Source organism: Anomaloglossus baeobatrachus, chromosome 5, assembly GCF_048569485.1.
Source record: "Anomaloglossus baeobatrachus isolate aAnoBae1 chromosome 5, aAnoBae1.hap1, whole genome shotgun sequence".
In the NCBI taxonomy this organism is placed as follows: domain Eukaryota; kingdom Metazoa; phylum Chordata; class Amphibia; order Anura; family Aromobatidae; genus Anomaloglossus; species Anomaloglossus baeobatrachus.
The window spans coordinates 531,477,605-531,621,783 of NC_134357.1; the positions used below are offsets into that span (position 1 = coordinate 531,477,605).

Sequence of the window (144,179 nt, forward strand, 5' to 3'; positions counted from 1 at the left end):
TTCCTGCCTCATTGCCGGTGGACGCAGACAAGGAGATGATCGTCGCTCCTGCGGTGTCACACATAGCGATGTATGATGCCGCAGGAACGAGGAACAACTACGTCGCTACGAGACGATTATTGGTAAATGAACGACCTGTCATATAACAACGATTTTTGTCTCTTTTGCGATTTGTTTAAAGTCGCTCCTTGGTGTCACACGCTGCGATGTCGCTAACGACGCCAGATGTGCGTCACAAACACCGTGACCCCGACGATATATCGTTAGTGATGTCGCAGCGTGTAAATGGCCCTTTAGTAAATATCCTTTTATCTTATATCGATCAATTTACTATTTTGACAAAACACCCACTTATTAGTATATCATAATATAATTTTATTCACCGCAGTTCACAAAAATAGGGAACCAGCTATGCACATTACCATGTGTTATAACACAAATCCATCTACATAAAGCTATAACCGTGCTGCAGTATAATACAGCTGTAATTAGATTGCTATCAGGCAAAATCAAATCATTAGCATGCCATGGTGGAAATTTATTTACTACAGTGCACATACAGATGGACTGACTATACATTGCAAGTAAAACAACCAAATAATTAGTATGCCATATTATGATTTAATTCACTGCAATGCAACTAGGAGGGAGCCAGCTATGCACATTGACCCTGTACTAGGACAAGAATCTATCGAAGTATAGCCAAAAAAGTGCTGCAATGTAAGCCAGCTGTAATAATCCTGCTATCAGACAATCATTAGCATGAATTTCATTCACTGTAGTGCATATAAACCTGGATCGACTACATTAACTGTATGTTCTAATAAAAAGTCTAATTACCTAATAAAAAGTCTATCCAAGCATAGTCATTAATGAGTTGTAATATAGTCCCACTATGCTTATCACATAAGGTACCAATTGTATTAATGCATAGGGCATACCAAGTACTAATGGCTATGAACCGTAACATCCATTACAAAGAATGGCAATCAATAATAGCTAAATAGTTATGAAAGGAATCAAACGCTACAATAGCTACCTGATTGTGACAGTTTCCAATGGAGTATCTGGCCACGTGTCCCACCACCCCGATGTACGTTTCGCCACTCGCTTTTTCAGAAGGGGCGTGTCAGGGTGGGGAGATGTCAGCGCTAATATATGACCTGTTAGCCATCCATCTTCCAAACAATTATAACCATCTTCCCTGTCCCTGCTGAAGAAAAGCAGGCCCAAACCATGATGCTGCCATGACCATGTTTGACAGTGGAGATGGTGTGTTCAGGGTTATGAGCTTGTTGCTTTTACATCAAACATATTGTTTGGCATTGTGCCCAAAAAGTTTGATTTTGGTTTCATCTGACCAGAGCACCTTCTTCCACGTTTGGTGTGTCTGCCAGGTGGTTTGTAGCAAACTTTAAACTACACTTTTTATGGATATCTTTGAGAAATGGCTTTCTTCTTGCCACTCTTCCATAAAGGCCAGATTTGTGCAGTGTACAACTGATTGTTGTCCTATGGACAAACTCTCCCTCCTCAGCTGTAGATCTCTGCAGTTCATTCAGAGTGATCATGGGCATCTTGGCTGCATCTCTGATCAGTCTTCTGCTTGTTTGAGATGAAAGTTTGGATGGACGGCCGGGTCTTGGTAGATTTCCAGTGGTATGATACTCCTTTCATTTCAATATGATCGCTTGCACAGTGCTCCTTGGGATGTTTAAACGTGTGAAAATCTTTTTGTAACCAAATCCGGCTTTAAACTCCTCCACAACATTATCACGGACCTGCCTGTTGAGTTCCTTGGTCTTCATGATGCTATCTGCGCTTTAAACAGAACACTGAGACTATCACAGAGCAGGTGCATGTATACGGAGACTTGATTACACACAGGTGGATTATATTTATCATCATCAGTCATTTAGGACAACACTGGATCATTCAGAGATCCTCAATGAACTTCTGGAGTGAGTTTGCTGCACTGAAAGTAAAGGGGACGAATAATATTGCACGCCGCAATTTTCAGTTTATTATTTTTTATAAAAGTTTACAATAAGCAATAAATTTTGTTCACCTTCACAATTGTGTCCCACTTGTTGTTGATTCTTCACCATAATATTAACATTTTTATCTTTATGTTTGAAGCCTGAAATGTGGGAAAAGGTAGAAAAATTCAAGGGGGCCAAATACTTTCCCAAGGCACTGTATCAGGCTTTATTACCGTCACTGCTGTGCACTTGTAAATGATTTGTTTAAAGTTAATGCAGAATATATTGTAGTAAGTGTATGGGCTTATTTTGCCTGTGCAAAAAGTCTGAATTTTGATCATTATTCTGCATTTATTTATTTATAGTGCTGATGATATTCAGAATAAAATGGCAAATTAATTGTATTAAGCTTTATATGTAGATAGGAACATCTAGCTCTATATACAGTATTTCTGGGCATAAAAATAATCGGCTAGATGTCGGGTAACTAATTAAGTATACATACTATATTGGATTTTTTCTGAGAATAAATTCAATTTATTACATTTGAATATCGGATTAATGATGATAATTGAATATATATGAATAGTCATTACCTTTTATGTGTAATTTCTCAACTGTGGGTGTAATTTATCTGGATCCAGTCCTGCCCCCCCTAGGTGGCTCTTCTGTTTTAACCCCTTCAGCCCCCGGGCACTTTCCGTTTTTGCGTTTTTGTTTCTTGCTGCTTTTCTTCTGAGAGCCGTAACTTTTTTATTATTCCGTCAATCTTGCCATATGAGGGCTTGTTTTTTGCGGGACGAGTTGTACTTTTAAATGAAACCATAGGTTTTACCATATATTGTACTGGAAAACAGCAAAAAAATTTCAAGTGTGGAAAAACTGCAAAAAAAGTGTGATCGCACAATAGTTTTTGGGATGTTTTATTCACCGTGTTCACTATATGGTAAAACTGATGTATCTATGTGATGCCCCAGGTCGGTGCGGGTTTGTAGACACCAAACATGTATAGGTTTACTTGTATCTAAGGGGTTAAAAAAAATTCACAAGTTTGTCCAATAAAAGTGGCGTACGTTTTGCGCCATTTTCCGAAACATGTAGCGTTCTCATTTTTTGGGATCTATGGCTCAGTGACAGCTTATTTTTTGCGTTTCGAGCTAACATTTTTAATGGTACCATTTTTGCGCAGATGCTACGTTTTGATCGCCTGTTATTGCATTTTGCGTAAAACTTGCGGCGACCAAAAAACGTAATTTTGGCATTTGGAATTTTTTTGCCACTACGCCATTTACCAATCAGATTAATTGATTTTATATTTTGATAGATCAGGCATTTCTGAACGCGGCGATACCAAATATGTGTATATTTATTTATTTTTTAATCCTTTAATTTTCAATGGGGTGAAAGGGGGGTGATTTGAACTTTTAGGTTTTTTGTTTTTTTTTTAATTTTTTAAAACTTTTTTTTTTACTTTTTTTTTTTATTTTACTAGTCTCCCTAGGGGGCTATAGCGATCAGCAATCCGATCGCTGTTATCTATCTGCTGATCACAGCTATACAGCTGTAAACAGCAGATTCAGTCACTTCCGGTTTCCCTCTGCTCCGTGCCGAGGAAAAACGAAAGTGAAACTTCGTAGCTGCAGGCGTCATCACAGGACCCTGTGCTACGATGGCAACCACCGAACGTAACGTGATCACTCACGTGACTTCCGGTGGGGGCGGCGGTAAGTAAAAAACATGGCCGCGCGCAGATAGATCTCGCTGCCAGACTTTGGCAGCGAGATTTAAGGGGTTAAATGTTGCGAGTGGAAGCGATTCCACTCGCAACATGCAGGCACACATGTCAGCTGTTGAAAACAGTTGATATGTGTGCCGACCGCTGCCGCCTGCCCGTGGCAGGGGGCGGGGCTTAACGGGGCACGATCCTTGACGGATAGATCCGTCCAAGGTCGTGAAGGGGTTAATAGATGTATTTTGAAAATAAATGTGAATAAAAAGTTTTTTTACTTTTCTAAAAATTTGTGTGCATGTTCACTTCTTTGTTTAGCTGGGATTTATCATGGACTGGTGGGTGTGTACAAAAATGCAGACGAGCTGATGGCTGCTCTCAAAGTAGCCTGGGCTTCCATAACACCTCAGCAGTGCCACAGGCTGATTGCCTCCATGCCACGCCGCATTGATCCAATGATTCATGCAAAAGGAGCCCCAACCAAGTATTGAGGCATTTACTGTACAGACTTTTCAGTAGGCGCCAACATTTCTAAGTTCAAAATTATTTTTTCAGTTGGTCTTATATAATATTCTAATTTTCTGAGATAATGACTTTTGGGTTTTCATTGGCTGTAGCCAAAATCATCAACACTAACAGAAATAAACACTTGAAATAGATCCCTCTGTGTATAATGACTCTATATAATATATAGGAATAGATCCCTCTGTGTGTAATGACTCTATATAATATATAGAAATAGATCCCTCTGTGTGTAATGACTATATAATATATGCATTTCCCTTTTTGTATTGAATTACTGAAATAAATTAACTTTTTGATGATATTCTAATTTATTGATATGCACCTGTATATCCCAAGGATTTTTTAATTAGTGGTCCACAATAATACAAAAATAAAACAATTTCAAATTACAATTTCAAAAAAGAAACAGAATAAACAGCATGTGCAGCAATGAAGGCACCCCTAATTAATACTTGGTTGCCCACCCTTTGGCATTGATGACAGCCTCCATTTCTTGTAGCCATCTATGAGCTTCTTGCACTTCTCAGCTGGTATTTTCTCCCACTCTTCCCTTACAGTTTGTTCAAGCTCTTTAATGTTTGCTGGGTTCTTTTCCCCAATGACAGATTTCTGCTCACCCCAAAGATTCTCAATGGGATTAAGGTCAGGACTCATTGCTGGCCATTTTAAAACAGTCCATTTTTTTCTTTTTGAACCATCTCTGTGTACTTTTGGATGTGTGATGTGGGTCATTTTCTTCCTGGAGAACACATGGTCTTTGATTCAAACCACATTTTCTTACACTGGGTAGGACATTTTGCTCCAAAATCTCTTGATAATTCTCTGACTTCATGATTCCTGTGATATGGTCAAGGCCTCCAGTACCAGATGCTGTAAAGCAACACCACAGCATTATGGATCCCCCACCATGCTTAACTGTTGGTAGACTGTTCTTTTCCTTCTAAGCTTCATTGCGCCATCTGTAAAAAAAAACCTGTTCCTTTGCATTGCCAAAAAGGTGTATTTTTGTTTCATCTGGCCACAGAACATTTTCCCAGTAGGATTGTGGTTTGTCAGGGTACTCTTTGGCAGATCAGTTGTTCCTTTTTATGTTTTTTCTTCAGCAATGGTTACTTCCTTGGCCTTCACGCATAAAGCTCTGCTTTGTTTAGTGTGAGGCTTATGGTACTTGTTGAAACCATAGCCCCAGACTGTTCCAGGTTGGCCTTCAGGTTTTTGGATATTTGACATGGTGTTTTTTCCACCATTCGCACCAACCTTCGAAGACGTTTCTTGTAAATTTTCATTTTTTCCCCATGTCCAGGGAGGTTAGTAACAGTCCATGCTTGGCAAACTTCTGAATAACACTGCGCACTGTTGAAACAACTGGGATACCAAGGTCTTAGGAGATGGCCTTATATCCTTTGGAACTTTTGTGTTTGCTAATAATTGCAGTTCTGATGTCCTCAGACAGCTCCTTTGTCTTCACCATTGTGATAAAGGAGCAGGACCTACCATATGGCTTTTTAACCCCTTCAGCCCCCAGCCTGTTTTCACCTTAAAGACCCGACCATTTTTTTCAATTTTGACCAGTGTCACTTTGACAGGTTATAACTCTGGAACACTTCAACGGATCCTGGCGATTCTGACATTGTTTTTTCGTGACATATTGTACTTCATGTCAGTGGTAAATTTAGGCCAATATGTTTTGCGTTTATTTGTGAACATTTCGGAAATTTGGCGAAAATTTCGCAGTTTTCAAAATTTGAAATTTTATGCCCATAAATCTGAGAGATATGTCACACAAAATAGTTACTAAATAACATTTCCCACTTGTCTGCTTTACACCAGCGCAATTTTTGAAAAAAAAAAAAAAATTCCGTTAGGAAGTTAGAAGGGTTCAAAGCTCATCAGCAATTTCTCATTTTTCCAACAAAATTTACAAAAAAACATTTTTTAGGTACCACATCACATTTGGAGTGATTTGAGAAACCTAGGCAAAAGAAAATACCCAAAAGTGACCCCATTCTAAAATCTGCACCCCTCACTCTGCTCAAAACCACATCCAAGAAGTTTATTAACCCTTTAGGAGCTTCACAGCAACCAAAGCAATGTAGAAGAAAAAATGAAAATTTTACTTTTTTAACACAAAAATGTTACTTTAGCCATAAAAATTAGTATTTTCACAAGGGTATCAGGAAAAATGCATCATAAAATGTATCGTGCATTTTCTCCTGAGTACGCAGATACCTCATATGTGGTGGAAATCAAATGTTTGGGCACACGGCAGGACTCGGAAGGCAAGGAGCGCCATTTGAATTTTTGAGTGCAAAATTAGCTGCACTCATTAGCGGACGCCATGTCGGGTTTGAAGACTCCCTGAGGTGCCTAAACAATGGAGCTCCCCCATAAGTGACCCCATTTTGGAAACTAGAGCCCTCAAATATTTTTTCTAGATGTTTGATGTGCACTTTGAACCCCTGGGGGCTTCACAGACGTTTATAACGTTGAGCCGTGAAAAGAAAAACATTTTTTTTTACCACAAAACTGTTGCTTCAACCAGGTAGCTTTTTTTTATCACAAGGGTATCAGGAAAAAATGCACCATAAAATGTATTGTGCATGTTCTCCTGAGTACGCAGATACCTCATATGTGGTGGAAATCAAATGTTTGGGCACACAGCAGGACTCGGAAGGCAAGGAGCGCCATTTCACAGCAAAATTGGTTGGAATTATTAGCGGACGCAATGTTGCGTTTGGAGACCCCCCTGAAGTGCCTAAACAATGGAGCTCTCCCACAATTGACCCCATTTTGGAAACTAGACCCCTCATGGAATTTATCTAGCTTTTTAGTGAGCACTTTGAACCCTTGGAGGCTTCACAAACGTTTGTAATGTTCAGCCGTGAAAATATTTTATTCTTTTTTTTTTTACCACAAAATTGTTTTTTCAAACAGGTAGCTTTTTTTTCACAAGGGTATCAGGAAAAAATGCACCATAAAATGTATTGTGCAATTTCTCCTGAGTACACAGGTACCTCATATGTGGTGGAAATCAATTGTTTGGGCGTACGGCGGGGCTCAGAAGAGAAGGAGCGCCATTTCACAGTAAAATTGATTGGAATTATTAGCAGACGCCATGTTGCATTTGGAGACCCCCTGAGGTGCCTAAACAATGGAGCTCCCCCACATGTGATCCCATTTTGGAAACTAGACCCCCCCCCCATACAAAAAAAATAGTTTGGCGAAATAAAAAATACAGACATCAGTAAAAAAAAAAAAATGAATAAAAAAAAAATATGAGCGCCTGCCACTAAGACCAGTGCCAAACGTGAGAGCAATGCACGAGTCTCGCATCGCATCATCCACTCCAGTCTGGAAGCGAGCAACTGCGCTGGATAATGCAATGCGAGAGGGCGGGGCGGCAGATGAGAAAGGGCGCAGCGGATGGAAGATGGGAAAGGGTGCAGTGGATGGAGGAGCGGCAGAGGATGGGAAAGGGCGCAGCGGATGGAAGATGGGAAAGGGCGCAGCGGATGAAGGAGCGGCAGAGGATGGGAAAGGGCGCAGCGGATGGAAGATGGGAAAGGGCGCAGCGGATGGAGGAGCGGCAGAAGATGGGAAAGGGCGCAGCGGATGGAAGATGGGAAAGGGCGCAGCGGATGGAGGAGGGGCAGAAGATGGGAAAGGGCGCAGCGGATGGAAGATGGGAAAGGGCGCAGCGGATGGAGGAGCGGCAGAGGATGGGAAAGGGCGCAGCGGATGGAAGATGGGAAAGGGCGCAGCGGATGGAGGAGCGGCAGAGGATGGGAAAGGGCGCAGCGGATGGATGATGGGAAATGGCGCAGCGGATGGAGGAGCGGCGGAGGATGGGGGGGGAGGTGAGATGGGGATACCTACCTTACAGGATGGATCTAGGCAGCAGGATCACAGCAGACAGAAGAGGCAGCAGATGAAGGAGGCAACAGATTGAGGAGTGTGAGAGGGGGCAGTAGATGAAGAGGATGGGAGAGAGCAGGCAGCAGATCGAGGAGGGGGGCAGAGTCTGATGGGAGAGAGAGATGGCACATGGAGGAGGGTGGGCCCCGGGGGGAGGGGGGCCCCCAGAACATGGAGGGGGGAGGGTGGCTTGCAGCACATGTGGGGGGAGGGTGGCTTGCAGCACATGGAGGGGGAGGAGGTGTAGTGGCAATGGAGAAGGGGCAGCCGATGAAGGAGGCAACAATCGAGAACAGTGGGGGCCGATTCGGGGGCAGCAGCGGCTGAAAAAGGTGGGTGCGGCGGGGACAGTGGCAAATGTGGCGGCGGGGACAGTGGCGAACGTGGTGGCGGGGACAGTGGCGAACGTGGCGGCGGGGACAGTGGCGGGCGGGGCGATCGGGGACAGCGATGGGGATGGCGGTGGCGATCGGAGACAGCGGTGGGGCTGGCGGTGGCGGGGTGATCGGCGACAGCGGCAGGGCTGGCGGTGGCGATCGGAGACAGCGGCGGTGCTGGCGGTTGCGAACGGGGCGATCGGCGACAGCGGCGGGGCTGGGGCTGGCGGGTTGATCGGAGACAGCGGCGGGGCTGGCGGGCGGGGCGATCGGAGACAGCGGCGGGGCTGGCGGAGGCGGGTGGGGCGATCGGAGACATCGGCGGGGCTGGCGCTGACGGGCGGGGCGATCGGAGACAGCGGCGGGGCTGGCGGGGCGATTGGAGACACAGCGGCGGGGCTTGCGGTGGCGGGCGGGGCGATCGAAGACAGCGGTGGGGCGATCGGAGACAGCGGCGGGGCTGGCAGGGCGATCAGGGACAGGGGCGGGCGGTGGGGGCAGCAACTTACCGATGGGCACCCGCAGAGACAGCTTTCCTCGGCTTTCAGGGACGGACACAGGTCACCGGCACCAGATCCACGGTAATTGGAGAGATCGGTCACAAGACCGGTCTCTCCAATCAGAGCTGGGGGCGGGTGAAGCACCGATCACCCAGCTCCAGCCAATGGCCAGTGCTACAGCAGCACTGATCAGGGCTGGATTTCAATGTTCCAGCCATTTTCAATGGCTGGAACATTACAGTGACTGTAATTGGCTGAGCGGCGTTCGTCAGCCAATCACAGCCTCTGTAGGTTCGGGGAGGAGGCACCACCCCTCCTCAGGTCAGGCAGAGGTCCCTCCTTCCCGAATCTACAGTTTAATTAAACAAATTTCACTCCCCCGGGGCTCCGGGACTCCGATTTCGCCATGACGTACTGGGTACGTCATGGGTCGTTTAGCACCATGTCACCATGACGTACCCAGTACGTCAAAGGTCGTTAAGGGGTTAAAACACTGAAGTCATCATTCATTGGCTAATTCATGTCACATGGGCACAGACAATTTATCACAGGAGATTCTCATTTGTGATTTACCGCAGGTGAAGAAAGTGAGAGAAATCAGGACTGTGCATGTTCCAAAAGGTAAATCGAGTCCAAGACTGTGGGAACCATAGAACTACGCATGTACACACCATTGAGTCCTATCAGCAGACAACATTAGGAAACAATGCCGTGCTTGTGAATTAATTAGTCGGAACCTGTGGAGGGAAACAAAGGACAATCAAAGGAAGAAAAATGGACTGGAAATAAAAGGCAAGGGACAAAAGAACTGCATAAATAAGTGATGGATCATGCACCCCTCTGGCACCGCACTTAGATGGATTATCCATACTTTTGATTTTAATTATTCCATAAGCAACATTAATAACAATAAAAGAACATAATACAAGTGTGTTATGTTAAAATCTCATAATAAATGACCCAATGAGCTTATTAAAAACCATAAAAATATTAGATTATTGATTGATCAGCCATTTTTTTCTTAAGTCAGGGGAACAAGTCAGTGACTTCATTAACACCACCAGGTTTTCATATGTTTAATTTATGAATTCAAAAGATTTCTTTTCTTTTTAGGATTTCGATGCGATTTGGGGTTTGGGGTGGGACATGTTCAATTGGAAAAATAGTCAATCGGTCAGGGTTTTTATTAAGGGCAATAGTATAATATCTGGAAAGCCCATGATGAAGATAGCCCTTATGGATATTGGGCCTATGGGAATTTAGTCGATTGTTTAGAGCCTGAGTGTTTTGACCCACATATTGTTTCCCACAGGGACATTCAATTACATAAATGACATGGTTGGACAGACATGTCATCCTGGTTTTTATATTATAGGATGCTTGGTCAGTGTTGTAATGAAAAGAGGTAATTGTATTATAAATAGACTGACAGCACAGGCATTTTGATACCCCACATTTAAAAGAACCAGGATTAGTACCAGTATTAGATGGATAAACCTTGGTGTTATGGGTTCTCTTTCTACTAAGGCAGTGTTTTTCAACTCCAGTCTTCAAGGACCAGGATCAACACATCAGGTTTTCCACAGTGTTGCACAGGTGATGAGTTTTCAGGATTTCCTCACTATTAGGCCTTTTTCACATGTCAGTGAAAAACACAGACATTTTTCACTAACGTGTAAAAAATGCATATGTCCCTTCGTGAGCCGTGATTCACGGCACACGTGGGTTGTCCATGTGCAATCCGTGATTCCACATGGAGGTAAACTTACCTGTCCCCGCTCCGGCTATCCGTGGTGCTAAGCCCTTCTGGACGCTGCCTCCGGCCGCTGCTGTATCACCTCTGCAGCTAATTCCAGGTCAGCTGTGCTGTACATAAATAAATATGCATGACAGTAATTAGCCGGGCAGGAAGCAACAGCCAGCAGAGGCCAGAGATGGCGTCGCTGAGAAGGGGAGTATAAAAATCATTTTATTTTCAATGTACGTGTTTATCTCGTACGTGTTTCACGGATCACACCATAGTTTGGTCCGTGGGACATCAGTGATGTCAGAAAAAATGGACATGTCTCCGTGTGGAGCACACGGACATGCGTGTACGCCGCACGGAGACATGGTGAGTGAAAAATCACTGATGTGTGCGCAGACCCAGTGATTTTAATGGGTTTGCATATGTCCATAGTTCTAGTACGTATAAAAACTGTCACATACGTACCAGAATCACCAACGTGTGAAAGAGGCCATATAATTTTATCAGCTGTGCAATATTAAGGAAATCCTGAAAACCTGATTTGTTGTGGGACATTAGTTGAGGAACACTGTACTATGGGTTAGAATATTCCTCAGAGAGGGGGCCCTTCTGAAGGTAACTCCAGGTTGATCGGATAGGACTTTTTTTTTAATATAGGGTCATTTTGCAAAATGCCCCAGTGTTTGCCAAGGATACTTTTCATATATTTTATTTTCTAAACTGAAGGTTGTGATCAGACTTACATCGTATTTAATAGAGGATTGATTGGACTAGTTTGAGAACTTACTGAGATCCTCTTTTTAAGATCCTTATTATCAAAGATAGCATATTAATAATTTTTTAGGATTTTTTTTTTATAGAATCTAGCAAACAAACCTCTCTGTGTTTTAATATCTTCATCAAGAGTACAATTTCTCCTGATTCTTTTGAATTGGTTTCCAGGGGTGTTCCGTAACTATTCATAGTAACGGTTGCTATCATAGGGTCTGTTACCATTGGTATCAAACTTTTTAAAGAATGTTTAGTTAGTAAACTGCTATTGTTATGATAGATGGTTATGTCAAGAACAATGATACTGATATTACTATATGTGGTGGGAAAACCCAAACCCCATTAGCTAGATTCAATCCAATTGAGAAGTTCCTGCAGATTTGTATATGAATTATCCCATACTAGCTGTAGTACCCGGCGTTGCCCGGGATAGTAACTAAGTGTCTCTCGGTCTCTCGCCCACTCTTTCTCTCTCTCACTCTCCCTTTCTGTTTCCCTCTCTGTCCCTCTCTGTCTGTCTCTCTCTGTCTGTCTCTATCAGTCTTTCTCTGTCTCACTGTTTCCCTCTCTGTCTCTCCGTCTCTATTTCTTTGTCTCTCTCTCTGTCTGTCTCTCCACCGAAATTATATTCATTGACACATAAGCATATACTAAGAAAGTCCTTTCTTGCCTATAGCAACCAATCACAGCTCCTATTAATGACCTGTAGCTCCCAGTTCCATTGACTTTAATGTAAGCAGGTTTTTTGTTGAATAACTATAAAGCGAGGGTTTAAATTTTCCCCTCAAAACATAGTCTATGACGTTCCCTGATTCAAATGAGGTGGCTGTGAAAATTTCATGATTGTAAATCCGTCGGTGCAAAATCTTTTAGCAGACATACACACATACATACATACACACACTCCTCTTTATATATTAGAAAAATAGCAAATCATCAATATATCTTTTATAAAAATGATATGATTAATAAAAGGAGTGTTACATATAAATCGGGATTCAAAAACAGGTATAAATGAAGTGGCGTATGTCGGTTCTATTTACTTTATTTTCCATATAATTTTTATCTTTCCAGCCAAATTCTGACTACTATATTATGAGTGATCATAATATTGTTCGATTTCGCAAAATCAGAGTTTTCAATTTGCTTAAAACTGAGCGCTTGTTGCATAAAATGTCACTGTTTAATAAGTTGCTAAAAGCCATAATACATGCTTTTGTGAACGACTAGCAACTTTCCATTGACTGCAACAGCGATCTTTTGAGCGAACATTTGCTTTTGTAATAATGACACTGTATGTATAATAGCGGCGAAACAACTATTTGCGCATCAATTGCTATTGTTAAAAAACTGTCTAATAAAACCTGAACCTCACTGTGTGTATTTTCCTCTAATCTTCCCATCTTTGAAGGCTTATCACACTGATCCTGAATCGGGTTACCCTCCTGCACAGATCTTCATTTTCTATAGTACTGGATTTGTGGTAATTTCTGACACAACAAATAAATCTTCCTTTTTCATTTTATAACTTATTATTTTTATTTGTCCAATAGGAAACCTTTACTTCATTCAACGTTTTGTATGTAAATAAATACACTGAGATGTTGTTTGTGTGTGTGTGTGTGTATATATATATACACACACATATATAGATACACAAAGGGTTTTTTGAGGTATAAAACGATCACATGACAATGTCTGTTAACCCGATTACGACAGCCTTACGGAGATAAACGGCGGCAGAATCAGGTCCTTATTCTGATCTGCCGTCTATAAACGGCGGTCAGAAAAAGGTAAATAGCGCCCCCCAGCGTCAGAAAATCTCCGAGATTTCAGCTACCGGGGGTAGCTGAGATCCTGGAGATCGTTTTTTCCGGTCCCCGCTCACCTGATGACCGGTATACACCGTATACCGATGATCATGTTATAGTAAATCACAGCACCGGTAAACAATGATTTATCTCCCATCTGGCATGATCAAACATGTCAGCTGGGAGATAAATCTCCTCTCCCGGTCCCCTGCGGTCCCCCGGGGTCGCCGAAGTGCCCCCCCAACCCCCAACCCCCTCCTGAAAATCCAAGATGGCGGCGCGCACAGCAGCGCACCGCCCGCATTTACCCATTTCCTTTGACTTCTGTCGCATGTGCCATCACACATGTGATAGAAAACTCCTCCCCAGGCCCAGCCAGGTCACCCCCTATTCCCCCCCAGTGTCTCCCGGTGTCCCCCGTACCTGTCGGAGCGCTGATCCCCCGCGGCCCCCTCCTCCTTCACAGCAGTTGCCGGTCACATGTGCAGAGCGCAGCTGTCAGCTCAGCTTCCTGTGTCTGACTCAGAGACGCTGGCTCACTGCTCACACTCTGCAGCTGTGACCCGGGGAGGGTGGGTGCAGATTCTTTGCACCCACTCTCCTCAAATGGAAGGTCTGCACTCCTAGAAAATGGGGGACACGTTCCCTGAACGTGCCCCCCATATTCTAGAAGATCGTGTGACTTCCAAAATGGCTTACAGGAGATTTTTTTTTTTCTTCTCAATAAATTCGTGAAAGAGGGATGGTTGGGGAGTGTTTTTTCAAATAAATTTTTTTTTTGTTGTCAATTTTTTTTTTATTACTGTCAATTAGTTATGTCTGGTATCAAATAGACGCCGTGACATCACTAATTGCTGGGCTTGATGCCTGGTGACATTACACATCTGGTGTCAACCCCATTTATTACCCCGTTTGCCACCGCACCAGGGCAACGGGATGAGTTGGGGCGAAGCGCCAGAATTGGCGCATCTAATGGATCCGCCACTTCTGGGGCAGCTTTCACTAAACAAAACAAGAGGTATACCAATGCAGGGATCACCAGACACAGATAATTGGCAAAATTACACAACTTTATTAATGAAGCACAGCAACAACTAGTCGAACACACTAGATAAATAGGACACACCAAATATAAAAACATTTAAAAAGCCAAAAGGCATAGAACACTAGGTCAGAACCCTCGAAATGATATGATGAATGGCAATTGTATGCTTAAGAGAAGCCCCTCTGTGACAACGTATACATATCAAGGCAAAATATTAAGGAATATGCCAAGGTTAGGTAAATGCAAGGATAATAACTATATTCATAAATGAATTTTACAGACAGTGGTAATTGCGCATTGGTTACTTAGGGCAAAGTTGCCATCTCCTAAAACAGCTGTTCCTAGTAGGGGTAATATGACAAATCCTATACAACAATCAGAGACAGCAGGTGCACCTGTGTCCCTGAGAACAACAAGGTTGTGGTACATATAAAACAGGCTTAGTAATATTTAAGTTCAAGGGTTCCCAGACCAGTATAGGATCTTAATAAAGTATAAATAATGAACCAGCTAGGAAAACTACAATGACAGTGCCAATCTAAACAGCAGCAGAGATTGCAAGTCTAGTTAGAGATAAGGTATTACAATGAGGAGGTCAAAGTAAGCACAAATACCAATACCCAGCCGGGTGGTTATCACAGAGTGGGAGGGTTCCGGTGTGGTTACCCTAACCCACGCGTATCACCACCTTAGAAAGTGGCTTCCTCAGGGCAAAGGGGGCAATGTGTGAACGGGTGGTCACTCTATTTAAATGTAGAATTGACGATTTAATTGCTTACCAGTGTGTGAAGATACAGCGTGGCGCAAGGTAGCAGCGATGGCGGCCGCCATCTTGACTGAATCACATGATTCAGATCAATCAGTAAAATTCCGAATTTCGTTTCTGCTGTGCGCATGCGCATAGGATATAATGAAGTTACTACTGCGCATGCGTTACAGACACAGCGTTATAGGACATTCATGAAAGAAGAGTCAGGGCGTATTTGTTCAGGACTTGCGTAAATAGCGTACATCCGGACGAAAGTACACAGATAGTGGAGGAAAGAGCAGACACATGCGCGATACCGCGACCCATCCAGATAATAAGCTCACAGGTCTATTTTCGCAAACGTAAGGTCGTATATATAATCTGTGCAAACACTAGGGCATACATTTTCAGTATAGTAAGAGGCTCTGCTTACACATTGATAACATAGAGCGTGTCTGGTGATCCCTGCATTGGTATACCTCTTGTTTTGTTTAGTGCATAATGTTTCTATAGTATACCAGGAGATCCCCTTGGGTGGTGCCGTAACGGGGTGCCAGGGGTGCCTCGGGGCTTGTAGTCGTGGCCCCCTTTTCTCTCAGGCCAACCCCCGGCTCCGCCGTCACTACTGGGACAGGGGATTGTTCTGTGGGGCAGAGTGTGGTGTAAAAGAGCATACTTTCAGCCGCAGGAAGACTCTTCAGGCAGGGATCAGATAAACCAAACGACATATTTATTGCACAGAGTTTCACAGACAGCTCAATGCACGGATTTTGTAGCGCACGGTCACAATTCCTGTCCGGGGAAATCTTTCCTTGTTGTCTCCTCTTGTGGGGATGTGCCCGGCTACTCCACTTCACCTAGGCTCCCACTCCGGCTAACACAGACTGGACCCACACCAATTCTGCTTCACCCTTGAGGACACTTCTTCTCTTCTTCCCTTCTTTCTTTCTTTCTTTCTGCCCACTCAGCTCTACACTCTGCCCCTGGCTGTTCCTTCTCCCCCGTCCCGGAATCAACTGCCTTCCACACACACACACTTCTCTCTCTAAGCTGCCGGCTCCTCCTCTCTCCTGCCCTGTTTCTATGGGGACAGCCGTCCCACCCGGGCTCTAGGGGAAAACCCACTGCACAGTAAAAACATGTTTATTAATAACATCAACAGTAACTACCCCAGAGTGAGGTATCTTCAGGGGGAAACTGCACCTCCTTGTAAGGGGTCTGCCCACCCCTTACATTCCTCCCCTCTTTAAGCCTAAGCCTCCCGGCAAGGCTCGAACCTGTAAAACACAATTTAGCAGCAAGGCAAACTTTGGATAAAACTTTAAAACCTTCATAAACAAAGTCAACCACTGAGCGGCCAAGTTCTGCGCCCGGAGTCCCTCCTGGGAGCTCCCGGTCTTTGTAGGCAGTGTACCCGGAGGCTTTTACAGCACTCCCGGTCTTTGTAGGCAGTGTGCCCGGAGGCTTTTACAGCACTCCCGGTCTTAGTAGATAGGAGGACAAACAATAAAGTCTTCCTTAACATCACGGAGGGAGCCCCTGGCTCAGTCCAGCATCAGGCTCCTTCCGGGCTCGGTAACTTAAACATGGTTGCAAACTGTGGAACTTTTCCGGCTCTTTAACAACACCGGTCTTCAACACGAACATGTCCATCACCTCCGGTCGTTACGGGTCACTCGGGATGGTAAGCGTGCTGCCATTCGGCCCGCTGAGCCCTCACATAATCGGAAAGGGACTGACCTGGCAAGCGGCGCAGCCTCCGGAACGGTTCGTAGTTGACTGGTGGTTCTGGTGCCTCTGTCTCCGGTTTTGCCTCTTCAACCCCCGACGGGGGTGACGGGGACTACCCACGACGATCACTGGGTGTGTGACCATACTCTGGTGGATCGCTAACACCGCCGGTGTCCCCTTGTCTGGGTCAGCACTCAGTCCTGTCATGACTTCTGGCGACACCGCCAGCGTGTTTCTCGGCCGGGAAATCTCAGCCAGCACCGGTCTCTGCTGTGTACGTCTCCGGTACTGACACTCTTCCCATCCGATCTTTTGCAGACCTTCCTGTAATGGCGCCGGGAACGGTGGAGATGCTGGGGAAGGTGGAGGCGGGCCTTCTTTTCCCGCTCTTGTATACGCTCCACCCCCAGTCTCACACATTAAATCGACCCAGCATAGGCGACTCTTCTTTTTCTCTGTACTGCCACCCTCTCCACATGTTTTCAGTAACATCTTAGGGCCAGCACCTCCCCTCTTTGGACGGCGTACTCTGTACTTCTTTTTCTTCGCCGGCCAACTCAGGGTCTTTCGTTTGGCGCCAATTCTTCGCGTGCTCGCTGTACTCGTGAAGACGGCGGCCATCTTACGGCCATCTTGTGCCTGGTCCAACGCCTTAGGCACCACTTGGTCTCCATCTTCTTGGATCGGGACCCCTTGCATATAATCCGAATCCTGCCGACTACGCCACATGTAACGGGGTGCCAGGGGTGCCTCGGGGCTTGTAGTCGTGGCCCCCTTTTTTCTCAGGCCAACCCCCGGCTCCGCCGTCACTACTGGGACAGGGGATTGTTCTGTGGGGCAGAGTGTGGTGTAAAAGAGCATACTTTCAGCCGCAGGAAGACTCTTCAGGCAGGGATCAGATAAACCAAACGACATATTTATTGCACAGAGTTTCACAGACAGCTCAATGCACGGATTTTGTAGCGCACGGTCACAATTCCTGTCCGGGGAAATCTTTCCTTGTTGTCTCCTCTAGTGGGGATGTGCCCGGCTACTCCACTTCACCTAGGCTCCCACTCCGGCTAACACAGACTGGACCCACACCAATTCTGCTTCACCCTTGAGGACACTTCTTCTCTTCTTCCCTTCTTTCTTTCTTTCTTTCTGCTCACTCAGCTCCACACTCTGCCCCTGGCTGTTCCTTCTCCCCCCCCCCTTCCCCCCCCTCCGTCCCGAATCAACTGCCCTCCACACACACACACTTCTTTCTCTAAGCTGCCGGCTCCTCCTCTCTCCTGCCCTGTTTCTATGGGGACAGCCGTCCCACCCGGGCTCTAGGGGAAAACCCACTGCACAGTAAAAACATGTTTATTAATAACATCAACAGTAACTACCCCAGAGTGAGGTATCTTCAGGGGGAAACTGCACCTCCTTGTAAGGGGTTTGCCCACCCCTTACAGTGCCCTTCTATTTTTGTTTTCAAAACTTTTACTGGTGCACTAGTCACCAATTCTGGAAGGTGGCACACCTCTACTATTTAACCTAAATCTTTAGGGCTTGTTAGATTATTCATTTGTGGTAGTCGGTTGTTTTTTTGCATAGCTGCACATGGATTTGGCAGCAAGAGAAGCAGCTTGGTGTGATCAATCATCTGATGTGTTTGGGGTTTCCTCCAATCTTGGGCCCTCCGGCTCCTCAAGGCTATGTGCGCACTTACCGGATTTTTCGCGGATTTTGCCGCGGATTTGCTGCATGTTTCGCTGCAGAAAATGTTCATAACATCTCTGCAGTGAATCACCAGCAAATCCTATGGAGAAAAAAAATCCTGTGCGCACTGGGCGGAATTTGACAGCTGCGTGTTTTGCTGCGGAAATCCCGCAGCAAAAACAAGTGCATGTCACTTCTTTTCCGCACATCGCTGCGGGATTTCACTCCATTGACTCAATGTTAATCATGAAATCCCGCAGGGAATAACGCAGGCAGCAAATTCTGTGCGGTTCACTGCGTTTTGCTGCGTTATTCCCTGCGGTATTTCGCGGTTTACCTCCGGTAATGTACATCACTTGCTTGCGGTTTTGCAGGGAAGTGATGTCATTACAGGAACAGGAAGTCGTGCAGAGAGTAAACACACACACATCACAGACATAGAACACATCACAGACATAGAACACATAGACACAGACACATAGAACACACATAGAAAGAAAACGGAAATATAGAAAAAAAAGAACGTGGGCTCCGCTGCATATTTACCTTCCAGCCGAGGTAAGCACACAGCGGCGGCCCGGTATTCTCAGGCTGGGGAGGGAGAGGGGCAGGGGTAATGTCCCCCCGCCTCACTCCCCCTCCCGCAGCCGAGAATATCAGCCGCAGCTGCCCCGGCACTGTCGCATGCAATATGCGGCACTGCCGGCGTGTCCTCGGCTCTTCTTGCCACCGTGTAGCAGTGGTGGCAAGGTAATACAAGGGTTAATGATGATGGGGGACCACCGCCATTAACCCCAGGCTTGATCATGGCAGCGTCTATGTGACAGCTGACATGATCAACCCGTAAGTAAAGTGAAGAAAACACAGACACCAAAAATTCTTTATTTTAAATAAAACAAACAAGCCTCGTTCACCAGTTTATTAACCCCTCCCGCACCAAAGCTCCGGCGTAATCCACAGCTCCGACTCCGGCGTCCTGCACTGCTGACATCCAGCCGCGATGTGTCACAGACACAGGCTGAATGCAGCAGACAGGAGAGGTAATTATCGGTCATTTCCCACGGCCGGTAATGTGAACTCACTGCCGACCGTGGGAAATGCAGCGATCTGTCATCTATCCCTCTATCTATCCCTCTATCTATCTATCTATCTATCTATCTATCTATCCCTCTATCTGTCAGTTTATCTATCCCTCTATCTATTCTTCTGTCTATCTATCTACTCAGAATTAAATGACTTTTTTTTTTTTTTTTTTTTTTTTTTTCAATGTGCTTTATTGCAGTGAATGCAATAAAGCACATCCCAACCCGCACGCGGCAATACCGCGAACAATACCGCGGTAAAACCGCGGCAAACCGCGGCAAACCGCATGCGGTTTTCGGGTGCGGTTTCCCGCGGTTTTTTACCGCGAGTGCGGTAATCTTTGAGAGGATGCGGAATTTTCTCAAGAAAATTCCATTTCCCAGTGCGCACAGAGCCCAATAGTTATTCCTGATGAAAATCAACGTCTCATGCAAGACTTGATTGATCTGCATAAGAAAGTGGTGAGATTTTGGTGGAACGTGAGAACGCTTGAAGAATACAAAAAACTTAGAATTACCCCCAGGGGCCTACGTGTCCAGATTTTCCCAGCCTGGGAGACCGATACACACTTTAAAGCCACCTGGGAAAAGGGGTTACAAGCCTGTTCAGTTATCTTACTGGACATGCTCATTGAGCACGACCGGTCATTATTGGTCCAGTTGAAGGAGGAGATTAAGAACAAGGAACATATACTTTTTCAGTTAGATGCTCCAACAATAGTCACCCCCTTTCAAAATAGGCTAAAAAATATTCTTGATACCTTTGAAAGGGATGTTATAAAGGGTAAGAAACAAAAATTCCAAAGAGATAGAAACGACTACGCAGAAAATAGAGCGTATAAGTGGACCCATCGGGGGAACAAGCGGAGAGTAGCTAGTAGAGAACCGACACTCGTACAGGCAGTATCTGAACCCTCCTCTAGCGATTTTTTTATCGACCGATACCAGCGACCAGGAAGGCGCACTAGGAGGGGTCACCGCAAACCTAAACCCAAGGAGAAAAGGTCGAAGGAAACAACCATGGCAATCACCTCCACAGAGGGAAATGAGGAGCAGGCGGCGCAATTGGTAGCCATGGACAATGAGAATCTACAGGTAGTTAACCTTTCCAATTATTCCCTACAGAAGCTGAAACTTCTTTGCTCTCTAAAGGTCTGTCATTCGCACCAATGAACCGACTCAATAGGTTTACTGTTACTAAAGACCTTTACCTCTTTTGTAGGCAGCTCATGTTTAAATTTCTATATAATCGACCGGACCTGATTAACACCCTGCCACCCGAGGATAGACAGGTTTTCAACGACCTCTTATGCCTTCTGGAGGAGAACGAAAGAGACCCAGGTAAGAAGGCTCCTTTTACGGGTCGACTTTTGTCTCCGGCTACTCCACCATTTGCACTTTGCCCTGCTATCAATATCTTTTTTAACAAGATGTGCAAGGATATTGATAAGCTCAAACTTGATAACAATAGGGCCAACAACTTGACTGGAGAGGAGAGAGAGACCCTGGCAAGCCTTAAGAACAACCAAGATTTTTTAATCAAAGAGGCAGACAAAGTGGGAAATGTTGTACTGTGGCCTATCGATATGTATATGAGGGAAGCTAAGCGCCAATTATTAAACAAGGAGTGCTATGTAGCACTACCTTCGGACCCGACTTTGATCTTCAAGAAAGGTCTAGATAGACTCATCTCCACGGCTCTCAGTCATGGCATCATTACACTGAAGGAAAAAAACTTTTTGACAACTAGGCATCCAGTGACACCTACTTTTTACATGCTGCCAAAAATACATAAAGCCCAACCTGAACCACCTGGTAGGCCTATAGTCTCAGGGATAGGGGGTCTCTTTGAGAGGCCCTGTATCTACCTAGACTTTTATCTACAGCCTTTGGCCCAGTCACTGCCTTCATACGTCAGGGACTCCACTCACTTAATTGAACAGCTGTCCAATTTGGTGATTCCACCTGACACGTTATTGGTCACCTTGGACGTGGAGTCCCTTTACACTTCCATCAGCCATACCTTGGGGACACAGGCCGTGTCTTTTCTTTTTGGATCTTTATTTTTCGTCCTAGATCTTCTCTTCATGGTACTGGACAGAAATTATTTTATTTTCGATCGAACATACTATCGCCAGACGTCCGGTACCGCGATGGGAGCTTGTTGTGCGCCACCCTACGCTAACATCTTTTTGGGGTGGTGGGAAAAGAATTTTGTCTACATGTCGGAGTCTTTCAAGGCCCATGCAGTTCAATGGTTTCGGTACATTGATGATGTGCTTCTCCTGTGGTCCGGCTCGGCCGAAGATTGTAATTAATTTATTTCTGCTTTGAATCAGAATAATTTAAATATCAAATTAACTTCACATCTTTCTGCCGAAACAGTGGAATTTTTGGATCTACAATTACATCAAGAGAACAATAAGATTCGCACCACCCTTTACCGCAAACCAACTGCCAGCAACAGCCTACTTCACTATAGTAGTTTCCACCCTACACATGTGAAGGATGCAATACCTAAAGGTCAATTCATGAGGGTGAGAAGGAACTGTAGCAATACTGTTGATTTTAACATGCATGCCTCCGACCTATCCAACAGGCTCCAGATGAGGGGATACCCAAAGAAGACAATATCTAATGCCCTACATCATTGCCAAAATCTTTCAAGAGAGTCTCTTCTGCAACCACGGAACCGACAAAAGACCACCACAGTGAGTATGATAGCTCCCTTTAACAACCAGTGGCAGGATCTGTACAAATTGCTTTACAACAACTGGGACATACTAAGCAGTGATAGGAAGCTGTCCCAGTTCTTAGACGCCAAACCAAGGCTGGTTGCAAGAAGGGCCCAGAACTTGGGAGGCTTCCTATCAAGCAGTCATTTTAAAAGGCCTGTCCACAGTCTGGGCACTGGCACGAGACTTAAGGGCACTTTTCTTTGCGGCTCCTGCACGGTATGCCCATATATGGTTGCTGATGAATGTATTCTTCTGCCAATCTTCCCCAGACGCATCTCAAGTCAAGCCTACTACCACTGCCGTTCAAGAAACACAATTTATGTACTTATTTGTGGATGCCCGAAGCTCTACGTAGGTCAAACAACACAGGAGGTAAGAAGGAGGATTCAGCAGCACCTGTCCACTATTAACACCGCTGAGGCAGATCTGAAAAAGGGCAAAACCCTGACTTCGGTGGCCTCACACTTCTATACCCAACATGGGGGACGTTTCTCTGATGTCAAAGTTCTAGTGGTGGATTCGGTTAAACAGAATTCCAGGGGGGGAGACTGTGTGAAGATTTTGCTTCAGAAAGAATCCAAATGGATTTATAACCTTAAAAGTATGGTTCCACTGGGCTTGAATGAAGAACGTCTCTATACGGGGTTCTATAATGTGATGTAAGGGTCACCTAATTCTACTCTTCCTTTTCAGTCTACCAACATCAGATCTTAGGCCGACTATTTCTATGAACCAATTTACCATCGCTAGAAACTCGATAGGATTCCTTTGGATGAAGAGGCATCTCACGAAACTGGGTTTCACTCAATTACAGCGGATCAACGGAAACTATAAGGAATTGCATAAAGTATGACTGAGAGCCACATTGGGCACAAGAAGTTACTGGCGAATTCAGCAAGTTTGGGACATCTTTTGGACGTCTCCATGAACTTTGTCAACTCTAATGGGACTCGTCCATTTACTGCCCGATTATATTTTTTTCTATATTAATAGGGAAAACTTATTTTAGTCTCCCACTTGTCTCTGTGAATACAATGTGTTGGTTTCCAGGGCCTCCTTGTTAGTGCATGTGTGTCATTTCCATGCATTTATTGACACACTGGTTCATTTTTTGATAAATATTTACTTGCATTTCTATCCGCCAGCTAGGCAGGTCCCCCTGTGCCCCTGAGGTCCAGCCTGGCCCTCCCTTTGTTTGGATCTTTACATTGCTATTTGACTAAGATCGAGGTATTTCTTGTGGGGTCAAGAAGGACCTCACGAGACGGGCCGACCTGACTTCACGACGGCTATTCGTATTGTGTAGCGTCTGTGTATTTTTTGCTACCTTCTTTTTGGGCCAATTGGCGTCATGGTCCCCTGTCTTTAGTGATATGCAGCAACTGAATGCATGTTTTGACACTGTGTGCATAATTGAAATTGTTCTCTCTGACTGCCCAACCATATTAGTAAATTAATAAATCTAGCTTTTTCTATGCACTATAGCATTATCAATAGTAGTTTTGGCTGTCCTCTATGATGTACACCAGTAAGCTCATGCTCCCTTTGCTGTATATCGCGCTCGATCCCCTCTATCTATATTATTGTGACCACAGGACCAACTGTATCCATTACTGGAATAGAATTTTGATTCTTTCATTAACTCATACTGTAATGAGCATCTTTACTCACTCTACTTTCCATCCTCTGACGAGGTCCTCCTCATAACTGAGTTTATTTATCTTGTTTTCACGCTTTCCCAGATGGCGTGTGCCCTGCAATTATGTGGGCTATAATGTTGATCTTATTATCGCTCTATGTTATCAATGTGTAAGCACAGCCTCTTACTATACTGCAAATGTATGCCCTAGTGTTTGCACAGATTATATATACGACCTTACGTTTGCGAAAATAGACCTGTGAGCTTATTATCTGGATGGGTCGCGGTATCGCGCATGTGTCTGCTCTTTCCTCCACTATCTGTGTACTTTCGTCCGGATGTTCGCTATTTACGCAAGTCCTGAACAAATACGCCCTGACTCTTCTTTCATGAATGTCCTATAACGCTGTGTCTGTAACGCATGCGCAGTAGTAACTTCATTATATCCTATGCGCATGCGCACAGCAGAAATGAAACTCGGAATTTTACTGATTGATCTGAATCATGTGATTCAGTCAAGATGGCGGCCGCCATCGCTGCTACCTTGCGCCACGCTGTATCTTCACACACTGGTAAGCAATTAAATCGTCAATTCTACATTTAAATAGAGTGACCACCCGTTCACACATTGCCCCCTTTGCCCTGAGGAAGCCCCTTTCTAAGGTGGCGATACGCGTGGGTTAGGGTAACCACGCCGAAACCCTCCCAATCTGTGATAACCACCCGGCTGGGTATTGGTATTTGCGCTTACTTTGACCTCCTCATTGTAATACCTTATCTCTAACTAGACTTGCAATCTCTGCTGCTGTTTAGATTGGCACTGTCATTGTAGTTTTCCTAGCTGGTTCATTATTTATACTTTATTAAGATCCTATACTGGTCTGGGAACCCTTGAACTTAAATATTACTAAGCCTGTTTTATATGTACCACAACCTTGTTGTTCTCAGGGACACAGGTGCACCTGCTGTCTCTGATTGTTGTATAGGATTTGTCATATTACCCCTACTAGGAACAGCTGTTTTAGGAGATGGCAACTTTGCCCTAAGTAACCAATGCGCAATTACCACTGTCTGTAAAATTCATTTATGAATATAGTTATTATCCTTGCATTTACCTAACCTTGGCATATTCCTTAATATTTTGCCTTGATATGTATACGTTGTCACAGAGGGGCTTCTCTTAAGCATACAATTGCCATTCATCATATCATTTTGAGGGTTCTGACCTAGTGTTCTATGCCTTTTGGCTTTTTAAATGTTTTTATATTTGGTGTGTCTTATTTATCTAGTGTGTTCGACTAGTTGTTGCTGTGCTTCATTAATAAAGTTGTGTAATTTTGCCAATTATCTGTGTCTGGTGATCCCTGCATTGGTATACCTCTTGTTTTGTTTAGTGCATAATGTTTCTATAGTATACCAGGAGATCCCCTTGGGTGGTGCCCTTCTATTTTTGTTTTCAAAACTTCTGGGGCAGCTGTGGCCTGCTATTTTTAGGCTGGGAAGAGTCCAATAACCATGGCTCTTCCCACCCTGAGAATACAAGACCCCAGCTGTCAGCTTTACCTTGGCTGGTGATCTAAGTTGGGGGGACCCCATGTTTGTTTGTTTTTTAATTATTACAAAAAAATGAAAAAAAAAACAAAACAGCTTGGGGAGCCCTCCAAATTGATCACCAGCCAAGGTGAAGCTGTCAGCTGTGGTTTGCAGGCTACAGCTGTCTGCTTTACCCTAGCTGGCTATCAAAAATAGGGGGGACCCCACGTCATTTATTTTAATTATTTTTTTTTCTTTTTGTGCTAAATACAAGGCTAGGCACCCTTTAGTGCCACATGAAAGTCACTGAAGGGCGCCAGCTTAGAATATGCAGGGGGTGGGATGTTATATATGTTTGACATCTATCCATTCATCCACTGTAGCATTTTAGGCTGTGTGCCCACAATCAGGGTTTGCAGCGTTTTGGGCGCAGAGTGTTTTCCCTGCATTCATAACGCTGCGTTGTTCAGTAGAAGCACAGTGGAAGGATTTTTAGAAATCTCATGCCCACTGTGCTTCTTTTCTCCGCAGCATACACTGATGTGTGGTGCGTGTGGTGCAGCTTCCCGAGCCTCAGCATGTCAATTTATGCTGCGGAGAGGAAAGTTTTCTCTGCAGGTAGAATAGAGCTAAAGTCCACAGCAGCCTGAACCCAAATCGTGGGCATGGGCAGCTGTGTTCTCCCGTGGACAACACTCACATATCTGCAGGAAGGCTGACACTGTGTACTAGACGCCGTGTCGCTGGATCATGGCCACATAGCCTAACAGTGAGAATATTGTTGCTACAGCAACATTTTTGTGAAGTACCTGTGGAATCAAAATGCTTACTATACTCCTGAATAAAATCCTTGAGGGGTACAGTTTCCAAAATGGGGTCACTTGTGGGGGGTTTCTGATGTATAGGTACCCAAGGGGCCCTGCTAATGTGACATGGTGTGCGCAATTTATTTCAACGTTTCCAAAATTCAAATGGTGCTCCTTCCATTCCAAGCCCTCCCATTTATCGAAACAGAGATTTTTTGCCACATGTGGGGTATCCCTGCTCTCACAAGAAATTGGATAACAACCTGTGGGATCCATGTTTTGTTGTTGCCTCTTGAAAAAGTGAGAAATTTGATGCTAAATCAACATTTTTGTGAAAAAAATGAAAATTTTCAATATGGCAGCCTAAGCTTATCAAATTCTGTGAAGTGCTCGTGGATTCAAAATGCTCACTATACACCTAGATAAAAGCCTTGAGGTGTCTTGTTTCCAGAATGGGGTCAGTTGTGGGGGAGCTCCACTGTTTAGGCACCTTAGGGGCTTTCCAAATGCGACATAGCGTCCGCTAATGATTACAGCCAATTGTGCAGTCATATGGCGCTCCTTCCCTTCCGAGCCCTGCTGTGCACCCAAACAGTTGATTTCCACCACACATAAGGTATCAGCATACTCAGGAGAAATTGCACAATAAATGTTTTGCTGAGTTTTTTCCTTTTACTCTTGATAAAAAAAAGCTATCTGGTTGAAGTAACAATTTTGTGGTAAAAATGTATTTTTTTTATTTTCACAGCTCAACATTATAAACTTCTGTGAAGCACCTGGGGGTTCAGGGTACTCACCAAACATCTAGATAAATTCCTTGAGGGGTCTATTTTCCAAAATGTGGCCACATGTGGGAGAGCTTCACTGTATAGCCACCTCAGGGGCTCTCCTAATGCAACATGGCGTCCGCTATTGATTCCAGCCAATTTTGCAGTCAAATGGCACTCCTTCTCTTCCGAGCCCTGCCGTGTGCCCAAACAGTTGATTTCCACCACATATAAGATATCACCAAACTCAGGAGAAATTGCACAATAAATTTCATGGTGATTTTTTTCCTGTTACCATTGTGAAAAAAAAGCTACCTGGTAAAGTAACAATTTTGTGGTAAAATTTTATTTTTTTATTTTCATGGCTCAACGTTATACACTTCTGTGAAGCACCTGGGGGTTCAGGGTACTCACCAAACATCTATATAAATTCCTTGAGGGGCCTATTTTCCAAAATGGAGTCACTTGTGCGGGGTTTCTGCTGTTTACATACCTTAGGGGTCCTCCAAATGCGACATGGTGCCCGCAATCTTTTTCAGCCAAATTTCCTTTACAAAATTCAAATATTGCTCCTTCCGTTCCAAGCCCTCCCATTTCTCCAAACAAAGGTTTCAGACCACATGTGTGGTATCACCGCGCTCATAAAAAAGTGGGTAACAAACATTGGGGTCAAATTGTTGGAATTACCTCTTGAAAAAGTGAGAAAATTGATGCTAAAACAACATTTTTGAGAAAAAAAATGAAAATTTTCAATATGACAATGTAACGTTATCAAAATCTATGAAGCACCTGTAGGTTGTAGGTCCAAAATGCTCACTATACCCTTAGATAGGAGTCTTAAGGGGTCTAGTTTCCAAAATGGTATCACTTGTGAGGGGTTTCTGCTGTTTAGGTACCTTAGCGGACATCTAAATGCAACATGGTGCCCGCAATCTATTTCAACCAAATTTGCTTTCCAAAATTCAAATATTGCTCCTTCTGTTCCGAGCCCTCCCATTTGTCCAAACAGAGGTTTCTGACCACATGTGGGGTATTGCCGCGTTCATAAGAAAGTGGGTAACAAGTTTTTGGGTCCACTTTGTTGTGTTATTTCTTCTAAAAGTGAATAAATTTGGGGTAGAGCAACATTTTAGGTAACATTTTATTTTTTGCTTTTTTTCATTCCACATTGCTTTAGTTCCTGTGTAGCACCTAAAGGGTTAATAAACTTCTTGGATGTGGTTTTGAGTACCTTGAGGGGTGCAGTTTTTAGAATGGTGTTACTTTTGGGTATTTTCTGTCACCCAGGCCTCTCAAAGTCACTTCAAATGTGATGTGGTCCCTAAAAAAATGTTTTTGTGAATTTTGTTGAAAAAATGGGAAATTGCTGATGAACTTTGAACCCTTCTAACTTCCTAACCCCAAAAAATTTTGTTTCAGAAATTGCGCTGATGTAAAGTAGACAAGTGGGAAATGTTATGTTTAATTATTTTGTGTGACATAACTCTCGGGGTTAAGGGCATAAAAATGAAAAGTTTGAAAATTGCAAAATTTAAAACATTTTCATCACCGGGATCCGTTGAAGCGTTCCAGAGTTATAACCTCATAAAGGGACACTGGTCAGAATTGCAAAAAATGGCCTGGGCATTAGGTACAAAACTGGCTTCGTCCTTAAGGGGTTAAAATACGCGCCTTTTTGTATCAATTAAGGGAGTGGGTCCCATATCTATATATCCTGTGTGTGTGTTATCTTCCTGTGCATGTGATTTTTGTCCTGAAGAAGGGAAAAGTGTTTGCCAAAACATTTGGACAAATAATCACTATTTTACTACTTGGGTCATATTGTTTCCACACGGCATTGTCCCATCTCCTCCTTCAGCTTCTCCATCCACTCCAGGGGTGCTGGAGCAACCATGTCTATGTTTGGATAGTAGTTGTGGCTAAAGGTACCGTCACACTAAGCGACGCTCCAGCGATCCCACCAGCAACCTGACCTGGCAGGGATCGCTGGAGCGTCGCTACACGGGTTGCTGGTGAGCTGTCACACAGGCAGATCTCACCAGCGACCAGTGACCAGCCCCCAGCAACGCGTGAAAGCATGCTGTGCTTGGTAACTAAGGTAAATATCGGGTAACTGATAGCTGATAGGTAGCCAGTGTAGTGACTGGCACAAGGTGGAGGCATCGGTGAAGCGGCTGGACAGGAATATGACCCTGGCTGCTGCATTCAAGATGGATGGGAGAGGGGAGAGTTTGGTCCGAGGGAGACCAATCAATAAAGAGTTGCAGTAATCCAGGCGGGAATGAATAAGAGCAACAGTATGGGTTTTTGCAGTTTCGAAAGTAAGAAATGGTCGGATTCTGGAGATGTTTTTGAGATGCAGGTGATATGTGCGAGTGAGTGATTGTATATATATATATATATATATATATATATATATATATATATATATATATATATATATATATAGGGATTGAAGGAGAGTTCTGAGTCAAATATGACCCCAACTTAGCGAGCATGCTGCTTGGGAATAATGATTAAATCATCAATGGTAATTGAGGTTGGTTGGTAGAGGGAGGAAACACAAGAAAGTCAGTTTTGGAGAGATTCAGTTTCAGATAGATGGAGGACATGCTTTGAGAGACAGCCGGCAGACAATCCCTGGTATTTTGTAACAAAGCAGGGGTGATGATTGGAGATGATGTATATAATTGGGTGTCATCAGCATAGAAATTGTATTGGAAACCGAATCTGCTGATTCTGCCGAATCTACACATACGTGTTTGTGCTGATAAAGGCAGAATGAGGAAGGTTTCTGCCAGGCAAGTTCATCGGATTAAGAGAGCAGCTGCTAAAAAGCCATTACAAACCAGCAAACAGATAATTGAAGCTGCTGGTGCCTCTGAAGTCCCTCGAACCTCAAGGTGTAAGATCCTTCAAAGGCTTGCTGTGGTGCATAAACCTTCTATTCGGCCACCCCTAACCAGTACTCACAAGCAGAAATGGTTGCAGTGGGCCCAGACATACTGTACATGAAGACTAATTTTCAAACAGTCTTGTTTTCTGATGAGTGTCGAGCAACCCTGGATGGTCCAGATAGATGGAGTAGTGAATGGTTGGTAGATGGCCACCATGTCCTACAAGGCTGCGGCGTCAGCAAGGAGGTGGAGTCATATGTTGGGCCGGAATCATGGGGAGACGTCTGGTAGGCCCCTTTAGGGTTCCTGAAGGTGGGAAAATTACCTCTGCAAAGTATATAGAGTTTCTGACTGACAACTTTCTTCCATGGTACAAAAAGCAGAAACCTGCCTTCAGGAGCAAAATCATCTTCATGCATGACAATGCACCATCTCATGCTGCAAAGAATACCTCCGTGTCATTGGCTGCTATGGGCATAAAAGGAGATATACTCATGGTGTGGCCACCATCTTCCCCTGACCTCAACCCTATAGAGAACCTTTGGAGTATCATCAAGAAAAAGATCTATGAGGGTGGGAGGCAGTTCACATCAAAACAGCAGCTCTGGAAAGCTATTCTGGCATCATGGAAACAAATTCAAGCAGAAACTCTCCAAAAACTCACAAGTTATTATTATTATTTATTATCATAGCGCCATTTATTCCATGGCGCTTTACAAGTGAAAGAGAGTATACGTATAACAATCATTAATAGTACAAAACAAGCTGGTATAGGAGGAGAGAGGACCCTGCCCGCGAGGACTCAGTCTACAGGGAATGGGTGATGGTACAATAGGTGAGGACAGAGCTGGTTGCGCAGTGGTGTACTGGACTGAGGACTATTGTAGGTTGTAGGCTTGTTGGAAAAGGTCGGTCTTGAGGTTCCTCTTGAAGCTTTCCACGGTAGGGGAGAGTCTGATATGTTGTGGTAGAGCGGTTCCAGAGTATGGGGGAGGCACAGGAGAAATTTTGTACGCGATTGTGGGAAGAGGAGATAAGAGAGGAGTAGAGAAGGAGATCTTGTGAGGATCTGAGGTTGCGTGCAGGTATGTACCGGGAGACTAGGTCACAGATGTAGGGAGGAGACAGGTTGTGCATGGCTTTGTATGTCATGATTAATGTTTTGAACTGGAGTCGTTGGACGATAGGAAGCCAGTGAAGGGATTGGCAGAGTGGCGAGGCTGGGGAGTAGCGAGGGGAGAGGTGGATTAAGCGGGCCGCAGAGTTTAGGATAGATTGGAGGGGTGCAAGAGTGTTGGAAGGGAGGCCAGAGAGCAGGAGGTTGCAGTAGTCGAGGCGGGAGATGATGAGGGCATGCACCAATGTTTTTGCTGATTCTTGCTTAAAGAAAGCACGGACCCGGGAGATATTTTTGAGTTGTAGTCTGCATGAGGTGAAGAGGGCTTGGATGTGTGGCTTGAAGGATAGAGCAGAGTCGAGGGTTATTCCAAGGCAACGAGCTTGTGAGACTGGGGAGAGTGAGAAACCATCAAGTTTGATGGAAAGGCTTGTTGGAGGAGATGAGTGAGGAGGAAAGAAAATGAACTTTGTTTTGTCCATGTTAAGTTTTAGGAATCGCACAGAGAAGAAGGATGAAATAGCAGACAGACATTGTGGAATTTTGGTTAGTAGGGAGGTGATGTCAGGTCCAGAGAGGTAGATCTGTGTATCATCTGCATAGAGATGATATTGAAAGCCGTGGGACTCTATGAGCTGTCCCAGGCCGAAGGTATAGATGGAGAACAGCAGGGGTCCAAGAACTGAGCCTTGTGGCACCCCGACAGATAGGGGGCGAGATGAGGAAGTGGTGTGAGAATGAGAGACGCTGAAAGTTCAGTCGGTTAGGTATGAGGGGATCCAAGATAGGGCCAAGTATGTGATGCCCAGAGATGAGAGAATCTGTAGTAGGAGGGAATGGTCTACTGTGTCGAAGGCAGAGGACAGGTCCAGGAGGAGGAGGATAGAGTAGTGTCGCTTGGCTTTGGCGGTTAGTAGATCATTGGTGACTTTGGTTAGCGCAGTTTCAGTAGAGTGATGTGGTCGGAAGCCAGATTGTAGCTGGTCAAAGAGGGAGCAGGATGAGAGGTATGAGGACAGTTCAAGATGGACATGCTGTTCCAGTAGTTTTGAGGCATAGGGGAAAAGGGATATGGGGCGATAGTTTGACACAGAGGATAGGTCAAGGGAGGGCTTTTTGAGGATGGGTGTAATGGAGGAATGTTTAAAGCATGAGGGGAATACACCACTTGTTAGTGATAGGTTGAAGAGATGGGTTAGGGCTGGGATGACGACTGCGGTGATGTTGGGGATGAGGTGCGATGGGAGCGGGTCCAGTGCACAGGTGGTTAGATGTGATCTTGAGAGTAGAGTGGAAAGATTGTTTTCTGTCATGGTGGAGAAGCTGGATTTGGAGGAAGAGGGCTGAGTAGCTATGATGAGGGGCCATGGTGATTGTGGGCCAAAGCTTGTTCTGATGTTGTCAATCTTCTGCTTGAAAAAAGAGGCAAAGTCTTCAGCTAAGATGAGAGGATAGGGAGGTGGTGCTAGAGGACGAAGGAGAGAATTGAAAGTGTTGAATAGCTGTTTAGGGTTGTGAGATAGAGAGGATATGAGGGATCAGAAGTAGGTTTGTTTTGCAGCAGTGAGTGTGGACTTGAAAGTAGTGAGGGACTCTTTATATGCAATGAAGTGCTCAGTGGAATGAGACTTCTTCCATCTGCGCTCAGCAATTCTGGAAGCCCGCCTCAGTTCTTTAATCTGACTCGTGTGCCAGGGTTGCCTCTTGATTGTGCGGGTTTTGGTGTGTGTGAGGGGGGCAGCTGATTCAAGAGCTGCAAAGATTGTAGTGTTGTATAAAGTTGCAGCAGCATCTACATCGTGTAAAAATGCAATATCTGTGGAGAAGGGACTGAGAAAGTGCGTGTAAATCAAGGTGTTTGATATTTCTGCGAGGGTGTGAAAGTTTGTGGAGGGGGGTTGCGCACTTGGAGAAGAGAGGGAAGAGAATGTGAGTAGGTTGTGGTCAGACAGAGGGAGAGGTGAGTTAAGGTCCAGTCACACTAAGCAACTTACCAGCGATCCCAACAACGATAGGGATCGCTGGTAAGTTGCTAGGAGGTTGCTGGTGAGATGTCACACTTTGACGCTCCAGCGATCCCACCAGCAACCTGACCTGGCAGGGATCGCTGGAGCGTCACTACACGAGTTGCTGGTGAGCTCACCAGCAACCAGTGACCAGCCATACGTGCAGAGAGCAGGGAGCAGCGCACACTGAGCGCTGGCTCCTTGCTCTCCTAGTACAGCACACATCGGGTTAATTACCCGATTTGTGCTGCAGCTACATGTGCACAGAGCAGGGAGCAGCGCACAATGCTTAGCGCTGGCTCCCTGCTCTCCTGGCTACAGCACACATCGGGTTAATTAACCCGATGTGTCCTGCAGCTACACGTGCACAGAGCAGGAGCCGGCACTGACAGTGAGAGCGGCGGAGGCTGGTAACAAAGGTAAATATCGGGTAACCAAGGACAGGGCTTCTTGGTTACCCGATGTTTACTGTGGATACCAGCCTCCGCAGAAGCCGGCTCCTGCTGCCTGCACATTTAGTTGTTGCTGTCTTGCTGTCACACACAGCGATCTGTGCTTCACAGCGGGACAGCAACAACTAAAAAATGTCCCAGGACATTCAGCAACAACCAACGACCTCACAGCAGGGGCCAGGTTGTTGCTGGATGTCACACACAGCAACATCGCTAGCAACGTCACAAAAGTTGTTCGTTACCAGCGATGTTGCTAGCGATGTTGCTTAGTGTGACGGAGCCTTTAGAGAGGTTAGATAGGGAAGAGAGGCGAGTGAAGATGAAGTCCAGCGTGTGGCCATCTTTGTGAAAAGCTGCAGAAGACCATTGGGTGAGGCTGAAGGAGGAAGCGAGTGTCAGAAGTTTGGAGACAGAGACAGTTCAATGGATTCAAAAATTGTGAAGGTGATATCAAAGAAGGGACCCTATGTTAACATATAACTTGGCCTGTTAGGATGTTTTGGATTTAAATAGCTTTCTATTTCAGTGAATGTGACCTCCTAATGCTGCAAATTCCACAAATGAGCATTTTCAGTTCTTTAAATCATAGAAAATGTTTAGAAACTCTACTGTGCCTAATAATTTGGAACAGTGCATTTTGAGTTTTTTTTTATAATTTTGAAGATTATACTGTTATTATTGAAAGGTTTCTCCAATACAATTCGATGTATTCTCTAACGGGTGATGACTTTTATTAGACTGACTGTCATTTGCACTGACTATTTAGGAAAATCAGAGAAAAATATAATTTGCATAATGCTTTGGAACATGGTGTATAGCACTATATATATATACATACACAGTGCCTACAAGTAGTATTCAACCCCCTGCAGATTTAGCAGGTTTACACATTCGGAATTAACTTGGCATTGTGACATTTGGACTGTAGATCAGCCTGGAAGTGTGAAATGTACTGCAGCAAAAAAGAATGTTATTTCTTTTTTTTTTTTAAATTGTGAAAAGTTTATTCAGAGGGTCATTTATTATTCAACCCCTCAAACCACAAGAATTCTGTTTGGTTCCCCTAAAGTATTAAGAAGTATTTCAGGCACAAAGAACAATGAGCTTCACATGTTTGGATTAATTATCTCTTTTTCCAGCCTTTTCTGACTAATTAAGACCCTCCCCAAACTTGTGAACAGCACTCATACTTGGTCAACATGGGAAAGACAAAGGAGCATTCCAAGGCCATCAGAGACAAGATCGTGGAGGGTCACAAGGCTGGCAAGGGGTACAAAACCCTTTCCAAGGAGTTGGGCCTACCTGTCTCCACTGTTGGGAGCATCATCCGGAAGTGGAAGGCTTATGGAACTACTGTTAGCCTTCCACGGCCTGGACAGCCTTTGAAAGTTTCCACCCGTGCCGAGGCCAGGCTTGTCCGAAGAGTCAAGGCTAACCCAAGGACAACAAGGAAGGAGCTCCGGGAAGATCTCATGGCAGTGGGGACATTGGTTTCAGTCAATACCATAAGTAACGTACTCCACCGCAATGGTCTCCGTTCCAGACGAGCCCGTAAGGTACTTTTACTTTCAAAGTGTCATGTCAAGGCTCGTCTACAGTTTGCTCATGATCACTTGGAGGACTCTGAGACAGACTGGTTCAAGGTTCTCTGGTCTGATGAGACCAAGATCGAGATCTTTGGTGCCAACCACACACGTGACGTTTGGAGACTGGATGGCACTGCATACGACCCCAAGAATACCATCCCTACAGTCAAGCATGGTGGTGGCAGCATCATGCTGTGGGGCTGTTTCTCAGCCAAGGGGCCTGGCCATCTGGTCCGCATCCATGGGAAGATGGATAGCACGGCCTACCTGGAGATTTTGGCCAAGAACCTCCGCTCCTCCATCAAGGATCTTAAGATGGGTCGTCATTTCATCTTCCAACAAGACAACGACCCAAAGCACACAGCCAAGAAAACCAAGGCCTGGTTCAAGAGGGAAAAAATCAAGGTGTTGCAGTGGCCTAGTCAGTCTCCTGACCTTAACCCAATTGAAAACTTGTGGAAGGAGCTCAAGATTAAAGTCCACATGAGACACCCAAAGAACCTAGATAACTTGGAGAAGATCTGCATGGAGGAGTGGGCCAAGATAACTCCAGAGACCTGTGCCAGCCTGATCAGGTCTTATAAAAGACGATTATTAGCTGTAATTGCAAACAAGGGTTATTCCACAAAATATTAAACCTAGGGGTTGAGTAATAATTGACCCACACTTTTATGTTGAAAATTTATTAAAATTTAACTGAGCAACATAACTTGTTGGTTTGTAAGATTTATGCATCTGTTAATAAATCCTGCTCTTGTTTGAAGTTTGCAGGCTCTAACTTATTTGCATCTTATCAAACCTGCTAAATCTGCAGGGGGTTGAATACTACTTGTAGGCACTGTATATATATTACACACAGGATCATTAGATTTGCCATTAGATATTTACAATTGTGATGTAACCTGGATATTTCTTCTTCTGGTCTCTGCTTTCCTGATGTCTATTAATAATTATTATTGCTCCATGTACTCAGCAGGTCACCTCCTTTCGTACACACACGGCTCTGCTCCGTACACCTCGTACACACGCGGCTCTGCTCCGTACACCTCGTACACACACGGCTCTGCTCCGTACACCTCGTACACACACGGCTCCGCTCCGTACACCTCGTACACACACGGCTCCGCTCCGTACACCTCGTACACTCACGGCTCCGCTCCCTACACCTCGTACACACACGGCTCTGCTCCGTACACCTCGTACACACACGGCTCCGCTCCGTACACCTCGTACACACACGGCTCCGCTCCGTACACCTCGTACACTCACGGCTCCGCTCCCTACACCTCGTACACACACGGCTCCGCTCCCTACACCTCGTACACACGCGGCTCTGCTCCGTACACCTCGTACACACGCGGCTCTGCTCCGTACACCTCGTACACACACGGCTCTGCTCCGTACACCTCGTACACACACGGCTCCGCTCCGTACACCTCGTACACACACGGCTCTGCTCCGTACACCTCGTACACACACAGCTCTGCTCCATACACCTCGTACACACACAGCTCTGCTCCTCACACCTCGTACACACACGGCTCCGCTCCGTACACCTCGTACACACGCGGCTCTGCTCCGTACACATTGTACACACGGCTCCGCTCCGTACACCTCGTACACACACGGCTCCACTCCGTACACCTCGTACACACACGGCTCTGCTCCGTACACATTGTACACACGGCTCCGCTCCGTACACCTCGTACACACACGGCTCCGCTCCGTACACCTCGTACACACGCGGCTCTGCTCCGTACACATTGTACACACGGCTCCGCTCCGTACACCTCGTACACACACGGCTCCACTCCGTACACCTCGTACACACACGGCTCTGCTACATCCACACTGTAAACCCCTCCTGAGCCCACACATAACCTTCCCCTCATCCAGCACCATGACACCCAGCACAGCAGAGTCCTGCATACACTGAGGAGCTGATCATGTGACCCCTGACTCCTCCCCTCCATGTGACATCATCACAGGTCCTGGAAGCACAGAGCAGCTTGGGTTGGTGGGCGTGGCTGGCTTGGTTGGTGGGCGTAGTGATGTTTAGCCCCACCACTCCAGCCTCCCCCATCTAGAGCTCTTACCCCCCCCAGATCCCCACTTCTAATATAAAGAGCTCCATGCCCACCTGGACTTTATAATATAACGTTGCTTTCTGCTAAGTTGTGGAGGTCCCGCCCCTTCTGGTCACATGGGCATGACGTCAGCATAGGTCCCTCTGGCCACTGAGATTAAGCCGTTACCATATACCTAGTGTGGGCCCTGCAGGAGGAGGTATGTGGCGGTTCCCCATTACTGGGTGCGCATTAACCCTATGTGTATGTGTTCACCTGCAGTTTCCAGTGATTGCAGTCATAGCCGCCTCCAGGTTTTTGTGGCCCCCTAATGAGTCTCAGCAGGTCACACGCGCACACATCCACACGCGCACACATCCACACGCGCACACATCCACACGCGCACACATCCACACGCGCACACATCCACACGCGCACACATCCACACTCGCACACATCCACACACGCGCACACATCCACACACACGCACACATCCACACACACATCCACACACACGCACACATCCACACACACGCACACATCCACACGCGCACACATCCACACTCGCACACATCCACACACGCACACATCCACACACACACGCACACTCGCACATCCACACACGCACACATCCACACTCGCACACATCCACACACGCACACATCCACACACGCACACATCCACACACACGCACACATCCACACACGCACACATCCATACGCACACATCCACACACGCACACATCCACACACGCACACATCCACACACGCACACATCCACACTCGCACACATCCACACACGCACACATCCACACACACGCACACATCCACACACGCACACATCCATACGCACACATCCACACACGCACACATCCACACACGCACACATCCACACACACGCACACATCCACACACACGCACACATCCACACACGCACACATCCATACGCACACATCCACACACGCACACATCCACACACGCACACATCCACACACGCACACATCCACACACGCACACATCCACACATCCATACGCACACATCCACACACATCCACACGCACACATCCACACACATCCACACGCACACATCCACACACGCACACTCGCACATCCACACACGCACACATCCACACACGCACACATCCACACTCGCACATCCACACGCGCACACATCCACACGCGCACACATCCACACGCGCACACATCCACACGCGCACACATCCACACACGCACACATCCACACTCGCACACATCCACACTCGCACACATCCACACACGCACACATCCACACACGCACACATCCACACACACGCACACATCCACACACACGCACACATCCACACACACGCACACATCCACACACGCACACATCCATACGCACACATCCACACGCACACATCCACACACGCACACTCGCACATCCACACACGCACACATCCACACACGCACACATCCACACATCCATACGCACACATCCACACACATCCACACGCACACATCCACACACGCACACTCGCACATCCACACATCCACACACGCACACATCCACACACGCACACATCCACACTCGCACATCCACACACGCACACATCCACACACGCACACATCCACACACGCACACATCCACACACACGCACACATCCACACACACGCACACATCCACACACGCACACATCCACACACACACACATCCACACACGCACACATCCATACGCACACATCCACACACATCCACACGCACACATCCACACACGCACACATCCACACACGCACACATCCACACATCCATACGCACACATCCACACACATCCACACGCACACATCCACACACGCACACTCGCACATCCACACATCCACACACGCACACATCCACACACGCACACATCCACACTCGCACATCCACACACGCACACATCCACACACGCACACATCCACACACGCACACATCCACGCACACATCCACACACACGCACACATCCACACACGCACACATCCACACATCCATACGCACACATCCACACACATCCACACGCACACATCCACACACGCACACTCGCACATCCACACATCCACACACGCACACATCCACACTCGCACATCCACACACGCGCACATCCACACTCGCACATCCACACACGCACACATCCACACACGCACACATCCACACACGCACACATCCACACACATCCACACGCACACATCCACACGCACACATCCACACGCACACATCCACACGCACACATCCACACGCACACATCCAGGCAGGGCCAGATTAAAGGGAACCAAACATCAGGATTTTCGTGTATAAGCTGCAGCCAGTGCAGTACTGGCACTATCATGCACAGTGTGTATATACCATTAGGGTGCAGCTCGGGTGTTTAGTCAGTGAAAAACAACTTTATAAAGTTTGAAAATTCATGTACTTTTTGATTGCCGTGTGCACCTCTCTGGTAATGTCCGGGCGTGTTATGCACGTGTATCCCCCCGCCCCGCCTGTTCCTCGCTCTCACTGGACGTATGTAAATTTCTAATTTTCAGCTACACGGCATCAGAGTTAGTGCCTGCGCATAGCGCTCATCTCCGGCGCCGTGTTTCTGAAGCCCACAGTATTATGGTGCATGAGAGGGCAGCGCATGCGCCCTTGCTTCTTCAGATCTGTTGTAACCGCGGGAGCGCGTGCGGTCACAACAGGACTGGAGAACAGCTGATCTTACCCCGATTAGCTGCAGCAGACGTCTGCTATGATATAGTCTGCGGGGGGGGGGGGGGGGGGGATCCACGTGCATAACACGCCCAGACATTAGCAGCGAGGTGCACACGTCAATCAAAAAGTGCACGAATTTTCAAACTTTATAAAGTTGAATTTTACTGCCTAAACACCCGAGCTGCCCACTAATGGTATGTACACAATGTGCCTGATAGTACCAGTGCTGCACTGGCTGCACCTTATACACGAAAATCCTGATGTTTGGTTCCCCTTAAGGTTGGTGGGGGCCCCATAACGTTAACATTTTTAGCCATAACAGTAGAGCACGAACTGTAGCATTTAGATATAAATCCAATGAGCATTTATCTTATCCTCTTCTGCCACATTCAGATTTACAGTACTACAATACAGATACAGTCCAGGATAACTCACAGCCGTCACATATACACACAGTACAATACAGATACAGTCCAGGATCACTCACAGCTGTCACTTACACACACACACCCAGTACAATACAGATACAGTCCAGGATCACTCACAGCTGTCACTTACACACACACACACCCAGTACAATACAGATACAGTCCAGGATCACTCACAGCTGTCACTTATACACACAGTACAATACGGATACAGTCCAGGATAACTCACAGCCGTCACTTATACACAGTACAATACAGATACAGTCCAGGATCACTCACAGCCGTCACTTATACACACAGTACAATACAGATACAGTCCAGGATAACTCACAGCCGTCACTTATACACACAGTACAATACAGATACAGTCCAGGATGACTCACAGCTGTCACTTATACACAGAAAGTAGAGTTACTCACATATTTTTTATTGATCCCAATGTTAAGGCAGCCAGGGCCGGCTCCAGGTTTTTGTGGCCTCCGGGTGAAAGAGTCTCAGTGGACCCCATCCACACGCAGACACGCACATACACATACAGGCATACGTACATATACATATTTGAAGGCAAATTCAGAAAAATACATATAAACAGACAAATATATGCACAGTCATATACACTGACATACATGCAGACACAGACGCATTAGGGCTCGTGCGTATAGCACTGCAGTGTAAATGCACGCGTCCTGCGTCCCCAGCACAATCTATGAAGATTGTGCATGAGACGTGCGCACGTTGCTTTTATGAACGCAGCGATTTGGGTGCTAAAATTTGACCCAAATCCGTGCGTTCATAAAATGAGCATGTCAATTATTCCGTGCGCTATGGATGCAGCTCCCGCTCTGTCTATGGTGGGGGCAGCAGCCATAGCTCATGAAATCAGCTTTTTTTTGTACAGAAAAACTGCATCCATTAGGCCCCTTTCACACAACAGTGATTCTGGTACGTTTGTGCTTTTTTTCTACGTACCAGAATCACTGACATACGCAGAAGCATTATAATCAATGGGTCTGCTCACACATCAGTGATTTCTCACTGAACGTGTCTCTGTGCAGCGTGCACGCGTGTCCGTGATTCTGCACGGAGACATGTCAGTTTTTGTCTGGCATCACTGATGACCCACGGACCACACTATGGTGTGATCCGTGTGTGATCAGTGAAACACGTACCAGAAAATCACGGACATATTAAATATTAAAATTTTCAACTTATCTTGCCTGCGATTCGCTCTGCAGCCTCTGCTCTCGGCAGCTCCTGCCTGGCTCATGAATATTCATGAAAGCAGGAACAGTCGACCAGGAAGTAGGTGCTGAGAGCGGTGGGCGGACGCTGCAGAGCTGAGGAATTCAGCACCATGGACAGCAGCAGTGAAGGCAGGTGAGTAATGTCCATATGCAATCACGGGATCACGAATCACGGATTGCACATGGACAACCCACGTGTGCCGTAAATCACGGAACACGGAGGGACATGTGCATGTTTTACACGTCAGTGAAAAACGTCAGTGTTTTTCACTGACGTGTGAAACGGGCCTTATGCAGTGTTTCTGCAGCGATTTGAAGCGCATATGTCAAATCGCTGCAGAATATTCAGCAGTTACGTGCGCATGACCCCTTACAGGTATTAATATGGGGAAGTCGCCAGCAGCCTCACTCACCTCTCCCGCTTGTTTCCGTCCAGCTCTTTCAGGACATGTGGCTGTGTTTCACGATGGCTGTCACTAACAGACATGATTGCACACTGACAGCACTGCTGTATATACATCACAGGAGGGGCTGGGGGCTACAATATATACATTACAGGAGGGGCAGGGGGCATAGACGTTACTGGAGTGGCAAACAGCTCTGGTGGTGTACTCATTACTGGGATGGGTGACATAGCGCTCTGGGGGACCCATATAGTTCTTGGGGGGGCCGCACAGACTGCTCTAATTCATATATACACACACACAGTACTGCTTCTTACACACACAGCTCTGACACACACATACAAATACAATGCACCCCCCATTACTCCATACTCAAATACACAATACAATTTACCCCACATCAGCCCCTACACACACACACAAAATGCACCCCCATCACCCACTACACACACACACACACACAATGCACCCCCCATCATCCACCGCACACACACACACACACACACACACACACATGCAATGCACCCCCCATTAATCTCTACACACACAATGCACCCACCCATCACACACACACACACACACACACACACACAATGCACCCCCCCACTACCCCCTCCCCACACTCAATACAATGCACCCTCCATTACCCCTCCCCCCACACACAATACAATGCACCCCCCCATTACCTCTCCCCCCACACACAATACAATGCAAACCTCATCACCCCGTACACACACAAATTACACTACCCCATCACTACACACTCCTGCTTCCCCCCCTCCCTTGGAATACAGTACTCCCCCTCTGCCTGACACAAAGCTGTGTTCCTTCACAAATGTTCCCCGTTATGTGTCCTCAGCCCCTCCCCACTCATCCCCATTCATTACACCTGTCTCTTCGGCTCCTCCATGGAGCGCTTACCGCTTCCTGATGTCTCCTGTGTGGCGCCCGCAGCACTGTGATGACGTCAGCAAGGTGCTGATCTCAAACTATATGAAAAGGGGGTGTTGCATAACAAATTATATAACCCTTTAAAATTCAATTTTATTATTACTTATTAAAATCCACAACCCTTGTGCAAATATTAAGAAGGGAAAAAAGGGAGGAAGGTGAGATACTCACCCTGTCCAATAACCCTCCCTCCTGTCCACTACCTACTATGCACCTTTTCATGCACTTTATTTAATATGCATACCAATTAGTCCTTTGAGTATCTAATGTACGCATCTTGCTTTTGATACTCTTGGTCCCTGGGGTTATATAAACTATACATCCATTGTATCGGATGCATTTCTGGTTTAGATTATACCCCAGAATTACCAGCAACAACTGAGATTAGTCTGAACCTGGTGGTCATGTGTGGCTGTTCCAGTTTATCTGTCCACTGAGTCTGAATGTACCCAACTATGACCCTTTAGTCTATCTATTATTCACCACCATATTGAGGGTCTATCCAGGGATATCATAGGGTCAGCCACCGCTGAGTGGGGGCGCCATTTTCGCAGATATCAGGGTGCCGACCCCCGCGGTAGGTAGTGGACAGGAGGGAGGGTTATTGGACAGGGTGAGTATCTCACCTTCCTCCCTTTTTTTCCCTTCTTAATATTTGCACAAGGGTTGTGGATTTTAATAAGTAATAATAAAATTGAATTTTAAAGGGTTATATAATTTGTTAAGGTGCTGATCTCATCAAGTTGCTGCACGTCGGGGGCGGGGCCCAGTCCCGGCGCGCTGTTCAATTGTATTTACGTCTGAAAGATGCAAATACATTTGAATAGGAAGGAGGAAGCTGCGGTCACCGGCACCAGCTCGGCTACGCTCCTCTGCAGTGTGTACATGCCGGGCACACAGCAGCACACAGCAGAGCCGACACAGCACAGTGCGCTGCCTCCTGCTGCAGCTAGTGTGTCGGGCATGCATGCACACACTGCGGAGGAGCGCAGCGTTGGCAGCAGATACAGCTGCCACCCCCTGCCCCTCGCTGGGTACGCCAATGACGGCCGCAGCACATAGCAGGGAGTTATTGGCACACCTCTGACCCCGGAAGTGCAAGCGTTGGTACTTCCGGGGTCAATCAGCGTCCTGTGCCCGCAGTTTGTTTTTGCGTCTTAAAGACGCAGATAAAAATAAATGGCGGTGCCCCCCCCCCTCCCAAACACAGCTGATTTATTAGACTCTTTTTACGGAGGGGGAGAGGGTGTAAAGAAAAAAAAATGCTGACAGGTGCCTAGTGGCAAGTGTGGCCCTGGTGGTGGGGGCCCCCTTAGAAGCTCTTTTGGTGAGGGCCCTGGGGCTGGAGCCCCGCCTATAATCCGGCCCTGCATACAGGCATACATAAATATACATATTTAACCCCTTTACGACGGCTGTATGGATTAAAATGGTGGTAGAAGAGAGGGTCCTTACATTTCACTGTTTTAAAACGGCGGTCAGAAAATAATGAATAACGCCCCCCAGCGTTGGAATATCTCCGGGATTTCAACTTCCGGGGGTAGCTGAGACCCTGGAGATCACGATTCCGGCCGTTTTTTCTGGTCTTCGGTCATGTGATCATCAGTGCACACCATGTAACCGTGATGACGTGACAGTGAATGGCGGTGCTGGTAAAAAATGATTTATCTCCCACCTGGAATGATCAAACATGTCAAATGGGAGATAAATCTCCTCCCCCGGTCCCCAATGTGGCCAAATTACCCCTCCGACCCTCTCCTGATAATCCAAGATGGCGGCGCGCACGACCAGCACTGCCACATTCATCCTCTTCTGATTGCTGTCGCATGTGCTAGGACACATGCGACAGAAAACTCCTCCCCAGGTCCATCTAGGTCACCCCCTATAATCCTCCTCGGTACATTGTGAGGATCGAATCCTCCGCGATCTCTCCTCCTTCTCAAAAGAGGCTGGCCGCATGCGTTTTGCGCAGAGCGGTTGGCACCCTGCTTCCTGCGTTCAGTAACGCTGAGCTCACCACCGCTCATACTGCCGAGCTGAGGACCCGGGGTGAGTGGGTGCATCCAAACTCCTCTCAAGGAGTGTCTACAGTTCCAGAAAATGGGGGATACGTTCCCTGAGCGCGCCCCCCATATTGAGGAATGATGTTACTGCAGGTCACTCTGCCCTCGGTTGGACCGGGGCAGTGTGGGTGCAGCATTCTCAGCTCACTGCAGCCACACTCCTCACATGGAGGGTCTGCACTTCCAGAAAAAAGGGGATACGTTCATTGAGCATGCCCCCCACATTCCGGAAGGTCCAAAGTCGTCATGGGACCTCCAAAATGGATTATGGCGGACCAGATTTTTTTTTTCTTTTCAATAAATTGGTGAAAAAGGATGGGGAGCATTTTTTGTTTTTTTTAATTACTGACAGTTCGTGATGTCGGGTTTCTGATAGACGCCGTGACATCAATAAACCCTAGGCTTGATGCCAGGTGACATTACAGCTGGTATCAACCCCATTTATTACCCCGTTTGCCACCGCACCAGGGCAACGGGATGAGCTGGTTTGAAGCACCAGGACTGGCGTATCTAATGGATGCGCCACTTCTGAGGCGGCTGTGGACTGCTGTTTTTAGGCTAGGAAGGGCCAAATAACCGTGTCTCTTCCCACCCCATATGTCTGCTTCACCTTGGCTGATAATCCAATTTAGGGGGGACCCCACATTTTTTTGCAGCAGTGTGCTTTACCCTAGCTGGCTATCAAAAAAGGGGGGGCCCCACGTCGATATTTTTTTTATTATTTATTTTTTGGCTAAATACAAGGCTAAGCACCCTTTAGTGTCACATGAAAGTCACTAAAGGGTGCAAGATTACAAAATGCAGGGGGTAGGACATTATACAGTGGAACTCTTGTTAACGAGTAACCCGGTTTGTGAGTATTTCGCTATACGAACAAAGCTTGCTGTAAATTTGTAACTCAGTTTACGAGCAATGCTTTGCTGTACGAGCAAATACTCACCGCACACACTTCCGGTTCCATACTGTCACCGCGCTTTTACCCACTCTTGCAGTGCGCACAAACACACACACATTATGTTCACCTTACCTTCCGTTCCCTTGCCGGCCTCCTGGTTCTTGTAGTTCGCCGGTACAGCATGTGTATCCGGTAACCATCGCGACGATGGAGGAACTTCCGCTGTCAGATGCTACTCAAAGGCAGCGCACTAACCAATCAGAGGCTAGCGGCTCATGCCTTTGACGTCAGCGCTCTGGCAGCGGAAGTTCCTCCATCGTCGCGATGGTTACCCAATACACATCCTGTACCGGTGAACAACAAGAACCAGGAGGCCGGCGATGAAACGAAAGGTAAGGTGAGTGAATGTAGCAACATGTAATTTTAAAACTTAACTTTTAATCGGATTCAATAATAACTGTTACAAAGTGAACAAACCGTGATCCAAACACCAATTTAAAAGACCTGAGAATGATGAGGCCAATCGAGGATTATAGCGCCATCACTATCATTCAAAAGGGTATGATTAACAATCACCCATATCATATATCACAGGAAAAATGGAGGGTGAGATATCCCATACACATATGTCACTTCCACAGATAATCGCTGGGGGGGGGTGATAGATATAAATGACCTACAATATTACATGAGGCCTATATCAAGCACCCCAGATTTGGTCTGTCGTAAACTTCTTAAAGTATGCATAAAAGACTACACAGCCTGTAAATCACACACTTTGAGTAGACGAAAAAAAGGGGGGGGGACACCTTACTCAGCATATAACATGAATTGTGGTATCCAGTAAATGGTAGCTTTTGATAAATATAGTATGTATAGCAACCATTAGATCCACTCATCTACCAAATCCATGAATTATGCAATGGTGTTAATGACAGATGAATAGAACAGTCCCACCTGATTCTTATGTCTCAATTGAGATAGAGGTACTGGTATGCTGTCGAGGTCTAAATGTCAGGACGAGGGGAAAATTGAATTGGTCACTGACCTTATTAGGGGTCAAGCTGGCCCTTTTTCCCTTAATCAAGTTTCCGCCCTTGACTTGGACAATCAACAACCGGCCTTGTTATCGCATACCATAGGTGAGACAGGGGGTGGGATATCTCATATATACGTGCCCCTTCCAGGGGTGGTAGCGGGGGGATAGTGGCTAAAGACAACCCGCGCTAGTCCAAAGCGGTCTATATGGAACACCCCAAATAGACTTAGGCATATAAGAAAAAAAAAACAAAAACCTACACAGCCTATAGTACACTCACTGTGGATTAACAGACTGAAAGACACCTAGTTAGGCATGTAAAAATTGAAAAGTAGAGTCCAATAAATGGTGGCCTTTGACAATATAACATTATTACATGCAGCAACCATTACATCGACTCATCATGCATAGATGTCATTGACACAAAAAAAAAAAAAAAGGAACAATCTCACCCGAATCTTGTATCCCAATGGGGGTCAAGGTTCTCCTGTGATGCTGAAATCCGTATGTCAGGATGATGGGAGAGGTGGCTTGGTCGCTGACCCTGTCAGGGATTAAGCTGACCCTTTTTCCCACATAACAACTCCCGCCCTGACAAGGGCAGTCCACAGCTGACCCTGTTGTGGCTGACCCTATAGTCCAGACCAAGTGCCTCCCGACGCGTTTCACATTATATGCTCATCAGGGGAGACATATGGCACTAAAGAATACTGGTGGTGGCTCAAATTGGAGCTCAACCCCGTGTGGCCTGGTATCATTGAGGATGTAAGGGATAATGGGGCTATAAAAAGGAGCCCTCAACCCACCCCCTGTTGAAAGGTCCACCTCTATCAATTATGCAAATAATGCAGCAGTGAAAAGGAAAACCCGGATATTCAGGGATTAAACCAGAAATGATATATGCACTATTAAATGATTACAGGATACATGTCTCAAAGACACTGTATAAGGATACGCCCCCTTTACCTAATATATGAGGTTATAATCGGACAATCAGATGGTATATTCCGTTTATATAAACATATGTACAAGAGACATACATTTCCTGATACCGAGGTCACTTGACGAGTCACATGACCCACGGCACGTCATGAGGGGAGGGGCATGCACAACGTCATAGTACGCAGCGTGCATACCAAGCAGGGAAAGGCGTGCCTCCCAGTTACAAGATCACATGACGAGCCACGAGATACGCGGCGCGTCATGAGGGGAGGAGTGTGCACCACGTCATAGGACGCTGCGTGCATACCAAACAGAGAAGGACATACCTCCCATTTTCAGGATCACATGACCAGCCACGAGGTGCGCGGTACGTCATGAGGGGAGGAGTATGCACCACGTCACAGGACGCGGCGTGCATAACAGACCGAGAAGAACGTGCCTCCCATTTCCTGGGTCACGTGACGAGTCACGAGATGCGCGGCGCGTCATTATGAGAGGGATCACGTGCCGGGCCACAGACAGTGACGTGACAGATGACAGCCTGATGGAGCGCATGATCCACCAATCATGTGACCATATCGCACTCCACAGGCTGTCAGATACTTGCCTCATATGAATGAATCATAGCGCGCATGGCTTACTCAATGCAAAAAACAAGCATAGTGCAATCAGCCAGTTGTAAACCACAATGAATACACGAAAGTCATGCAAAGCTAAAATGTAAACAAATGGAAATCCCAGGGAGAAGGGGGAAGGGGGGGGGGGGACATATGAATTGCCCGTATTTGCACATGCTTACAGGTCTCTAGGGAAACGACTTGCATCCCGTGTAGTAGGAGACATATATACCGGTATGGCACTGCTTAACGTTCCAATGAGAACAGATTGGAGAAAAAATAGCACGAATGTAACTTATATACATACCAGTTCAAATCAATAGTGTATTAAAGCGCTCCGAAAAACACCTTTTAAGAAACACATGGAGGTGTTAGGGCGATGCATATATAAAGTAAAAGCGGAGTTGGGTGCTAATACTAAGTCACCAAATGGGTGAGGGGAGGAAGATGGGGGAGGGGGGGGAGAGGGAAGGAACAGGGATCACAAAACTCCTGCGAGGTAAGGTGAGTATAATGTGTGTGTGCGTGTGTGTTTGTGCATGTGTGGATTGGCACATTAGGGGACCACGATGGGACATTGAACAAGTTGTGGAACGAATTGTCTGCATTCCAATGATTTCCTATGGAAATCTTGCTTTGCTAGACGAGTAACTTGGTTTACAAGCACACTCCCAGAACGGATTGTTCTTGTAAACCAAGGTTCCACTTATATGTGTTTGACATCCATCCATCCATCCTAGCTTATTAGGCTGTGTGCCCACGATCAGGGTTTGCAACGTTTTGGACACAGAGTATTTTCGCTGAGTCCATAATGCTGCTTTGAGCAGTACAAACGATTTGCAAGGATTCAGAAAAACACATATAAATAGACATATATATATGCAGTCATATACACTGACATACAGTTCGACCAAAAGTTTGGACACACCTCCTCATTCAAAGAGTTTTCTTTATTTTCATGACTTTGAATGAAATACTTAACAAAAAAGTGTGAAAAAACTGAAAATATGTGTTATATTCTAGTTTCTTCAAAGTAGCCACCTTTTGCTTTGATTACCGTATTTTTCGGACTATAAGACACACCCTGGTTTTAGAGGAGGAAAATAAAATTTTAAGCAAAAAATGTGGTCATGACACTGTTATGGGGTGAGGATCTGCTGCTGACACTGTTATGGGGGTAATCTCCCCAAATTCTCTAACTCAGGTACCCCATCCTGGTAATGATCCTCCTGCCTTGTATGTCCCTCATCCTGCTATATACTGCCATCCTGCTATATACCGCCATCCTGGTATATACTGCCATCCTGGTATGTGCTCCCATCCTGCTATATACCCCATCCTGGCATATGGCCGCATCCTGCTATATACCCCATCTTGGTGTATGGCCACATCCTCCTATATACCCCCATCCTGCTATATACCCCCATCCTGCTTTGTGCTCCCATCCTGCTATATACCCCCACCCTGCTATATACTCCCATTCTGCTCATAATATGCCCCCATCATGGTATATATACCCATTCTGCTATATGCCGTCATCCTGCTATATACTCCTATCCTGCAATATGGCCGCATCCTGTGGCACACAAAAAAAAATAAACGTTTATACTCACCTTTCCTCGCTCCAAGCAGCATCGCTCCTCCTCCCGTCAGTGCCAGCAGCAGCGCCGCTTACCTGTGTGGAGCCGGCCACGCTCCCTGCAGCATCGCGATGTCCTCCTGTCTGTGCCGGCCGCAGCTGCGTGTGGACATGTGTGCACAGCGATGACGTCATCCCTGTGTCCACCGCTAGTCTCCACAAACAGCTGCGGCCGGCACAGACAGGAGGAGACCGCGGTGCTGCAGGGATCGTTGTCGGTGAGTGTACTGATTCACTGCACCCCGCGCTGATGATGATGCACTGGGGATAGTGAATACAGCCGCACATGATCACTCCAGGCTGTAGTTGCCAGGGGTGATCATGCGGGCCGGCTGTTTACTATGCACGCATCCCCCGCCCAACACCCCACCCACCTGTCAGCGCCGGCTTCAGCACTGAGAGATGGGTCGGAGGATGGGCGTGCATATGAAATGAGCGGGCCCACGTGGTCATGGCAGGCTGCTCATGCCCCCGATGACCCGCTCCACCGCACCACCTTCATTCCCCGCATTCAGACTATAAGACGCACCCCCCACTTTCCCCCAACATTTGGGGGGGGGAAAGTGCGTCTTATAGTCTGAAAAATACGGTACTGCTTTGCACACTCTTGGCATTCTCTTGATGAACTTCAAGAGGTAGTCACCGGAAATGGTTTTCCAACAGTCTTGAAGGAGTACCCAGAGATGCTTAGCACTAGTTGGCCCTTTTGCCTTCACTCTGCGGTCCAGCTCACCCCAAACCATCTCGATTGGGTTCCGATCTGGTGACTGTGGACACCAGGTCATCTGGCGTAGCACCCCATCACTCTCCTTCTTAGTTAAATTAGTCATAATCTCATGCCTGCGCAAACACGTCACCAGCGGTCACACTGTGCACAGTGCTCACTCCCGCGAGAGTGGCACTGGGCATGCGCGAGACCTCGGGAGCACTGGACGGCAGCCTCAGGTATGTAAATGAGCGATGGGGGACGGCGTAAAGCAGCAGGAGGGCGACTAACAGACACAAGACAGCCCTCCCCCGTGTCCATAAAAAAAGATTAGCATACAAAAAGGTAAGACTTTATAAAGTCTTTATTTAGGTCTCAAAGGGGGCACAATAGCAACAGGAACCTTTCCAGAATGCAGCCCAGGAGCTGCAGAGGGGGAATCTTTTAGGTTTAGTGTGAAATTTCTGCTAACAGGTTCCCTTTAAACTAATCAAGAGAATGCCAAGAGTGTGAAAAGGAGCAATCAAAGCAGAAGGTGCCTACTTTGAAGAACCTAGAATATAAGGCATATTTTCAGTTGTTTCACACTTTATTTTAAGTATTTCATTCCACATGTGTCAATTCATAGTTTTGATGCCTTCAATATGAATCTACAATTTTCAGTCATAAAATTAAAGAAAACTCTTTGAATGAGAAGGTGTGTCCAAACTTTTGGTCTGTACTGTACATAGATAAACATCACACATGCACACACAGACACATTAGAGGTATTAATATGGGAAAGCCGGCAGCAGCCTCCTCACCTCCCCGCTTGTCTCCCGTCCAGCTCCTCCCATGTGGCTGTGCCGCGCTGATTGGTGGCCATCACTAACAGACATGGCTGCACACAGAGCACACTGACACTGCTGTATATATACATCACAAGACAGGCTGAGGACTAAGCTATGTTCACACAGTACATTTTTATTGCATTTTTGGTGCGTTTTTGAGGTCACAAAGATGCACCTAAATACATGCATTTCCTTCCCCCAGCAAAGTCTGAGATTTCTATTTTGCTGTCCACACTGGCCATCTTTGTTTGTCTGCATCTTGGCTGCGTTTTTGAAGATGCAGCATGTCAATTCTTTTTGCGTTTTTCCAGCGTTTTTGAGCCCTTCCAGTCAATAGATTGACTTAAAAAACGCATTGGGCAAAAAAAGGCATACATTTTTGGTGCGGTTTTTTTTGGGCCAAAAACGCTGCATATTTGATGCACTATGTGAACATAGCCAAACACATTACTAGAGGGCATACAGCTCTAGAGGGGGGCATTAGGCTCTGGATTGAGGGGACATACAGCTCTGGGAGCGCATATAGCACTGGTGTGGAGGGGACATACAGATGCATCTCAATAAATTAGAATATAATCAAAAAGTTAATTTATTTCAGTAATTCAATACAAAAAGGGAAATACATATATGATATAGTCATTACACACAGAGGGATCTATTCCTATATATTATATAGAGTCATTACAAACAGAGTGATCTATTTCAAGTGCTTATTGCTGTTAATGTTGTTGATTATGGCTTACAGCCAATGAAAACCCAAAGGTCATTATTTCAGAAAATTGGAATAATTACCACAAAACACCTGCAAAGACGTCCTAAGCATTTAAAATGGTCCCTTAGTCTGGTTCAATAGGCTACACAATCATGGGGAAAACAACTAACTTGACAGATGTCCAGACACATGCAGATGTCATTGACACACTCCACAAGGAGGGTAAGCTGCAAAATGACATTTGCTAAAGAAGCTGGCTGTTCAGAGTGCTATATCCAAGCACCTTAATGGAAAGTTGATTGGAAGGAAAAAGTGTGGTAGAAAAAGGTGCACAAGCAACCGGGATAACTGCAGCCTTGATAGAATTGTTACGAAATGCGAGTCAAACATTTGGGGGAGATTCACAAGGATTCGCAATCCATGTGTCAAGCCACTCATGACCAATAGACAACGCCAGAAGCGTCTTACCTGGGCCAAGGAGAAAAATAACTGGACTGTTCCTCGGTGGTCCAAGGTGATGTTTTCACATGAAAGTAAATTTTGCATTTCACTTGGATATCAAGGTCCCAGAGTCTGGAGAAAGAGTGGAGAGGCCACAATCCAAGCTGCTTGAGGTCTAGTGTGAAGTTTCTACAATCAGAGATGGTTTGGAGAGCCATGTCATCTGCTGGTGTAGGTCCACTCTGTTTTTTCAAGACTAAAGTCAGCGCAACCGTCTACCAGGAAATTTTTGAGCATTTCATGCTTCCCTCTGCCAACAAGCTTTTTGAAGATGGAAATTTCATTATCCAGCAGGACTTGGCACCTTTCCACACTGCCAAAAGTACCAATATCTAGTTTAATAACCACAGTATCACTGTGCTTGATTGGCCAGCAAACTCGCCTGACCTAAACCCCATAGAGAATCTATGGGATATTGTCAAGAGGAAGATGACAGATGCCAGACCCAACAATGCAGATGAGCTGAAGGCTACTATCAAAGCAACCTGGGCTCCCATAACCCCTCAGCAGTGTCACAGGCTGATCGCCTCCATGCCACACCGCATTGATGCAGTAAATCATGCAAAAGGAGCCCCGACCAAGTATTGAGTGCATTTACTGTACAGACTTTTCAGTAGGAGCCAACATTTCTGAGTTTAAAATCTTTTTTCATTTGGACTTATATAATATTCTAATTTATTGAGATACACCTGTACAGCCCTGGGGTGCAAGGGACATAGAGCTCTGGAGGTTATAGTAGTATGCAGCCACCATATAACTCCAAATAGTATAATGCACCCGTCTTAGACACGGAATAACCATAGAATACATACAGTGCTGGCCAAAAGTATTGGCACCCCTGAAATTCCTTCAGAGAATACTCAGTTTCTTCCTGAAAATGATTGCAATCACATTCTTTGGTATTATTATCTTCATTTAATTTGTCTTCAATGAAGAAACAAAAATATATGTCAAAAAGCCAAATTGGATATAATTCCACACCAAACATAAAAAAGGGGGTGGACAAAAGTATTAACACTGTTTGAAAAATCATGTGATGCTTCTCTAATTTGTGTAATTAACAGCACCTGTAACTTACCTGTAGCACCTAACAGGTGTTGGCAATAACTAAATCACACTTGCAGCCAGTTGACATGGATTAAAGTTGACTCAACCTCTGTCCTGTGTCCTTGTGTGTACCACATTGAGCACGGAGAAAAGAAAGAAGACCAAAGAACTGTCTGAGGACTTGAGAATCCAAATTGTGAGGAAGCATGAGCAATCTCAAGGCTACAAGTCCATCTCCAAAGACCTGAAAGTTCCTGTGTCTACGGTGCGCAGTATCATCAAGAAGTTTAAAGCCCATGGCACTGTGGCTAACTTCCCTAGATGTGGAAGGAAAAGAAAAATTGAGAGATTTCAACACAAGATTGTGCGGATGGTGGATAAAGAACCTCGACTAACATCCAAACAAGTTCAAGCTGCCCTGCAGTCCGAGGGTACAACAGTGTCAACCCGCACTATCCGTCGGCGTCTGAATGCAAAGGGACTGTATGGTAGGATACCCAGGAAGACCCCACCTCTTACCCCGAGACATAAAAAAGCCAGGCTGGAGTTTGCCAAAACTTACCTGAGAAAGCCTAAAACGTTTTGGAAGAATGTTCTCTGGTCAGATGAGACAAAAGTAGAGCTTTTTGGGAAAAGCCATCAACATAGAGTTTACAGGGAAAAAAAAAAGAGGCATTCAAAGAAAAGAACACGGTCCCTACAGTCAAACATGGCGGAGGTCCCTGATGTTTTGTGGTTGCTTTGCTTCCTCTGGCACTGGACGTCTTGACCGTGTGCATGGCATTATGAAGTCTGAAGACTACCAACAAATTTTGCAGAATAATGTAGGACCCAGTGTGAGAAAGCTGGGTCTCCCTCAGAGGTCATGGGTCTTCCAGCAGGACAATGACCCAAAACACACTTCAAAAAGCACTAGAAAATGGTTTGATAGAAAGCACTGGAGACTACTAAAGTGGCCAGCAATGAGTCCAGACCTGAATCCCATAAAACACCTGTGGAGAGATCTGAAAATGGCAGTTTGGAGAAGGCACCCTTCAAATCTCAGGGACCTGGAGCAGTTTGCCAAAGAAGAATGGTCTAAAATTCCAGCAGAGCATTGTAAGAAACTCATTGATGGTTACCGGAAGCGGTTGTTCGCAGTTATTTTGGCTAAAGGTTGTGCAACCAAGTATTAGGCTAAGGGTGCCAATACTTTTGCCTGGCCCATTTTTGGAGTTTTGTGTGAAATGATCAATGATTTGATTTTTGTTTCATTCTCTTTTGTGTTTTTTCATTGCAAGCAAAATAAATGAAGATAATAATACCAAAGAATTTGTGATTGCAATCATTTTCAAGAAGAAACTGAGTATTATCTGACAGAATTGTAGGGGTACCAATACTTTTGGCCAGCACTGTATAACTAACAACAAGCAAAAGGGTAACAATGTTTTGAACTTTTGACTTTCAGGCTCCATATCTCCCCATCCACTACAGCTTTGAGCGTGAGACGACTTTCATTTTATAAACGATCATCTTGGCTATCTCATACATAAATTTGACTGCCAACTCTTTAGCATTTGATTAGTTATGCAGATTCTTGTCATGTCACTGCATTGTTACGGATTCAAACATGTCGTGACTGAAATCTGATCCCAGGTCTCTTCTACATATTCCCAATGTTGGTGCATACTAGTCGGAACACTTGAGCATGCATAGTCTTAACATTTAGCACACAATGGGTTAACACCTTATCCCTAGTTGGTGTAGAAGATAGGTTAATTAGCAATAAAGGTACCATCACACATAACGAGATCGCTAACGAGATTGCAGCTGAGTCACGGTTTCTGTGACACAGTAGCGATCCCGTTAGTGATCTTGTTATGTGTGACACCTACCAGCGATCAGGCCCCTGCTGTGAGATCTCTAGTCCTTGCAGAATGGTCCAGGCCATTTTCTTCAAAGGCGATGTCCTCCTGGGCAGGACACATCTCTGTGTTTGACACTGTGTGACAGGGTCACAGTGACTGCTGAGATCGTTATACAGGTCACTACTGCGACCTGTATTGTTCCTGCATCGTTGGTAAGATCTGACTGTGTGACATCTCACCAGCGACCTCCCAGTGACTTACCTGCGATCCCTATCAGGTCACATCGTTTTCGGGATCGCTGGTAAGTCGTTGTGTGTGACTGGGCCTTAAGACATGATCAATAATTAAGTAGACACTCCCTCATCTACAAAAAAGGGAGTAAGCAGACCCCACACCATGTTTTGCAGCAATAGTGAATTTAATTATCATAGGGTGGGAAATTTGTGCTGCCTACAGACGCCAGGACATGAAAATTTTAGGTAAATACATTTTAGATTTTCCAGGGAACTGACAAGCAATAGGTGACTTATAAATCCTTAGGGTTGGGAATAGGACTGTGCGGCTTGCTCTAGCACTTTTTTGCCAAGGGCTGAACCATCTGTAGCAGAGATGTTTACACGGTAGTGCTTCATGAATGTGGATAATGACGACCAGGTCGCAGCCCTGCAGATGTGACCCAGACGTACAGTACAGACCAAACGTTTGGACACACCTTCTCATCTCTAGAACAACTATTAAGAGGATACTTTGTGCAGCAGGCCTTCATGGTAAAATAGCTGCTAGGAAACCACTGCTAAGGACAGGCAACAAGCAGAAGAGACTTGTTTGGGCTAAAGAACACAAGGAATGAACAATAAACCAGTGGAAATCTGTGCTTTGGTCTGATGAGTCCAAATTTGAGATCTTTGGATCCAACCACCGTGTCTTTGTAGAAAAGGGGACCGGATGGACTCTACATGCCTGGTTCCCACCGTGAAGCATGGAGGAGGAGGTGTGACGGTGTGGGGGTGCTTTGCTGATGACACTATTGGGGATTTATTCAAAATTGAAGGCATACTGAACCAGCATGGCTACCACAGCATCTTGCAGCAGCATGCTATTCCATCCGGTTTGCGTTTAGTTGGACCATCATTTATTTTTCAACAGGACAATGACCCCAAACACACCTCCAGGCTGTGTAAGGGCTATTTGACTAAGAAGGAGAGTGATGGGAGGCGACACCAGATGACCTGGCCTCCACAGTCACCAGACCTGAACCCAATCGAGATGGTTTGGGGTGAGCTCGACCGCAGAGTGAAGGCAAAAGGGCCAACAAGTGCTAAGCATCTCTGGGAACTCCTTCAAGACTGTTGGAAGACCATTTAAGGTGACTACCTCTTGAAGCAAAAGGTGGCTATTTTGAAGAACCTAGAATATAAGACAGATTTTCAGTTGTTTCACACTTTTTTAAGTATTTCATTCCACATGTTTTCATTCATAGTTTTGATGTCTTCAATGTGAATCTACAATTTTTAGAGTCATGAAAATAAAGAAAACTCTTTGAATGAGGTGTGTCCAAACCTTTGGTCTGTACTGTACGTGCGCCAACTCAGCCCAAGATGCGGAGGTAACCCGAGTGTTATGGATTCTGACTGGAAGTGGTAGTTCCTGATGATTTAACAGGTAAAGTATCACACATGAGACGCTTGATCTACCTTGCTAAGGTGCTTTTGATAGCTTGTCTCCTGAGCTTCTGCCCTCCAAATTGAAGAAACAGACTCTCTCTTCATCATTTTGAGGATTAGGACCCCGCACCGTCAGGATTATTTCCTGGTTGAATTTGAAAGAGGAACCTACTTTCTGAAAAAAGCAAAGCATGGGTCTCAGGGCCACGTGATCTCCAACAATATGTAGGTATCGTTCACTGGATGATAATGCTAGGTACTCCCCTAACTCATTGGCCATTGTAATTGCCACCAAAAAATAAAGCTTTCCAAGAGAGATGTTTAATAGATGCCTGCTCCGCTGGTTCAAAGTGGGGGGCATTGTAGGTCTTTAAGAATCTATTTAATAAAAAAATGCCCGTATTAGTGCTATTTCCCCACTAAGTGGAAAAGCTTCATAATATAACAATACACACCGAGTCTGATTACATTTCTCAGAACAATGAAGCTATGGAAATAACTGAATATTAAAATAAGATGGGGGATGATCAAAAGAAATCGGGTTAAATGCTGCGCTAAAAATCACAATCCAAAGATATATCGTGATTCCTTTTCTTTATTTTCACAGGTCAACGCGTTTCAAAGGCATAACCATAGGCTATGCTATTCCTTTCTGACTTTTGTTCTGATGAAGAAGGCGGAGATGCCTTTGAAACGCGTTGACCTGTGAAAATAAAGAAAAGGAATTCACGATATATCTTTGGATTGTAGTTTTTAGCGCAACATTTAACCCGATTTCTTTTGATCATCCCCCATCTTGTTGCAACATCGGGGCTGCAGCTGACCACTTTTGTATTCATTTATTCCATGCTGACAAGGAGTTGTGCCTGCCACAACTGAAGCAGGTGAGTACCTGTCCTATTCCCTGCACCTATATCTATCGGTTAAAACCCTATGTGCGCTTTCTTTCCACAGTTTTTGCTGAATATTAAAATATTAATTTTTATTCGAATATTATTACAATTCTTACAAGTATAAAATTTCAATCAGAATTCCACATAAATACAGAGACATAGATGTGAGTCAAAGGCAAAATAAAAGAATATTTTTAGAGTAGAAAAATATATATTTTATAGTAAAAACATATATAAATATACATATAAAAGATATATTATTAAATATATAACTGATCTATAAATACTGGTACTAAAGCAAATAATTATATAAGGGCAAATTCATAGTAATGACATGGGGTAATTAAAAAAATAAATATATATATATATATACACACACAATATCAAAACATAGTTTGCAAAGTGCATTATATTAGTTTTATATTTATAGAAATCTTTTAAAACCCCAAATATACAAATAATTAAATCATGCAGTCTAAAGCACTTTAAACCATGTATTAGTATATAACACCCATGTAAAACAGGCCCTATGTTGTAGCCTTAAATGCTACCAGAAAGTGCCAAGTGCAGTGCTCTGATCACTGATAATTAAAAGCCTGTTGTTAGTTTTGTAAGGTGTGCTAGGTGTATGTTACTCCCTATTTCAAGTGACGGACCCGGCCATGTTCACTAATTAATCATAGGAGACATGAATAGCATGACACCATGCACAATACTTACATGACTCTCTCCAGGTCCCGTCACCCCAACATATATTTAGCCTTTTCTTCATCGGAGGGTGAGTGAAATTTTATACTTGTAAGAATTTTAATAATATTCGAATAAAAAATAATATTTTAATCAGTTATTTCTATAGCTTCATTGTTCTGAGAAATTTAATCAGACTCGGTGTGTATAACTTTAAGAATCAATGTTAGATCCCATAAGGGAACTGTCACAGATGTGCCACGGGTGACAGACAGCCCTGTGGTGTCCAGCTATAGAATGTCACATACTTTAGCTGTGCAAACTGCTCCCTGACCGTCTATTATTTCTGCTTGCTTTTCATCACTTATCCGTTAGGACCCTGTGGAAGTTTCAGCCTTCCAGCTGATTTTCATCAGTAATCCCCTTGGTGTCATTATATACCTTCACTTCCTATTACTCGGTGCAGGTGATAGCTCTTATACCCTTAACAAATCTTTAGTGCAAGCAGTCAGCTTGCATACATCTGGAGATTCTTTGTGGTTGTTGCAGTTCCTCTCCCTGAGTGATCTGGAAATAAGTTGTTAGTTCACTTCCCATGTTTGTTATCCCTATGTCTTCTTTAGTGCTTAGTGGATTAACTAAGCACTCATGCCATGCACTCCCTACCTAAGGCCTACTACACTTTCAGCCAGAGTCAGGTATCAAACCCAGTGCATAGGTGCAGAACCTATCTAGGGTGGTGAAGGAAGCCAGAGCCCAGCGGCAGGCTTGGTCAGGGGCCAACATCTCCCCCATCCCTAGGCACAAGCTTTCCCTCCCCTTTCGCCATTCGCTTTGTGACTTCCACATATCTAGCGTGACAGGAACTGAAGCCATGAAGGGAGACCTTAGATTTTTGATTTGTTAATCATTTGATGCTTTGCAAATGAGCCATCTAAGTGAGCATTAATCTTGAGAGTGTTGAGCGTCAATCCCTTATCAAATCCTGCTTGAAGGAACTGTAATACTGAGGCTCCAGATTTTTTTTAATCTGCTTTTTCTGACAAACACCATGCTTTATAGATTCTCCATATGCTTGCATAAACCTTTAGAGTTGCTGTCTTTGTAGCTGCGGAGAGAGTGGTTATAACCAGTTTTGGAAGACCATTGGCCTCTAAATTTTCCTGGATAATCTTCATGCCATCAGGTGCAGTCTAGTTGAATCTGGGTGAAAGTTGTTTCCCTGGACCAAAAAATCGGGTAGCTTCCAGAGGCACAACTAAGCACAACTTTCACCAGAGAGAGTCTGGCAGACAAGGGAAAAATAAAAAACTGTCTCACAGCACAAACACACACAGAATAAGACAATAAGAGATTCAGGAGGAAAACAAGAGAAAGAAGGAAGTACAAAACAACAGGGGTATTGTCGCGGATGGGTGTCGCCTCCGCTGCGCAACAGGGCTGCTCAAGTGGTGCTCGATCCGGGATCGTGTCTGGGTCTCGAGTGGTGACCGGACCCGGGGCTCATGCAACCGCCCGTCCTCGCAACAGTGAAAAAGGGGGGTGGGTATTTACAGGGGAGATTGTCTGTGACGCCACCCGTGGGTTTAGGTGATGGGATGGTGGCACCGCCGCTGCTTCTCAGGGCTGGCGTCCGGGACCAATGGTGTGGGGACAGCAAGGTGGTATCCCCTCCACGAGTAGGGGAGGTGTAGTCCCGGGGCCTAGGTGTAGGTAGGGAGCAGTGCTGGGGCGCCGTCTGCACGCTGGACCAGATGACACCGGTGAACTAATTAGGAATGATTTACACAGAGTCTGTATTGTAAACCAAGGCTGGATGCCGGTTGCCTCTGGAGGGGTGTGCTAGTCCTGCACATGGGTTGGCAAGGTAGGGACCCTTCCTTCTGCACTTGTGTCTTACTGTGCGTTGATTAAACCCACTTGGAACGGGAGAAATCCACTCCCCTGCAGCTTGGTACGCAGAGGGAGCCATTGCCCGCAAACTCTGACCCGTGGGATTTTAATGTGTTCTTAGCGGACACCCTATCCCCCGCGTTGGGCTGCCGGTCTGCTCTATCTGGGCTTCTCTCTTCGGGAACAAGGCCTGGTACCTTGTCCCGCTGGTCAATTAACAAGGGGCTTGAAGCTTGCCTTGTACTAGGGTCCATGTACCCCGCCTGTGCATGGCCTCCGGATCGGACTCCCGTTGTCGGTACCGGCGGGCTACAACCCTGCTCCGGTCCACTTCAGGTCTCCCGCGACCGGATCTCCGTCACCTGTGGCCCTACAATGCTGTCTGCCACCTAGTCGCTCCTCCCGTGGTCCAAGGGCTCCAACCCTGACCACTCTGCACTTCAGCTCCTCTCACCGACTCCACTGAACTCTCCACTTCACTGAACTGAACTAAAACTCAACTGAACTCAACTGAACTGGTTCCCACCTCTTGTCACCTCAAGATCCCTAGGTGGGCATTCCCATCCGCCTTGTCCCACCCACTGGTGTGTCCCGGCTGTCATGGAGGGGGGTGACTAGGATTTGTGGCTGGTGTTCCTATGTGTGGGATGTGTGGTGTTAATTCCCAAGGAGGAGGCGATTCCTGTACCCTTGGTGGGGGGTACAGTCATCTGTGACTACCTGGTTTTGCCAGGGCGTCACACTCTCCCTTGGTAAAACACTGCCCGTTCTCGGGCTGTCCAGCACTGGTGTTTATTTTTCAGCATCTAAAAAAAAGGTAAAAACAAGAATAACATTTTAACAGTCAACATTAGTACATTTCTTCCCTTTATGGGAGGCACATAGCTTGAACGTTACGGAATTGGTTACCATCTACCCTTTTTCCCGCCACCCAAAACACCTATACCCTCCCTTGGTGCCACTGCTAGTCAGGTGTCACACCTGGTCTCCGGGTCAAATTCCGCACCCTGTATCACCCCAAAGGGTCCCATGGACCGGAACCCTTTGGCCTGGAGGGTAGTCACCGGTTTCCATGGTGACTGGGCCTTGGCCGACTCCACCGCAGTCCCTTCCTCCAACCGACCTCTCCAGAGGGTGCCGCCTCCTGGCGGTGAGTAACAAGAAGGTAGATGGGGGGTTATGTACAAGATCCAAGAAAGTTTTTGGGGTGATGTCGCCAGTCCTGACACCATGGTCCTTGTTTAACTGTCAACCGGGGTAAACCTTTTTTCAAAACAACTGTAGGAAAAGGTAGCCGGGAACTGCTACCTCACTTCTTTTCATGAAGGTGACGGTGGGAGGCGAGGCATGGTGTCTCATCCACCGCGACCCACTTTTTAACATCTAGGGCAAACCACCCTCGCTCTCCGCAATTTCGGGTGTAGCTTACCATATCCCCGGGTTCCAGATCTCGGTCTGGGTGGCCGGTTGGCAGTTGAGGGGCCACATCCCTCCGGGACACAAATATCTCTGAGTTTAGTCCCGGCTCGTAAATGAAACCCCATCCTTTCTGGGGGTCAAAGTAACGGACCTGTCCTCGGTATGTCAGGCTCCGGACCTGGAAAGTGGCTTGCTGTAGGTAGTCCTTCTCTTTGTAGGTGCGGGCCAGCACCTCAGCCTTACGCTTCTCACGAGCGGCAATCTCCTGGTGCAGCTGCCGTTGCTGCCGCTCCCAATACAGGGCACGGGTTCCGTGCTCCGCCTCCTGCTCGGGAGCCAGGCCCACTCGGATGCCCTCGGCACTGGCTACGACCGGCCTGTCGTACTGCCGTTGGCCCCAGTGCTCAACAGCCTGCTCCGCCTCTCAGCAGGTACGCTCCGGCTTCCCCACAGCCAAGTCGGGGTATTTGGGAGCGGCTGGCACCGCGGCCAGGACAGGCTTCCGGTCAGATTCCGCCTCCGGTGAGGCCGGGCGCACTGCCGGAGCCATTGTTATCTCCCTTGCGGCCAGGCAGACTGCCGGAGCTGTTGTCATTTCTGTTGCGGCCGGGCGTACTGCCGGAGCCGTCGTCATCTCTGTTGCGGACTGCCGGAGCCGTCGTCATCTCCGTTGCGGCCGGGCGGACTGCCGGAGCCGCCGTGATCTTTGTTGCGGCCGGGCAGACTGCCGGAGCCGCCGTCATCTCTGTTGCGGCCGGGCAGACTGCCGGACTGCATGACCTCCGGAGCAGATTCCCGTTGTTGGTACCGGCGGGCTACAACCCTGCCCCGGTCCACTTCAGGTATCCCGCGACCGGATCTCTGTCGCCTGTGGCCCTACAATGCCGTCTGCCACCTAGTTGGTCCTCCCGTGGTCCAAGGGCTCCAACCATGACCACTCTGCACTTCACCTCCTCTCACCGACTCCACTGAACTCTTCACTTCACTGAACTGAACTAAAACTCAACTGAACTATTTCCCACCCCTTGTCACCTCAAGACCCCTAGGTGGGCGTTCCCATCCGCCTGGTCCCACCCACTGGTGTGTCCCGGTTGTCATGGAGGGCGGTGACTTGGATTTGTGGCTGGTGTTCCTATGTGTGGGATGTGTGGTGTTAATTCCCAAGGAGGAGGCGATTCCTGTATCCTTGGTGGGGGGTACAGTCATCTGTGACTACCTGGTTTTGCCAGGGCGTCACAGGTGCACTCCACATCTGCACCAAGCAAAAAGCACAGCTAAGCAAAACTTTCACCAGAGAGGGTCTGGAGCACCACACCTCAATGACCAACACATAATAAACTGCTGGCATGGGTAGACTGATTCCAACAGTATAAATTGGAGGGGTGAAGGTGTAATAGGTCTCCCACAACATGTGATTAAAGGAGCAAGCAGAGCAGACTAGCAGAGATTAACTTTTGCTAGCTTGCCTATGAATCAGCAGACAGCAGGTCAACGCGAGAGTCTGCCTTTGTTGATACCAGACACCAGAGAAACCATTGGACGGAATGTCAGAATCTGCAATTTAAACAGATTACCGTTTGAATATCCCGGAGAAAGCCCTCTAAGCAAAGGCCATCCAGCCTACCCCTTCCACCAGCCATTTTTTCTCTCATCAACTCTCAGGGCATAACTTAAGAGAAGAGATTTCCTTCTGGCTTGGTGACTAGGGGGCGTAAGGTGGGGCCACTGTAGCGCCAGCGTCCCTGCATTGCTCTCCCAGGCAGGGACAAACTTTTGCTCACTGCTGTGGCCTGCTCGTGCCATGCTGCCTTCTTTCCTCGTGATCCTCTGCTTCTTCCTCCCAGAGCCTGAGCAGGCTGCACAGGTCTCCTAGGGATGCGTCTAGGGTGCATGCGCAAAGCTGCTCTTCTCTTAAAGGGTCAGCAAGTAGTCATTTCCTGGAAGTGCCCCTGAGGTTGTCACCGAGAGGCACTGGGTACTTAAGGCACTCTACCACTAGGGAAGATGCCTGAGAAACGTGGGTAGTTAGTAGTCTGTCTTTAGCTAACTAGTTGTAAGGTCCCCTATTCCTGTTCCCCAGCCCTGTCGGCATCATCAGTGGTCCCTGTGTACACTAGTTACTCTGCCTGTTCCTTCTGGTCATGCTACCAGCCTTACCCACCCAGGTGGTCACTGTCTACACTAGTTACTCTGCCTGTTCGTTCTGGTCATGCTACCAGCCTCAGCCACCGAGGTGGTCTATGTCTACACTGGTTACTCTACCTGTTTGTTCTGGTCATGCTACCAGCCTCAGCCACCCAGGTGGTCCCTGTCTACACTAGTTACTTTACCTGTTCGATCTGCGCCTGCTGTATTAGTGACTCTGCCCCTCTGGTCATTGGACTCTGCCAGTCTTTACCTGTGTCTGCCCCTGCCCTGGGGGTGAGCCGCCACAGTTTTGGTCACTACCTTGGGATTAGTCCCTGGCGTCTGCCTCGCAGTGGGTGGTTAGGCAAGGCCCTCTCACTAAAGGCTAAGCCTGGGATCCTCCTGAGATCCATTGGATCCACTTCAGCTTGCCACCTTACCATCACCAGCGGTGAGCGTTACAGACCTAATGGCTTCACCAGATTTTCGAAGTCCCCCTCTGGCATATTAAACACGATTTTCCACTCATCCCCCTGTCTGACGTGGATCACATTATAGGCCCCACTAAGATCTAGTATAGACAACCATTTAGCACTGGCAATCTTAAGTCAGGAGTGGGTGACAGGGGGTACCGATCAGACTGTTGTCCAGGCATGGCCGCAGTCCACCATCCTTATTTTTAACAAAGAAGAAACTAGCAGCCACCAGGGATGAAGATTGCCTGATGTGTCTTTATTCTCAGTTATATACTTTTTAAGAGTTAATCTCTCAGGGCCCGACAAATTATACGCTACATCTATATAATCTAGTCACCAAATGTAGAACTGGTGGAGGAAGGTTGAACTAGATGGACCTAGGTCTTTTTTCAATCTTAGTAACTATGTAACTATGTACACTTGGGTAATTTTGCCCCTGGCTTCAACCTTATGATACAATCATAAGGTCTATGGGGCGGCAACTCTTGAGAACGCTTCTCAGAAAACACATCAGCAAAATAATTAATATTGGCAAAGATAAGCAAGAGTGGTTTAGAAGTGAGTAGCTTTTGTCTATTTACGATTATACTGCAAATCACTTACACGAATCAACCCCCAAATAGCGTCTCCCATTATGTTCTCGTTATACTGTCCTTGGTAGCGTCGCTCATAGTCCTTTATATCTTGATGAAAGTGCTCGCCTTGCTCTTCTGAGTAAGCCCCCATGTTTTCCTTGAATTTGTCAAGATGAGCCTCCAAGATAAGTGCTTTGAGACATCCTACATTCCATGTTTCCAAAGTTCTTTATCAGCGTCTGAACCAGTTGCACATATCTCTCATCTTTGTGATTGCTCAGGAAGCCATGCACCACTGCAGCAAAGCTGCTCCAAGCTGCTTTCTCTTTTCTAGTGAGCTTCTTTATGAATTCTTCGTTATAAAGAATCTGCTTGTTTTGTGGTCCGACAAAGATACCAGCTTTTACCTTTGCCTCAGACAGCTTAGGAAAGAGATCTTGTAGGTACTTGAAGGCTGACGGTTCTTTGTCGAGAGCTGTGACAAACTGTTTTATCGGGCATAACTTGTTGTGCAGGGGTGGCATCACCACTTTCCATGGGTCCACAAATGGCTTCCACTTCACGTTATTTTTCCCAACAGAAAACTCGGTCCTCTGTGGCCAGTGTGGCCTCTGTTATGGTGCTGATTGGTATCCCGGCTGTCACAAAGGCAAAGAAAACAAAGAAAACATTTCTGGAAGCTATTAGCGGTCTATAGAACGTTTCACGTTTTGCGAATGTTCGAGTAAACATATTGTAGATTTCAAATTATCAATGTCCTGACCACAAAAGCAAACTTTCTTGGGAATTTTTGCCATTTTCTTTTCACTTTAGTCATAAGTGGTTGGGAAAACAGCTTTGGTACCCAAGGACAAACAAAAAAAAAATTCAAATTTGTTACATAGTGTTATAGCTCTCCATAATTTTGGACTAATAAGATATTATGTTCATTTTTTTTTTAATATATCTTATTCCTAAAACTGATATTTGTGCTTCAAATCTTTAATTTTCTTCAATTGATTCAACAACAAAACCTACAAAATTATTCCTAAAAGGCAAAAACTGATTCAAAGAGTACAGATACAAAACCTAAAAGAGAAGGTAACCCCTAAAGTATAAACAAAATGCAGTGCATAAGGGGGAAACCGAAAAAATACCACAGGACCACAAAGTATATGCAAAGGGAAAATATTTATTATAGTAAATTACAAAAGTGATAGTGGCTATGATGGAAAAGCCACCAGAAGGGAACAGAGTAAAACATACCAACACAGCCTCCAAAAGACAGCCAGTATATTACAGGTAAGTAACTGCATATAATAGTGCAGCAAACAATACTACAACAGCATGTAAACTGCAAGACCCAATTAAAGGCTGGCAAATGAATTACAGAGCGACACTGCTCCAGTTCACACACAGTAAAGGTGTGTACATAGCGAGATTGCTGCTAAGTCACAGATTCTGTGATGCAACAATGACCTCGCCAGTGATCTCGCTACGTTGAACACAAAGCAGCGACCAGGCCCCTGCTGTGAGATCATTGGTCGTGTCGGAATAGCCTGGACCATTTTTTGATTGTCGTGGTCCTGCTGGGTAGGATGCATCGGTGTCTTTGACGTCTTACCAACGACCTCGTTGACAACTCAGAGCTCAGACATGTACAGCCAACATTGTTATACAGGTCGCTACGGTCGCTGTATCGTTGCTTCATCGTTGGGAACATCTGACTGTTTGACATCTCGCCAGCGACCACGTAGCGACTTACCAGTGATACTTATCAGGTCGCATCTTTGTCGGGATTGCTGGAAAGTCGTTAAATGTCACGGGGGCTTAAATATATAGTAGTACTAGACAATGCTAAATCAACAGACTGCATGTACACAGGAACAGATAATTTTTCAACAATATTAATTCGTGTGATCATACAACGTGCAAGTCTTTCATTACTATATGCCAGTCCATATGAGGCGAGAATACAAAATGTACTTGTTATATCTCATATATTTCCTCTTATTATCTCTAGTGCTTGTATATTATATGAGATTTGTTTGATTTTCCATCTTCTTACCAATCAGATTCCCACAACACTGAATCCTGTCAGTGGAAATATTCCATATAAGAAAATTTTCCTGATTGACCTGTCAAGAATGGATAATGAAAGGGACAAGATGGTGGAGAGGATATTACACCTCACCCTAGAGATCCTCTTCCGGCTTACTGGAGAGGTGAGAGATTCTGATGACGTCACATTACATCATTCTTATCTATGGGAATAACAGATAGACAGAACTGGAGAGGTGAGGACTCTGGAAATGTCTGTAGTGAGATTTATTAATGTGTCTCTCCATATCCAGGAATACAAAGTAGTGAAGAAGACATCTAGTGAGCGCTGTCAGGCCCCTGTGTCTGAGGGATGGGGAAGAACCCTGAGCCAAATCACAGAGTCTCTACCTCACCCCCCGATACATGAGGACATCAATGACCAGAAGATCCTAGAACTCACCTACAAGATGATTGAGCTGCTGACTGGAGAGGTGACACTGCTGGGATATAATACAGTAACGCTATGAAGGGATGGGGGGATGACTATATCATTGTATGTGTCAGGTTCCTATAAGGTGTCAGGATGTCGCTGTCTATTTCTCCATGGAGGAGTGGGAGTATTTAGAAGGACACAAAGATCTGTACAAGGACATCATGATAGACGTTCCCCAGCTCCTCAAATCACCAGGTAATACACAGGACTACATACACATTGCCTATAATTATTTGTATTAAAGAATTAATTCAGTCCCTGTATGTGTTTCCTCCAGTTATATCCAGTGAGAGCACAACACCAGAGAGATATCTCCGTCCTCTTCTTCTACAGGACTGTAAACATGAAAATCCCAATGTTCCTCAGGATCATCAGGTAGATGGAGAGAAGGTGTCATGAAATATCCCTGTGATGTGCAGACGGCTGTGAAGGTCTTGTGCTCAGTCTTGTTTTATCCACCAGTATTATATGTTTTATACTTGTGTAATGAGAACGGTGGAGATGGCAGGATTAGAGCTGATCATAGATGTGACTTCTCCATCTGTAACTTTTACAATATTTGTTTCAGGGTGAAGATCTGACCCATATTAATATTACAGAGACATATGTGATGGGTGATGAGTGGTGTAAAGTGGAGATTCCTACAGATAACTGCCCAGGTGAGTAATAATGCTAAATGCAGAGAAGTCACAGATTCTTCTCAATCACCGTCTGTGTCTGGTTTTATCTGCGGTGTAGTCCGGCCATATCACAATCATGCGGTCACCATTCTCCTGCTAAACCCAAACTACCCTCACTACTTTGGACATTGGAAGTCCTTCTGTTGGAGTGAGATCTGTTCCGGCAAGAGCTTACAGCCCGGAGAATGCACCCTACTCTCTGGAATTAGAAGATGCTGACCCTTACCTTCCCATATCTCTAAACTACAAAGCCAAATTACAGCGTAAATAGAATATGCTGACAACTTAGAAAATCATGTGAAGAAAACTATAATTTGTATGGTGGGCCTTACTTTTATAATGAGACCCCAGTACTTGTCCTTTTTATTTATATGCTCAAATACCGTGTTCCCTGAAAATAGTACCTACCCCAAAAATAAGCCCTAGCAGGCATTTTAGGAGCAAGGCGTAAATATAAGCCCTACCCCAACAATAAGCCCTATTCACGGTTCAATAATGAAGTGTCCATGCAGCTAAAAAAGGTAAAGAATCCTGCAGGACACTTCTACAGTGTGTCCACCCATATCCTGTCCACCGATATTAACTTGAGAACGGCGGCAGCTATAAGCATAGAAGTGGTGTCTAGATATAGTAAAGTATCTATGCGCTATGCAATGAAACTACCTATAGCACCACCTGTGGAAAACAACAGTTTGCATTTTTATCTCAAAAACTGAACGAGATAGAGGAAAAAAAAGTGAATTACAAAGTTGTAGGGCATCATCAATTCAATACAAATCGACACCTTGCATACAGAAATGCTGTGATTAGAACGTGTAAAACTCACAAGGCTGCGGATGTGAAGCCATACCTCATGGAGACCTTCCTACAAGTCATTGGGTATGGTGGCTGCGTGGAGTGGCCTCCATGCTCACCTGACCTGACCCCATTGGACTTCTTTCTGTGAGGTCACATCAAACAGCAGGTGTAAGAGACCCCTCCACCAACATTGCAGGACCTACGACGATGTATTACAGATGCTTGTGCAAACGTGTTACCTACCATATTGCCCAACGTGCAGCAAGATACAGTGTGCTGTCCAGAGACCAGATATTGATATGCTATACCTAGGCACCACTTCTATGCCCATAGCTGCCGCCGTTCTCAAGTTAATGGCGGTGGACAGGATATGGGTGGACACACTGTATATAGAAAGCAGACACCCCCAAAAGAGAGAAGAAAGAAGACCCCAAAATTATCACATCAGATTGCACACACACACACAAACACACACCCCGGATCTCACACTCACCACATCCGGCAATACCAATTGCTTCTGGCTGACAAAACGCAGTGTGGTGGAATGCATAGAGGACCTGCGGTGGCACGCATCGATGCTTTCCTCTGTAGGTCCTTGCGCTCCACTGCACTGCATCCCAAGTTCCTCTGCTGGCTGGAAGCATCGATATCACCAGATTGTGTGTGTGTGTGTGTGTGTGTGTGTTTTCTGATGTATGTGTGTTGGCCAGAAGGGAGGACTGCATGGAGCATACTGGCTGGAAGCATCTACCGAAAATTGCAGGACTATCTGGGAGCAACACAGACACCCAGGGTCTGGTAAGTAGGATTCTTTTGGGAAGGGAGATCTGCATTTTGGGGGGTAAACTTTCCCCCAACTGTATTTCCCTGTGAATAAATCCTGTCCCGAAAATAAGTCGTAGTGTATTTTTTGGGACAAAAAAAAATATCTTGTCTTATTTTTGATGAAACACAGTATAGACAGTAGACACATTGACACAAGAAATATTATACAATTGTATTTTTTTTTCCTCCTTTTTATTTCCAAACACACTCTGACACCCACCCATTTAGAGGAGAGAGAGAAAAAAAGAGAAAACCCTTCAATCAATAATTCTTGCCCATATTTCCAAAACTCTTTCCTTACACTTATCCCAGCAATTATTATATTTGGAAGTGTAACTTGCCCTAACCTGTTAGAAAATATTATTATTAGACGTTATCCAGTCCTTTAAAAATAATTCCCCTTAAAGATAATAACTGTGATGTATTGGATCCTGAAATGACAAAACAATATTCATCCTCTTAGCAACAAATGTGATAACCGGTTCCAATAAATCCCTAAATCCCTAATTTCTTGGCTGTCCCAATAGATCTGCCGCCTACTTGAGACATTTAGAATTTTTAATATTTCAATCTTTTGCATAAAAGCCGGGTACGGTGCAACCTGTGAATAACCATAACTTGACATATTCTCTCCTTTTGACATAAAGAAGAAAATTGGCAGAATGCACAACTATTTTCAATTGTTTAACCCATTACCGACATATGAGGTACTGGTACTTCATATTTCTTCGGCGCTCCATTGGGAGACCCAGACGATTGGGTGTATAGCTACTGCCTCCGGAGGCCACACAAAGCATTACACTAAAAAGTGTAAGGCCCCTCCCCTTCTGGCTATACACCCCCAGTGGGATCACTGGCTCACCAGTTTTCTGCTTTGTGCGAAGGAGGTCAGACATCCACGCATAGCTCCACTGTTTAGTCAGCAGTAGCTGCTGACTATATCGGATGGAAGAAAAGAGGGCCCATATAGGGCCCCCAGCATGCTCCCTTCTCACCCCGCTTGTGGTTTGTAAGGTTGAGGTACCTATTGCTGGTACGGAGGCTGGAGCCCACATGCTGTTTTCCTTCCACATCCCCCTGAGGGGCTCTGAGGAAGTGGGATCTTACCGGCCCCAAAGCCCTGAGGCCGGGCTCCATCCACAGACCCATTGAACCTGCTGGATACGGAGCTGGGTACCGTTCAGGGACATGGCCCTGCACCATTCAGGTACTCTGTGTCCCCGTACTCACAGGCACAGCACACTCCAGACTTGCTGGGTGTGCTAGTGCGCCGGGGACAGTAAAGGGTTACAGTCACTGCAGCCTAGCTGAGTGACTTTATGTATAGGGAACTACCGCGCCGGACGCTCCGGGAGCGGCGGCGCGGCTGGGACTTGTAGTGCGCCGGGGACTTAGCGCCGACCGCGCTTTTACGGCGGCGGCGCTTATAAATCCAGTCCCCGGCTTTTGCGGCCTAGCTCCGCTTCGTTCCCGCCCCCACCCTTTCAATCAGGGTAGGGGAGAGACGCTGTACAATCAGCAGCGCCGAGGGCTGGAGCCTTATTTACATGCTCCAGCCCTCTCACTGGACACTGTGGGACGCCGGTTTCCCGCTCTGACTTGGGGGCACGCCCACGGCCCGCCCCTACTCACACGAGCTGGAGAAGGACGCCGGCAGCCATTACTGCAATCCGAGCTGAGAGATCGGACTCTGGGCAACCAGGCACAGGACTGGGGCGACCACACACCCGCTTATAGGCGGGCGGTAAGCGGCACCTGAAGTGCTGACCCCATTAAATACCGCAGTTGTCCATTTGTATTTTTATGCATACACTGCATAGGTCGCTATTTTTGGCTATATGCCCTCTTAGATGGCGACACATCAGCAGCAGGAAAGCAGGGGTGCTAAGGCACAGGCTTTCTATGCTGCTTGTATTGCATGTACTGAAGCGTTCATGTGTAGTTATGCTTGTATGCTATACACTGCACTGTACAGTCGCTAGTCTGGGCTATTTTCGCCTAGAATGACTAGACTACAGCAGCAGAAAAGCAGGGGTGCTGAGGCACAGGTTTTTTCTATGCTGCTTGTATTGCAGGGGTTGCAGTGTTCATTTGTACTTATGCTTGTATGCTATACATTGCACTGTATGGTCGATATTCTGGGCTATATTCCCCTAGATCAGAACTGAAGAAAAAAAGCGATCAAACTTCCTATGTGAATAAGATGTTTATTGGTGCAAGATATGACAAACATACAAGAGGGTGTACAATCCAGTGCGGACCACAAGCATAAAACAGATGGAACCCGAATGTGTGGATCTCAAACCAAATAGAGTTTGTAGCCAATAGCCATAACACATGTGCATAGCAATATCAGTATATAAATGAGATCCATAAGAGCCCACTGCGGGAGACAATTAGTGAAAAAATACAGACATGCCTAACTACATATTGACATTGCTTACCAGATTGTCTCACCGCACACACTGGACGCCACCCCACCCGACGGACGTGCGTTTCGGCGGATGCCTACGTCAGGGGTGGTGTCATGCCAGAAAGTGTGCCGGTATAAAAAGAATCCTGGAGCCAATCAGCCGATGGTAATCCTGATGACGCATGAGCGTCCATAGCGACGGTCCACTGCATCCACCGCCGCGTCACAAGCCAAGCGACGCCCACCAGGTCACGCGGTGATCACATGACCGGGCGAACGGCGCCGCCCACAAGATACAGCGGATGGATGCAAGGAACACGTCATCACTGGGTGCGCATGCGTACAACTACCAAAACGGCACTTAGAGATTTTATGAGCCTCCACACCACAAGGATACATAAATCCAATGCTACAAAGCCCAATCCATATGAAATCACATGAAGGCTAAGTGCAAAAAAGTATATGCTATAAGAATACCTCACCCATTCTCCCTCAACTATAATAATATATATATATTCATATCCTCCGGGGGATAATGATATAGATTACAGCAATATTCATAAGCATATACACAAACAGTATCATTATATTAACATCGTGGGTGGTGGTAAGAAGAATTTCATCCGTAAATGGTAGCGATTGCTTGGATGTTTCAACATGGCAGATGTAGATACCAGGCAACAACACTGTGAAGATAATTTAAAATGGAATTAAAAACAAGTAAAAACACATGACTTAGAAAGTGCTTATAAAAAGGCAGAAAAAACGATATTTTCGTTTAAGCCCAGAGGTTGTACTGTTTTTAGTGTCCAAATCCACTTGGCTTCCAACCGTGCCAAATTGGTCCCAATTCTTCCTCCCCTGATATTGGTTTCAATGGAATCAATGCCGCGGAATCTCAACAATGCCCCATCCGAATTATGGTGCATTCTAAAGTGCTTAGGCAAGGTTTTTAAGCTAGAAATATCCGTCTCATCAACCGCGGCATTGATTCCATTCACATGTTCCCTAATGCGTATCTTCAGTGGACGTGTGGTCAACCCAACATAAATCTTAGTGCACGGGCAAACCGCGTAGTATACAACCGCACAGGTGGTACAAGTGATGGATTTCCTGATTTTAAAGTTTTTTGTCCCTGTTGAATCCAGGAAATGATCACAACGATCCATATTCGTGCATGCTATGCAGTGTCCACATGGCCTGGAACCAACCAATCGTTTGCCCAAGTCAAGGAAAGATGGAATTGATTCTTTCACCTCATAGTGACTAGCAACCAATAGATCACGTAAATTTTGGGACCTCCGTATAGAAATGAGTGGTCGTTCCGGAAGGATTTTGGATAAGACAGGGTCAGTCAACAAAATAGGCCATGCTTTTTCAAGGCATCTCCTCATACGTGGAAACCTGGAATGGTAATTAGTCACAAACCTCAATGGTTCTGAACCACAAGTTTTCTTCGGGGTATACAGCAGATCATCCCTAGAGGCATGTTTAGCTCTATTATAAGCACGCTTTATTGCCCGCCTGCTATATCCCCGTTCCAAAAATCTGTTTTTAAGTTCTTGTGCACGATGTTCAAAGCCGGACTCGACTGAACAGATCCTGCGTAACCGCAGGAACTGTCCAGTCGGGACCGAGCCCACCATATACCCAGGATGCGCTGAGGCCGCATGAAGCAGCATGTTACAAGATGTTTCTTTCCTAAATATATCAGTCTGAATATTATTCAGACTGTCCCTCCTCACTGTGACGTCCAAAAAGTCCACAGTACTCGTGCTACATTGGTGAATAATCTTAATGTTCTTATCATTGTTGTTAAGTATCACCATGAACTCCTCCAGTTCCCCCTCAGTACCCCGCCAGATCAAAAACATGTCGTCAATGTACCGTGTCCATAAAAGGACACGGCCCATTGACGACTCCAGATCCGGCAGGGAGAGGTCCCTCTCCCACAGCCCCAGGAACAGGTTGGCATAGGAGGGGGCAAAAGATGCCCCCATCGCTGTTCCCTGGAGCTGCAGATAGAAGGACCCCTTGAACACAAAATAATTGTGAGTCAGTGAAAATTCGAGGAGTTCCATGACCAATGAGACGAAGACCGCGGACAGGTTGGAGCCACGGAGGAAAAATTGAACCGCTGAGAGACCGTCGGCGTGGCGAATGTTCGTATATAATGATTCAATATCACCAGTGACCATCATTGTACCGTCCTCCATGTATAATCCGTCCATTTTTCTCAAGAAGTCACCAGTATCTTTGATGTAAGAGGGCAATTCCTCCACAAACGGGTGCAATATAGACTCTATCCACCTGTTGATATTCTCCAAAAAGCTCCCTCGACCCGACACAATGGGTCTGCCCGGTGGTGACTGTATATTTTTGTGGACCTTCGGTAAAAGGTATAAAGTAGGAGCTACGGGTTCCGCTACCCACAGTGCCGAAGCCAGTTCTTTTGTGATGATATCATTGGACAGAGCATTATCTATAATTGTTCTCAACTGCGCCGAGAATGTGCTGAGAGGGTTGAAAGTTAATTTTTTATAACAAATCTTGTTATTAAGCTGTTTAAAAGCCTCCCTCTCATACATCATCCTCGGCCAGATAACAACATTTCCGCCCTTATCTGCTGGCTTCAGCACTATGTCAGGCAGAGACCGCAATTCCTGTAATCGTTTCCGCTCATCCTTGGTCAAATTATCATTCATGATGGAAGTGGGAATTTTTTCAAATTCACCACTGACCACCTTTATAAACAGGTCCACACTCGTACAGGCCGATAATGGCGGAAACTTTTTGGATTTCGGGCGAATGGAGAGAGGGATCTTACCTCCGTCTGTGGAGTTATGCTCAATGGCTAATTCCTCTAATTCCCGTAATGCTGTTTGTTCCTCTTCTGTGGGGAAGAGGATATCAATGTTAGCATCATAAAAGTGTCTCCTAAAAATCATGGAACGGGCAAACAAATTAAGATCTTTAATTGCTGAAAATAAATCAAATCTGGCAGCCGGGGAGAAGGTAAATCCCTTCTCCAACAAGGCCAGATCTACTGAGGACAATTGATGGTCACTCAAATTGATTACCTTATGGCTACCGCCACGCGGACGGTCAAACAGTTTGTAATTCCGGTTCTTATTGGAATAAGATGTGGTCTCCCTTGGAATCTGACGTCCAGATCTCATGGACAAAGATGATACATTCGAGTCAGACACATCACTGACTGACGACCCAGAAGTAATGGATGCTGCTGGATTATCCATCACAGGTTTCCTCCAGAAGTATACTGTTCCATGTTGATAATCCCGCTGATCACGGCCAAATTTATGTGTCTGGGTTTCCTGAATTTTCTTAACCACAGAATCCAAGGTCTTCTCCAATTGACCCTCATAAGAGGATAATTTCTCAATGGGGCATTCAGACTTAAATTTAGCCTGTATCACATCCAATTCCTTGTCTAATTCCATAATAGTGTTGGAGTTCAGACCCATCAGTAATTCCAAAAATATTTTGGAGCAACTACCACATGCATCCTCCCATTTCCTGATAAATTCATCATCAACCACAGGGAATGTGGGAATGACACGTACCCTTAGACCTCTGGGTATAAGATTTTTGGAAAGGTATTTACTAAGAAATGCCCTATTCCACCACAGCTTGGTGCGTTTCACCAAAAGCCGCTGCATATTTTTAAAAATATCCTCAATTTTTAAGTCACTTTCAAGTGGTATGTTCGTCTCAACTGTACCAAATACTTGCTCAATTTGACCGAGCCAAGCTTGTTCCTTGGCCCGATAGTCCATGTCCGTTAAAAAGAGGAGAGTACCTGTGCAGAACACAGCAAAAATAGTAATAAAGTTACTTTTCAACATCCACACCATTCTAATAATAATAATAATAATTACTCCAATATATCATTAATCTACAGTGTGGTATATAAGGACCATGGAAAAATCGCTATAGCAACACCAGAACTGAAGAAAAAAAGCGATCAAACTTCCTATGTGAATAAGATGTTTATTGGTGCAAGATATGACAAACATACAAGAGGGTGTACAATCCAGTGCGGACCACAAGCATAAAACAGATGGAACCCGAATGTGTGGATCTCAAACCAAATAGAGTTTGTAGCCAATAGCCATAACACATGTGCATAGCAATATCAGTATATAAATGAGATCCATAAGAGCCCACTGCGGGAGACAATTAGTGAAAAAATACAGACATGCCTAACTACATATTGACATTGCTTACCAGATTGTCTCACCGCACACACTGGACGCCACCCCACCCGACGGACGTGCATTTCGGCGGATGCCTACGTCAGGGGTGGTGTCATGCCAGAAAGTGTGCCGGTATAAAAAGAATCCTGGAGCCAATCAGCCGATGGTAATCCTGATGACGCATGAGCGTCCATAGCGACGGTCCACTGCATCCACCGCCGCGTCACGAGCCAAGCGACGCCCACCAGGTCACGCGGTGATCACATGACCGGGCGAACGGCGCCGCCCACAAGATACAGCGGATGGATGCAAGGAACACGTCATCACTGGGTGCGCATGCGTACAACTACCAAAACGGCACTTAGAGATTTTATGAGCCTCCACACCACAAGGATACATAAATCCAATGCTACAAAGCCCAATCCATATGAAATCACATGAAGGCTAAGTGCAAAAAAGTATATGCTATAAGAATACCTCACCCATTCTCCCTCAACTATAATAATATATATATATTCATATCCTCCGGGGGATAATGATATAGATTACAGCAATATTCATAAGCATATACACAAACAGTATCATTATATTAACATCGTGGGTGGTGGTAAGAAGAATTTCATCCGTAAATGGTAGCGATTGCTTGGATGTTTCAACATGGCAGATGTAGATACCAGGCAGCAACACTGTGAAGATAATTTAAAATGGAATTAAAAACAAGTAAAAACACATGACTTAGAAAGTGCTTATAAAAAGGCAGAAAAAACGATATTTTCGTTTAAGCCCAGAGGTTGTACTGTTTTTAGTGTCCAAATCCACTTGGCTTCCAACCGTGCCAAATTGGTCCCAATTCTTCCTCCCCTGATATTGGTTTCAATGGAATCAATGCCGCGGAATCTCAACAATGCCCCATCCGAATTATGGTGCATTCTAAAGTGCTTAGGCAAGGTTTTTAAGCTAGAAATATCCGTCTCATCAACCGCGGCATTGATTCCATTCACATGTTCCCTAATGCGTATCTTCAGTGGACGTGTGGTCAACCCAACATAAATCTTAGTGCACGGGCAAACCGCGTAGTATACAACCGCACAGGTGGTACAAGTGATGGATTTCCTGATTTTAAAGTTTTTTGTCCCTGTTGAATCCAGGAAATGATCACAACGATCCATATTCGTGCATGCTATGCAGTGTCCACATGGCCTGGAACCAACCAATCGTTTGCCCAAGTCAAGGAAAGATGGAATTGATTCTTTCACCTCATAGTGACTAGCAACCAATAGATCACGTAAATTTTGGGACCTCCGTATAGAAATGAGTGGTCGTTCCAGAAGGATTTTGGATAAGACAGGGTCAGTCAACAAAATAGGCCATGCTTTTTCAAGGCATCTCCTCATACGTGGAAACCTGGAATGGTAATTAGTCACAAACCTCAATGGTTCTGAACCACAAGTTTTCTTCGGGGTATACAGCAGATCATCCCTAGAGGCATGTTTAGCTCTATTATAAGCACGCTTTATTGCCCGCCTGCTATATCCCCGTTCCAAAAATCTGTTTTTAAGTTCTTGTGCACGATGTTCAAAGCCGGACTCGACTGAACAGATCCTGCGTAACCGCAGGAACTGTCCAGTCGGGACCGAGCCCACCATATACCCAGGATGCGCTGAGGCCGCATGAAGCAGCATGTTACAAGATGTTTCTTTCCTAAATATATCAGTCTGAATATTATTCAGACTGTCCCTCCTCACTGTGACGTCCAAAAAGTCCACAGTACTCGTGCTACATTGGTGAATAATCTTAATGTTCTTATCATTGTTGTTAAGTATCACCATGAACTCCTCCAGTTCCCCCTCAGTACCCCGCCAGATCAAAAACATGTCGTCAATGTACCGTGTCATTAAAAGGACACGGCCCATTGACGACTCCAGATCCGGCAGGGAGAGGTCCCTCTCCCACAGCCCCAGGAACAGGTTGGCATAGGAGGGGGCAAAAGATGCCCCCATCGCTGTTCCCTGGAGCTGCAGATAGAAGGACCCCTTGAACACAAAATAATTGTGAGTCAGTGAAAATTCGAGGAGTTCCATGACCAATGAGACGAAGACCGCGGACAGGTTGGAGCCACGGAGGAAAAATTGAACCGCTGAGAGACCGTCGGCGTGGCGAATGTTCGTATATAATGATTCAATATCACCAGTGACCATCATTGTACCGTCCTCCATGTATAATCCGTCCATTTTTCTCAAGATCTGGCGGGGTACTGAGGGGGAACTGGAGGAGTTCATGGTGATACTTAACAACAATGATAAGAACATTAAGATTATTCACCAATGTAGCACGAGTACTGTGGACTTTTTGGACGTCACAGTGAGGAGGGACAGTCTGAATAATATTCAGACTGATATATTTAGGAAAGAAACATCTTGTAACATGCTGCTTCATGCGGCCTCAGCGCATCCTGGGTATATGGTGGGCTCGGTCCCGACTGGACAGTTCCTGCGGTTACGCAGGATCTGTTCAGTCGAGTCCGGCTTTGAACATCGTGCACAAGAACTTAAAAACAGATTTTTGGAACGGGGATATAGCAGGCGGGCAATAAAGCGTGCTTATAATAGAGCTAAACATGCCTCTAGGGATGATCTGCTGTATACCCCGAAGAAAACTTGTGGTTCAGAACCATTGAGGTTTGTGACTAATTACCATTCCAGGTTTCCACGTATGAGGAGATGCCTTGAAAAAGCATGGCCTATTTTGTTGACTGACCCTGTCTTATCCAAAATCCTTCCGGAACGACCACTCATTTCTATACGGAGGTCCCAAAATTTACGTGATCTATTGGTTGCTAGTCACTATGAGGTGAAAGAATCAATTCCATCTTTCCTTGACTTGGGCAAACGATTGGTTGGTTCCAGGCCATGTGGACACTGCATAGCATGCACGAATATGGATCGTTGTGATCATTTCCTGGATTCAACAGGGACAAAAAACTTTAAAATCAGGAAATCCATCACTTGTACCACCTGTGCGGTTGTATACTACGCGGTTTGCCCGTGCACTAAGATTTATGTTGGGTTGACCACACGTCCACTGAAGATACGCATTAGGGAACATGTGAATGGAATCAATGCCGCGGTTGATGAGACGGATATTTCTAGCTTAAAAACCTTGCCTAAGCACTTTAGAATGCACCATAATTCGGATGGGGCATTGTTGAGATTCCGCGGCATTGATTCCATTGAAACCAATATCAGGGGAGGAAGAATTGGGACCAATTTGGCACGGTTGGAAGCCAAGTGGATTTGGACACTAAAAACAGTACAACCTCTGGGCTTAAACGAAAATATCGTTTTTTCTGCCTTTTTATAAGCACTTTCTAAGTCATGTGTTTTTACTTGTTTTTAATTCCATTTTAAATTATCTTCACAGTGTTGTTGCCTGGTATCTACATCTGCCATGTTGAAACATCCAAGCAATCGCTACCATTTACGGATGAAATTCTTCTTACCACCACCCACGATGTTAATATAATGATACTGTTTGTGTATATGCTTATGAATATTGCTGTAATCTATATCATTATCCCCCGGAGGATATGAATATATATATATTATTATAGTTGAGGGAGAATGGGTGAGGTATTCTTATAGCATATACTTTTTTGCACTTAGCCTTCATGTGATTTCATATGGATTGGGCTTTGTAGCATTGGATTTATGTATCCTTGTGGTGTGGAGGCTCATAAAATCTCTAAGTGCCGTTTTGGTAGTTGTACGCATGCGCACCCAGTGATGACGTGTTCCTTGCATCCATCCGCTGTATCTTGTGGGCGGCGCCGTTCGCCCGGTCATGTGATCACCGCGTGACCTGGTGGGCGTCGCTTGGCTCGTGACGCGGCGGTGGATGCAGTGGACCGTCGCTATGGACGCTCATGCGTCATCAGGATTACCATCGGCTGATTGGCTCCAGGATTCTTTTTATACCGGCACACTTTCTGGCATGACACCACCCCTGACGTAGGCATCCGCCGAAACGCACGTCCGTCGGGTGGGGTGGCGTCCAGTGTGTGCGGTGAGACAATCTGGTAAGCAATGTCAATATGTAGTTAGGCATGTCTGTATTTTTTCACTAATTGTCTCCCGCAGTGGGCTCTTATGGATCTCATTTATATACTGATATTGCTATGCACATGTGTTATGGCTATTGGCTACAAACTCTATTTGGTTTGAGATCCACACATTCGGGTTCCATCTGTTTTATGCTTGTGGTCCGCACTGGATTGTACACCCTCTTGTATGTTTGTCATATCTTGCACCAATAAACATCTTATTCACATAGGAAGTTTGATCGCTTTTTTTCTTCAGTTCTGGTGTTGCTATAGCGATTTTTCCATGGTCCTTATATACCACACTGTAGATTAATGATATATTGGAGTAATTATTATTATTATTAGAATGGTGTGGATGTTGAAAAGTAACTTTATTATATTCCCCTAGATGGCTAGTCTACAGCAGCAGAAAAGCAGGGGTGCCAAGGCACAGGCTTTCTATGCTGCTTGTATTGCATGTGCTGCAGTGTTCATTGTACTTTATGCTTGTATGCTATACATTGCATTGTACGGTCGCCATTCTTGGCTCTATGTCCTAGATGGCTAGCGGCAGCAGCATATAAGCAACACAGGCTTTCGATGCTGTTTTTACTGCATGTGATACTGTTCCACTGCACTGAACCCCATTGTGTGCAATGCTCCCCTGGAGCACTTGGTCAGCCGGGGTCTCTACTAGACGTGGCCAAAGGAACCACCTGTCAACCCTGTCCAAGGACAGGGATGGAGTTGCAATGGGATAGAGACTTGCAGTCCGGACAGGCCATGGGCAATCTGGATCAGTGCTCCCTGGCCACCCTCATTGGGAATAAAATCGGTGCTCCGGGGGGGGTCCCAGGAGGCTCTCTGTATGATGAGGCAGACGTAGCTCATCAGGACTTTGATCCTGACAACGCTCTCAATCCGGATACACCGGATGGTGACGCCATAAGGAATGATCCTATAGCGTCCATCAATGGAATGTTGGATCTTTCTCCCTCAGCTCCCCCAGCGGAGGAGTCAGCTTCACAGCAGGAGAAGTCCCATTTCAGTAGCTCAAACGTATATTGAGTATTTTTCTGGCCACGCTGACTTCAGAGAAGCAGTCCAGGAACACCACGCTTACCAGATAAGCGTTTTCTCCAAACGTATTAAGGATACACGTTATCCGTTTCCCACTGACGTGGTCAAGCGCGGGACCCAGGGCCCAAAGGTGGATTCTCCAATCTCCAGGCTTGCGGCTAGAGCTATAGTTGCAGTGGAGATGGGACTTCACTTAAAGATGCCAGACAGATGGACTCTGGTTGAAATCTGTCTATGAGGCTATCGGCGTGTCGGTTGCTCCGGCATTTACAGCCGTATGGGCACCCTAAGCTTTTCAGCGGTTCTTGCACAGCTGGTCTTGAGCATATGTACATTTGTGCCGCAGGGGCGTCCGTAACCTCGCAATGTCTGCATTGCGACTTACCCTATTAATGCTGTCCTGGAAGGACAGTCGAGGTTTCGGTCCTTCCCAAGCTCGGGCAAGTCCCAATTGTCCTCGTCCAAAAGAGCTGAAAAGCCTCAGAGGGGCTCAGTTTCCGGGGGCTCAATCACGCCCAAGGAAGGCAGCCGGAGGAACCGCTACCAAGGCGGTCTCCTCATGACTCTCAGCTCTCTCATCTCTCCGCATCCGCGGTTGATGGCAGACTCGCTCGCCTTTGGCGACATTTAGCTGCCACAGGTCACAGACCGGTGGGTGAGGGACATTGTGCCCACGTGCACAGGACAGAGTTCTGTTCTCGTCCTCCGACTCGATTCTTCAGAACGTCCCCACCGAGCCGATGCTATTCTGCAGGCAGAAGGAGTGGTAATCCCTGTTCCTCTTCAGGAACAAGACACGGTTTTCCTCCAATCTGGTTGTGGTGCCAAAAAAGGATGGCTCTTTCCGTTCCGTTCTGGACCTAAAACTGCTCAACAAGCACGTGGAAGCCAGGCGGTTCCGGATGAAACCCTCCGCTCCGTCATTGCCTCAATGTCTCAAGGATATTTCCTAGCATCAATAGACATCAAAGATGCTTATCTCCACGTGCCGATTGCTACAGAGCACCAATGTTTTCTACGTTTCGTGATGGGAGACGACCATCTTCAGTTCGTAGCTCTGCCATTCGGTCTGGCGACAGCCCCACGGGTGTTCACCAAGGTCATGGCGGCAGTGGTAGCAGTCTTGCACTCACAGGGACACTCTGTGATCCCTTACTTGGACGATCTACTTGTCAAGGCACCCTCTCAAGAGGCATGCCAACTCAGCCTGAATGTTGCGCTGGAGACTCTCCAGACGTTCGGGTGGATCATCGACTTCTCAAAGTCAAACCTGTCACCGATCCAATCACTAACGTATCTTGGCATGGAGTTTCATACCCTCTCAGCGCTAGTGAAGCTTCCGCTGGACAAGCAGCGGTCACTACAGACTGGGGTGCAGACTCTCCGTCAAGGTCAGTCGCACTCCTTAAGACGCCTCATGCACTTCCTCGGGAAGTTGGTGGCGGCAATGGAGGCGGTTCCGTTTGCGCAGTTTCATCTGCGTCCTCTTATTGGGACATTCTCCGCCAATGGGACGGGAAGTCAACATCCCTGAACAGGAAAGTATCCTTTTCACAGAAGGACTCTCTGCAATGGTGGCTTCTTCCCACCTCATTATCACAGGGAAGATCCTTTCTACCACCGTCTTGGGCGGTAGTCACGACAGACGCGAGTCTGTCAGGGTGGGGAGCAGTTTTTTCTCCACCACAGGGCTCGGGGTACGTGGACTCAGCAGGAGTCCACCCTTCAGATCCATGTTCTGGAAATCAGAGCAGTGTATCTTGCCCTACTAGCCTTCCAGCAGTGGCTGGAAGGAAAGCAGATCCGAATTCAGTCGGACAACTCCACAGCGGTGGCATACATCAATCACCAAGGAGGGACACGCAGTCGGCAAGCCTTCCAGGAAGTCTGGCGGATTCTGATGTGGGTGGAAGCCACGGCCTCCACCGTATCCGCAGTTCACATCCCCGGCGTAGAAAACTGGGAAGCATACTTCCTCAGCCGCCAGGGCATGGACGCAGGGGAATGGTCCCTTCACCCGGACGTGTTTCAGGAAATCTGTAGCCGCTGGGGAAGGCCGGACGTCGACCTAATGGCGTCCAGGCACAACAACAAGGTCCCAACCTTCATAGCACGGTCTCGCGATCACAGAGCTCTGGCGGCAGACGCCTTAGTGCAAGATTGGTCGCAGTTCCGGCTCCCTTATGTGTTTCCACCTCTGGCACTCTTGCCCGGAGTGCTACGCAAGATCAGATCCGACTGCAGCCGCGTCATACTCGTCGCCCCAGACTGGCCAAGGAGGGCGTGGTATCCGGATCTGTGACATCTCACGGTCGGCCAACCGTCGGCACTACCAGACCGACCAGACTTACTGTCCCAAGGGCCGTTTTTTCCATCGGAATTCTGCGGCCCTGAACCTGACTGTGTGGCCATTGAGTCCTGGATCCTAGGGTCTTCAGGATTATCCCAAGGGGTCGTTGCCACCATGAGACAGGCTAGGAAGCCCACGTCCGCTAAGATCTACCACAGAACGTGGAGGATATTCTTATCCTGGTGCTCTGCTCAGGGAGTGTCTCCCTGGCCTTTTGCATTGCCTACCTTTCTTTCTTTCCTGCAATCTGGGTTAGAAAAAGGTTTGTCGCTCGGCTCCCTTAAAGGGCAAGTCTCGGCGCTATCCGTCTTTTTTCAAGAGCGTCTAGCACGACTTCCTAGGGTGCGCACGTTCCTGCAGGGGGTTTGTCATATTGTACCCCCGTACAAGCGGCCGTTAGATCCATGGGATCTGAACAGGGTACTAGTTGCCCTCCAGAAGCAGCCCTTCGAGTCTCTGAGGGAGGTTTCACTTTCTAGACTATCACAGAAAGTGGCTTTTCTGGTAGCGATCACATCTCTTCGGAGAGTGTCTGAGCTAGCAGCGCTGTTATCCAAGGCTCCTTTCCTGGTCTTCCACCAGGACAAGGTAGTGCTGCGCCCCATTCAGGAGTTTCTCCCGAAGGTGGTATCCTCTTTTCATCTTAATCAGGATATCTCTTTGCCTTCTTTTTGTCCTCATGCAGTTCATCGGTATGAGAAGGATTTACATTTGTTAGATCTGGTGAGAGCACTCAGAATCTACATTTCCCGCACGGCGCCCCTGCGCCGCTCCGATGCACTCTTTGTCCTTGTCGCTGGTAAGCGCAAAGGGTCGCAGGCTTCCAAAGCCACCCTGGCTCGATGGATCAAAGAACCAATTCTTGAAGCCTACCGCTCTGCTGGGCTTCCGGTTCCATCAGGGCTGAAGGCCCATTCTACCAGAGCCGTGGGTGCGTCCTGGGCATTGCGACACCAGGCTACGGCTCAACAGGTGTGCCAGGCAGCTACCTGGTCGAGTCTGCACACTTTCACCAAACATTATCAGGTGCATACCTATGCTTCGGCGGACGCCAGCCTAGGTAGAAGAGTCCTGCAGGCGGCAGTTGCCTCCCCGTAGGGGAGGGCTGTCTTCGCAGCTCTAACATAAGGTATTTCTTTACCCACCCAGGGACAGCTTTTGGACGTCCCAATCGTCTGGGTCTCCCAATGGAGCGCCGAAGAAGAAGGGAATTTTGTTACTTACCGTAAATTCCTTTTCTTCTAGCTCCTATTGGGAGACCCAGCACCCGCCCTGTTGTCCTTCGGGATTTTTGGGTTTTTCGGGTACACATGTTGTTCATGTTGAACGGTTTTTCAGTTCTCCGATGTTACTCGGAGTGAATTTGTTTAACCAAGTTATTGGCTTTCCTCCTTCTTGCTTTTGCACTAAAACTGGTGAGCCAGTGATCCCACTGGGGGTGTATAGCCAGAAGGGGAGGGGCCTTACACTTTTTAGTGTAATGCTTTGTGTGGCCTCCGGAGGCAGTAGCTATACACCCAATCGTCTGGGTCTCCCAATAGGAGCTAGAAGAAAAGGAATTTACGGTAAGTAACAAAATTCCCTTCACTGCCTCCCTAACTTTTTTTCGGGCTCGCACACCGATGCCCGCATTGTTCCTGTTGGATGCCGGCTGTGTTATTCAGCCTTCATCTGCCTTTAACAGGTGTGGGTGGAGCAGCGCTGAGTCTGCAACGGTTATCCTTCTAAATAGCAATGTCAACCTTCGGACTTGCACCAGCAGGGGGCATTATTCTACGTTCCCTTTGGTGCACCTGTGGTGTGATCTCGGGGTGTCAATAGATTGCCATGACAGCCAGGAGTTTGCTGAACATCCCTGTGCTTGTCATTACAATACTCCAGTGAAAGCCGCCTTCCAGCTGGCATTTTTAGGAGATCGTGATTTTCACTGTACAGTAACAAACAAATAGGATAACAATGTTTTGAACTTTTGATTTTCAAGCTCCATATCTCACCATGCACTACATCTTTCAGAGTGAGTGAACCTTCATTTTATAGACAATCATCTTGGATTTGTTATATGTAAATTTGACTTGCAACTATTTAGCATATGATTATGCAGATTCTTGTCATGTCACTGCATTGTTACTGTTTTGCTTCTTAAAATTTAAATTTTAATAATGTGTTAGTATTTTGTAAATCTACCTTTTGGCTTTCATCACTCCCTGAATCTTTCTGGGGCATACTCTCGATCAAAATCAAGCTTGTCCAGACCAAAGTCTGATCCCAGGTCTCTTCTACATGTTGGTGCATACTGGTTGACTTACTTGGGTATGTATTAAGCTTTTTCTTCAACTTTAAACACAAGTTTTCGATTGAATTGAGGTCTGGGGACTGTGAGGGCCAATCCAACACCTCTACTTCATTGTCATCAAACCATTTCTTTGCCAATTTTTTCGTATGCCTCAGTTCTTTTTTGAACCATAAATTTTATTGATTTTTAACAATAAAAATTGAACATACATGTAATGAGTTATTTGTCCAGTTGGTTATCCTTAATAGTAAAGATTATCCATTCCCAGTCATTCGTTGCTAACAATTAAACTGTCAACATATAATAACAAACCCCAATGATTATACCGCCACTTCAGCACCAGATGGACGTGAGCACCAGCATTCCCCTTCTCCTATTCTCACCTGGAATCGGAGTAATCTATCCACTTCCACCATGTTACTTCGAACTTGAACCCTCTATTATTTTTAATTGCAATCATCCGCTCCATGCTACAATTGTGTTGCATCTTGGCCCTTATTTCTTCAGCAGTCGGGACCTGCGGTGTTTTCCATTTACTCGCAATACACATTCTTACCACTGTCAGAAATTGTACATTTATTATTACATCATTGTAATCCATGTCTTCCAGGCCTATAGACAACAGAGCTTTTTCGGGGCCCAACTCCATATTATATCCCAGTATTGAACTTAAGCACTGTTGTGTTTCTGTCCAAACCGTTGTATCATCCCACACTCCCACCAAATGTGAAGCAATGAACCCGACTGGTTGTTACACCTCCAACATTTATCTGAGTTCCGAGGATATATTTTCTTTAGCCTTACTGGCGTGTAATACCAACTATATAGGAGTTTCCTTTATATCTCTAAATGGTTGATACAATGGGACATTTTTTTGTGTATTTGAAACGAATACTCCCATTGTTCTTCCAGGAATTGAGTTTGCAAATCTTTTTCCCATTTCTTCACATATGGTAAGGAGTGCGGGTTTTGTGTGTCATTCAGGGCTTCATACACCCTCGATATCCCCCCATTTGTGTCTTTGTTAACCTCAAAGAAATTTTCATATGATGATACCAACTCCTGTTGTTTTGTTTTCACATTTGACAATAAGTGTCTAATTTGGAGGTATTTGTAAAAGTCCCTCTTATTTACCCCAAATGTGCTAACAAGGTCACCAAACGGTCTAAGCTCCAAGTTACTCATGATGTCTCCTACCTTGGTTGTCCCTTTTCAAATCCAATCCCCCAGATTCATATTTTGGATCATTTTACCAATAATGGTTATTGGGAGCTTCTGTGATAACCAAATGTTTGCTCCCGCTCGTATTGTGGGGTAACCTGGTGATTGCTCTTTTTTGGCTAAACGGAGATACCACATACAGTATATGAGGCCATAGAGGAATGTCCCACCAGTTGTGCTTTCAATCTTACCCAGGCTTTTGGGGAGTTCCCATCCCACCAGTATCTCAGTTGATCTAGCATAGTAGCTCGGTAGTATGCACGTACACACGGGCATCCTAGCCCCCTGACCTTCTTATTGGCATGAACAGGAATTTTGCCGATACTCTCGCTTTTTGTCGGTTCCATGTGAAACTAATTAGAGCTGACTGGAGCTTATTGAGGGTGTGCAGTGGTATTTGAATAGGTAGGTTGCGAAAGTAATATAGGATTTGGGGTAATAACATCATTTTTACTACTGATATCCGGCCTAACCAGGATATCATTGCCTTCAGGTATGCTTGTATTTCCTTATTTATATTTTGCAATAGATTTGCATAGTTTATTTTTCCCAGGTTTTTGATCGGATAAGTTAATTGAATCCCTAGGTATGGGATTTTGTCTGCCTTCCAAGTCAGTGGGTACTGTTCCATTAGTTTCTGTTTTGTGGCCTGTGGGATACCCATATCAAGGATTAAGCATTTACTCAGATTAATTTTATAGTAGCTAACGTGCCCAAATTGGGTAATTATTCTAAATATATGAGGTAGGGAGACCTCAGGGTTCGTGACACATAGGCCTATTTGCAGATGACGTCATACTATCTTGCTCTCCAAGGCTCCCACACTGATCCCGGAAATTTCTCTCTTCTTCCTTATGGCCTGAGAAAATGGTTCCATCAATAGAACGAATATCAGGGGGGAGAGAGGGTACCCCTGCCTAGTTCCATTTGTTATATTAAATCCTGAGGACAAATACCCATTTGAATATACCTGGGCCGAGGGCTTAGAGTATAGTGCCATGATGGATGATAGGATCGATCCCTCAAAACCAAAGCCTCGAAGCGTCCTTTCCATGAATCCCCAGTGGATTCTGTCAAACGCCCTCTCCGCATCCAAAGATAGGAGCAGAGAAGGCGTTCGACTCACCTCCACCTCAGCGATCAGGTCAATAAGGCGTCGGGTTCCGTCACTGGTCTGTCTATTTTTGACAAATCCAGCTTGGTCCCAGTGAATTAGCTCAGGGAGAATGTGCAGGAGTCTTAGAGACAATGCTTTAGCATATAATTTGACGTCCGTATTTAATAAGGAGATTGGCTGAAAAATGTTTGGAGTGTCTGGGTCCTTTCCAGGTTTAGGCAGGGTAATAATATGAGCATTTAGCATTTCTACAGGAAAGGAACTGTTTTTGGTGGCCTCATTGAACACTCTTACCAAGTATGGTGAGACTGAGTTTTTATACTTTTTATCGTAGTTATTTGGAATGCCATCTGGTCCCGGGGCTTTGTGTAATTTCAGGGTATCTATATCTCTATGAATTTCCAATATTGTAAGTGCCTGGGAGAGCAATTCCTTCAGTGTAATTGATAGTTTTGGTAGATTTACTGATTCTAAGAATGTCATTATTTCTGTGTCATTTGGTTGGTTGGTCCGTTTGTCTCCTTTTAAGTTGTATAGGGTTTTGTAATATCTAGCGAATTCGTTTGCAATTTGTTGAGGGTCCATTATTTTTTCCTTGTTGGGGCCGATTAAATATGGGATACGGGATTTTGCTGCACGTATTTTCACCTGTTTAGCCAACAATTCCCCTGATTTATTTCCTTGCCAATAATACTTCATTTTGTGTTTTTTGAGGGCATGCTCGTATGTGTGTAGATTAAGCTCATGTAGCTGTTTATGTAGATCTGAGATCTCCGCCACTCTAGTGGGTGAGTAGGATTGTTTATGCAATCTATGTATATTCCCCAGCTTGGTTTGGATATCAGTTACTGCCATTTGCATAGTTTTTTTGTAATGTGAGGCCTGTTTTATAAAATGCCCTCTCATGACTGCCTTGTGTGCACACCATAGGGTTGTGTCCGATACTTCTCTATTGTCATTTTGTGCAAAATAATCTTGGATGGTTTGCATTTGTGGTGCGTAAGTAGGGTAGTTCAAGATATAAGTATTGAGCCTCCATATTGGAGATTTATCTATTTCATGCTCCTCCTCTATTTCTCCTATTTTGCGGCTAACACTCGTGGAATTACTGTTTTATCAACTAGAAAGAAATTAATTCATGTGTAGGTATTGTGCGGGTGTGAAAGAAACGTGTAATCTCTTGTGGATGGATTCTTTAATCTCCAAACGTCATACAGTTAGGTCCAGAAATATTTGGACAGTGACACAAATTTTGTTATTTTAGCTGTTTACAAAAACATGTTCAGAAATACAATTACCGTATTTTTCGCTTTATAAGACGCACCGGAATATAAGACGCACCCCAAACTTAGACATAAAAAAAGGTAAAAAAAAGAAAAATGGGGTCCGTCTTATACTCCGGTGTTCTCTTACCGGAGAGGGGTAGCAGTGGTGGTGAAGCGGGGTCACAGGAGGCACAGGTTGTGCTGGCAGGCGCGGCAGGTCAGTGGCAGCGGGGTCCATGGTTGCAGGTGCCGTGGCGTCCGCGGTGGCAGGATCCGTGGGGTCCGTGGTGGCGGCCGTGGCGGGTGAGCCGTGCAGCAGGCCGGTGCAGTGAGTGTCCGCGGTCCTGGTTCAGTGGTGGCGGCGACGGCTCAGTGGTGGGAGTGGCGGTGATGGCTCAATGGTGGGAGCGGCGGCAACTGCTCAGTGGTGGCAGCGGCAGGGACTGCTCAGTGCTGGAGTGTGTCCGCGGTCCCGGTTCAGTGGTGGCAGCAGCGGCGACGGCTCAGTGGTGGGAACGGCGGCGACGGCTCAGTGGTGGAGTGTGTCCGCGGTCCCGATTCAAGTAATGGCGCCCGGAGCGACGCATGCGCAGATGGAGCTCTCATCCAGGGGCTCCATCTGCGCACGCGCTGACTCCCGGAGCAGCGCGTGCGCAGATGGAGCTCTCATCCAAGAGCTCCACCGGCGCCATCATTTGAAAGTGGGACCGCGGACAACTGGTAAGCTGCACAGCCGCCCGCCCCGCATGTACAGAGTGGCAGCCAGCAGGCTGCCCGCCCACCCTGCGTACAAGCCGCCGGGTACCTGTGCTTGCGTGCGGTGGCAGCCGGGTACCCATGGCTGTGTGCGGGCGGCAGCTGGGTGACTGTGTGAGGGCGGCAGCCGGCTGCCGCCCGCACGGGCACCCGACTGCCGCTCGCACACAGTACCTGGCTGCCGCCCGTACACAGCCATGGGTACCCGTCTGCCACCGCATGCAAGCATAGGTACCCGGCTGCCGACCCCACACAGCACCCGCTGCCGCCTGCACACAGCCACGGGTACCCGGCTGCCGCTGCACGCAAGTACAGGTACCCGGCCGCTTGCATGCAGCCACAGGCACCCGGCCGCCCGATCGCCTCAGACAGGACCCCCCCCCCCCGCTACCGCTTTATAAGACGCACCCCCCATTTTCCTCCCAAAATTTGGGGAGGAAAAGTGCGTCTTATAAAGAGAAAAATACGGTATATATAATATGGGCTGAAAGTGCACACTCCCAGCTGCAATATGAGAGTTTTCACATCCAAATCGGAGAAAGGGTTTAGGAATCATAGCTCTGTAATGCATAGCCTCCTCTTTTTCAAGGGACCAAAAGTAATTGGACAAGGGACTCTAAGGGCTGCAATTAACTCTGAAGGCGTCTCCCTCGTTAACCTGTAATCAATGAAGTAGTTAAAAGGTCTGGGGTTGATTACAGGTGTGTGGTTTTGCATTTGGAAGCTGTTGCTGTGACCAGACAACATGCGGTCTAAGGAACTCTCAATTGAGGTGAAGCAGAACATCCTGAGGCTGAAAAAAAAGAAAAAATCCATCAGAGAGATAGCAGACATGCTTGGAGTAGCAAAATCAACAGTCGGGTACATTCTGAGAAAAAAGGAATTGACTGGTGAGCTTGGGAACTCAAAAAGGCCTGGGCGTCCACGGATGACAACAGTGGTGGATGATCGCTGCATACTTTCTTTGGTGAAGAAGAACCCGTTCACAACATAAACTGAAGTCCAGAACACTCTCAGTGAAGTAGGTGTATCTGTCTCTAAGTCAACAGTAAAGAGAAGACTCCATGAAAGTAAATACAAAGGATTCACATCTAGATGCAAACCATTCATCAATTCCAAAAATAGACAGGCCAGAGTTAAATTTGCTGAAAAACACCTCATGAAGCCAGCTCAGTTCTGGAAAAGTATTCTATGGACAGATGAGACAAAGATCAACCTGTACCAGAATGATGGGAAGAAAAAAGTTTGGAGAAGAAAGGGAACGGCACATGATCCAAGGCACACCACATCCTCTGTAAAACATGGTGGAGGCAACGTGATGGCATGGGCATGCATGGCTTTCAATGGCACTGGGTCACTTGTGTTTATTGATGACATAACAGCAGACAAGAGTAACCGGATGAATTCTGAAGTGTACCGGGATATACTTTCAGCCCAGATTCAGCCAAATGCCGCAAAGTTGATCGGACGGCGCTTCATAGTACAGATGGACAATGACCCCAAGCATACAGCCAAAGCTACCCAGGAGTTCATGAGTGCAAAAAAGTGGAACATTCTGCAATGGCCAAGTCAATCACCAGATCTTAACCCAATTGAGCGTGCATTTCACTTGCTCAAATCCAGACTTAAGACGGAAAGACCCACAAACAAGCAAGACCTGAAGGCTGCGGCTGTAAAGGCCTGGCAAAGCATTAAGAAGGAGGAAACCCAGCGTTTGGTGATGTCCATGGGTTCCAGACTTAAGGCAGTGATTGCCTCCAAAGGATTCGCAACAAAATATTGAAAATAAAAATATTTTGTTTGGGTTTGGTTTATTTGTCCAATTACTTTTGACCTCCTAAAATGTGGAGTGTTTGTAAAGAAATGTGTACAATTCCTACAATTTCTATCAGATATTTTTGTTCAAACCTTCAAATTAAACGTTACAACCTGCACTTGAATTCTGTTGTAGAGGTTTCATTTCAAATCCAATGTGGTGGCATGCAGAGCCCAACTCGCGAAAATTGTGTCACTGTCCAAATATTTCTGGACCTAACTGTATAATTCATGTGTGTGAAACAGTTTTGTAAGTGGGCTAGGGTTAAGTTTTTTTGATCTAGATGTGGAATCCATGTTTGGCCACAGTGCTACATTGAAATCCCCTACTAGTATTAGAGGGCCCTTTTTAACTTTGTTGGCTTTTACTATTGTTTTCCTAATGTGTGTATATTGTCCTTTATTAGGGGCATATACAGTTACTAGTGTGTATGGGATATTGTTAATTAAACATTGTAATATAATATATCGTCCATGAGGATCTATAATTGGGTTTGTTTGAGAAAAAGCAACCGAATCCCTTATTGCAATTGCCACCCCTCCTTTCGTCCGATCAGCTGGTGCCAGTAGCACATGCGGGAATCTTTTGTTTTAAAGGGAACCTGTCATCAGAAATTTAGCTTGAAACCTAAAAGTTTCCCCCTCTGCAGCTCCTGGGCTGCATTCTAGCAAGGTTCCTGTACTTTTTGTGGCCCCTTTTAAACCAAATTAAATACTTTATAAACTTGTACCTTTTGCTATGTAAATTTTGTAAATTGTCCATGGGGGCGGGCTCTCTGCTGACCGTTGCTGTTCCTCCAGCACATTGACGCCGTCCCCCCACGCTCCATTTCATCCATCAGGACGCCGCCCACTGCGCCCGAGGTGCCGCCCACGCCAGGATCACTGGTGACGTGTGTCAGAAGCACAAGATTATGGGCGGCGCTGTGATTGCATCTCAAGTGCCTCCCATAATCTCGTGGACGCGCTTTCGCCCACTGCCTTCAGCGTTCTGCGCAAGCGCTCGCCGGCCAAATGACTTGCAGCAGGGCAAGATGGGAAAGAGGTGACGTCGGGTCATCTGGCCAGCAAGCGCTTGCGCAGAACACTGGAGGAAGAGGGGAAAGTGCGGTCACGAGGTTATGGGCGGCACTTGCTGATGACACAGCGCCGCCCATAACCTCGTGCCTGCGCAAAACGTCACCAGCGGTCACACGTGCACACAGTGCACAGTCCCGCTACAGTCGCACAGCACATGCGCGGGACCACGGGCGCCCAGGGGCGGCGTCCTGAGATATGAAATTCAGCGTTGGGGGACGGCGTAAATCTGCTGGAGGAACAGCAACTGTCAGCAGAGAGCCCACCCCCATGGACGATTTACAAAATTTACATAGCAAAAGGTACAAGTTTATAAAGTATTTAATTTGGTTTAAAAGGGGCCACAAAAAGTACAGGAATCTTGCTAGAATGCAGCCCAGGAGCTGCAGAGGGGGAAACTTTTAGGTTTAAAGCAAAATTTCTGATGACAGGTTCCCTTTAACCCCTTCACGACCATGGACGGAAAGATCCGTCCTTGTGCCCTGGGCCTTAACGACCAAGGACGGATCTTTCCGTCATGGCGGAATCGCGGCACCGGAGCCTCCAGTGACTGCAATATGTTAACATAAACCGCAGATTCGGGGAGGAGGGGACCTGTTCCTGACCTTAGGAGGGGTGGTGCCTCCTCCCCGGACCTACGGCGGCTGTGATTGGCTGACGAACGCCGCTCAACCAATCACAGTCACTGTAATGTTCCAGCCATTTAAAATGACTGAAACATTGAAATCCAGCCCTGGCCAGTGCAGCTGTAGCACTGGCCATTGGCTGGAGCTGGGTGACCTCACTGGATCACCCTCCCCCAGCTCCAGTAGCTCTGATTGGAGAGATCGGCCTTGTGACCGATTTCTCCAATCACAGTGGACCTGTTGCCGGTGACCGCCCCCATCAGCTTCACTTGTCATCCCTGCAGCACGCCAGCACAGTGAGTGTACACAGTGCAATGGCAGGGCGACAAGCTCCGGTCCCATGCTGTTATGAGACCGGAGCATAGGACCCGGAAGTTGCCGCTCTGCCATTGCACTGTATGAAACCGGCGAAAAGTGTCACGATCCGCCGCCGCTGCCCTCCGCGATCTGCCACCTGTCTCCCCGATCTGCCCCCCACATCCCGATCTGCCCCCCCACATCCCGATCTGCCCCCCCCGACATCCCGATCTGCCCCCCCGACATCCCAATCTGCCCCCAGACATCCCGATCTGCCCCCAGACATCCCGATCTGCCCCCAGACATCCCGATCTGCCCCCAGACATCCCGATCTGCCCCCAGACATCCCGATCTGCCCCCAGACATCCCGATCTGCCCCCAGACATCCCGGTCTGCCCCCAGACATCCCGGTCTGCCCCCAGACATCCCGGTCTGCCCCCCGACATCCCAGTCTGCCCCCCGACATCCCAATCTGCCGGCCTCCCCCGTGATCTCTATTCTGCAGCTCCTCCAGTATCTCCCTCCTTGCTCTCGCCCTCTGCTCTCCCCCTCCCCCTCTGCTGTCCCCGTCCCCCTCTGCTGTCCCCCCGACGTCCTCTTACCTGTCTTCACCGGCCGATCACATCTGCCTCCATCGCTGGGTCCTTCTTCCTGGGTCTTCTGCTGAGCTGTCCAACTTCCTGCCTGCTGGCTGCTGCTGTAAAGCTGTTCCTTGCCTTCTGTTCCTCCTGCTAATCCTCTGGGTACTGTGAGTATAACTTTTTTTTTCTTCTTTTTTTTCCTCTATCCCCTTTCTATTTTTACACCTCATGCGTCCGTGCGTCCCGCCGAGCGCTGATCAGGGATGCAGATAACGTATCTGTATCCGTGGTCAGTTTTCGGCGGGACTTTTTTTCCCGTATTCCCGACGCTTTTTGTATCGCATCTGTCCGTGCGTCCCGCCGAGCGCTGATCAGGGATGCACATAACGGTTCGGCATCCCTGCTCAATTTTTGGCGTGACAAAAAGCATCGGGGATACGGAAAAAAAAAGTCACGCCAAAAATTGAGCAGGGATGCCGATCCGTTATGTGCATCCCTGATCAGCGCTCTGCGGGACGCACGGACAGATGCGATACAAAAAGCGCCGGGAATACGGGAAAAAAAGTATCGCATCTGTCCGTGCGTCCCGCTGAGCGCGGATCAACATCCCTGCTCAATTTTTGGCGTGACTTTTTTTTTTTTTTTCCGTATCCCCAGCGCTTTTTGTATCTCATCCGACCGTGCCTCCTGCAGCGGCCGATCAGTGCACTGCGTCTGTGCGTTTGAAAAGTCAAATGGTGTTCCTTGTCTTCTGAGCCCCGCCATGCGCCCAAATAATTGATTTCCACCACATATGAGGTATCTGCGTACTCGGGAAAAATTGCACAATACGTTTTATGGTGCATTTTTTCCTGATACCGTTGTAAAAAGAAAAAAAAAAGCTACCTTGTTGCTGCAAAAATAAAAAAAAAAAATTTAAAAAAAATAAATAATTTTCACGGTTCAACGTTATCAACTTTCAGTGGAGCCCCTGGGGGTACAAGGGGCTCACTAAACATCTAGATAAATTCCTTGAGGGGTCTAGTTCCAAAATGGGGTAATTTGTGGGGGAGCTACACTGTTTAGGCACCATGGGGGGGGTGTCTAAAAACGTGACATGGCGTCCGCTAATGATTCCAATCAATTTTGCTGTCAAATGGTGCCCTTCTCTTCTGAGCCCCGCCATGCGCCCAACAATTACTTTCCACCACATGTGAGGTATCTGCGTACTCAGGAGAAAATGGACAATACGTTTTATGGTGCATTTTTTCCTGATACCCTTGTGAAAAAAAAAGCTACCTAGTTGAAGCAACAGTTTTGTGGTAAAAAAAATTTTTTTTCTTTTCACGGCTCAACGTTATAAACTTCTGTGAAGCCCCCAGGTGTTCAAAGTGCTCATCAAACATCTAGAAAAAATATTTGAGGGCTCTAGTTTCCAAAATGGGGTCACTTGTGGGGGAGCTCCATTGTTTAGGCACCTCAGGGGGTCTTCAAACCCGACATGGCGTCCGCTAATGAGTGCAGCTAATTTTGTGTTCAAAAATTCAAATGGCGCTCCTTGCCTTTCGACCTCTGCCGTGCACCCAAACAATTGATCTTTACCCCATATGGGGTATCAGCGTACTCAGGAGAAAATGCACAATAAATTGTAGGGTGCACTTTCTCTTTTCTCCCTTGAAAAAATGAAAATTTTATGGCTAAAGTAACATTTTTGTGTTAAAAAGTAAAATTTTCATTTTTTCCTTCCACATTGCTTTGGTTCCTGTGACGCACCTAAAGGGTTAATAAACTTCTTGGATGTGGTTTTGAGCAGTGTGAGGGGTGCAGTTTTTAGAATGGGGTCACTTTTGGGTATTTTCTGTCACCTCGGCCTCTCAAAGTCACTTCAAATGTGATGTGGTCCCTAAAAAAAATATTTTGTAAATTTTGTTGGAAAAATTAGAAATTGCTAATGAACTTTGACCCCTTCTAACTTCCTAACGAAAAAAAAATTTCTTTCGAAAATTGCGCTGATGTAAAGTTGACAAGTGGGAAATGTTATTTCGTAACTATTTTGTGTGACATATCTCTCAGATTTATGGGCATAAATTTTCAAAGTTTGAAAATTGCGAAATTTTCCAAATTTTCGCACAATTTCCTAAATTTTCACAAATAAACGCAAAAAGTATCGGCCTAAATTTACCACTGACATGAAGTACAATATGTCACGAAAAAACAGTGTCAGAATCGCCAGGATCCGTTGAAGCGTTCCAGAGTTATAACCTGTCAAAGTGACACTGGTCAGAATTGCAAAAAATGGCCCGGTCATTAGGGTGTTTTAGTTCCCGGGGGTGAAGGGGTTAATCTACTCGTATCTCCACTGTTTAAGTGAGTCTCCTGTAGACACAATATGTCTGCATTGTTCTTCAATGCTTCTTTCCATAATGATGACCTCTTGTATGGGGAATTTAGACCTTTGGCGTTAATAGATATGAATTTAACCCCCATCTAAATGTTTTGTCTTGTTTGCTAAATGTCTCTGCTGTGTATATTTTGTCCCTTTTCCCTTATGTGAACTGATGGGGCACACGGTTACACTCTCAATTTCATACTCATCTACATTACTGATGCCCACGTCCGTCGTATGACCACGTCGCTTCATACCCCCCTCTTTCTTTCCCGCAATTCCAACTGGAAGTTTCTTCAGCTGTAAATAAAAAAAAAAAACAAACACAAGTAACTGTTACAAGTAACCTTGCTCTCAAGAGCGAAAACATAGGGTGCCCTTATGGGCTTCCCATATCGGGTATCAGGAGCCAAACTTAGGCCTATCAAACAAAATTTGGCCTGGGCTCTGACATATTCCCCAGGAGTAGACCAGGAAAAAGGAAAATGCCTGTTCAAAAGAGAAACAGAAAAATAAAACAAAGAGAATAAAAAAGGAAAACATTTAGGAAAAAAAATCAGGTAAATTCTCAGTGTAGAGAAAAGAAAAAAAAGGAGAAAAAGGAGAAAAAAACAGAAAACCAAGATCTCCAAGAAATCCAGGAAAAGGGTCCATGTCCAAGTCCCGATATTGTATGGGGTCCATGCCATAAGTGACCCCCGGCTTCTTCAGACCGGAATTTTCTTCCCAAAGAGGGGCCTTACTGCTCTTAGTCTGTTTAGCCAAATGGCGAATCCCAAAGAACTCTTCTGTAAAGGATCATTTAGCAGAGTTCAATTCCGGTTCTCCAATCTCTGTTCCTGGCGGCTTAAACACTTTCTCTACATGCAGAATTCATGCTTTGGACCATTCCTCCGCAATTTGTCGAGGTAGTGGGTTTCTTTCCAGGCCTTCCCTGGCTGTAGAGGGTAGATTCCACTCCTTGTAGAGTCGTAAGGCTTATTCCGGGCTGATTGCCACATGCTTGTGTCCATCTTTAGTTATTATGAGCTTTACTGGGAAACCCCATTTGTATGGGATGTTGTGTTCCCTTAGTATCCCTGTGCATGATGAGAATGCCTTTCTGCGTGTCAAAGTGAATGCCGATAAGTCTGCATATATGGATATATCTGGAAAACGATCAGGCAGAGATGGCGGGTTTTGAGCTGCCTTCATCACTTTTTCTTTGATGTGGAAGAAATATATTCTAACTATTACATCTCTGGGTATTGAGGCTGGAGATGCTTAGGAAGCCTGTGGGCTCTGTCCAGAACCAGTTCCATCTGCGTAGAGTCCGGCATCAGGCATGAGAAATAATCAGTGAGAAATTCTTTGAGAGTATCTATTTTAACCATCTCTGAAATGCCTCTCAGTCTGACGTTGTTGCGGCGTGATCTGTCCTCCATATCCGCTATTTTGAGCTTTAGTGCGTCTACCTCTTCATCTGTAGACACAACTGAATCCACCACCTCATTGTGCGCCGTTGTTAGCTCCGCTATCTTATCTTCTATGTGAGACGTTAGTTCTCCTATGGCATTAATGTCCCTTTGCATAGATCTAAGCATATTTTGAATATCTTTTTTAAATGTGGATATTATTTCAGACATAAGCTGTCTCATAGTATGCTCATTGAGTGGCTCTGCAGCTGTAACATTTGTATTGCGATGCCTGTACTCTGTAGTGCTGCTGGTATCTTTCAGGCCTCTTCCAGGAGAGGAAGCCTGGGGCTGGATTACTGGGTCCTCCCCCTGGTCCCTCTCCTCCTGGCCCGTGTGCTCCCTGAGTGTATCCCAGTCCTGTTCTTCTTCCCTGTGGATATAGGGGCTGCTCCCTCCATGTTTCCCTTCTGCTGTCCCCTGCATGATGTCTCCTACCTCTCCCAGCCTGCATGGAGTTGTGGATTTCAGCGCTGCCACGCCGTGCTTGTGCTTTCCGGCACCATTTTGAGTGCCCTCTGCTGCAGGGTAAAAGTGAGTTTGATGGGGCTTTTCCTTCCTTTGCCCCCGCCACTCCGCTGCTCTTTCATGGCTCCTCACTCCTGACTTCTTCCGCTGACAATCGGGTCTGGAGCTGCTGCTAAATAACGTTGTGAGCCGCTGTATGGGGTCAGTATGCACCAGAGACTCACTACTGTGCTTCCTTCTCCATGTGCTGCTGGCCATGCCCCGTATGCTTCAGTTCTTTTTTTTTGCTTGAACACTATGTCATGTTTTTCATTCCCATAGTACTTCAGTATATGAAGTAACTCATCTTGTAGGATAGTCACACATACCTCAGCATTGAGACCACCATCGATTCTGAACAAGTATCCAATGCATTTGGCTGTGAAACAACCCCATATCATCAGGCTTCCTCCACTGATTTTGACAGTTCCTTCAATTTCTCAGTCTGTTAGCCTCTTTTTCCCTTGTTTCTTCAAGACCTATTTGTATTCATCAGAGCCTACTCTATTGACTGTCAGATCATTGCTTGAAATCACCCATTTCCAACCTTCTACTGTCCACATTTCCTATTTCTTTATCGCTTCATTGGGGGATACAGAGACCATGGGTTGTATGCTGCTGCCACTAGGAGGCGACACTAAGCAAAACAAGGAAAACTCCTCCTATGCAGTATACACCCACCAACTGGCAATCATTCCTCAGTTTAAGCTTAGTGTCCATAGGAGGTGGACACACTTGGGGCTGCTCTCAGCCCCTCAGGTTTGTATTTTTAATATTTTCCTTTTTCGTTTCAGACACAGCTCGTCGGGCGACAGGGTGTAATAGCTCACCCTGCTCTCCCCCCTAGAGACCGGTGGCACAGAAGTGGGGTCCGTCCGCCACTTCCGTTGTCCTCCGTGTCTGTCTGGCAGGACCCTACCCCCCTAACATTCTCAAGACTGTTTGGGGGGCATCCGCACAGAGGGACAGGCGGATGGTCCTTGCCCCCCTTCCCCTGCATGCTCGCCCTCCACAGCCGGCCTGATCAGGGAGGGGAGACGAAAAATCACACTGGAAGATACCCGTCTCCCTATATCTTTCCCAGGAAGCCAGGATCAAGCCAGGATCAAGGAGGACTATCAGCCATTGGGACAGGTACCCATCCCTTGTCCCGGGTTATGGGGGGCTCCGTTTACAAAAAAAAAAGAAAGGGAAAAGAAAGGATTAGGATCCATAGCATTAGCTTACCCCGGGTCAGCTCCCCTTTAGACAGGCACTGTCCCCGTCTCTCCCTCCCGTCCTCGGCGCTGTTCACCGGCTCCCCCTACGGCCTCATCCCTAATTTAGCCCCCGGCTTCTCTCCGGCCTAGCTCCCGTCTGGCCACGCCCCCTCCCGGCCGGCCTATCGCGCGGGTCCTTGCTTCCCAGCAGGCCCGCCCGCTCCAACAGCCATTCCCAGCAGGCCTCTGCGCGCCCTTTTCTAACCATTCACGGGCCTTCTCTCTCTCAGCCAATCCCTGCAGTCCTTCCCTCTGCAGCGCGCCGTTTTTTTGGTTTTTTTTGGGGGGGGGTTTCGCGCTCCTTTCCTGCTCCTCCCCCAGCCCCGACACCCTCAGCTCCACCATTACAGCCCTGCGATCCCTCTGTGCGGCGGCAGCGTTCCAGGTGCAGCCTCCGACCTCGTACCCTGCAGCTCCCCGGAGCCCCCACCTCTGCTCCCTCAGCCTGCAGCTTGAGACAGGACACAGCGCCAGCACACAGAGGACGCCAGAATCTGGGTAAGCTCTGCCACTGGGAGGCAGCTCCTTCTCCAGTACCCATCCACCTGGCATCCTCTGCTCTGTTTCTTCTCTCTCTCTCTCTCCCTGCTGTCCCATGTCCAGCACAAGAGCGACCCGCTTTCAGCCGCAGGCCATAGTACTTCACTTCGCCTGCACCTCTTGTCTAAAAAGATTTCCCTCAGGGCAGTCCTCCCCCATCTGCCTAGCCTGTAGCACCCCTAGCATGACTACTACGGAGCCCCCCACCGCCCGTAACGAGGACTCGGCCCCCAAACCTGAGTGGGCCACAGCTCTCTCTCAGTCCGTGGACAACCTAACTAAGGTATCTCAAACCTTAGTTTCAGCCATAGAGCGTCTGCCTGCCTCCACCTCTGGAGTTCCCCCGGTGACCCAGAGCGAGTCTGAGCCCGCAGCGCCACCAGCCCAGCAGGGCAGAACACACAGGAGGTCTAGGAAGCGGTCCTTCTCGGGGTCATCCTCCAGCTCCCCTAGCCCCTCTATGGCCTCCAGAGCAATACGCTCTCTATCTCCTACCTCATCTGCGGCAGCCCCAGATTCGGACCAGGACCCTGATTCTGACTCCGATCTGGACTCTGAACATATCTCCAAGATGACTAGTATGATGGACAGTCTGGTCATTGCCGTCAACCAGACCCTAGAGGGGAAGGATGTAGATCCGGCTCCTACCAGTCAATCGGTCCCTTTCAAAAGGGCCAAGAAACTGCCAAGAAGCTTTGGCAACCATAGGGAATTTGAGGACGTTTTCTCTAGACAGTGGGAACATCCCGACAAGCGTTTCCAGAGGCACAAGCGGGCACAGGTCCTTTATCCCTTTCCACCGGAACTTCTTCAGAAGTGGTCAGTGTCTCCTTCAGTGGATCCTCCGATCTCCCGACTTTCATCCAGTACCACCTTGCCGCTTTCTGATGGCGCCTCCCTTAAGGAACCCTCGGACAGGACCATAGAATCCTTAGCCAAGTCGGCCTTTGAAGCCTCCGGCTCCGCCATCACTCCAGCCTTTGCATCCACCTGGGTCTCCAAGGCTGTCTCCGCATGGGCAAAGCTCCTTCGGCGTGGTATCCTGGCTGAAGCTCCCAGCCCCGAGCTGGCAGATTTGGCAGATCAGATCGCACATGCCGGAAAGTATCTAGTTGCTGCGTCCCTCGACTCTGCTGCTTCCGCAGCCCTGGCAGCCGGCAACATTACTGCAATCCGCAGAGCCTTGTGGCTTAAAGCGTGGAACGCAGACTCAGCATCCAAAAAGTCTCTCACCAGTCTTCCCTTTTTTGGTGCCAGACTCTTCGGAGAAAAGCTGGACAAGATCATCTCTGAGGCTACTGGGGGCAAAAGTACCTTCCTTCCCCAACAAAGGATCCCCCGTGCCCCTCCCAAACGACGGGTTTTTCCCTTTCGTCCCTTTCGTCAATTTTCTACCAACACCAACACACGTCAGGAGCGGTCACCAGCACGTCAGGAGAGACGGAAGCCCTCCTTTAAGGCAACACCCCTCTGGCGTTCCTGGCGTTCTTGTGGCCAGCAGTCCAAGACCTCCAGCTCCAGATCCAACAGATTCTCCTCCGCATGACTGGGCTCCCATTCCCGGATCCTCATCCAGGGTCGGCGGTCGCCTCCGCATGTTCAGAAGCGCGTGGCTTTCCGTGATAGACGACGCCTGGGTCCGAGACGTCGTCTCTCACGGCTACAAGATAGAGTTTTCTTCTCTCCCACGCTCGCACTTCGTCAAGTCCAAACCCCCCAAGGATCCCTCTCTCACCAAGGGATTCTTCGCAGCCATCCAGTCCATGCGAGACTCTGGGGTCATCACCCCCGTCCCCCCTCAAGACCGATTTCGGGGTTTTTATTCAAACCTTTTCGTTGTCCCGAAGAAGAATGGCACAGTCCGTCCCATTCTGGACCTGAAGCGCCTCAACAGGCGGGTCCGTCTCCGTTGATTCCGTATGGAGTCTCTGCGCTCAGTGATAGCATCCATGGAACCCAGGGAGTTCCTTTGTTCGGTGGACATCCAGGACGCCTATCTCCACATCCCGATCTTTCCAGCTCATCAGAGATTCTTATGCTTCATGGTTCAGGAGCAACACTTTCAATTCACAGCTCTCCCATTCGGGCTCTCGACAGCTCCCAGAGTCTTCACCAAGGTGATGGCAACTGTCATGGCTATTCTTCGGACCCGGGGAATTCTAGCCATCCCGTACCGGGACGACATTTTGATCAAGGCTCCCTCGGCGTCGGAGTGCCGCGACAGCCTCAACATCACTCTGGATACGCTAGACCGTCTCGGCTGGTTGATCAACAGACCAAAGTCATCTCTGATCCCGGCTCAACGCATCTCATTCCTCGGCATGATCTTCGACACCGCACAGGCGAAGGCTCTTCTGCCCAAGGACAAGCTCTCAGCTATCCTCAGGGGGATTTGGAAGCTCCAACGCGCACCCCGTTGCTCTCTTCGGTACTGCATGAGCATTCTCGGAAAAATGTTGGCGTCAATGGAAGCGGTGCCCTACAGTCAATTCCATACTCGCCTCTTCAGGGTCTCCTTCTAGCAACATGGGACAAGTCTCTTCACTCCCTGGATCGACCAATCGCGCTCCCTCCTCGACTCAGAGAGTCATTGGAATGGTGGAAACGCTCTCCCCTCACCCTCCAAGGGAGATCATTTCTTCCCCTTCGATGGAAGGTCATCATGACAGACGCCAGCCTGCTAGGCTGGGGAGCCACATTCCAAGACCTTACAGTTCAGGGTCGCTGGACCGAGCCGTAAACCAAGCTTCCTATAAACATTTTGGAACTCAGATCAGTTCGCCTGGCTCTCCTTCACTTGGGAGTCCCTGCTTCTAGGACACCCAATTCGGGTACAGTCCGACAATGCGACCACTGTGGCCTACATAAACCATCAGGGCGGAACACGCAGCCGAGCGGTGATGAAGGAGGTATCTCAAATCCTCGACTGGGCCGAACAGAACATCCCAGCGATCTCAGCGGTCCACATCCCGGGAGTGGACAATTGGGCCGCCGACTTCCTCAGCCGAGAAGGACTCGACGCGGGAGAGTGGTCCCTCAATCCCAGAACCTTCCAGCAGATCTGTTCCAGGTGGGGGACCCCCGACGTGGATCTCCTGGCCTCCAGGTGGAATCACAAGGTGCCCCAGTTCGTCTCCAGAGCAAGAGACCCACTGGCACTCGCAACGGATGCCCTAGCGATTCCCTGGTCGCAGTTTTCTCTGCCGTACCTCTTTCCTCCGCTTCCGCTTATCCCCAAATTAGTCAAGAAGATCAAATCGGAAGGAGTACCGGTGATTCTCGTGGCCCCAGATTGGCCCCGTCGCCCGTGGTACGCAGAACTCGTGCACCTTCTCGCCGACGTTCCGTGGAGACTTCCAGACGTCCCGGACCTTCTCACTCAGGGACCTTTTCTTCACCAGAATTCACAGTCGCTCAATTTAACGGCATGGCTGTTGAAGCCGTAGTACTAACTTCTTCGGCATTCTCAGAAAGGGTCGTCCAGACAATGATTAAAGCATGGAAGCCTTCCTCTTCCCGCATCTACCACCGTACGTGGAAGGCCTACTTCCGCTGGTGTGAAGCTAAGCAGGTCACAGCCATGATCTTCTCCTTACCAGTTCTGTTGTCCTTCCTGCAGTCTGGTCTGGATGCAGGGTTGGCACTCAGCTCTCTCAAGGGGCAAGTGTCTGCTCTTTCCATTCTCTTCCAGAAGAGGATTGCCTCTCGCTCACAGGTTTGCACATTCATCCAAGGGGCCGCTCATTCGGTGCCCCCCGTTCAGCCTCCTGTGGAGACCTGGGACCTCAACCTAGTTCTGTCCGTTCTTCAGCATACCCCCTTCGAACCTATTTAGGAGGTGTCTCTAACGTTCCTTTCTTGGAAGGTCGCCTTCTTAGTTGCCATCACGTCAATCAGGCGGGTATCTGAACTAGCGGCGCTTTCCTGCCGCTCTCCCTATCTCGTCTTCCACCAGGATAAGGTAGTCCTCCGGCCGGTACCGTCCTTTCTGCCCAAGGTGGTCTCCTCTTTCCATCTCAACAAGGACATTGTTCTTCCGTCCTTTTGCCCGAACCCTTCTCACCCTCGTGAGATTCTTCTCCACAAGCTGGACTTGGTCAGAGCCCTCCGCCTGTACATTTCCAGGACGTCTCATTTCAGACGGTCGGATTCCCTATTTGTGCTTCCATCCGGCCCGCGCAGAGGCCTACCTGCCTCCAAGTCCTCCATTGCGCGATGGATCCGCTCTGCCGTGTTAGAAGCCTACCGGGTAAGAGGGAGAACGCGCCCACTTAGGATTACGGCCCATTCCACCAGGGCGGTGGGAGCCTCTTGGGCGGTCCCTCACCACGCTCCAGCATCGCAGCTTTGCAAAGCGGCCACCTGGTCTTCGCTCCACACCTTCACAAAGTTCTACAGGGTCCACACTTTCGCATCCTCTGATGCGAGCCTCGGTAGACGACCGAGGTCAGCCCTGAGAGTAACATTAGACCCACCCATGGGACTGCTTTAGGACGTCCCATGGTCTCTGTGTCCCCCAATGAAGCGATAAAGAAAAGTAGATTTTGGGTACTCACCGTAAAATCTCTTTCTTGGAGCCTTCATTGGGGGACACAGCACCCGCCCTTGTGTTGGACATATGTTACTGTTGAATGTTGAGTTTAATGTTCACTTCTGTAAGATTGTTCGTTCTTTACTTGTTGTCTCCTATTGCTTTCTCACTAACTGAGGAATGATTGCCAGTTGGTGGGTGTATACTGCATAGGAGGAGTTTTCCTTGTTTTGCTTAGTGTCGCCTCCTAGTGGCAGCAGCATACAACCCATGGTCTCTGTGTCCCCCAATGAAGGCTCCAAGAAAGAGATTTTACGGTGAGTACCCAAAATCTACTTTTTTTGCAACTCCATACTTATGATGATATTGAAGTTGCGGCTTCTTCAACTTTTTTTGGGCAACTATTCCAGATTTCTGTAAGAAGCTTCACATGGTACTTGCAACGCCATCTGTGATCTCACTATTGTGAAGCATATGAGGCACTTCCACTGCTGTGTTTGTCACTTTAGAACTGATAGACCTTGTGATGAACCGACTTGTTGACTCGAATATTTTGCCTGGCTTGGCTCTTGAATAGACGGACTTCATTTCTTATTCTTCCAACTGTCATAGCACCCACAATGGCAATTTTCTTGGTCGAGAGACCACTATCAATCAGCTGAATGATGCTGTTTTTCTTTTCTTGGGAAATCGTCTTCATGGAGGCTCCTCAATTTGAACCAGTGACTGGTGAGAAGAGGTTGTAATTTGCAGTATACAGGAAGAAAAAGATTTTTCAAACACCAGAACCCAAACAGTAATAATGCAGTGACATGACAAGAATCTGTATAACTAATCATATGCTAAATAGTTGCAAGACAAATTTATGGTTGAGATTGTGAAGTTGATTGTCTGTATAATGAAGGTTTTCTCATGCTCAAAGCTGTAGTGGATGGTGAGATATGGAGCCTGAAATTTGTTACCCTTTTCATTGTTAGTGTAAATTTTGGCATAAAGAGAAGAAAATCTAAAGACCAAAATTACGCATTTTTGCCGCAGCAAGATTACAATAAAATGCAATAAGAGGGATCATAACATTATATCTACCCCAAAACAGAATGAGTGAAAACGTCAGCTTAGGGCGCATATAATAAATCCTCACACAACCCCAGATCCCGATAGCTGAAAACATTACGAATCTCGAGAAAATGGAGAAGAAGCTAATTTATTTTTTTCTTACAAATTTCAGAATTTTATTTCACCAATTAAATAATAAACTATTAATATTTGGTATCTATGTAATTGAACCAGCATACTTGTAGTATCGGGGACAGGAAGTGACTGGGCGTGACTGGCTGGAATTAGTGGGAGGGAGGTAGATAGTGGGCGTGACCAACTGGCCCCCTGCATATTGAAAGCTTGTTATGGGCTGCATGTCAGGCCATGCCCACCAAGACTAACTAACACCCACTAAGCCGCAAGCATGTCACTTTGATAATGCAAGGGGAGCTTGGCCGCCCTCCGGAATCCCCTCTTTTGGGGGTCTTAACCCCAAACCACCGTGTTTATTACAAATAACTCAATGACAATGTGGACTTAAAACTAATGTTAACTAACTCCGGGTGGCCACCCACCATCTCTACTCACACCCATTAACTCCAGCCTGTCATGCCCAGTCACTTCTGGTTCCTGATACTACAAGTGTGTGGCAATACCAAATATGTGTATATTTTTTAATTTTTTAACTGTTTTATTTTGAATGGGGGGGTGATTTGAACTTTTATTTTTTTTTTCCAGGTCGCCACATCACAGCACCACAGGAGTTGCTCCTTTGACCTCTACAGGGACAGGAAACACAAGAGGTTAAAAGCCCCTCCCACCCCAACCTCCTCAGTGTTTTTCCTGTCCCTGTACAGTACAGACGCAAGAAGATCTTATTGTCGGGATGAAGGGGGTCCAGGTGGATCGGGGGTCTTCCTCTCTCATTCCGGCCTATCAAGCAGCCCCAGGCGGACACCTCTCAAGGAGAGGTCCTCCAGCCTCGCCGGTGGAGCAGGAGCTCCCGGTGCCAACCGCTTCCCTCTCCGGAAGGCTCTCCGCATCCTGCAGGCAGGCCGTGGCCGCAGGCACTTCCGGTCTTGCGCATGGCGAGCGTTCCTGGGTGGAATGCACTGCCACGGATGCACAGAAGAGGATTAGTCGCACTTCTGGTTACGGGTCAGGGCGACTTCTTGGAGGGTGGCATGGGTTCCAGGATGGAACTCAGAAGGAAGGACTAGGACCTGGAAGCACCCCGAATAAGGTAATAAAAACCTGTGGGGAGGGGAAAGGACGCCGTCAGTATTCCCTCGGGGCAGGTCGTGTACAGGATTCCTGAACAAGCCTAGTCATGCATGAGGTTGCCCGCTCAGACCTTTCCCCTGATGTACCCCAGGTCCAAGTGAGGACCAGTTCCATAGGACTAGCCCAGATGGGGGTAGTATGGCGTACTAAATAGTCTAAGCCCTTGTATATTTCACGATGGAGGTTCTTCTGTGGCCTCTGGCACCATCCCTAAAAAAGAGGCAACCATGAAGTCATGAGGAAAATCTAGACGGTTTGCAGTGTCTAATGGGAAGTTAGCTGACACTTGTGCTAAAAAAAACTCTGTGAGGCCTGTATTGCCAAGATTGTTTCGGAGGAACAGAAGTCCTTCCTGACAGATATGAGGCGATGATTTGGAAGGAAGTGCAGAGGACAATGTCCAGTATGATGCCCCAACAAGAACCCTGTATGGCTTCTCGGAAGAGGCAGCGGTGTGAATTGGAGGAGTCTTCTGAAGAGGAAGACCCATTCTGTGACTCTGAGTCGGATGTTGAGGAAGAGGTTCCGGGAACATTGCCAGAAGACGGGAGACAATACCTTTTTTCATCAGAGGATAGAGATGGCCTTCTGAGGGCAGTCTGAAGGACCATGATGGTGGAGGAGACGAAGAAACCACGATCTATCCAGGACGAGATGTTTGGGGGCCTCAGATCCCAAAGACACAGAGTCTTCCCTATTAATCAACATGTCTGAACCATGATCCTGGAGGAATGGGAGGAGGCTAAAAAGAAGCTAGTGATTCCCTGGGACTTCAGGGTTCGTCTTGCCTTTGAACCTGAGGACATCAAAGCATGGGAGGATGTTCCCAGGATTGATGTTCCTGTAGCGAAGGTCGCTAAAAAGACTTCGCTACCATTTGAGGACTCTTCTGGTCTTAGAGACTCAATGTTCAGGAAAGCAGATGGGCTCCTGAAGAAGGCATGGGAAGCTTTGGTGGCCACCATCAAAGCTAATATAGCAGCTACTTCAGTGGCTAGGTCTAGGTGGTTGGATGATCTTAAAGCTCAGATAAAAAAAAAGGTTCCAAGGGAAGCTGTCTTGGAGTCCATTCCCCTGTTAAAGATGGCCACAGGTTCATGGCGGATTCTCTGCAGAGTCTGTTTGATTAATGCATCATTTCTAGCAGAAAACCTATCAGCCCGCCGGGCTATATGGCTTAAAACATGGTCATGGGATAGCACTTCTAAAAATAAACTTTGTTCTATTCCCTTTTCAGGTCTCCGGGTATTTGTGCATGTGTTAGACGATATTCTAGAGAAAGCTTCGAATAAAAAAGGAGGATTCCCGGAGGAAAAATCTCGGACGTCTCTGCCCTCTCATAGATTCCGGCCTTTCAAGGGGCAAGATTACGAAGGAAAAGGGAAAACAGGGAAGTGTAGCTACCCAAATGGGGGGAAGAATAGGAACTCCCATTTTGATTCCAGGAAGAGACCGGATAGGTCCTGACGCCATGTACATAGGCTGGAGACTGCGTGGCTTTCTGGAAGAGTGGAGGAGCATATCCTCCAATCCATGGGTCCTCCAATTCGTAGCTCAGGGACTCCAGATCGAGTTTCCCATACCCCTCCCAAAAGGTTTATCCTCACAAAGCCCCGATCCACGTTCGTTTGCAACCGTCTCTGGACGGATGTAGAAACCTTATTACAAACACAGGCAGTAATTCCTTTTCCAGTCCTTGAACAATTTCAGGGTCATTACTCAACCCTCTTTTTCCCTAAAAAAAACAAACAAAAAACATCAGGCGACTTCCGTACAATAATAAACCTACAACCTCTAAACCGGTGGGTCTGTTACAAAAAATTTCGCATGAACTTGATAAAAACTACTATTCCTCTTCTCAATACAAACTCCGTCATGGGCATGGTAGATCTAAAAGACGCCTATTATCACATAGCCATCCATCGAAAATCCCAGAAGTTACTAAGGTTTGCCCTAAAAAAAAAGAGAACGATTTTCCACTTTCAGTTCCCTGTCCCTACTATTCGGCCTGTCATCAGCTCCCATAACATTCACAAAAGTAGTGGCAGAGGTAGTTGCCTATCTTAGAAGTGACGATGTGACAATTGTACCCTACCTAGACGACTTCTACTGGTGGCGGACCCTCAGGAGGAACTGTTTTGTAGGATTACTATTACCTTACAACAACTTCAGTCACTAGGTTGGATAGTAAACACCCACAAGTCCAGTCTCCAGGCAGAAACCAGAAAGATCTTTTTGGGAATTTTGCTGGACTACGGCATAAGAACTTCCTTTTTACCGTCACAGAAGGCACAGGTAATCAGGAACAGAATCCAGATCTTCAGACAGAAGAGGAGGTGCACGGTCAGGGAAGCCATGAGCATTCTCGGCCTGATGACATTGTGCATTCCACGCCTCAGGTGGAGCCAATTTTCCTCCAGAGTCCTTCAGAAGCTGATCTTGACCGCTACAATCGGCTTCCGGTGGTCCTTGAACAGAAAGATCAGTTTACCGCATCATCTCAAAGAAGATCTGAGATGATGGATGGATTGGAAGAACCTGCAGGTTGGAGTTCCCTGGAATTGCTCTCCGTGTGTCACGCTTACTACCGACGCCAGTCAGATGGGTTTGGGTGCCCACGTTGGTCCAGTTACTTCCAGGGAGAGTAGCCGGTACAGATGAAGAACAAGCCTTCAAATTTCAGAGAACTAAATGCCGTCTGGCAAGCTCTCAGGAGGAATCGAGAACTCTTCCTGAATCAGCATGTCAGGATTTTATCTGACAATGTCACAACAGTGTCCTTTCTCCGGCATCAGGGAGGCTCAAGACATTCCCTTCTACAATCTCTAGCAACAGAGATTTTTTTTGTTGGGCCGAAAAATCAGTGCTATCCATCTCCGCAGTCCATCTGAAAGGATAAGAAAACTACCTGGCAGACTCTCTCAGCAGCCGCACAATAGATCCCTCAATTGGGAATTGGATGAGGTTTTATTCCAGAATCTGGTCAGCAGATGGGGTGCCCTTCAAGTAGACCTGTTCGCTTCCAAAAGAAATACAAAAACAAGAAAATTGTTTCCCCTGAATCCAAGAGACAATCCCACCGTGGTGGATGCCATGTCTCAGATCTGGGACATGAGTCTCGCATATGCATTCCCTCCTCTCCCATTGATTCCCAGTCCTCAAGAAGATCCAGCAGGACGGAGCCAAAGTAGTACCGTATTAAAAGCGCTTTATTGGCCGAAGAGGAGCTGGTTTTCGTTGCTTAAAAACCTTGTAGTAGGAGACCCTGTGTTCCTTCCCTTGAGGGAGAATCTCCTCAGCCATGGACCAGTACTTCACCAAGAACTACAACATCTACACTTGTCGGCCTTGATCCTGAAGGGAGGTTCCTGAGGAATAAGGTCCTATCAGATGCAGTTATTTCCACCCTCCAGGCCAGCAGGAAATCGGTAACAAGGACCATCTACAGAAAGGTCTGGAGAAGATTAGACACATTCCTAGGTGAGGAACCGGTTTCCAGTGCGCACCCGAATATTCCCAAGATTTTGGATTTTCTTCAGATGGGCTTCCTCAAGGGACTGAAACCAAATACGTTGAAGGTACAGATTTCGGCCCTTAGCGTCTTCTTCAATGTACCACTAGCCTGCCATCTGTAGGTCTCACGGTTTGTGAGGGGTATCCAGAGGTTGAGACCCACTATCAGATCCACAGTGCCTCCTTGGGACCTGGGTTTGGTTCTGAATGGACTTTGCGACCCTCCATTTGAATCAATTGATCAGATATCGGTTGAGAAGTTGTCGATCAAGATGGTGTTCCTGCTTGCAGTGACAAAACGGCCAAAAGAATCTGGCAGATCCAGGTCTTATCTATCAGGGATCCCGATCTTCAGGTCCTAGACCATCGGATAATACTGAAATTGGATCCAGCCTTTTGCCCCAAGGTAGTTTCATCCATGAATCTGGAGCAGGAAGTCATCTTGCCCTCCTTCTGCCACGACTATAAAAATCAAAAGGAACAATGCTTACATTCATTGGATGTCAGATGGGACAGTGTTGACTTTTTTGGAGGCCACCTGGAACTGGAGGATGGACTCTACTCTATATGTACAATTCAGGGGAAAAAATAGGAGGGAAGGCCACAAAGGCAACTTTATCACGGTGGGTCAGATCCGCTATAGCTTTCACCTATACATCAGTAGGTAAAGACCCTCCGGTAAACCTTAAGGCCCTGTCACACACACAGATAAATCTGCGGCAGATCTGTGGTTGCAGTGAAATTGTGGACAATCAGTGCCAGGTTTGTGGCTGTGTACAAATGGAACAATATGTCCATGATTTCACTGCAACCACAGATCTGCCAAAGATTTATTTGTGTGTGTGACAGGGCCTTAAGGGCCCACTCGACTAGGGTATTATCCACCTCATGGGTGGAAAAAGCAGACGCCTCAATTGAACAGATTTGTAGAACGGCCACCTGGTCAGGTCCAATACATTCTGCAAGCATTATAAATTAGTTGTCCTAGCCTACCAGCAGACCTTGTTTGGTAGGAAAGTGCTTCAAGCCGTGGTCCCGCCCTGATAATAGATTACTTTGGTATTCTCCTGTGGTGCTGTCATGTGGCGACCTGGAAAATAAGAATTACGACCTACTGGTAATGATGTTTTCAGGAGCCCATCATGACAGCACCCTTATTTCCCTCCCTTTCGTTCTTTATACTTAATGTGAACTAAACATTGTATGAAGGAAGCAATAATAAAATTATGTTGTACCCATCCTAGTGTGGTAGTTGGAAAAGTCATTCCTGAGGAGGTTAGGGTGGGAGGGGCTTTTAACCTCTTGTGTTTCCTGTCCCTGTAGAGGTCAAAGGAGCAACTCCTGTGGTGCTGTCATGATGGGCTCCTGGATACATCATTACCAGTAGATCAAAATTCCTATTTTTGTCATTTTTTAAAACTTATTTTTTTAATTATTTTACTAGTCCCCCTAGGGGACGTTATGGATCAATAGTATGACCGCCTGTGCATTTCTGTTGATTACAGTTGCACTTTGTAAGCTCTTACAGGAACTATGTCATGATAGCGAAAGGGGTAATAACCTGACCCGTCGCTACCGTGGTAACCATCAGGTCACTGTGATCGCGTCCTGGGGCCGTCGATGGTGGCATTGAAAGGCATGATCCCCATCGCGGCCATTTAAATTGCGCTGTCACATTTTGACAGTGCAATCCAAGTGGCAAGCAGGCGTTGGTGGATCGCAAATCCACCCGTGCCTGTTAGCCCCATGTCTGCTGTTCAAATCAGCAGACATGTGCAGGGTTCACCGTTGACTCAGCGCAGCAGCTGGCGGTGATTACCGTGACATGACCAATGACGTACCAGTACATCATTGGTGGTGAAAGGGTTAACTTACCTGGAGAAACATATTGCCGGGTCAATTTTAGTGAATCATATAGGGAAAATGGTAACTAAAAAAAAAAAAGTGTATATGTATATACACTACAGTTCAAAAGTTTGTGGTCACCCAGACAATTTTAGGTTAGAAATAATGATTTTTACTTGAAATAATAATTTTCTCCTTCAAACTTTGCTTTCGTCACAGAATGCTCCTTTGCAGCAATTACAGCTTCACAGACCTTTGGCATTCTAGCTGTTAATTTGCTGAGGTAATCTGGAGATATTTCACCTCATGCTTCCAGAAGCCCCTCCCACAAGTTGGATTGGCTTGATGGGCACTTATTGCGTACCATACAGTCAACAGCTCAATTGGGTTGAGATCTGGTGACTGGGCTGGGAACTCCATTACAGATAGAATACCAGCTGCCTGCTTCTTCCCTAAATAGTTCATGCATAATTTGGAGGTGGGCTTTAGGTCATTGTCCTGTTGTAGGATGAAATTGGCTCCAGTCAAGCGCTGTCCACAGGGTATGGCATGGGGTTGTAAAATGGAGTGATAGCCTTCTTTATTCAAAATCCCTTTTACCTTGTACAAATCTCTCACTTTACCAGCACCAAAGCAACCCCAGACCATCACATTACCTCCACCATGCTTGACAGATGGCATCAGGCACTCTTCCAACATATTTTCAGTCATTCTGCAACTCACAAATGTTCTTCTGTGGGATCCAAACACCTCAAACTTCGATTCGTCTGTCCATAACACTTTTTTTCCAATCTCTGTGTTCTTTTGCCCATATTAATCTTTTCCTTTTATTAGCCAGTCTCAGATATGGCTTTTTCTTTGCCACTCTGCCCTGAAGGCCAGCATCCCGGAGTCATCTCTTCACTGTAGACATTGACACAGGCATTTTGCGGGTGCTCTTAAATGAAGATGCCAGTTGAGGACCTGTGAAGCATAGATTTCTCAAACTAGAAACTCTAATGTACTTTGTCTTGTTGCTCACTTGTGCAGCGGGGCCTCCCACTTCTCTTTCTACTCTGGTTAGCGCCTGTTTGTGCTTTCCTCTGAAGGGAGTAGTACACGCCGTTGTAGGGAATCTAGTTTCTTGGCAATTTCTTGCTTGCCTTCATTTAAGAACAAGAATAGACTGTCGAGTTTCACATGAAAGTTCTCTTTTTCTGGCCATTTTGAGAGTTTAATGGAACCAACAAATGTAATGTTCCAGATTCTCAACTAGCTCAAAGGAAGGTCAGTTTTATAGCTTCTCTAATCAGGAAAACTGTTTTCAGCTGTGCTAACATACTTGCACAAGGGTTTTCAAGGGATTTCTAAACATCCATTAGCCTTCTAACACAGAAAACATAATGTACCATTAGAACACTGGAGTGGGGGTTGTTGGAAATCGGCCTCTATACACCTCTGTAGATATTGCATTAAAAAAACAGACATTTGAAGCTAGAATAGTCATTTACCACATTAACAATGTATAGAGTGTATTTCTGTTTTAATGTTAGCGTCATTAAAAAAAATGTTCTTTTCTTTAAAAAATAAGGAAATTATCTGTGACCCTAAACTTTTACACTGTAGTGTATATTGTGGAATTGCACTTTTTTTTCAATTTCAACACACTTTTTTCTCGCTTTCCCGTGCATCACATGGTAAAATGAATGGTGTCATTCAAAAGAACATCCTGCAAACAAAAGCCCTCATATGGCTATGTGGATGGAAAAGTAAAAAATGATTGCTCTTGTAAGAAAGTGAGTGAAAAAGCAAAACTAAAAGACGGGAAATAACCCAGTCAGGAAGGGATTAAGATAAATCCAAGATCTGATTCTCAGAATTTAATCTACTCTGAAAATCGATTAATGAAATGGTTCCTATAGGGAAATAATGTAGTTATCAAAAAAAAAAAAAGGACAGACATTATTACATAAAGGTCGGATATTTTACCTTCAAAAGCCTGAAAAATATTTTCTCTGTTAGGGTATGTCCACACACTGCGTTCTTGATTTGACAAAAAAAAATACACCCTCTGGCAGACTTTGACAATTGTAAACACTGCGTATGACAAAACAAAATGCATCCAAAATGCATGCGTTTTGGATGCATTTTTGACAGTGCGGTCCCACTGTGATTCACCTCTGCTACATCCCTGTCCTGTCACAGCAGCACCATACAGCATGACTGGTCGCTGACAGTAGACAGAGCTGCGCGAGGAAAATGAACTCTGGTGAACTCCTGACGTAAGTGTCACGACATTGGCAGTAGTGAGGGGCCCGCAGCTGTGACGTCAGAGGTTCACCCGAGTTCATTGTCATCGCGCGGCTCTGTCTCTATGTCACGGCTTGAATTGAGGCCACAGGTGAAGGACAAGGTGGGACGAAATGGTGAAAAAATGCAATTCTGCTATTGTCTGTTTGAGTTTTGCTTTTACAGGATTCTTTTTGATGTAAAAATTGTTGAAAACCTAATTCTCACATCAGTCTACTGATTATTACTGAGTATTACTGTGATACCAAACATTGATCTTATTTTTCCTGTTTCAGCAAAGAAACAAAATTCTAAATATTGGGGAAAAATAATAATTTCGTGTTGCCATTTTCCGACGCTTATTTACGGATGAGTTTAGTCTTTTAATGGTATCATTCTGATCTACATACATTTTTTTGTGACTTATAATTCAGTATTTGAGATGCTGAACGAACAAAAAGGGCCGACATCATGCTCTACACCAGTATTTCTCAACTCCAGTCCTCAAGACTCCCCAGCAGGTCATGTTTTCAGGTTTTCCTCAATCAGGTTTTCAGGATTTCCTTAATGTTGCACAGGTGATGGAATTATCCCTGTCTAACATTGATGAAAACCTGAAAACATGTTCTGTTGTTGGGTCTTGAGGACTGGAGTTGAGAAACACTGCTCTACACATTCCTGCTCTGAGGTCTATTGTTACTTACATTGTCAACTGTTTTAATCTCAGTAAATAATGTTATTTTTCTACAAAACTTGCATTTTCTATAGATATTTTAGAAATATTATACAATTAAGTTAAAATATTTTATGCAAAAATAATAATAATGTTTATTCTTACAGATGACTGTACCAGGAGATCAGAGGGACAATTAATATCTGCAATTTTTAAATCAGATGACCCTGCGATCACACAAGACATAACTGAAGTGAATGCCATTACTCCAGATATCCCATCATCCCTTCACAGAAAAGTTCTATCATCTGATACTTTTAAACAGGTCCTAACTTCTGATTCCTCAGAGACTAGTAAGAAAAATAAAAGTCACGAAACAAGCATTAAAAATGAAGCTGCTCTTAAAGCAAAGAAGCCATTTTCAAGTGCAGAACATAGTAAAGATTTGTCCCTAAAAATGGCTTTTGCTACTGATAAGAAAATATTTTCCTGTGCAGAATGTGGGAAATATTTCAACTGCAAATCACAGCTTGTTAGACATGAAAGATTTCACACATTAAAGAAGTCATATTCATGTTTAGAATGTGGGATATGTTTTACATCAAAATCACATCTTGTTACACACCAGAGACGTCACACAGGGGAGAAACCTTTTGCATGTTCAGAATGTGGGAAACGTTTTGCACAGAAACCATCTCTTGTTTTACATCTGAGAAGTCACACAGGGGAGAAACCTTTTCCATGTTTAGAATGTGGGAAATGTTTTGCAGGTAAATCAGCTCTTGTTGTACACCTGAGAACTCATACAGGGGAGAAACCTTTTTTATGTTCAGAATGTGGGAAATGTTTTGCACAAAAAACACATTTGGTTGACCACCAGAGAACTCACATGGGGAAAAAACCTTTTTCATGTTCAGAATGTGGGAAATGTTTCTCAGACAAATCACATCTTGTTGAACACCAGATAAATCACACAAGGGAAAAACCTTTTTCGTGTTCAGAATGTGGGACATGTTTTGCAGAGGAATCATATCTTGTTGAACACCAGAGAAGTCACACAGGGGAGAAAGTGTTTTCATGTTCAGAATGTGGGAAATGTTTTAAAGTCAAATCAAGTCTTGGTAGACACCAGAGAAGTCACATATGAGAGAAGCCTTTTTAAACTTCCAGTATTAGTTATCTGCCATTTATTACCGTTTTTTTATATGCACAATCTGCATGTCAGAAGAAATGTTGTTTATGTATATTACAATAATAAACCTAATATGTTGTAAGTTACTATTTACATCTACGCTCCATTACCTTTTTGTAGGAAAGTTTGATGTGATTTATTATTTTAAAACATCTCCCATATAGAAGGTTGTTCACCATCATTGAGAACAGATTTCCTTCTCTATGCTCCAATACACATATTATTGGGTCTAAAGGGACTTGGATTTTAAATAGTTACTCAATTGTCCCAAAAACCTGACCCTCAAAATTTACACTTTATAGCATAATAATAATAATAATAATATATGATGGGTTAACCCCTTAATTAACCACCAGTGATATGCCTTTTAATGGAAGTCACTCAAGGTACTTCTTCCACAGCCCCGTTAAAAAGTGGCACTGAGGAATAAATACCCTGAATGTCTAATAAGTGAATAGCAGCGCCCCGTGCTTGAAATTCCTGCGGTGACTGCTGTACATCACAGCTGACACCCGTGGGCAACTTCCCCAGTTTCTGGAACCAATCGAGGTGGATTAACCCTTTAATCCATCAACAACAGTGCATGAGATCAGTGATCAAACTAAAATATATTCTTGTCCAATAGTGGGACTAAGGGAGAAAAATAAAGTTAAACAAAATATGAAACAAAACCCCAACAAAACAACACACACAAAAAAGCCCACACAACTTCACTTCTACATCAAGGGTCACATGACGTCCGTGTAGAAGGGACTTAATAATATATGTGAAGGTATAATTTATTATATATATTATGTGTATATAATAATATATAATATTTATTCATTTATATAGCGCTATTAATTCCACAGCGCTTTACATACATTGGCAGCACTGTCCCCATTGGGGCTCACAATCTAGGTTCCCTATCAGTATGTTTTTGGAGTGTGGGAGGAAACCGGAGAACCCGGAGGAAACCCACACATACCCCTCACTTTAAATAAGTAAGAATCCCCTTGATGGTATTCTAGAAAATGTCAGGGTATGGTTTTCAAATTACTAGTGTCCGAGGAAGTTTTAGCTGCATTAATGTCGCAAACATGCTCTCGGACCCTCACCTTGAGTTCCCTCATGGTGAGGCCCACATAAATAAGAGAGCATGGGCATAATGCATAGTGGGTTACAGCTTTTGTCGTACAGGTAATACTATGAGTGATTTTGAATGTCTTTGTACCTGCAGAATTGGTGAAATCAGTGGCTGTCTCCACATTAAGGCAGGCCACACACTTGCCACAGGATTTACAACCCCATCTTAGTCCTGGTAGTTGTGAAAAAGGCCTGGAAGGTGTTGGGACATAATGGCTAGAGGTCAAGACGTCGCCAATATTGCGACTCCTCCTTGCCGTAATACTCATTCGGGGCAAGATGTATTGTTTAATGATGGGATCCGTCATAAGAATAGGCCAGAATTTTTCAATACACCTTTGCATTTTGTACCAATGGGAATGGTAGTCCACAACAAGTCTTATAGGACTGGATGCACCCTGTTTCCTAGGATTATATAGCAACTCATAACGATTTGAGTCTTTGTCTCGCTTATAGGCCCGGTCAATAAACTTTTGCTTATAACCGCGATTTTTAAATCTCCGTCTCAAATCGCTGGCCTGTGATTCAAAATCCTCCTCACTGGAACATATGCGCCTAATTCGAAGGAATTGACCGGTGGGTATCCCTTTTATAATGTGAGGAGGATGTGACAAACCAAGCATGAAGGAAAGAGTTGACTGCTGTTTTTTTGCGAAAAACATCCGTCTGAAGAAGATTCTGTGGGTCACGTTTGATGACGACATACAGAAAATCAATTTTGATTGAATCATAGTGGAAGGTCAGGTGGATATTCAAGCTGTTCCTATTTAGTGCACAAAAGAAATCTTGCAACTCCGTAGATGAGCCATTCCAAATAAAGAAAATGTCATCAATGAAGCGGGTCGAAAATATGACCCGCTCTATTGATATCGTAGACTCATCTGAGAATAGCTCCCTCTCCTACAGCCCCAGGAACAAATTTGCGTAAACTGGCGCATGCCGCGCCGATCGCAGTTCCCTGGAGCTGTAGAAATAAGGAGCCATTAAAAGTAAACAAAAATTGTGGTGTAAAATAAAATCCAATAGTCCAGTGAGAAAGTCCACCTGAGTACCCTCCATACTGCTGGTTTTCAAAAAGAATTTAGTTGCCTGGATGCCATCAGAATGGCGAATGCTAGTGTAGAGTGCCTCTACGTCACAAGTGACGAGAAGCATACCCTCGTCAATGTACAGACCGTCAATCTTTCTTAGAAGTTCGGATGTGTTCCTGAAATATGAAGGCAAACTTTCAACCAGACCCTGTAATTGGCTGTCAATGTATTTGCCAACATTGTCCGTTAAACTCCCAATGCCGGATATTATGGGTCTCCCCGGTGGATTCCAGTCAATCTTATGCACTTTAGGGAGTAAGTACAGGGCAGGGATAACAGGGTCAATGATTGTAAGTGCCTTCACCTGATCTTGATTAATAATACCATCATTTAGGGCCTGCTGTAAAAATGAATCCAAAATTTTCTTATATGCGGATAATGGATTATACGTAAGTTTCTTGTAACACCTCACATCTTTAATTTGGCGGTATAGCTCATTTTCATACATTTTACGTGGCCAAACCATCACATTCCCGCCTTTGTCGGCAGGCTTGAAAATGACATCAGGTAATCTCCTTAATCTGTTGAGGCTCAATCTCTCTTGGCGTGATAGAATGCCCCTGAGCTCCTCAACAACCGACCTGACAAATATGTCCACCGTTGGACAGATCGACAAAGGCGGGAATTTGGTGGATCTCGACCGAATGGACGGAGGAATCTTACAAAGGACGTCAGTGGTGTGTTCCACACCCAACTCCTCAAGTATCCTTATTGCTTCCTGTTCCTGAGTAGATGGAAATTGTCTACGTAAATCCTCATCATGGAATCATTTTTTACATATCTGGGACCTAGCCAAGATGTTCAGATCCTTGTAATCCAGATAATGTTCGTACCAGCTGTTCCATCACTCATCCCCTGATGAAGGTACTCCGAAACACGTGTAGGGTCGGAGGCTGCCTACACACAGTCCTGCTGATGGCCTCAGGTATACCCATCTATGTTTAACCCCTGCTGTCATTTTGGGTATTTCTTATTTATAACATTACGTTGCTTATCTTATTCACTTAATGATGGATACCAATTCCAGTGGCAGAGTTGGTGATTTTGTGGGTGGGTGCATGCTGAGACTTATCACCATGACTGTTTATCTTAGTGTAATTCATTATTGACCATCTTTATAGCACTTATTGTGCTTTGTTGTTATATTGGTCTATTATATGCACTCTATTAATAGCAATACTTACATTGACGTTCATGGTGATTTTGTCTCTGCTTGTGCCCATTCATTTCTTTCCCCACTCTGCCATCTGGCGGCCGCATATCTGTAATTGCACCTTATGCATTTTATTGAGATTACATTCCACCACTTTTGGTACTCAGTACTGTGTTGTAAGCCCCTTTTTTCACCATTCCCTTGCTCATTTATCTGTACGTTTTAATATATTGTCAATAAAGAAATATTTATTTTATTATATATTGTTGTTGGCTATTTTCTCTGAATCGGTTGTTGTATTTATATGATAGCCTCCCTATAAATTTTGAGGAGTATTTAACTAGTATTTGGTGATAGTTATTTTAACACACCATTTTACTCCCTTTTGGCATTAATCAGTGTAGACCCAGGAGGGGGCATAACCCTCGCGTCTCAGCTAGTGGTGGGTGGTGGAGCTGGAAGCTAGAGAGTGTGCAGTGGCAGTCAGAGGAGTAGGAGTGCAGCCGAGTCTGAAGTGCAAAGGCCAGTGAGCGGACAGAAGTCAGACCCTGCACCTATAGTGGCTGCTGGACAGGGGAGAATGGCTACCCAGTGGGGCCGCCTGAAAACCACCTAGCGAAGAGGTGGTTGAGTAAGGGGACCACCGGTAGGCCAGGCCCGCACGGGGAAACAGGTCCCTAGAGCAGGAACCCATCTACTCGGCCTGCTAAACCTGCTGGTGAGGGTGCTGGATGTACCTCACCGAACAATGCAGAGCCTGCAGCATCAACAGCAATGAGGGGGGCCCATAAGTAACAGAGGGCAAGAAGTCAGCATTACTTGGTTCATGCTGTCAGCAAACAGGCCAGAAAGGGGAGAAGAAGCAGCTGCAACTTCCCTGGGTGATCCCGGAGCACTCCAAGTCGGGGGTTACCTCAAAACTAGAAGGGCTAGGAAGGCGAGTCAGCAGTCACCCCTTCGTCAGCCTGAAAGGACACCTGGTTCCCCTTTGGTCTATCACAGTATCGCCCGCGTATCTCACGACTACCAACAAAGTGAGTAAAAACCCTGAAGGACATTGCTGCCTGTGTGTGAGTTCTTTTGCGACCTGTGGTACTACACACAACTGAGCCCTGGGGCTAGCCTCACTCTCGGGAGGCTATAACACCAGACTGCATTACCACCAGCCCCAGTCGCTCCCCAAACTGCAGTGGCGGTCACCCCTGACCGCAAAACCGAGAGTGGTGTCACGATTCCCATAGCAGTCAACCTGACAAACCTGTTGCCGGAAGATTTCCAGCACATGAAGTCCCTGAAGACCCTGAGGCGACCTGAAGGTAACGGGGCTTCACAGAAACAAGACTTACATACAAGAGAAGAAGAGCTGTTTCCTCAAGGGCCACTGAAACATCTCAGCAGAGAGAAGAACGACTTACCAGTATGAAAATATGCATTGCTACAATCAGGACACAGGAAAAGGTTGGAAATTTGAAACACTCTTTGGCCTTTTGCTACCACCCAGACATCAACTATTAGGATAATCCAATCTAATCTTTAAAGCTCAGTGTATGTATGTGTGACGCCCTGGCCTATCAGGTCGTCACAGGGTATTGTGCAATCTGCACAGTATCCACTCCTCCTTGGTTACAGGTCCCGGTCCTTTGGTGTTGCTAATAGCTGAGCCAATCAAAACCCTAAGAACACTTTACACTGTACCCACCAGACACACCATTGAGGGGCCTGAAAGGAATAGAGCCGCCCAGATGGGGAGTTGGTAGGGGAAAGTGGAGAAAGTGACAGTTGATCAGAGAGAGTGGAGCAAGGGAGAGTGAAGGAGAAGGAGGTGCAGGTGACTCTCCGAGAGGGAGAGGTCACCGGTCTGGAGCAAGGCTCCTGTAGTTACTAGGTGGCAGACGTTGGTCTGGGCCTGGTAGGAGCTGGAACCCCGGTCGCAGGGGATAGTGTCAAGGGGCACGGACTGCCGAGGAGGGCAGCCGCCGGCCTTGAGCTATCACCGGCCAGGGCACGACGGGGTACGTGGACCCTAGGCCGGGAAATAGCTTCATGCATCCCGGTAATTTACCCGATGGGGTGAAGACTTCAAGATTCATCCTCAACCTGCTCCAAAATCGGGGTACTAACGCACCGATGGGATAGGACTTTCCCAATATAGTCCAAAGAAATCCTACGTGTGAACCCTGAGAGCAAGCTCACTCCGTTAGCCATACGGGTGAGCGGGACCCAAAGAGTTTCAGACTTGAGGGTCCAAAGAGAAACACAGGTGCCAAGGAAAGGGTCACAGACTAACCACAACACCAAGGGCACGGACCCAAGCTTGCTCCCTCCAGGCTGCAGTGGTGCTCAAAACTCTAGTTTACAAGCTGTCGGTGTTGTTATGTCTGGACTGAGTGAGTACACTGAAAACCCTTTCCCTATGCCCAATGGCACCCCAAGCACCAACCATCCAACGGGCCCCGGGACACAAACCCCCTACCCACGGAGGGGTTAAACATCCTGCTGCTTCAGCACTGTCACCGGGCTCCCCAACAGCAGCGGTGGTCTCCCAATTACCATGCACCATGGGTGGTGTCACGAACTTCTAATCCCCCTGTACATAGCCCCCCTTTCATTGAGGGGCCGCACGACCCCCGGGTCCTGAGACCCCTCGAGCCACCGCGGATCCGCATCTGAGCAGCCTGGCTGCTGGCACGGGGGCGGCACACCTCGATTTTTCTGGCGTCACGAACAGGATACGAGCAGGAGCCCCTTACCTGGGTGACGTGCGCCTTGAAAGCCGAAGACCACGAGTCAACATTCTGTTTCCTGCCAATTCCGCCATTTTTTTTGCGCCAAAACGCCGTCTTCCCCTAGAAAGCGCACGAAGATTGAGCCCCGCCCTTCATCTTCCTTGTGAGGCCGGAACCGGAAGTTCCAGAGGCCCATGGTCAGCAAGAGAGTGCTGCGAAAAGGCCAAGGGGACGTGCGGAGATGTCGGCTCCAGACGATGGGAGTGTGGCGGTGCTGCCTTCGCCCAACCAGGGTAATGATGGTGCAGCGGACGCCGCTACGGCCGCAAGAGCGGTGGCACCGGCGGGACCTGAAGCGGCTGACCCCATAATGCCAATAATGTAGCCGTATGTACCAGACGCTGCCTTGCTCCCACAGTATGATGGCCGACCAGATGCGCTGCAAGGATTTAAGAGAAAAATCTGTAACGTTCTGGATATGTATGCCTTGAACGGGCGGCAGCGGGCATTGGCGGTACTGGGGCAGCTGACCGGGGCTGCCGAGTTGGAAGTGGAGACATGGACTGAAGCAGACCGGACATCAGTGACCGCCATTTTCAGGAGACTGGGTGCTGCATTTGAAACCTGAACAGAAGTGGATCTGAGAATGAGGTTTTACAGCTTCAAGCAACGGCCTCAAGATAGCATCCAAATTACGCCTTGAACTTTCAAGCAGCACTGCGGACCCTGAGACTGACCAACGATATCGGAGAGCCGGAGGGGAACAAGATGCTAGTGGAGCAGTTCCTACAAGGCCTCAGGTCGGTGGAGGACCGCAAGCAGCTCCGGCTATGAGCTTTGGAGTACCCTGTTTTGGACTTTGCTACCCTGAAAGAACAGGCAATCAAGGCCCTACAGCCCCCAAAGGCTCCTGACTCCCCACTTCCGACTTGGCAGGCTGACTCCTCCCCAGCGCAAGTAAAGCCCTCTGCCCTGGCCCTGCTTGCAACGACTCCCTTAACAGCAAATGGGAGCGGAGTACCCGATTTATCTACGCAAGTGCAACAACTAAGGATGTCGCCCGGATTCTGGAAGCCATGCAGCTGAAGCCAAAGACCACCCCGTCGAGAGAGATCCAACTGGCGGATTGCCCGGAGGACGTCCCCTGGATGAGAAAGCGGACCTCAGCGTACAAAGGACGAGGTGGTGACCAGTATGATCCACCTGTTTGTTATAAATGTAACAAGACCGGCCACTACGCATGAAGCTGTCCTTTAAACTGGCAGCCCCTCGGGCCAAGGGCCAATCCCCAGGAATAAATTGCCAAGACCCAGCAGACTGGAGAGAGCGGTATGTTGGGGGCCGGCCCATCGTCTCCATTACATTGGATGGGATCCCTACCTCTGCACTTCTTGACACCGGCTTCCAGGTAACAACTATCCCTTATGTACTCTATAAGACGTTCTGGCTTAATGATGACTTGATGCCCCCAGACGACGGCTTGACCATCTATGCTGTCAACGGGCTACCTGTGACTCAAATTGGGTTCAAGGAGGTGACCATAAAAGTGGGCCGAGTAGAATTAGTCAGACAAGGCCTGATAGTAGTACAAAATGACCCTAGTGATCGGAACCCAGAGATCATTTTAGGAACAAATGTCATTGAGAATTGCATGGGTGAAGTGTTGTTTTTGCTTCAACAGCTGTCTGAGACTGCGGGATCAGGGCGACAGAGGGTCCTGCAACGTGAGATCCGAGCTTTTCTGCAGCGGAAACAGGTACATTTCTCTGGAGGTGAGATAGGTGGTGTACGGGTAATGAATGCAGCTCCCCTAGTAGTGCCCCCACGAAGTGAAATGTTGATATGGTGCAGGGCAGCTATAGGATCCCAGGGACAGGGTTACCAAGCAGTGGTAGAACCCCTACACTCAGAACATTGGCCCACTGTGTTCACAGCCAGAGGGGTAGTGGATGTCTAGAAGGGGAGGGTGCCCGTGCGCAAGCTAAACTGTGGGGAAGAGGAGGTCACATTGCCCCGCTATGCCACCATAGCCAAGCTGTTTACAGTAAATGCAGATGACATTCATGCAACAGGGTCTCCAGATGAGCAGAGTCAACATCCTAGCGTCAGGAGCTACATCTGGCCACCGACTCTACACCCGCACATCACAAACAAGGGGTCGGCAGGGTAGTCAGGGAATATGAGCAGGTCTTTAGCAAGCACCCACTATATTTTGGGTGAATTAAGGGGCTACAACACCACATACCCACAGGCACGCACCCACCTATCAATGAGAGGTACAGACCCATACCACCTGCCCATTATCAGTGTGTCAAGGACATGCTCAGAAGTATGAAAGAAGCAGGAGGGATCCGTGATAGCTGCAGTCCCTGGGCCGCCCCACTGGTGCTGGTAAAGAAGAAGGATTGGACCATGAGGATGTGCGTAGATTACCGCCAGATTAAAAAGATGACCCATAAAGACGCCTACCCTCTGCCCCGTATTGAGGAGTTGTTAGCCGCTCTAAAGTCTGAAACTTACTTTTCCACCCTTGACCTTACGAGCGGATATTGGCAGGTTGCAGTTGCCAAGGAAGACCGGGAAAAGACCGCCTTTGCTACCCCGATGGGTCTATGTGAGTTTAACACCAGAACTACCGGAGGGGTCATTTTGACCCTTTTGCTATTTCTTTTTACTATCATTTCTAAAATTTTAACAAATGAGTTCTGAGTTTGTGACTTTTATTTATTCATGGTAGTGTATATATTAGGACACAAAAATGAATTGTAACTTTTTCAGGGGCCCGGATTTTACAATTTGACCCCATACATAAAAGTAGTAGTAGGCAAGTCACCTAATATTACAGAGTACAGAAAATCACAGTGCTTCTCCCTAGTTGTAGAGTGTAATTGTATCTTTGCATATCAGGGATGATTCAGCATTTTGTTTTGTCTAAACTTGTCTGAACATGTTTGATCCATGTCTCTTGTAGCGATTTCTGTCTGCACTTCAGTAGCAAACATTGCAGTTAAAGCTACAACTCTGCATGTTTGTACAGTGTCGTTTTATTACGTCTGCGATCTTACAAGTCCCTTTTTGCGACGTATATTTGAAGCATGAGTAAGTAGAGGGGTCTGACAAGTGATGAAATTTTTAAATATCTTCAGAATTTATCTGAAAATGAGTCAGAAGAAGAAAATCAGGAACAAGTAGACTCAGAGTCAGTTGAACAATATTTTCCTCATGATATTTCCGAAAAATCAGATTCAAGCAGTAACAGTGATATAATTGATGATACTGAAGATTCTGGAGAGGATGATGTAAAAGGAAAATGCATTTAAACTGCTGTACTTGATCTTAACACTGTTCCTACTAAGTTAAAATAAATGTTCTTTAATTTGTTGGCAACAAAAAAGTTATTTTTACTCCAGAGTCAGAACTTTTGAATGGGGGTCAAAATGACCCCTAATGGTAGTTATAGGTATTATGAAACATGCTGTAGTTCTAGTGTTAATAGTATGCCATTCGGGCTGTGCAATGCACCCGGAACGTTCCAGAGGTTAATGGAGTGTTGTGTGGGCCATTGTAACTTTGAAACTGTCTTGCTGTATCTAGACAACGTCATTGTTTACTCCAAAACCTATGAAGCACACTTGGAGCATCTGGCTGAGGTGTTCGACGCTCTGTACAAGTACGGAATGAAGCTCAAGCCGTCCAAGTGTCATTTGTTGAAACCGAAAGTGCAGTACTTGGGGCATGTGGTGAGTGCTGAAGGTGTGGCCCCGGCCCCCGAAAAGGTCACAGCCATCCAGAATTGGCCACGGCCCACTACAGTCAGAGAAGTACGGCAGTTCCTAGGCCTGATGGGGTACTACCGGAGGTTCATGAAGGGGTATACCTAAATGGCGGCCCCCTTAGAGGATCTCCTGGTGGGCTAGACTGCACACGGTAAATCCTCGGGGCCTCCGTTTAAATGGGGCGCGGAACAAGAAGATTCTTTCAAGAGGATGAAGTTCGTCCTAACCGGGGAAGAAATCTTGGCTTATCCCGATTATGGCCTCTCCTTAGTGTTGTACACTGATGCCAGCAACGTGGGGCTGGGAGCCGTTTTGTCCCAAGTACAGGAATGCAAAGAAAAGGTGATTGCCTATGCCAGTCGAAAGCTAAGACCTACGGAAAGAAATCCAGAATATTATAGCTCCTTCAAATTGGAATTCCTGGCACTTGTCTGGGCAGTAACTGAACGGTTCAAGCATTACCTTACTGCTGCCAAGTTCACGGTGTACACTGATAATAATCCATTGACTCACTTGGATACAGAAAAGTTGGGGGCTCTGGAGCAACGATGGGTCGCACGACTGGCCAACTACGATTTCGTTATTAAGTATAGGGCTGGCCATAAGAACACTAACGCAGACGCCCTATCTCAGATGCCCCACTTGTCTGATGATGGTGGAAATGAAGAGGACCTGGAAGAGGTCGAGTTACCTGCGTTCCACCAGCCTCCACAGGAGGAACAATCCAGATCCAGTGCCTGACAACAGGAGATGACCTGTAATCTGTTGCCTCACCATGGATGGCAGGAGGCTCAGGATCGGGACCCAGCGATTAAGTTAAGGGTGCTTTCCACGCTGCGACATCGCTAGCGATCTCGTTAGCGATGTGACACGCAAGATCGCAGATGCGATTTGTCGATATCACACATGCGACTGGCGCTATTAAAACGACCTATGTGCGATCTCGGCAGATCGCATCTGCGATCTGGCATGTCACATCGCTAACGAGATCGCTAGCGATGTCGCAGCGTGTAAACCACCCTTTACATCCTATAATTTTCATGTATGTAAAGAATGAATTCAGTTCCTGTATGTGTTTCCTCCAGTTCTATCCAGTAAGAGGACAACACCAGAGAGATGTCCCCGTCGTCTTCTTCTACAAGACTGTAAACAAGAAGATCTCAATGTTCCTCAGGATTATCAGGTAGATGGAGAGAAGGTGTCATGAAATCTCCCTATGATGTGTAGACGTTTGTGAAGGTCTTGTGTTCAGTCCTGTTTTATCCACCAGTATTATATGTTTTATACTTGTGTAATGAGAACGGTGGAGATGGCAGGTTTAGAGCTGATCATAGATGTGACTTCTCCATCTGTCTGTGACTTTTACAATATTTGTTTCAGGGTAAAGATCTGACCCATATTTATACTACAGAGACATATATGAGGAGTGATGAAGAGGAGATTTCCACAGATTACCTCCCTGGTGAGTAGTAAACACTAATTGCTGAAAAGTCACATCCCGGTCACTGTCTGTGTCTGGTTTAACCACGTTGTAATCCGGCCATATATCAATCAAGCGATCACTGTGCTTTTGCTAAACCAAAACTTTCCCCATTACTTTGGACATTGGAAGTCCTTCTGTTGGAGTGAGATCTGTTCCTGCCAGAGATTACAACATGAAGAACGCAGTATACTATCTGGAATTAGAAGATGCTGACCCTTGTTTTCCCAGTATCACGAGTGTTTCCCGTTTTTGGGAGACCTTTGACAGGACTGGCATCTGAGGTTCACATTAACTTGTGAAAATCTGGGTTTTAAGCAACTTTCAGACGTCCGTATTTCAGGTACGTGTGACATGCATTTTTAACACGGTTGCCACACATACCCATATTATTCTCTGGAGTTACTCACAAGGCCATGTTTTCACATGGACTGTGTGACCTCTCTTGGCCTTGCATGCACAAACGGAGACATTTTTGTTCAGAAAAAAATATGAGTCATTTCACCAAATGTTTTTTAAGCAAAGTGGATACAAAAAACTTTATTAAAGTGTCAAGTGCATTAAAAACAGAAGGATTTTTTACAATTATTCATTCAGTGGTAAAATACACGAATACAGGGAAATAGGTCAGATGCGGTCAGGCTCCAGCCTCTACGACCGTTTCACAGACAGAGGTCCGCTTCTTGAGGAGGCGCCTCCTGAAGAAGCGGACCTCTGTCTGTGAAACAGTCGTAGAGGCTGGAGCTTGACCGCATCTGACCTATTTCACACCACATGGGTAATGGCGATTTAGCCTTGGATTTTGCAACTTAGCTTGTGCTTGCCCTTTATATGTATAGGCGACTGTGGAATGTGAGAGCGTTTGTCATGTATTATTATTTGTAACTATTGGTAATTTATGGAGTGACATATGACAATGCTATTCACTTTCCACTGGATATATGTATACTCCATGTTGGAATATCTATAGTAAAATCCGATAACCAGTGTTTGATTCAGCCATTCTTTCCTATTCATGAATTTAACATTTTGGCCAGTAATTTGCCTGGAAAAATCACTATACTTTGTACCAACATAGTCGGTGATGAAAAGTGTATTTACATGTGTGGTGTATAATCGACTGCTTACTGACGTTTTGCACTAATTTATGAATGGAATATTGACATTGTGGTATTGAATTTTAGTTGGACATGATAACTATATGGAGTGATACAGCATTTACATACATTGGATCATTGGAGCAAACTATTTGGCTTAATGTGCTGCCATATGGGTCACTTGCTTAAAAGGCCCCATTTTTCCTGTATTAGTGAATTTTACCACTGAATGAATAATTGTAAAAAATCCTTCTGTTTTTAATGCACTTGACACTTCAATAAAGTTTTTGTATGCACTTTGCTTAAAAAACATTTGATGAAATGACTCATATTTTTTTCTGAGCAAAAATGCCTTTGGTCGAGTCTAGCCGGTTTTGTAAAACATTAGTCTGGAGTTCTTTAATAACAAACGGAGACATGTCCGTTTTTTCTACGGCAGCACGGGTGTCACACATATCGCATGACGGGTGTCACACGGATGATGTAATCCATGTGACATCAGTGCCGGAGAAAACACGTGTCTTTGAAATAAAAAGATTTTCTATATTCACCTGTATCCAGCGCTGTTTTCTTCGACCCAGCTGTGTCCTACTTCTGAGCCCCGCTCATTATATTCATTGATTATTCATTGCACTGAGGCGATGTTGTAAAAGGCGATGCTGTCCTTGGCGATGCTATCCTCCTGGATACTGTCCCTGGTGCTGTCCTCGCGATGCTCCGGCTTCCAGGTCCTCAGTGCAGTTAATAATCAATGAATATAATGAGCGGGAGTCAGAAGCAGGAGACAGCAGAACCGAAGAAAACAGCGCAGGATACAGGTGAATATAGAAAATCTTTTTATTTCAAACACGCGTGTTTTCTCCGGTACGTGTCACACTGATGTCTCATGTATGCAAACACAGATGTCACGTATGTGACACACGTATGACACACATATTTGCTTTTGTTTTTGGTGCAGCAAAGTTTAAGGACTCTTTATTTGCGGGTAGTTCCTTGTTACTCTGATCTCAGGTGCAGCCGGTTTGTGACCACTCCCTTTCCCTTTAAATAGTCACATGTTCCATCACTTAATGCCGTTTAGAGAATTAATTTCTGAATTGACCACTCTGGAGGAAGGAAGTCTCTGGAAGCTGCTGGAGTCCTATTGTTTGCAGTTCTGGTGTTTGGATGTAACTTTGGTGTTGATGAGTATCATTTTGTCTATGTTCCCCTGTTTATCTTCCTCTCCCCTGTGTTTGACTATTTCAGTGGTGAAGTCCAGTGCTGTGGAGTGATTTGAGACTTTTCTGGTATTTGAGCTTTCTCCCTACTCTGGAGGCTTTATGTTCAATCTTTTTTATTAAGTATTTTCACAATTACAATAATCATCATGAGCATATATTGAAAACGTTTACAAATTTCCAACACAAAAATGAAACGAACTGTTTAGTTATGTCCTTTTGTGTCCTAAGACACAACTCCCTCTGTCCATTCCGAACTTTACCCACATATTCCCATGACTTTTTGTAGCTGGGTTCATGCAATACTAGGGATGTAGCCTCAAACGACTACATTTGGACTTTCTGTGTCACTAGGACAGAGTATCTTGATAAATATCATATTGTTCGTCACTTCCAGAGAGATTAACGACTTCATTAAGACTATAGATAGGAATAGGTAAAGAACAGCGTGGAATATACAGATGGGAGAAAAGAGAAAGCAGGGGGGGGGGGGGAAAGGGGGGAGGAGGAGGGGGAGAGGGGGGGGGGAGGAGGGGGAGAGGGGGGGGAGGGGAGGGGAAAGAAGTCAGGGGAAAGAAGTCACCTGGGGGACCCGTGACCAAGGGTCAAACTGAAGCTCCTTTTCCTCCTTCCAAACCTTTCCGCGCGGGCAAGTGTCCCTGTCACCCCACTCCAAGGTTACCTAAAAAAGCTTATGGAAATCCGTGGAGTCATGGAAACTCATCCACTCACTCCAGGTTGTATAGAACTTGTCTCCATATCCAGAGAGGTCAGCCGACATTTCCTCCATTCTGTAGATATCAATCATTTCCGAATACCATTCTGTGATTGGAGGAGTTGTGGTCATTTTCCAATATCTTGGAATTACCGAGTGGGCGGCTGTTATACAGAATCTCAGTATGTCTTTCTTGTGGTACGAGATTGACTGTGGCAAGATGGACAGTAGGGCAATTTTTGGAGAGCTCACCACCTGTCTCCCAGTTATGAGTCGGTAATTGTCAAATACCTTAGTCCAAAAGGGTTTTATCAACTGGCACTCCCACCAGACATGAATCATGGTGCCCTTCTCCTTATTACACCTCCAGCACACCTGTGGGAAGATCGCGTGAAGCTTTGACGGATACTGATACCACCGCGTTAATATTTTATAATTTTTCTCCTGGGCAGCACATGCCATTGACATCTTGTGGCTGAATAAGAAACCTTTCGCCCACTCCTCCTGTGAGATGGTCTCCCCCAAATCTCGTTCCCAAGCCAGCTGGTAGTTTATCTTATCAGCTCCCCCCTGTCCGATGAGGACCCTATATATGAGGGAGATTGCATGATCCGGGGAGTCTCCCCTTCCGAACAGTTCCTCCAATGGAGTAAGAGTTCTGCGGATCAGGCCCTCTGCCTCCCGTGCATCGAGAAACGACCGCAGCTGTATGTACTCAAACCACTGCACTCCTCTCCCCATAGGCCGCAATCTGATATCCCGAAAGTCAGGCAGCTTACCATTCACAAGAATGTCTCCGACGCGGGTGTCCTCCACTGCCCTCCATCCGAGAAAAGCACTCTTCCGATAACCAGGACGGAAAGAAGGGCAAGAGAAGAGGGGAGACAGGGGGCCTAGAGTGTTTGGTGGAGCAAATTTGCTTGATACTGTATGCCAAACTTTGAGGGTGTCCCTTGTGTATTTCGGTGCCGGACCCATCACGGGATTGTCTGATTCTGGTATCCAGGGGAGATGGCCCAGAGGGACTGGAATATCTGTCTGTTCTATCTGTACCCATTGTTTATTTTTATTCTGGTAAGTCCAATCCAGCATTCGGACCAGAGCCGAGGCCTGGAAGTATGTTTTAAAGTCAGGGAGTCCAGCTCCCCCCTCTTCCTTTAGGCGAGTCAAGGAGCGTAACCCAATCCGGGGCCTCCTCCCCCCCCACACAAAGCGCACCAAAGCTGAACGTAGACTCTGAAAAAACCCACTTGGGGGTATTATAGGGACAGTTTGGTAAATGTATAGAAAACGGGGTAAAATATCCATCTTAACTACGTTCATCCTACCGAACCACGATAGTCTCAATCCATTGTAGGATGTGAGATTTTTAATTGTTCGGTTTAGCAGGGTTAGATAGTTAAGCGTGTATAACTTAGATAAATCTGCCGGAATGTACACCCCCAAATACTTCACTGCCTCAGTTTTCCACTTGAACGGGAAATTGGAGGCGATCCGACTCACCTCTGGTTGGGGCAACGAAATATTCAATGCCTCCGACTTAGAAAAATTGACCCTAAAATTACTTAAGTGGCCAAATCGTTCAAGTTCCTTCATCAATGATGGTAGGGAAGTGTGGGGTTGGCTGACATATAATAATAAATCGTCTGCGTATAATGCCGCTTTATGATGAACTGAACCACATCTAATCCCCTGGATGTCCTCGTTTTTCCTAATGGCATTCGCTAAATGTTCCATAACAATTACATATAGCAGAGGCGACAAAGGGCACCCCTGTCTGGTCCCGTTCTGTATGGCAAAGGAGGAGGACAACATACCATTGATCCGGACCCGGGCAGTCGGACCAGAGTATAGCGCAAAGATTTTTTTGTAGGAACTTGGGACCCAATCCCAGTTGATCTAGGGCTGCTCTCATAAATCCCCAGTGGACCCGGTCAAAGGCCTTTTCTGCATCAATGGACAATAAGCCCATGGGGATTGATTCAAGCTTGGCCTTCGCTACCAGAAGTCCAGTCTTGATGGTATTATCCCTGGCTTCACGGCCTTTGACAAAGCCCACCTGATCTGTATGTATACTCGGGGGCAGCAAGGGCGCCAATCTGTCCGCCAATATCTTAGAGAAGAGTTTGATGTCAATGTTCAACAGGGATATGGGTCGATAATTTGCAGCATGTGCTAGGTCTTTCCCGGGCTTGGGGATTACACTAATGTGTGCCTCGAGGGTCTGAGGAACGAATCCAACCTCTCCATCCAAGGAGTTAAATGTTCTGGCCATAATTGGGGCCAACTGCACTCCGAACAGCTTATAAAAAGCGGGAGTGAAACCATCCGGTCCCGGGCACTTACCAGAGGGAGTGTGTCGAATAGCGGCACCGATCTCCGTTTCTGAAATGTCCTCCTCCAAAGCCCCAGAAAGCAAGACATCCAGAGGGGGGAGGGCAGTATCCCCTACATATTTTCTTATTTTTTCCCCTAGCTCCGTAGGGGCGAGGTCCGCGAACTGACCCTTAATGTTATATAATTTATCATAATATGATTTGAAAACTTCAAGGATCTTCCCTGGATCGTGTGTGTTCCTGTCTTTCTGAGTCTTAATAAATGGAATATATGAAACGGCAGCCCTGGGATGCAGCATGCGTGCCAGAGGACGTCCGCATTTGTCTGCCGCTTCATAAAAGAATCGCTTCATACGTTCTTTCTGATACAAATACCTCCGGTCCAGAAGGTCCCTAAGTGCGGCTCGCTTTTGAATGAGGTCAGCCATATCCGTTGGGGCGAGCGTCTGCTTATGCCGAAGCTCCAATCGGTGAATCTGCTGCAATAATCCGTTCATCTCCTCTGTCCTTTCTTTTTTAAGTCTGGAGCCGTGCTTAATCAGCACCCCCCTCAAGACGCATTTCAATGTTTCCCACTGGACCGGAGGTGATGTTGAATCTCCTTTATGTACCTGGACGAAGGACTCTATTGTGTCCTGCAATTCTTTCTGGCATATGTTATCTTTGAGAAGATTGCTATTTAGCCTCCATGTCCATGGGCGCTGAGTGACGGGGGGGATCTGTAGGGACAAGTAAATTGGTGCATGGTCGGACCAGAATATATCACCAATTTTAGCTATCGGTTGCCAAGAAAGGGCTCGTTGTCCCACCAAAAAGAAGTCAATTCTAGTGTATGTGTTATGTGGAGGGGAGAAGTAAGTATAGTCCTTACCCTGTGGATTCAGAATACGCCAAATGTCTATCAGTTGGAGGGCATGGAGGTCCCGCCTCAAAGAACCCAACTCGCGATGCCGACCTGGGCCCCTTCCAGAGGAGGAGTCTACTGCTGGATTTAGGGTAAAATTAAAGTCCCCGCCAATAAGCAGCGTCCCCTCTGCGAACTCCGCCAGTGTCTTCAGGAGAGATCTGCACATAGAAACCTGGTTATTGTTTGGAAGATACCAATTTGCAATGCTAAACACCATATTGAATACCCTCAATTTGAGGAACACGTATCTACCTTGGCTGTCTATGCGTGTATCAATGATCGAATGCGCAAGCTGTTTATGTATTGCTATAGAGACTCCCTTAGACTTAGCCTCTGGGTTAGTGCTGTGGTACCATACTGGGTAGAATCTATCTTTAAATGCTGGTATATTGCCGGTTTTAAAATGCGTCTCCTGTAACAGGAGAATTTGTGTCCTCTGTTTGTGCATGGAGTAAAGGACCTGCGATCGCTTCTCTGGGATATTGAATCCCCTTACATTGAGTGAACATAATCTAAGAGCCTCCATCTCCCCGTCTACAGGTCCCCCAGTGAACAGGAAGTTATTATTATCAGAAAGGGGCGAGGGAGAGGGGGGGGGAGGTGATGTGCACAAGGAGAAAGAGAGGAGGAGGTAGTACAACTTCTGGGAGAGTTAGCGATAGAACTAGTTATAAATGGGAGCAAAGAAGGGACGAAAAAGGGAAAAAGAAAGGAGGGAGAAGAAAGGGAGAAAAAAGGAATATAAAGAAGGAAATAAGAGAGAAAAGAAAAAGAAACGGGAAGAAAAAGATTAAGAAAAAGAAGATAGGCCCTCGACAATAGTATCAGGCCGTGATCTTGGGGTCAGTATAACCTACACCTGCCCGCAGCGTGTAGAACCCCGGTGGGGAGTAAACTTTCAATAGAGGCCCGTCTCCCCCGAACAGGCCCCAGACCCCTTGAACTGAAGCATTTTAAACTAGAACAATATTCGAAGACAACACACCTTCACCCCTCTTATCATTGAAATTCAATTAACTGTTAGCATTTAACTAATAAGACATCAAAATAACTAGCTATTATGTTCCCGAGACTGATGCCTCAGGTCAGAACTTAGCCAATATAAACTCTGGATCAACTCCAAACCGGCCTGCAAGATCTGGATTCAGCAACATGTCCAAAACTGGAAAGGGTGGGATGATCTCACTCCCCCTCACGGTCAGCTGATGTCATTTCCACCCCTTTCTTTCGCTGTGAGCCCCGATTTTTCCTGCGAGTAATTTCTCGTCGTGGTAGAGGGTTGGTGATAGACTCTCCGGGGAGGCTGTGTACTCTTGGCCACTCCTTGTCTGAGATATGAACGACCGGTAATCCCAAGGCTGCACAAAAGGATGGAATATCCATTAGAGAATGGAGCACATGAAAACCTCCAGCATGTCGGACCTGTAATTTAAAGGGGAAACCCCAAGAATACAGAATATTTCTCTGTCGTAGAATGTCCAGTAGAGGTCTCAGGGCCCTGCGCTTCTGTAGAGTGTGCCTAGACAAATCCGGGAGTAGTTGGATCGGTGTATTCTTAAACATGACAGAGTCCCTTTGCCTAGCTTTGGCCAATATTTCTTCTTTTTTTTTATACTTATGAACTCTACAGATTACATCCCGAGGATTAGCATTGTCCATTGGTTTGGGGCCTAGAGATCTATGTGCTCTGTCCAGTTCCAAGTGGGAGTCCCTTGGTAAATCCAAAATGGAGTTGAACAGACGTCCCAATGATGCATCCAATTCCTGGGGGGCTACGGACTCGGGGATACCCCGTATCCTGATGTTATTACGTCTGCCCCTGTTCTCTAAATCGTCTAACAGGTTCGTCAAGTTCTCTATTTGGATAGCTTGTGCCGCTAGAGTCTGTGCCTGTTGGGAAAGCTGTGCAGACATAGAGGCTGAGCACGTCTCGGAAGTTGTCATGCGTACATTTAACTGCTGCATTTCTCCTCTCATGGACTTAGACTCTGCTTTGTAGGAAGCCTCCATTCTGGCGATGTAATCCTCCATCTCTTCTCTAGTTGGGATAGCTCGGATACGGGCCTTAAGATCATCCCAGACACATATTTCTGAACCCCTCTCTCCAATGTCTCCATCTCCTGGACTGTGTGGAGGAGACCTGAAGGCCACTGGTATCTTTCCTCTTTCAGGGGATGAGGGGGTTACGCTTATACAGGACTCCCCCAGCGTGTCCAAGGCATTTACCGGAGGTCCCCTTTCCATCTGTTTAGGCTGGGCACTATAGGGAGCTGGGGTTAAAGGAGCCTCCAATGTACTGTGTACAGTAGTAACAACAAGTGGATCGTCACCAAGGCTCCCACTCCTTAACTGCTCTGTGCTGAGCGATGCCTTCCTGTATTTCTCTAGTGTCTCCTGTACTGAGGGTACCCCATGGGGGATGTTATTATAGTCCTGCTGCTGATTCCCCTTGTAAATCTGTTGGGCTGGCCGCATCATCGTCAGGGGCTTCCCCAGAGCCTTACCCCATCCTGGCCTTCGGCATCCTGCTCTGCACGCTGCTCTGTTTCCTCCCGGTCCCTCGGGTGGTGAGTCTCTGACGCTGCAGCTGCCGCCATTATGTGAGTGGAGGGGATTCCCCTGTGCTGCGCCTCCTCGCCGCGTTCGGGCCCATTACCGCCGCTGCTCTGCTTTCCCGTCACCTCTGCTGTCTGGAGGGTCCTTGGCAGCTGAGGCTGTAGGATAGTGCCGCTTTCTTCCATGCTGCCGGATGGCGTGGATGTCTCTCGGAGTGCTGCGGCCGCCATTTTAGGTGAGGAAGGCACTCGGCCTGGTCCGGTGGAGCTCCTCAAGTATCTTGTTATGCGTGCAGGAGCCGGTGTCCGGTGTTCTATTTTGGACCTGCCGCTATTGCTCCTTCTCTTAGCCGGCATTGGCTGATGTAGAGCCGGGTATGTGTCTCATAAACGGGGTCCAGGGCCTGTCCGAGCACGGGAGCAAGGGAGATCAGCGTCCTCACTCCTCCATTGCCAGGCCACGCTCTGGAGGCTTTATTAAATGTATTTTGCTATCTGTTGGTGCGGCAAGGGTTGAATGTCAGTTTTTCCTTCTTGCAAGTTGCTTAATTGGAGCTCAGCTGCAGCCTTTTGTGACCATTCCCCTCCTCCATAAAAGGCCCATCAGCCATCTCTTCCTTGCAGTTGATAGAATCTCATTCTACCTAGTCCTGCCGTGGAGAGAGGTAGTCGTTTGCGTCTACTTGTTTGAGTGTTGCTTTATGCCTGCTGTGGTTGTGGATCTACCCTTTGTCTTGTTGTTGCTTGCCTGCTTTGGTTACCATTCGTCTTCTAATTCCTCAGTGTTTGTGTGCAGTGTGACTGAGTGTTTGTTTTCCCCCGTTTGTCTATTTTCTGTGGGGTTACCACTATGATCCTGGTCCTCTCCTGGGGTGGGGGGAGAGGGGCTACTAGATCAGGGTTGGTAAGGAGCAGGGCCAGGGTGGCAGCCCAGACATCTTCACCATCAGAGGTAATTCTGAGCGTCAGTCCAGGAGCCCTAATCCCCATTATCTCCATCCTGTTCCATGACAACTACTCAGGGTGAGTGCAGGGACAGCTAGGGACTAGGCACGTGATGGTAACATGGGGAAGGACCCATATAGGGATGTTGGGGAGCCAAGGTTGAGACACAGGTTACTGTCAGGAAGTGACCCATCTCCCCTCTCCCTACTGTTAGTGCTAAACTTCAAAGCCAAATGACAGCGTACATAGAATGTGCAGTTAACTTAGAAAATCATGTGAAGAAAAATATAATCCGTATGGTGAGCCTTACTTTTGTGATGAGACAAAGTCCATGTTGTTTTTATTTATGTGCTCAAATATAGACAGTAGACACATTAACACAAGAAAATTATACAATTATTATTTTTTTTTTCTCCTTTCTTTTTCTATTTAATTGCATCCCCCAAAACCCACAAATTCAGAGCAGAGAGAAAAGAAGAGAAAACTCTATAATCAATAATTCTTCCCATATTTCTAAACTCTTTAATTATACTTATCCCAGCAATTATTATATTTGGATGTGTAACTTGGCCTAACCTTTTGTCAGAAAATATATTTTATTCAGTCTTTAAAAATAACTCCCCTTGCAGATAATAACCGTGAAGTAATTAGATCCTGAAATGACAAAACAATATTTAGCCTCTCAGCAACAAATGTGATAACCGGTTCCCACAAATCCCTAATTTTCTGTCCCGATAGATCTGCCGTCTCCGAGTTACACTTGAGACTTTTAGAATTATTAATTTTTCCGATCTTCCGCACAAAAACCGAGGACGGTGCAACCTTTGAATAACCATAAATTGAAATATTCTTTCATTTGACTCACAGAAGAAAATTAGCAGAATTCACAACTATTTCCCATTGTTTAACTCCTAACTGACATATGACATACTGGTACATGATATCCTGGCTCCCTAACCTTGATGCAGTCTCGTAGACCGGGTCCACATCTTCCCATTGGATGATGGCTGTGTTATTCAAGCACAATCTGCCTCTACTAGCTATGGGTAGAGCGGCGCCCATCCTATGGCTGTTAGCCTGTAAATACTGCTGCCAATCTCTGGCAACGGCATATAACACATGCCAGCAGTGGAGCATGTCATTACACGCACTCATGACTACTCCCGTTTTGTGATCACAGGGCACCAACATGATTGCCGTGACAGCCGTTAGTCTGTTGAAAACCCCCGTTCTTGTTAATATGATACTCCTGTGAAAGCAAGCCTGTAGCTGGCATTCAATGGAGATCATGATTTTTACTATACATAGGATTTCTTATGCACTGCTATGCATAGTAAAAATGGTCAGACGCCCGCAGGTTCAAATCCCCTAAAGGGATTAACAAATACAGTAAAACGTAAAACAAAAAGTTTTAAAAAATACAAAAGTTCAAATCACCCCCTCTTTTGCGCCATTAAAAAAACATTTGGCATCACTACATTTGTAAAACTCCAATCTTCTAAAATATGAAATAAAATAATCCAATAGGAAAACTGCGTAACAAAAAAAAATCAAAACACCAGAATTGTGGGAGTTTTTTATCCACCTCAACACTGCAATAAAATTCAATAAGAGGCGATCAAAACATTGTATATATCCTAAAATTGTATCAGTGAAAACATTAGCTCATGGTGCAAAAAATAAGCCCCATACAGCCCCAAATCATAAAAAGTGAAACTGTTATGGGTCTTGCAAAATGACGACAAAAACTTTTTTTTTACAGATTTCTGAATTTGTTTTCACCACTTAAACAAGAAAATAACATATTTGGTTATTTTTTACGTAATTACTTCCCTAGAGAATCACATTCCCAGGTCTATTTTAGTGAACCGTATACTAAACATGGTAAATTAAAAGAAAAACTAAAATATTGTGCAATTGCTCTTTTTTTTTTCAACGTGCTTACCAGTTCATCACAATAAAATTAATGGTGTCAATCAAATAAAGAACTTGTCCTGCAAATAACAAGCCCTCCTCATATGGTTGCTATCTGGACGGGAAAGTAAAAAAGTTATGGCTCTAGGAAGAAGGTGAGGAAAAAAAGAAATGGGAAATGGCCTTGTCAGGAATGGGTTAAGATAAATCCAAGATCTGATTCCCAGAATTTAATCTTTTCTGAAAGGCGATTAATCGAATGTTTTTATAGGGAACTAAAGGGTTCTTTACATGCTGCGACATCGCTAACGATATATCATCGGGGTCATGGTGTTCGTGATGCACATCCGGTGCCGTTAGTGACATCGCAGCGTGACACCAAGGAGCAACGTTCAACGATCGCAAAAACGTCAAAAATTGTTGATCGTTGACACTTCGCTCCTTTACAAAATATTGGTGATGGTGCATGCCGCTGGTTGTTCTTCACTCCTGCGGCATCACACATCGCTGTATGTGACACCGCAGGAATGACGAACATCTCCTTACCTGCGTCCACCGGCAATGAGGAAGGAAGGAGGTGGGCGGCATGTTACGGCCGCTCATCTCCGCCCCTCCTCTGCTATTGGGCGGCTGCTGACTGACGCCGCTGTGACGCCGAACGCACCTCCCCCTTGAAGGAGGGATTGTTCGGTGGTCACAGCGACGTCGCTGAACAGGTATGTGCGTGTGACGCTGCCGTAGCGATAATGTTCGCTGCGGCAGCGATCACATATCGCACGTACAACGGGGGCGGGTGCTATCGTACTCGACATCGCTAGCAATCGCTAGCGATGTCGCAGCGTGTAAAGCACTCTTAATTCTGCCTTTATAGATTTGACTTGACAATAAATATTACATGATAGGGACGTGTTCCCCCAAAACGAAAAGTCAGGGTGAAGACTGAACAAAACATCTTAATGCAAACAACAAAGAAATCTGAGTTCTCTAATCCTCCTTGTATGACGAGTCCCTCTATAATATCTGTGACAGTAATCATTTCCTTTTTTATCCAATGCTCGGCACAGTGTAATTTTAAGAAATGTGGGAGATTAGTATTATCCACAGTGAGTACATGGGGGCCGCGCAGCCCATTGTCATGATGTGTTCTGCTCTGCACTCACTATGTCTTATGGTGGTGTCAGACTGTTTTCACACTACAGAGTCTCACAGGCAACCTTAGGTCTCTTAGTTCCCCAGCCAAAGCTAGGAATCAAGACGGGTATGTTTTTTCTCTGGCAAAAAGGGGAATTTCATCAGCGTGTGTCCCCAGGTAAATAAGAAGGACTGGCCGGCAGAAAACTGCTAGGCCTTGGGTATTGGGAGATTTCTGCCTAGGTCTACATATCTCCTCCATGATGGTCACTCAGTGTCTATCACCTGCCAAGTTAAAAATAGGGAGCTATGAGGTCGCCATTAAGGTGTTTCTAGACAGTGGTGCTGGGGCATTATCATTGACCAACACTTTGCCTGCTCATCGGGGGTCAATGGTGGATGAGTTACTCTATCCTGTTCAGATTGTGGCTATCGAGTTATCACTTCTGTCTCAGAGGGCCTTCAAGGAGTGCATACAAGATTTAGAACTTGTTGGGGCCCTCCATACTGGAGCGTGTCACCTGTAAGTTGCTCAAGAACGTTCCTCCTCCAGTCGTGTTGAGGTTTCAGGGGTCTCCTTGCACAACCCAATGAGTTGACTGGACTCAGGACATTGTTCAGTGGAGGCCATACTGAAGGAACACTGTCTGGGGACATGGGTCTCATCTGTCACTCCCAGTATTCCTGAGTCTTTATCTGAGTTTAAGGATGTGATTTCAGAGAAAGGTTCTCAGGAGATGACACTGCACAGACTATACAACAGCACTATAAGGTTGAAGCCAGGGGCTAGGTTGCCCAAGTGCAGATTGTATAATCTGTTTGTGTGACGCCCTGGGCAAGCCAGGGGTCACAGGTCATAACACCACCACACCCTACACCCCAGATAGGTACACCTAAGCTACACAAAAATCCTTGTTGCCTTCCTCCAGGGGCTGTTGTCCACACCAGGGGGTGGGCCAGGCGGTTGGCTCTGCCCACCGAGGAGTTCACAGCCCTGGAGGCGGGAAAACCAGGCAGATCAGTTTAGGGAGAGTTTGGAGGAGGAAGGAGAAGGAGGACAGTGAGAGTAGTAACAGTAAAAGTGACAGTTAAGAAAGCCTGAAGTTGGTCCGGGTGTGTGCCCCGGACTGAGACAGCAAGGTCAGCAGACGGCGGCGACTGTCTGCAGGAGAGGCTGCTTGGAGGTTGCCGGAAGGACCGCGGACGGGTGGTGGCCCGGCGGTACCGGAGCGGTATACGAAGAGCAGTCACCACCATTGGCAGGGGCCTTTCGGATCCCGGCAAGGCTAGGAGTCGCCGTGAATTTGCCAAATCCGTCAGTGAAGGGGACCTCTGGGTCTCCCAACAACCAAGTCCCGATTGAAGGCAACAGTCCGACCGTTAGAGAGAGACACCGCCACCTCCAGGGCACCAGTTTCTCAGGGCCAGCGCCTCTGGGCAAAGTAGGGCTCCTCCGGCCCATAACCAAGTCGGGGAGCGGGTTACCGGTGGGAACCTATCGCTACCATCATCATCTCAGGTGCAGGAAAAGGGACCGTCACCGTCAACTACTGGGGAAAAGCAACTGCAGCCGTCCGTGGGAACCGTCTTTCCAGCCGTGTGTTTTACCGAGAACTGTGTCCCCGTCTCAGGCTGAGTGAGTACCACAGTGCCGTGAGGCACAGCGCTAGCCCCGCGTCCCTGCACCCCACCAAGCCCAGCATCCCCCACCTCATCACTGGGCCCCGGGATAACCACCCCCTACCCACGGAGGGGAGAACTAACAACTTTGCTGCTCCCTGTCACCGCTCCCGGGATCCCCATACAGAGCAGCTGTGGTGTCCATACAATCACCACAACCGTGGGTGGCGTCACGGACAATAAACTATCCCAAAAACCAAACCCCTTTCACTCACGGGTGAGGAGCGCCGCTCGAGTCCCCGGGATCCGGCCCATCGCTCGAGCCACCAAGCAGCAGCAGGCCGCAGCAGCCGCGGC

General features: G+C 46.4%; 1 protein-coding gene across 1 annotated transcript; it reads left to right on the forward strand.

Annotated features, from left to right (window-relative positions):
• The first annotated feature begins 37,395 nt into the window (after positions 1-37,395).
• Positions 37,396-118,124, forward strand: LOC142312137 (oocyte zinc finger protein XlCOF8.4-like). The gene is made up of 7 exons (XM_075351030.1): positions 37,396-37,476; positions 67,613-67,762; positions 67,892-68,071; positions 68,145-68,268; positions 68,351-68,448; positions 68,642-68,732; positions 117,007-118,124. The coding sequence occupies exons 2-7, from the start codon at positions 67,685-67,687 to the stop codon at positions 117,984-117,986; spliced, it is 1,551 nt and encodes a 516-aa protein (XP_075207145.1). The 5' UTR covers positions 37,396-37,476; positions 67,613-67,684; the 3' UTR covers positions 117,987-118,124.
• The last annotated feature ends 26,055 nt before the right edge of the window (positions 118,125-144,179 follow it).

Coding starts and splice junctions, on each gene's coding strand:
- LOC142312137 (XM_075351030.1), top strand. CDS start 67,685: ATGGATAATGAAAGGGACAAGATGGTGGAGAGGATATTACACCTCACC. Junction 67,763..67,891: donor TCTTCCGGCTTACTGGAGAG/GTGAGAGATTCT, acceptor CTCCATATCCAG/GAATACAAAGTAGTGAAGAA. Junction 68,449..68,641: donor ATGTTCCTCAGGATCATCAG/GTAGATGGAGAG, acceptor TATTTGTTTCAG/GGTGAAGATCTGACCCATAT.